The 140,963-nt window shown below is 49.0% G+C and overlaps 4 protein-coding genes across 16 annotated transcripts; 2 read left to right on the top strand and 2 right to left on the bottom strand.

Annotated features, from left to right (window-relative positions):
• Positions 1-3,412: 3,412 nt before the first annotated feature.
• Positions 3,413-49,681, top strand: SPTBN2 (spectrin beta, non-erythrocytic 2). 5 transcript variants are annotated; one of them, XM_074401740.1, is made up of 38 exons: positions 3,413-3,982; positions 10,978-11,068; positions 11,156-11,334; positions 16,130-16,281; positions 16,706-16,879; positions 17,626-17,717; positions 17,860-17,940; positions 18,282-18,397; positions 21,557-21,669; positions 21,817-22,004; positions 23,885-24,002; positions 24,598-24,756; positions 25,081-25,383; positions 27,282-27,435; positions 27,654-28,524; positions 31,080-31,217; positions 31,549-32,305; positions 33,833-34,035; positions 34,359-34,449; positions 34,679-34,825; positions 37,489-37,752; positions 40,565-40,789; positions 41,046-41,135; positions 41,454-41,714; positions 41,813-41,943; positions 42,175-42,379; positions 43,280-43,654; positions 44,677-44,921; positions 45,018-45,156; positions 45,753-45,837; positions 46,084-46,280; positions 46,613-46,755; positions 46,842-46,917; positions 47,003-47,053; positions 47,278-47,492; positions 47,751-47,924; positions 48,480-48,522; positions 48,821-49,681. In XM_074401740.1, exons 3-38 carry the CDS (start codon positions 11,178-11,180, stop codon positions 49,052-49,054), a joined length of 7,167 nt encoding a protein of 2,388 aa, XP_074257841.1. In that variant the 5' UTR covers positions 3,413-3,982; positions 10,978-11,068; positions 11,156-11,177; the 3' UTR covers positions 49,055-49,681. The 5 variants fall into 5 exon arrangements, with proteins under 5 accessions (XP_074257841.1, XP_039326799.1, XP_074257842.1 ...); XM_074401741.1 differs by lacking the exon at positions 3,413-3,982 and adding an exon at positions 4,410-4,547; XM_039470865.2 differs by lacking the exon at positions 10,978-11,068.
• Positions 49,682-57,765: 8,084 nt separating this feature from the next.
• LOC101039447 (RNA-binding protein 4B) lies at positions 57,766-74,801 on the top strand. Of its 5 annotated transcripts, none has more exons than XR_012518211.1 (3): positions 57,766-58,177; positions 69,416-73,535; positions 74,221-74,801. XR_012518211.1 is itself a non-coding variant. In XM_003941222.4 (3 exons), exons 1-2 carry the CDS (start codon positions 57,766-57,768, stop codon positions 70,081-70,083), a joined length of 1,080 nt encoding a protein of 359 aa, XP_003941271.1. In that variant the 3' UTR covers positions 70,084-70,092; positions 74,221-74,801. The 5 variants fall into 5 exon arrangements, 3 of the variants coding, with proteins under 3 accessions (XP_003941271.1, XP_010350289.1, XP_074257845.1); XR_012518210.1 differs by having other exon boundaries at positions 74,139-74,801; XM_003941222.4 differs by having other exon boundaries at positions 69,416-70,092.
• Positions 71,654-107,506, bottom strand: RBM4 (RNA binding motif protein 4). 5 transcript variants are annotated; one of them, XR_746616.3, is made up of 5 exons: positions 104,170-107,498; positions 102,792-103,215; positions 98,770-99,460; positions 98,171-98,280; positions 96,457-96,897 (listed from the first exon to the last, which is right to left on the bottom strand). XR_746616.3 is itself a non-coding variant. In XM_003941221.4 (4 exons), exons 2-3 carry the CDS (start codon positions 103,201-103,203, stop codon positions 98,778-98,780), a joined length of 1,095 nt encoding a protein of 364 aa, XP_003941270.1. In that variant the 5' UTR covers positions 103,204-103,215; positions 104,170-107,497; the 3' UTR covers positions 96,457-96,897; positions 98,770-98,777. The 5 variants fall into 5 exon arrangements, 3 of the variants coding, with proteins under 3 accessions (XP_074257844.1, XP_003941270.1, XP_010350293.1); XR_012518209.1 differs by lacking the exons at positions 96,457-96,897; positions 98,171-98,280; positions 98,770-99,460 and adding exons at positions 71,654-72,464; positions 72,505-73,947 and having other exon boundaries at positions 104,170-107,506; XM_003941221.4 differs by lacking the exon at positions 98,171-98,280 and having other exon boundaries at positions 104,170-107,497.
• An 11,422-nt stretch (positions 107,507-118,928) lies between these two features.
• RBM14 (RNA binding motif protein 14) lies at positions 118,929-130,804 on the bottom strand. The gene is made up of 3 exons (XM_003941220.4): positions 130,358-130,804; positions 120,587-122,051; positions 118,929-119,810 (listed from the first exon to the last, which is right to left on the bottom strand). Exons 1-3 carry the CDS (start codon positions 130,692-130,694, stop codon positions 119,603-119,605), a joined length of 2,010 nt encoding a protein of 669 aa, XP_003941269.1. The 5' UTR covers positions 130,695-130,804; the 3' UTR covers positions 118,929-119,602.
• Between the last annotated feature and the right edge of the window lie 10,159 nt (positions 130,805-140,963).

Raw genomic sequence — 140,963 nt, 5'->3', positions numbered from 1 at the left:
TTACCCAGGCTGGAGTGCAATGGCACGATCTCGGCTCACCGCAACCTCCGCCTCCTGGGTTCAGGCAATTCTCCTGCCTCAGCCTCCTGAGTAGCTGGGATTACAGGAACGCGCCACCATGCCCAGCTGATTTTTTGTATTTTTAGTAGAGACGGGGTTTCACCATGTTGACCAGGATGGTCTCGATCTCTTGACCTCATGATCCACCCACCTCGGCCTCCCAAAGTGCTGGGATTACAGGCGTGAGCCACCACACCCGGCCTCTCCATTTCTTTTGCTTTGTTTTTGATTGCTTTGTTTTTTGAGACAGTCTCACTCTGTCACCCAGGCTGGAGTGCAGTGGCACAATCTCAGCTCACTGCAGCCTCCGCTTCCCGGGCTCAAGCAATTCTGCCTCAGCCACCTGAGTAGCTGGGATTACAGGTGCCTGCCACCACACCCAGCTAATTTTTGTATTTTTAGTAGAGATGGGGTTTCACCATATTGGCCAGGCTAGTCTCAAACTCCTGACCTCAGGTGATCCTCCCGCCTCAGCCTTCCAAAGTGCTGGGATAACAGATGTGAGCCACTGCACCCGGCTTCTTTTCTCCATTTCTTATGTACACCATGTGTCCTGCAACATCAGGCCTGTTAGCCATACACTCTGTGGCTAAGAACATGGGTTCAACGGTCAGATTGGGTTAAAATCACAGCTCTACCCTTGCCTGGTTTGATGACCCTAGGTAAGGTATTTAATCTCTCAATGTCCCCATTTCCTCATCTGTGAAATGGGGTTAACACTTACCTCTCAGAGTTGTTATAAAGGATTAAATGAAATGATATGTGTAAAGTATTAGAAATACAGTTCCATATTAATGTTAGCAACAGCTATTATTATTCCCCATTCTCTGTCTAGTTAATGCTTCTCATATTTCAGATCTCAGCTCAAGTGATCTGAGGTTATGACTCTGTTCAATTCTCTCTTAGCATCCTGAATTTTTCCTTCATAACACTCATTATACTTTGTGGTTATATATCTGATGGGTTATTTTATTAATGTCTGTCAATCCCACCAGTGGCTCCTTCAGGAGAACACAGACTGTATCCATTTTACTCATGATTATATCCCCAGATCCCGGCACAGTGCCTAGCATATAATAAGCTGTATAGTTTTTGCATAAATATTTGATTGAACAGGGGCGAGGAAGTGAAGCCAATGAGTGCAAATGACTCAGGAAGACTGTGAACATACAAGGCAAGGGGAATGCATGGAGTGAATCAGGGTTTCTTGATCATTTTTTAAGCTGGCAAATGCTTTAGCATGTTTAAATGCTGATGGAAAGGAGCCAGCAGAGAGAAAGCCCAGCAGGAGTGAGGGCCATGAGCCTGCAGGAGGGGATGAGACTTAGCATAGGAGCCAGAAGAATCCAATCTGTCTCAGGTGGAAGGAGGGACAACTCTTCCCTAGTATAGAAACAAGAGCTGAGAATTCAGCTACATATGTATGTTTGGTGGGCAGAGCCAAGACCTTTCCATGAATCTTGGTAATATAAGCAGCAAATGTGGATTCTCTGAGAAGCTCAACAAACTTGGTGGACATCATTCCATTCGTTCTTGCAACTCAAGTAAGAAGGAAGCAGATGTTTTCTTCATTATTGACTGCACTGGTTCACTACAGAGAAAAATAACAAGTTTCCAAAGCAACCCAGTCACAGAGCTGAGATAGGTGATCTCACTGTTCTCTTTATTGAGCATGCTTCCTCTCCAAACTGGGAAACAGTATGGGAAATAATACAGTAAAATCATAATGGCTGACACTGGTTACATGCTTCCTATGTGCTCGGCACTGTTTCTTTACCTGCAATAACTCATTTGGTGTTCCCCACATTATGATAGCACTTTACATGTAAGGAAACAGAATCCTAGGGAGGTGAGTAACTTGCCCAAGGTCACACAGTGAGTGGGTGGCAAAACCCAAGGACTTTTAAACCCAAGGAGTCTGACTCCAAAATGAATGCTTTTAACCATTCTGCTATACTCCCTGTCTAGCAGAGAGGAAAGAACATGTTAGGAATTCGAAGACCTGGAGTTTCTACCATGAACTAATTCTGTGAACTTGCACAGTCACTTAGGTGTCTGAACATCAGACTGCTCATCAATAGGATAAGAATTGGAATGTTTATCTTACAAGGTTTCTTGCAGGATTATGAAACACTGAAAATAGGAAATAACTCTACAAAAGGTATTATTTTGCTAATCATAATGCTTAATACCCTTGACTTCTAATTGGGTCACAATATTATAGGCTGTCATTGAGACCCTCAGTTCCCATAACCAGTACAGCAGCAGCAGCTTGGTGATTCCAGTTCCTTTGGCAGGGCAGCTGATTCTCATCCCATCCGCTTTAATGTCCCGACCAAGTCTCCCTGATGACGGTCATGCACAGGTTGGTGCCTCCTTCCCCCTGAACCACATATTCCTACTTCTGGGAAGAGTTGCAGCTTATGCCCTTGCTTCTTTAATGCCACTGCCTGAAAAAGTGGCTATTTAAATAATAATAATAATAATAATAATAATAATAATAATATATAGCCTCAGGCCAGGCTTGGGGGCTCATCCCTGTAATCCTAGCATTTTGGGAGGCTGAGGTGGGCAGATCACCTGAGGTCAGGAGTTCAAAACCAGCCTAGCTAACATGGCAAAACCCCGTCTAAATCAGTCATGATTTACCTTCCACTTGGCTCTGAATGAAAAATACAAAAATTAGCCAGGCATGGTGGTGTGCACCTGTAATCCCAGATACTAGGGAGGCTGAGGCAGGAGAATCGCTTGAACGTGGGAGGCAGAGGTTGCAGTGAGCCGAGACTGTGCCACTGCAGTCCAGCCTGGGTGACAGAGCAAGACCCCATCTCAAAATAATAGTAACAGCCTCAAATGCAGCTAACTGTGAGGTACACACCAGAAGGCCAAGTTCCAGTTTCGTGGTAGAAGCACAGATATCAGAGCTAGGAGAGAACTTCAAGGTAATCTCTCAGTGCAACTCTCCAACCCTCCTCCCAACCCATTTTATAGACTAGGAAAACCAAGGCAAGCTAGATGAGATGACACCACTAGTTAGGGTTGTCAAAACCATATCTGGAAAGTACTTCAATTGCATATATTTGTTTCAGTATGCATACATTTTCAGAAAGGAGCAAAATCCTAAATTACCCAGAAAGCTATTATAAAAACTTCAATCCAATAATTCATTCAAAACCCATTCTTTGAGTGCCCTTACTTGCCCATTTCAGGAATTCCCTGGATAGAAACAAGCCCACATCTTCAGGGGCAGTACATAACCTGACCGCTCTGTACAAAGCCCACTCTGTTACCACTGGTTCATCTCTGAGCTGAGTTTTCTAATCTGGAAGAACAGCACCTACTTCTCAGAGCTGGAATGGGGGTGGTAGTGTCACATGAGATGATGCGCTTTTAGCACCCACCTGGCACTCTGTGAGTTTGTCATGATTTGGGCATAATCCCTTCCTCTCCTAAGCAGGCAGCAAGCAGTTCACCTTGGTTAAGGACCTTAGACCTTATACTACTCAGACGCTAACAAAGCAAGGAGAAACCCAGCCGTGTCAGGCCTAGAAATGTCCGCCCCCACCCCCACCCCCCTCAAGACGGTGACTAGGCCGGAATTCTCCCGGTTGATAAATGAGAGGAGCTGAGAAGCGCTGAGATGCCTGTTCCGAGCATCTGATCCGCAGAAGGCGAATCTCCACTGTGCCATGGAGATGTTCTGGGAGGGAGAGCCGGCCCAGCTGCCTGAAGGAGGACGCGAGAGCGAGGGGACGGGTGAGAGGAATGCTTAGGGGAGACGGACTGGAGGTGCCCGGAGAGGAAATCTTGAAAAGGGGAATAGAGGCTGGATCTCGGGAAACCTCGTCGGCGGTATCACTAGAGGAAGGATCGCGTGTCTCAGGGATACGGATTTTGGAGGAAAAGCAGAATAGGGACAAAGGTGAGTTGTCCGCTCTGGGGAGACCAAGCCCTATAAGCTGTGTTGGGGACCCGGGGCCAGCGAGGACCGGAAGGCGGGGTTTTGGGGGAACCCGCACGGAAGGTGGCTGGGGGTCGGTAGCCGGCCTCGGAGCTGCAGCCGTGTTCGCCCCGGGGCAGGTCAGCGACCCCGGGCCGGGAGCGACGGGGAGCACCGCGAGGGGCCGCGGTTGCCATGGCGCCGGGCGGGGAAGGGGCGACTCGGGCCCCTCCCCGTGCCCCGCGGGGCTGCCGGCTCCAGATGGTCCCGGGCCTCCTGCGGGAGCCGGCGGCCTGCGGCAGGGGGAGGCTATTGTCCTCCTTCCGCGGCGCCGCAGTCCCGCCGCTCGCGCCCGCGCGCCGCCGCCACGCGCCCCGCCGCCGCCGCCCGCCCCGCGCGCCCCCCGCGCCGCCCGCGCCCCGTGACAGCGCCCGCCCGCCATCCGCCGTGCGCCCGGCCGCTGCCAGCAAACGCCCCTCGCGGCCGGGCTGCGGGCGCGGCAACCACCGGTGCGCCCCCGCCCGCCGCGCCCCCGCTCCGCGCCGAGGTAGGTGCCGGCGCCCCCGCCCGCTTTGTCCCGGCCCGCGGGGCGGCGCGCTTTGTGCGGCCGCGTGCGGGCGGCGGGGTCGGGGTCGGGGTCGGGGTCGGGTCCTGGCGGCCGGGGTGAACCGGGGCGGGAGCAGGCGGGGACAGGACAGAGAGGGTCCCGTGCCAGCCAGGCACAGGTACCGGGGTGAGGTGGGCGGGGGGGCCGAGGCCGGAGGACTCGGGCGTCTCTGGAGCGGGGAGAAGAGTCTGGAACAGTTGGCGCTGACGGACGCGTTCGCGGCCAGGCTGGGAGCGGGTCTGACAGCGCCGGCCGCTCGCGTCGCCTGGGCTGCGAGGCGGACGGGCCGGCGCCGGGCCAGGTGCTGGGGGCGCGCTCGGCCACCTCTGCCCGGCGACTGCGGGCGCCCGGCTCCCTCCTCCCAGGAGCCGCGTGGGCTCCTCCTCGCCTCTTTGGCAGCTGGCTCCACGCTCTCCCTTCTGTTCCCCCACAGTGTGTGGGAGAGGGGCACGCGGTTGCCGGTGGTGGCCGGAACTGGCCCGGCGAGAACGCAGACGCTTCGGGCCGTGGGGGAGCGGCCGCGTGCGGCGTTTCTGTGGCTGGGACGCTGACGGGGGCTGTGCAGTCCTCCCGGCACGGAACTACCACCCGGCAAGGCCTGCCCGCGGGGGTGTTCCAGCTCCGGCGCCACAGTCGTGATTTACCTTCCACTCGGCTCGGAACTTTACCCCATTGACCCGAGGACATTGCATGCTTGTGTGAGCTGCAGGCTTGCCCCGGTCTTAACCTGCTACCCGTCGTCTGCCAGAGTTGTTTCTCGTCTGCCCTCCCCCTCTCGGAGCAGCCACAGTTCCAACACTGGAGAGCCCGGAGGTTTCAGGCATGGGCAGAGGTAGCCACAAACCAGTTTTCCATGAAGGTGAAGAGGGCAGAATGAGTTCCAAATATGCGTTTTAGCTTGAGGTGTGGGGCAAACTCTTGGCATATTCAGAAGGGCGAAGGATGGAGTTTAGATTCTTTGCTTAGAGAAACTGATGTGACCCCAGGCTTGGGGAAGGGTGGTGGCAAGGGAGTGAAGAATTTGAATATTTGAATGACTCTGCCATAACTGGAGGATTCTAAAGGAGAAAATAAAAATTCAGTCCCCCTCTTCAGCCCAATTCCTAAATTCCTCCTAGGGAACTGATCAGGAACAGCCTGGGAGGTGGGTGGGGTTTTCCTCTCCTGCCTTCTCCGGTTCTCTGCCCTGGGCCCCTTTCTCTTGCCTTCCTGGGAGCCCTGAGCTAATTCGTGACTTCTTTTTTCCTTTTATCTCTCTGCTAGTCCACCCATTTATACTTAGAAGCAAATAAGATTTTTACTTTGCCAAAGTCCCCATTTCTTCTAATCTATTATTCATCTCGCTGTCATTTATTCAGCTCTGCCTTCTCATGACTTCTTTAGCACCGGCCCGGACATCTGCGGTTCGCTGTTGGGGCATCAGCACTGTTTCTTTCATTAGCTCTGGCACCTACTCCATCTTCATCTTCTCCTCTCATGGCCTGAGCTCCCGAGGGGAAGTGATATTTGAGTTTAGTATAGGGTAAGGCCTGACCTCGAAGCTAACCCTGGGTCACACTCACCCCTGAAACTTTGTGTCTTCTTAGTCCTCATGGCTCTTCTAACCAATTCCAGCTGCTTCTCATCTCTGGACAAGGGTGGCCCTCACAGGATGGTCCCCAGACCAGTAGCTCCAGTGTTTAGAATGTGGATTTCTGACCGGAAACAGGTTAGAAATGCACATTCCCAGGCACCACCCCAGAACTACTGAATCAGAAACTAGGGGGTCGGGGGAGTGACCAGTGATTTCACAGTCCTCCAGGTTGTTGTGATTCATGGAGGTTTGAGAATCCCCGGTCTTGTGCTGTTACCGTTAACCCTGAAAGTACTCCAGCCAAGGAGCTGGTCTTCTCCCATCCTGTGTTCATTCTTTCCTTGAGCTTCTCTCTAGTCCTAAGAAAGACATTAATTCAATGGCCCGAAAACTGAATTATAGTCAAGTCATTCAGTATCTCTTGATTGAATATCTATTGTGCTGAGTCTGTAAAAACACCAAAAGAAGTAAGACAGCCCTTGTCCTCAATGAGTTAAATGTGGAGCGGGCAGAGGGACACGTAAACAAGTAATGGTAATGCGATGTGATAAGTACAATACTAGCTGCATGCCGAAGTGCTCTGGGAGCACAGAGGAGGGAATGATCATCTCTGAGGGAGAGAAAAAATTCATCAGGAGCAGGATGTGGTGAGAGGAGGAATTTGGGTACAAGGCAGCCTCTAGCCCAGGGTATAGGATTTCTAGCTTAACATGTCAGCTGAAAGAGAGGAAAGCTGCCCCGGAGGATCGGCACGCGTGGGCCTTGTCGGCCTCCAGCAGCACCTGGCGTCACTTCCAGCAGGCCCCCAAGCCTGCAGCTGGCAGGAGTTGGCGTTATTCTAGCACTAACGGTGTAAGCTACTTGGGCCTGGCCTTGAGGTCAATGGCTAAGAATAAGGTATGATGAGACTGTAATCTGGATTAGCTACTGCACCGCCCTGTTGCCAGACTTCAGGAATCCGAGGAAGAGAGGACAATTGAGGATTCTCTGGCTTCAAGAGAGGCAGGGGGTCATGAAGCTGGGGGCTGCTGGCAGACTGAGGAAGTGTGAGCATGGAGACCCAGGTCATAGTTGAGGAATGATCTGCTCAGTGGCAAGAAACCAGCGCTGGATCTGAGCAGGAGACACACAAATAGAAATCAGTGGGAATCTAGAGATGGCTGCAGGGGATACAAGCTGAGAACACAGCATATTGTCCAAAAGGCCAGGGAACTGCAGAGCCAGAATGCTCGGAAACTAAGACCTAGAGACACAGAGATAGCAGAGCCTCAAAGCCACATGCTGAACAATGCCAGAGAGCCCCATTCACATGGAAGGCTGTGGGAACAAACCCCCTGGAGTCTCAACATGGTGGCCCTGTGGGGATCTGTGATCTAAGGACACCAATACCAGCTTGGTTCCTTACACATATCACAGCATTCTGAAAACTCAGGACACACTGCATGTATGCTTCAAACTCAGTTTGGGGAGAGGAGCATTTAAGTGGCTGAGTTTTTATTTGGGGGAAGGGGAGGTTCTAGCTCCATACTTTCTCCTGGTAATGGCAGGAATCCACAGAGACATTCTAACAGTTGGACTTCCCAGGAGGGTCTCACCCCCAGTTAGACCCCTTTGTAACTTGAACAAAACCCCCAATTCTGCATTTCTCCTGAGCCCTACTTCCTAGGACCAGGGCTGTGGTCTTGGCAGTTTCTGGTTGTGGAAAGGAAGGAGGTATGGAAAAGAGAGAAGTGATGGGTGGTGAGGCTTGGGTTGGTAGGGAGGTGTGTGCCCATGGACACAGGAAGGCAGAACCTGGCTTCCATCATTCACTGGTTCCATGAAGCTGAACCTGACCTGCTTGAAGGCCAGGGTTGTCTCCCCCTTCCCTTGGGAGGACCAAGTTGGAGCCCCCAAAATAAGCCAAAGCAGTCATGTTTAGGTTCTGTGCAGCTTACAGGGGCCTCAGAGATACTGTAGTTTGGAGACAGCATCAGATGGTTAGCTTCTTTGAGTTTCTGCTCTTTGTGAAATACAAAGATAGGAGGCAGGGTGTGCAAACCTCAGCATTTAGGGCCAGGGAGGTAACATAGGTAAGTGAAGTGGCCGGGCCTGTAGAGAGATAGTGCAGACCCACATAAGGAATCCAAAATCAGTCTTTTTTTCTTTTGAGACAAGTTTCACTCTGTGGCCTGGGCTGGAGTACAGTGGCACAATCTCGGCTCACTGCAACCTCCTTCTCCCAGGTTCAAGCAATTTGCCTGTCTCAGCCTCTTAAGTAACTGGGACAACAAGAACCTGCTACCATGCCCAGCTGATTTTTTGTATGTTTAATAGAAATAGCGTTTTGCCTTACTGGTCAGGCTGCTCTCGAACTCTTGACCTCAGGTGATCCACCCGCCTTGACCTTCCAAAGTGCTGGGATTACAGACGTGAGCCTCTGCACCCGGCCAAAAAGTCAGTCATTTAAAAATAGCTTATTGGCCCAGCAAAACACTCCTGGGTGCTAGCCTTGGTAAGTTTGTGACTCCTGGTAAAAGAAAAAGGGGTCATGGAAACCGAAGTGGGAGCAGGGCGGGACTTGGGTGTAGGCGTTTTTGTGGGCAGGTCTGTGCAGGAAGAGTTTGAGTGCTGGCGATGTCCATCTCAGGGCTGAGCATAAGTATGGCTGCCAGTTAGGAAGCACTAATCAGAGGAAGTGGAATTAGACTTGGTCCTGAGGTGTGGACTACTTTCCCATCTAGCAGCTGAGACTATTAGATGATTCTAGTTCAGGTCATGCCTTGCCCGCAGCATTCTTTGCTCAGGGTGATTCAACTCTGCCCTAGAATGTATTTTTATATAAATATTTACAGAACAAATCCAGAGAATCTGTGGGGAGAAATGGTGGATTTTGAATGAGAAGAGTCCCAGGGTTAGTAGAAATTAAGCTCCCTTTCCTTCTACAGGGAATTTAAAGGCCAAATCTACAAACCTTAGACCTTAGCTCCCTTGCAGCTCATTAATGCTCCTCCCAAGAAAAATCCTTGCACACATTTTCTCTTTAGGAGAAAGAGGAGGGGCACACAACCATGGCCTTCAAGCAGGTCAGGTTCAGCTTCATGGAACCAGTTAATGATGGAAGCCAGGTTCTGCCTTTGTGTGCCCATGGGTCTTACCACCTACCTGAGTCTCACCAACCAACCCATCACTTCTCTCTTCTCCGTACCTCCTTCCTTTCCAGAACCAGAGACTGCCAAGACTGCAGACCTGGTTCTAGGAAGTAGGGCTGGGAAGAAATGCAGAATTGGCAGTTTTGTTAAAGTTACAGACCCAGTCCCCTCTTCTTTCTCTTGAATGGCTGCTGAATGCTGAATTACACAAGAACTTTGGACAGCAGAGGGTTTTTTTTTTTTTTTTTAATCCACAGCAGCTATTCTGAACCTCATTTGTTAGTTTTGAGGACAGAGTGTGTTTGCATAAGTTAGAGCCGGAAGTAGTGCTGGTGTTGGTGAGCCTGCGTGGTCCACATTTCCCCAGCCTGGGCCCTAGACGGGAGCCATGGCTGCTCATCCATCTGGGGAGCACTAAAGGCCTCCAGGATGGTTGAGCAAATGATGTATGTTCTCTGTCCAAGAGGCTGCGATTAAGAACACGTCTCCCATGCCGGGCGCGGTGGCTCACGCCTGTAATCCCAGCACTTTGGGAGGCCGAGGCGGGTGGATCACGAGGTCAAGAGATCGAGACCATCCTGGTCAACATGGTGAAACCCTGTCTACTAAAAATACAAAAATTAGCTGGGCATGGTGGCGCACACCTGTATTCCCAGCTACTAGGGAGGCTGAGGCAGGAGAATTGCTTGAACCCAGGAGGCCTCGGAGGTTGAGGTGAGCCGAGATCGAGCCATTGCACTCCAGCCTGGGTAACAAGAGCGAAACTCCATCTCAAAAAAAAAAAAAAAAAAAAGAACATGTCTCCCAGAGTCAAAAAGAACTTTTCAAAACCCAGCACTGTTTCTTCCAGCTGCGTGACCTCAGTAACTTAATGTCTTTTTTTTTCCTGAGGTGGAGTCTCACTCTGTCTCACTCAGGCTGGAGCGGAATGGCACAGTCTTAGCTCACTGCAGCCTCTGCCTCCCGAGTTCAAGCGATTCTCCTGTCCCAACCTCCCAAAGTGCTGGGATTACAGGCGTGAGCCACTGTTCCTGGCCAGCTTAATGTCTTTTGTGCCACTTCCTCATCTGTAAAACAGAGATGACAGTGGGCTCTCACCCCGTAGGAAGTTATGGTGGGATGATGCATGTCAATGGCAGGGACATGTCACTGCTGACATTTATTGAGTATGTACTAACATTCTCTCTGGCAAACCAAAGGAAACAAAGGGGAGAGAACCATACTGTGTCCTCCTCTGAACTCCTGGGCACTTGCCAAACAGCGCCTCAATCTTCCTGGTATATCCATACTTGCCAAACAGTGCATCGGTCTTACTGGTGTATCATAGCTTTCTCTTAGCTCAAGAGCAGAATCTGGGTCTTTTCATCTCAAATTGCCTACATGGTATAGGAGGCCATCTTGGGCTGATCACGGGCTCGGGACAGTTTGTAGAAGGAAGGAGTGCCACTTACTGGTCATTTTTGCCCAAGGGGCCTCATATGTGCTGCCTGCATTACCCTGGGCTGCACACTGCGGTCTGAAGCACTAAAGCCCACTACTCCTTTCAGCACCCCCCCAACCTCTCCCTCTGTGGCCTGAGGCCCTTGGATCCTTTCTTGCCCACTGCATTGCTCTGAGCTTCCTTCCTGCTTCACTTTCTGTGCCTCTGATGCATTCCTGTCCCCAGGCTTCTCCAGTGGCTTCCCCTCTCCCCCTGGGGGCTGATTTCTACCAGGCAACCAACCACAGCCTCTGGCCACAAGGAGAACAGGGCACAGGTAGGGCAGGAAAACAGAAGGATCTGGTGGTGGGGGGAGGGCTTGGTGGTCCCCGGACGCCCCTCACCAGCCACATTCTCCTTGCAGGAGCAGGAAGCCACCCATCACCATGAGCAGCACTCTGTCACCCACAGACTTTGACAGCTTGGAGATCCAGGGCCAGTACAGTGACATCAACAACCGCTGGGACCTTCCTGACTCAGACTGGGACAATGACAGCAGCTCGGCCCGCCTCTTTGAGAGGTCACGCATTAAGGCCCTGGCAGGTAAGGTTAGGGGACAGCCGGGGCGGTGGGGATGCTGGAGGAGGCTTTGTCAGCTTGTTATGAAGAGCTCTTTAACTTTATGGGAAGACTGACTTTTCTAAGTGGGAGACCCAGAGCACCCTATCAAGTCCCTGGTCCCCAAATCCAGCCTCAAGAACAGCCTTCCTGCCATTCAGAACCTTCCTCAGCCCCTTCCTGCAAGCATAGAGATGCTGCACTGACTCCTGGACTGGCGGAGCTGACTAAAACAGCTTCTGTCTCTGGCCTCAGCCCCCAGGTCATGTCCCTTCATTTTTCTGCACTCTCACTCTTGCCACTCCTGTCTCCGCCCACCTCTCCCTTACCTTTCATGCCCTTGTTATGTCTTCCTTGATTTCCACTGTCATTTCCCACACCTGTTCCCAGCCTATTATCCCTCCTCTCCTTCCCCACCTGTTCCTTCCACCTGCCGCCTGTTACTCCCATTATCTCATCTGCATGGTCCCTGAAGCAGGTTCCCTCCACCGGCTGCTGTTCTGCAGCTGCCGCCTTTTCTCCCAGGTGTGCTCACTGCCTGGCTTGGCCCCTACCCTTCCCTTCGGCCTGGGGCCTGGGGCCTGGGCTGTCCTGCTCTGAGCAGAAACTTGTCGGACGGCCTCCCTGTCTTCCGGGGGAGGAGTTGTCATGGCAACAAGAGCGCGGCTGCCACCTGACACCACCAGTGGCTGGCGTGGGGCTGAGTCACGCACACACCCCAAGGCCACCCACCCCGTCTGGCTTCCTCCTCCATCCCACCCTTGTCATTGCCATTAACCTGCTGGCCACCCAGCCCAGCCCAGCCAAGCCCAGTCTAAGAGGCCCCACCTACTCTCACCAAGAGGTGGTGCTCCCAGTGGCGGTGGGGTTGGCCCCTAGAAGAGGAGAGACTCCAAGGGGGTGGTTCCCAAACCTGCCCACATGTTTTACAGGATCACCCAGGGATATTTTTCACAAATACAGGTTTCTAAGCCCCTCCCTAGACACAGTGAGTTAGAATCTTGGTCCAGAACTCAGGATTTCAAAAGCTCCCCAGGTGATTCTTTTGAGCCAGCTCAGCACCAGTCTGAGGACCCCCTTGTGGCAGCCATAGCTTCCCCAGACCCCTTCCCATTTTCTCCTGGGCCTCTCTGTCGTTCTGGTTGGGTCTTCAGGCCAGCTGTGAAACACTCCTTTTAGTGTGTCTATAGATCAGAGAAGACAGAAGGTGTGTGTTATGGAGAATGTCATGTCTTTGGAGGAAGTGTTCCTGGCACCCTGGTTTTGAATTCATAGCCTCTAGAACTGTCATCATGTCTATGTGTGTACAACATGTGCCACCCACCATGTCTGCACATGTGACAAGTGCCACCCGGGATTGTCATCATGCCTGGGCACAGGATACGTGCCACCCAGGACTGTCACCATGCCTGTGTACATAGGACACATGCCACCTAGGACTGTCACCATGCCTGTGTACATGGGACACATACCACCCAGGACTGTCACCATGTCTGGTTGCATATAACACGTGCCACCCAGGGCTGTCACCGGGTCTGTGCACACCTCTGTGCCACCTCGTGCTCTCATTGGGTGTTTATCTCCATCACTAAACTGGGCTCTCAAAGAGGCAGCTCTGCATGGGTTTTGCCTAGCACTGTGCCTCCAACCAGTAGGTATCAAATAAACACTGAATGAATGAAAATGGGGAGGGGCAAGTGTGGGCTGCACATGACAAGTGCTGAAGCCCAGAGTGAGGTAGAAGGGCACCTGGAAGATGTGCCCAGCAGCAGGGTGTCTGGGGGCCAGGATGGCCTGGTGGAGGAGGGCCCTGGGGAGCTGGAGGGCAGGGCAGGGGCTGGCACTGGAGGTGGTGATAAACAAGTGGAAAGGATGGTAACAGTGCCCATTTCACAGGCGAGGGAGTGAAAGAAAATGCCTCACACAGTGCCTGCCTTTTCCTCTTCAAGGATCTCCTCGTTTCCAGATTCCTCTTTGTCTGTTTCTGAGCTGGGACTCAAAGCTCACAGGTCCTGGAGAATGACCTCCCAGTCAGCCAGAGTGAGGTTGCCCTCGACATACCTGCAAACCTTTGGGAAACAGGAGTTTGCATTGGGGGACCCCTCGTGGATCTTGAGTATTCTTAAGTAACTTGGGGCTTGAAGGGCGGGTGTCGGAGGTGCTCCAGTGCCCTCTGCCGCCGCCCCGCAGGGCCTGGCCCTGCCCCGCTGGCCACGCTCCACCTCCCTCCCCTCCCCAATACCGTCCAACCTGTTTGTCTGGAGCCGCCTCCGTCTCCTCTCGCCACAGCCAGGTGTGCCCCACTCACTGTCTCAGGAGCTTGGGACATCCCGTAGCTCCTTTTGCCACTCCTTGAAATTCCCACCATTCCCAAATTCTGACCCTGGACTCCAGCCTGAGGTCCCACTGGGGAACAGAAACTGGCCCCCTGCCTACAGGGAGCATGGACTCTGGGCCCTGGGCTCTGTAGCCAGCAGTTGGCAGCATGAATGGGAATGGAGTGAGCAGGGTGCATGGGAATGGCCTTCATGGGGCCAGCGAATTTTATTATGAGGCTGTGGAAGGGGCCCAGAATCCCGGGGGCCTCCTGCTCTCACCAGCTGCTTTCATCAACCCTGCTCAGTATGCCAGTGTGCTGGAAGGACGCTTCAAACAGCTGCAAGGTAAGGCCCAAGGTCCCTGTGGGGGCAGCTGAACCTGGGTGACAGGGATCTGGGTGTGACGAGAGTGGCCGGAGCTGAGGACCCTGCACGGGACACGGTGTGATGCCAGTGTTTGTGTTGGGAGACAACGTGATACAGCTTAGAGGGGATAATTACAAGAGGCCGGAAAATACACGGATGTCAACAGAATGGGGAAAGGCTTGGACCCGCTGGCAGGGGCCGTGTATGATGACGTGGGTGGGTGTGACTGCCGGGCCTCGAGGTGCTGCGTGGAGCAAAGGCAACCAGCCATAGGGGGCTCAGGGGTGCCAGCACCGGGGAGGCCCCAGCAGTGCCTCTGAGGCAGATCTGGATCTGTCAGTAGAGCACCCACCAGGGCAGGTAGGGGAGGAGGAGGAGTGAGCCAGGCCCAGGGACCTGGAGATGGTGTTTTCTGGGCTTCTGAGCAGGCATCTGAATGTGTGCAAGGATACAGTGTGTCTGGAAGCAGAGAGGAGTGTCTCGAAGGAGAGAGGATTTGTGCAAACAGGCCCAGGTAGATGTCTGAGCAGGTGTGTGTTCACTCTGGCACAAGCACTTAGGTGTGTTTCTGGGAGTCACTGTTGTGTATGTGTGTAAGGATCTAGGGATGCTGTGGACGTCTTGTGATGTGACACTTTGTTTCTGGTGCTTGGCTTTGCCCATTGTCCTTCTAGGTGCCACTACTTCTGTGTCTTCTGCCTGTGTGCCAAAATGGCCTCACCTCAGGGTGCCCAGCCGCATGGCAGTCCCCTGGATCTAGCAATGGCCTGTGTTCTAGGCTCCCCTCCCTGCCCCCCACCCCCGGGCTCAGACCTGCCAGGAAGCACCAAGGCTCCCTTGGTTTCATGGGTGCTGGGGAACATGGGGCTGTCTCACGTCATTGCTAGGACCCCAGGTTTGGTGCCAGTACAGTGGCTGAAGGTAAGAGACAGGGAGTGACATGGGTGTGTTGCTGTGTCTTATGGGTGAGGTGTTTAGGAATGTGAGATTAAGGGATGAGTCTTTCCGGTTTCTGAGATGCTGATGCTAAGATGGGAGCAAAAGTGACTCTTCAGACCCCAGCCACTTGGGTTGGGTCCTTGCACAGGGCTCTCTCTGGGGAAGTGGCAGAAATTCTCATCACCAAAGCAGCTTCTGATGCCTTCACTTTGTCACTTAGAATATTCTTAATTTTTATTTTTCTAATACTTACTTCCCCTCTTCAGTAGCTCCCCCTGCCACCGTGGACTGGGCAGCAGGGCATTGCCTAATTTTTTTGGAGGTTGGTGCCTAACTCTGCCTGGCTTTTCCCCCTCATATTTCCTGGGCTCACTGTTTTCCCAATTCCCAACTCTCAACATCCTGTTCTTCTGAGCAATGGGGTATTTACATCCTGGAACTGGATCCCCTTGAAACCAGCTGAATGTACCATCCCCAGCCCCCAAAGCAGAGGGGCCTGCCTTTTCTCTAAGTTATCCAAGGACAGTAAGCTGACTCAGGAGGCCTGCAGACTCTATACCGCCAAGTCCTAATGACCACTTGGAAGAGCTGCTGCTATAATTTTAGCCCACACCCACTCCTTTGTCCGCAACCAAAAGAGAACAGCCATACCTCCCACCCGCCCCAGGCGGCTCTTGCTTTCCTTCAGGTCAGATCACACTGCTTTATAACAGCCATTCACCAAGGAGCCATTTTGTGCCAGGCACCAACTAGGTGTTTTATATATCTTATCTCATTCAATCAACACAATGACCTATTGAAGTAGAAAATAACATTCCCATTTTACAGATGAGGACATTGGGGCTCTGATGGATGAAGTCACTTGACCAGCGTTCCACCACTTACACGACTCATTCATGTCCCAGCCCCTCCCTGCATGTCCCACGGCTTCCGATGTCTTCATCCTTTCTTCTCAAAGCCTATTTTCTGTCTTTCATCTTTCTTCTCTACCTTGCTTATGAGCTCATTCAAAGTTACGGGTTTTCCTCCCGGTCACCTTCCTTCCCTTCCTCCTCCTTAGAGGACCTCACTTCCCATTTCCCACCCCTGCCAACTGGTGTTTAGAAGCAGGCATACTGAACTCGAAGGACAGAAATAACCCCATGTTGCCACCACAGATGAGCGAGAAGCCGTGCAGAAGAAAACCTTCACCAAGTGGGTGAACTCGCACCTGGCCCGGGTCACGTGCCGGGTGGGGGACCTGTACAGTGACCTCCGGGATGGGCGCAACCTGCTGAGGCTCCTCGAGGTGCTCTCAGGAGAGACACTGGTGAGCCATGGTCAGGAAGGGAAGAGGGGACCTCAGAAAAGTAGCCAAGGGAACCAGCTGGGGAAACAGCCCTCAGAGTGCCAGCACAGGGCGGGAAGCAGTGGCTCCCTCTGCCCAGAGGATGGGATCATTTCAGGAGGCTTTGCCACTTGGATTATGTAGAAGCATTGCTTCATGGAGACAGGAACAGTGGCCCCATTGAAAACATTTCTTCTCCCACCTACTCTGGGTGCAATTAATTCCCTTGGGAATCTTAATCTGCCCAAGCCTTATCTGTAACCTCAGCTTTGGCTCCAGCCCTGGGGCTGTGCCCATGTTACTGAGGGAGGTCATGGGGAAGGTGTGCAAACCCAGGCCCTGGGAAGGCTGGGGAAGGAGGCAGAAACCCACAGTCCCGTGCCATCGCGCCCCCGTCCCTCCACAGCCAAAGCCCACAAAGGGCCGCATGCGGATCCACTGCCTGGAGAACGTGGACAAGGCACTGCAGTTCCTCAAGGAGCAAAAAGTGCACTTGGAAAACATGGGCTCCCATGACATCGTGGATGGAAACCACCGCCTGACCCTTGGGCTGGTCTGGACCATCATCCTTCGATTCCAGGTACCCCAGCACACTGTCACACGGTGAGATTCCTGCATCGGTTTTGCACTGCAAACTGTTACTGCTGGCCCATGACACAACAAACGCAAAGACGAAGGATCTAGAACCTTGTGTAGCAGTTGCCATTGCGGCGCTATCCAAGCACAGATCAGTGGACTCCCCTCCTTCAACAGGGTAGAAACCAGTCTGGGTGAATGTTAAACCCCTATGGCAAGTTCCCTTGTGCTGGTCTGTATATTGGTCATAGGCAATAGGACTACAGGTTGGTCCACAAGGGACTAGAAGTTTTACAAACTGGTCATTCACCACAGAGGGTTTGGGAACTTCAGAGGGTCTGGTCACCAGCCCCAATCCCCTTCCATAAACTCTGCTGGCCTCCCCCAGTGGAACAATCACCCTCCTCCTTCCCATGCCCCAGTATCCTCATGCCGTCACAGCGTTCCCGATCACCCCTTTCCATCCCCGGCTCTATCAGCTTCCCTTTGGAGAGCCGGCTCTCAGAAAATGTTCACTCCTCTGCCTGCAGAGTTCCCTGCCTGGAGGAACCAGCACCTTCCACTCAGGGGCACACCCATTCTCCAGCATCCTACCCTAATCTGCTGCCTCAGATCTCTTGCACCCAGTGTTTTGTGGTCCCTTGCCTTACCACAGTCAAAAGAGCGATTTTCTGACATTTAGCTGAGCATCTCTGATAACACCAGGAATTCCTGTCCAGGGAGTGAGGACCCTGCTTGCTTCCTTCCTAGATCCAAGACATCAGTGTGGAGACAGAAGACAACAAGGAGAAGAAGTCGGCCAAGGATGCCTTGCTTCTGTGGTGCCAGATGAAGACCGCAGGGTAAGGATGTCCCGGGCATAAGGTACTGGAGGGTCAGCGACCCCAAGGCTGTGCTAGGCTCCAGGAACGATGAGCTGATGACTGCCCTGGAGTCAGACCAGGGCTCGGCCCTACTCACCATTATCCGGATCTCTGTTTATAGGTATCCCAACGTCAATGTACACAACTTCACCACCAGCTGGAGAGATGGACTAGCCTTCAACGCCATCGTGCATAAACACCGGTGAGAAGATAGGGTTAGCAGATGCAGCAGAGTGCTGGGTCGGCTAGTGACCTAGGGGGCACATGTGTAGACAGAGATGAGCTGAGCTGCACAACAGTCAGAAGGAAGGAACAGCGCTCGGAGCAGAACCAGAACGTGGGGGTGCAGGGCTGCACAGAGCGCTGTGATGGGAAGCAGGGGAGGCAGTTCCGGGAGGGGCTGCGAGCAGCAGTGTGGGTTTGGGATGCTACTTCTGGACAAAATTGGGTCGGTGACTTAGGGATAAAGATTGGAGTGGGTTTCCCCTTCCTCTTTATGATCTCAGATGTTTCTGATTCCTTCTGTTTTGCCTCCCCACCCAGGCCAGACCTGCTGGATTTTGAGTCCCTGAAGAAGTGTAATGCACACTACAATCTGCAGAATGCATTTAATGTAGCTGAAAAGGAGCTGGGACTTACCAAGCTGCTGGATCCTGAAGGTGGGGCCAGAGCTATGTGAAAAAGAGGTGGCAGGGTCGACACAGGAGGTGGATCAGGGGTTGCCAGGGGATGAGGAGGAAAGACATGGAGTGACCACCGACTGATACAGGGGCGGCTTTGTTGGGGGAAGAAAATGTTCTGGAATTAGATGGTGGTGATGGTTACACAACCTTGTAAATATACTAAAAACCAGCCAGGCGTGGTAGCTCACACCCAGCACTTTGGGAGGCCAAGGGAAGAGGATTGCTTGAGCCCAGGAGTAGCCTGGAACACAGTGAGACCCCATTACTGCCCCCCTAAATATATACATATATATTTTTTTTTTCCACACTGAAAACCTCTGAATTATATACATTAAAAGGGTGAATTTTATGGTATGAAAATCATTTCTCAGTTCTTTTGGAAAAAGGCTGTAGGTAGGAAGAAAGGCAGCCCAGTGACAGAAAGAGCCCTGGGCTATGGGTTGTATCCCAGGCAGAGCACCGAGGAGCTTTGTGGCTTGGAGCCAGTGGCTAGCCTCTCTGTGACTCAGTTTCCTCATCTCTCTTTTTTTTTCTTTTTTTTTTTTTTTTTTTTTTGAGACAGCGTTTCGCTCTTGTTGTGCAATGACACGATCTTGGCTCACCGCAACCTCCGCCTCCCGGGTTCAAGCAATTCTCCTGCCTCAGCCTCCTGAGTAGCTGGGACTATAGGCACATGCCACCATGCCCAGCTAAGTTTTTGTATATTTAGTAGAGATGAGGTTTCACCATGTTAGCCAGGATGGTCTCAATCTCCTCACCTCATGATCCACCCACCTCATCCTCCCAAAGTGCTGGGATTACAGGCGTGAGCCACCACACCCGGTCCCTCATCTCTTAAAAGAGAGAATTGGTCTCTGAGAGCCCTTCTAAAATTCTAGGATTCTAAATTAAGCTACATGTTGCTGGCCACACGGTGGCACCTGCTTATAGTCCTAGCTGCTAGGGAGGCTGATGGGGGAGGATCACTTGAGCCCAGGAGTTCTAGGCTGCAGTGGGCTATGCTGATCAGGTGTCCACACTACATTCAGCATTGGTGACTTCCTGGGAGCAGGCAACCACCAGGTTGTCTAAGGAGGAGTGAACCAGTCCATTCAGAATGGAGCAGGTCAAAACTCTCATGCTGATCAGTAGTGAGATCATACCTATCAACAGCCACTGTACTCCAGCCTGGGCAACAGTGAGACTCGTCTCTATTTTTTTTTTTTTTTTTTTGAGACGGAGTTTTGCTCTCGTTACCCAGGCTGGAGTGCAATGGCGCGATCTCGGCTCACCGCAACCTCCGCCTCCTGGGTTCAGGCAATTCTCCTGCCTCAGCCTCCTGAGTAGCTGGGATTACAGGCATGCGCCACCACGCCCAGCTAATTTTTTGTATTTTTAGTAGAGACAGGGTTTCACCATGTTGACCAGGATGGTCTCGATCTTTTGACCTCGTGATCCACCCGCCTCGGCCTCCTAAAGTGCTGGGATTACAGGCTTGAGCCACCGTGCCCGGCCGACTCGTCTCTATTTTTTAAAAACAATTTTTAAGAAAAAAACTTAAGCTCTATGACCTTGCACTCTCACCCAGAACTGGCCTGTGGTCAGCTGACCCTGCTGATTGGTTCCTGTGCTTCTGGTCATAATGCTGATGAGATCAGTAACAGGGCTCTTATTCGGTATCTGGTTCTGCGCTTGACATGCTTTAATTAATCTTCACAATACCCCTTTGAAATCAGTATTGTTGTTATCCTTAGTTTATAGAAGAGAAGATGGGGGTCTATAAAGGGTAAGCAACTTGCCCAGGTCCTCCGGCGGATGGAGCTGAGATTGGCATTCAGGCAGCCTGTCTCCTCCGCTGTCTCTGGGAGAGTGGAGACCAATCTTGGTGCAGCCAGAATAGGGAGGAGAGAAGAACCCGGTGACTCCTCTGCTGGAGGTGCTCCTTAAAGTCCGTGGGTGGTTTTTGGTGTTGGCCATTTTCTCCCTGTTTTCCATCCTACCTGTAGTCCTATCACCTGGGACCTTTTATTCCAGAATGACATGTGTCAGTGAGCTAGTGACAGACAGACATAGACTACATGCAGTGCTCCTTGGAGAGCCTCTGGGGAGCATGGCTGTAATGCAGAACCTGGAAATAAGTGTTCTGCAGCTTTCCGAGATGACTTCAGTGGCTTCTGCCTGCCTGCATGTTTCCAGAAATGGGCAGAGGCTTCTGGTCTCATAATCTTACCTTTAGGATAAAATTTGGCCTGTTTAAGAGAACCCACAGATTTCAGGTCATGGTCAGCCTCGGTTGTGTGGTGGAAGCTAATCAGCTTGAAAGACACTCCCCTCCTTGGGCCCACAGCTGAGTTTTGGGATTGAGGTTAGATATGGCATGATCACACCTGGAAATGATGCTGAGAGCTGGCCTCTGTCCCCACTGTGCTGTGGGGATCACAGTCCCGAATGCCTTGAGCATCTTAAGTTCAGGAGACTTAGTTCATACCCTCTGTTCTGTTGCCCCTGAATCCATTGACATCTTTTTTTTATTTTTTTGCAATAGAGTTTCTCTCTGTTGCCAGGTTGGAGTGCAGTGGCACGATCTCGGCTGACTGCAACCTCTACCTCCTGGGTTCAAGTGATTCTCTTGCCTCTGCCTTCCGAGTAACTGGGACTACAGGTGCATGTCACCACGCCCAACTAATTTTTGTGTTTTTAGTAGAGACGGGGTTTTACCATGTTGGCCAGGATTGTCTCAAACTCCTGACCTCGTGATCTGCCTGCCTCAGCCTCCCAAAGTGCTGGTATTATAGGTGTGAGCCACCACACCTGGCCTCCATTGACATCTTAGACATTGTTCCAGCCTAAAAGTCCGTGATCCATCCCCACATAGGAATGCTGTTTCTTTTCTTCTCCAAACAACTAATTTTGTCTCCATGGGGAACTCTGGATAAAAGCCTTCTTGTGCTTCTGGGGTTTGTGCTCTGCTTGGAGGGCCCTTCTTGTTTCCAGGAGAAGGGGGAAAAAAGGTGAGCTTTTTGGTGCCCTTTTAATTTGAATGGCTGAGTTGTCATTTTGCTCTAAAAGGGGATGGAGAGATGTCAGCCTTGCAGGACTGGGCGGGCCCCAGGTTTGGGGTAAGTGAGGCCTGACCCGAATAGTCCTCTCTTGCAGATGTGAATGTGGACCAGCCAGATGAGAAGTCAATCATTACCTATGTGGCTACTTACTACCATTACTTCTCCAAGATGAAGGCCCTGGCAGTAGAAGGCAAGAGAATTGGCAAGGTATTGTCCATGAGCAGTAGGTGTAAAAGCCAGCGGAGGCCCGGCCCAGGGGTCTTACTCCCCCAGTGCAGGGGCAGGGTAGAGCTGCAGGACTGGGCCAGGGACCTTGTGGCTGGGCCTGCCATGTCCCTGTCTTCTGTCTCACAGGTGCTGGACCACGCCATGGAGGCAGAGCGCCTGGTGGAGAAGTACGAGTCCCTGGCCTCCGAGCTGCTACAGTGGATCGAGCAAACGATTGTGACCCTCAATGACAGGCAGCTGGCCAACTCCCTGAGTGGGGTCCAGAACCAGCTGCAGTCCTTCAATTCCTACCGCACTGTGGAGAAGCCGCCCAAGTAGGTGTCCCCTGGGCCCCACCCTGCCCTAAACTGTGCTCCCACAAGAGGAAGCCTAAATTAGGGCAGCCTTCCAGGAGGGAAATTTGGCAATACAGGAATGCAGCAGAGATTATCCGTGCCAGAAGCATCCAAACAACATACTTGTTACAAAATAAAATTTTTTAATGATTAGCCATTCTTAAAAATCATGCCGGGCTGGGCGCGGTGGCTCAAGCCTGTAATCCCAGCACTTTGGGAGGCCGAGGTGGGTGGATCACGAGGTCAAGGGATTGAGACCATCCTGGTCAACATGGTGAAACCCTGTCTCTACTAAAAATACAAAAAATTAGCTGGGCGTGGTGGCGCGTGCCTGTAATCCCAGCTACTCAGGAGGCTGAGGCAAGAGAATTGCCTGAACCCAGGAGGCGGAGGTTGCGGTGAGCCAAGATCACACCATTGCACTCCAGCCTGGGTAACAAGAGCGAAACTCCGTCTCAAAAAAAAAAAAAAAATATCATGCTACGGGCTGGGCTTGGTAGCTCACACCTATAATCCCAGCACTTTTGGAGGCCAAGTGGATCACCAGAAACCAGTCTGGCCAACATGGTGAAACCCTATCTCTACTGATGTTGGGAGTTCAAGACCAGCCTGGCCAACATTGTAAAATCCTGTGTCTACTAAGAATACAAAAATAATAGCTGGGCATGGTGGCAAATGCCTGTAGTCCCAGCTGCTCAGGAGGCTGAGACAAGAGAATCATTTGAACTTGGGAGATAGAGGTTGCAGTGAGCCGACATCATACCATTCTACTCCAGCCTGGGTGACAGAGCAAGACTCCGTCTCAAAAAGAAAAAAAAAAAAAATTATGCTGTGGAAATGATCGCTATGGTGTGTTGAGCCAGTGCAATTCATCAAATAAGATTACTGATTGGAGTGTCATGGTAACCCAATCCCAGCGTAGGGATAGAGGGGACTGGACCTGACAGGAAAGTCACAACCAGCAATGTGGGTATGGCTGGTAACATGAGAATTTCAGAGGTTCTTATCATTTCTATATTTTAGCAATTAACTGTTCCAAGTGTGTAATTGCTCTTAGGCAATTCTGTTCAGTACCTGCCAAAACGTCTGCATTTATGCTGTCATGGAGCTCTATTGGAGCTAATATATTTCAGCTCTGAAACTAATATTAGTCCAGGAAACAACTGTTTCTGTACATTCCAAGGAATAATTTAAGGTATACCCTTTAACCCAGGAAGTCATCTTCCGCACATTAAACAAAGGTATAGCTTCAAGGATGTTCACCAACACAACCACTGTAAAAGAAAAATAAGTCACAGGCCAGCCACTGAAAGGGATATTAAAGAAATGCATTTATTGACATGGAAAGATGATCATGAAAAATAAGCGAGGAAATAGGTTATAAAAGAATTATTTAGGCCGGGTGCAGTGGCTCGCGCCTGTAATCCCAGCACTTTGGGAGGCCAAGGTGAGTGGATCACTTGAGGTCAGGAGTTCAAGACCAGCCTGGCCAACATGGTGAAACCCCGTCTCTACTAAAAATACAAAAATTAGCCAGGTGTGGCAGTGCATGCCTGTAATTCCAGCTACTTGGGAGGCTGAGGCAAGAGAATCACTTGAACCCGGAGGCAGAGGTTGCAGTGATCCCAGATCGCACCACTGCACTCCAGCCTGGGTGACAAAGCAAGACTCCATCTCAAAGTCAAATAAAATGGTGTTCTTTTGGTTTGCTAGTATTAGTATTTTCTGGCTTCCACACAAAGAGGTTGTATTGCTTTTGTAAGAAGGAAGGCAACACAGGACATCCATTTTGAAGAGTAAAGAGTCTTTGTGACCCTCGTGGGCTTTAATTCTGACCCCAACCCGGCCTCCTGACTCAGGTTTACCGAGAAAGGGAACTTGGAAGTGCTGCTCTTCACCATCCAGAGCAAGCTCCGGGCCAACAACCAGAAGGTCTACACACCCCGTGAGGGCCGGCTCATCTCAGACATCAACAAGGTCCGTGTTACCCACAGGCCACGCACCCTCAGGGCAGCCCCTGGCCCAGACGCCTCACACACATCCCCAAACCCAGGGCCTTCTCAACCTTCACCAAGCTCTGCTATCTGCTGCCCCAACTTGAAACTCAAACACTCCACCTGGCTGCCCACACTGTGCCAGACGTCATTCTCCTGTCTTCTCAGGCACACGGCCCTTTGCCCCTTTGTCTGACTCTCCGTATGAGGTCACTTAAGGAAATTATGCCCCAAGTCCCTCAGCTTATTCAACCTGTCCCCAGCTCACTATCCCTTCTTTTATTTTTTTCACAATGTTATAAGATTACTAAAAGTAAAAATAAGGTTAACGCACAGTCCTGCCAACACAAAAGAATTAGATGGTTTCCACTGCTCCTGCTTCCTTTAGCCCTTTTCCAGAAGCTTCTACATGGCTTCACTCCCAGCACTGCCATTTCCTGTTTCCACACACAGGCGTCTCAGCCATTGCATTCCATGGATCCACCAGATGGAGCTTCCATGGGACTTACCCTGTGCCTCCAGCCCTGCTGAACCCTCCCCGCCCTGTCCTTTCCACTAACCCTGTCCCTACCACGCAGGCCTGGGAGCGGCTGGAGAAGGCGGAACATGAGCGGGAGCTGGCCCTGCGCACTGAGCTCATCCGCCAGGAGAAGCTAGAGCAGCTAGCCGCCCGCTTCGACCGCAAGGCCGCTATGCGGGAGACCTGGCTCAGCGAGAACCAGCGCCTCGTATCCCAGGTAGGACTCGAGGCTCTTGGGATGCTTAGGCTGCTCAGAACTGGGAGACAGACAAGGTGGATAAGAAGCCCTGAGGGAAGCGGTAGGGGGACAATGAAACACGAAATCCATCATGTGGGTAAAAAGGCCCAGAGGCCTGTGAGCAAAGGGCCAGAGGCTGGGACGAGAGAGGGTTGGTGAGACAGGATGGGGTGGAATAGAGAGGGAACATAGAGCCACCGTGTGGAGCTGGCATTTTGCAGCCTGAGTGCCCTGTGGGACAGAGGAACGGGCAGAAGCATTGTCCCTTGGTCCCCACACCTCCCCTCCCTGCCCCTGCCACAGGACAACTTTGGGCTGGAGCTGGCGGCTGTTGAGGCAGCAGTGCGGAAGCATGAAGCCATCGAGACGGACATTGTGGCCTACAGTGGCCGGGTGCAGGCGGTGGATGCTGTGGCTGCAGAGCTGGCCGCCGAGCGCTACCATGACATCAAGCGCATCTCCGCTCGGCAGCACAACGTGGCGCGGCTCTGGGACTTCTTGCGGCAGATGGTAGCTGCCCGGCGGGAGCGGCTCCTCCTCAACCTGGAGCTGCAGAAGGTGCTCCAGGACCTGCTCTACCTCATGGACTGGATGGAAGAGATGAAGGTACCAGTGCGGCCTGCCGGGTGGGATACGGGTAAGCAAGAGTCGAGGGAGCCCCATAGTGGTGCATTCGCTCGTCTGCTCGGCTGATCTCTGTGAAGTATGAGCCAGTCAGGGCCCCATCTCCAGTTCATGGAGTTCATGTTCTAGATGGAGGAGGCTGATGACAAAACTCACGGACTTTTCTATAAACAAAAGAGCAGGGGCCATAAAACCAGTGATGAAACCGGAACAGGGTGGTGTGAGGGGCTGGTCAGACAAGGCCTCTGAGAAAATGCCATGTAAGCCGAAACCAGAATAGTGGCCAGGAGCCAGCACGGGAGCTGTGAGGAGAGAACATTCTGGGTGGAAGGAACAGCCCGGCACAGGCCCTCAGCCTGGACCAGCATGGTGTGTTCAGGATCAGAAGGAAGGCCAGTGGGCTGTGAGCACGAGGAGTAGGGGCTGTGGACTGAGATTTGGGACGGTGCAGCCAGCCCACTAGGGCCTTACAGCCTGGTCAGGGAGTTTGGATTTTAATCCAAGTAACATGGATCCTTTAAAGTGATTAAAAGGGGCCAGGCGCAGTGGCTCATGCCTGGAATCCCAGCACTTTGGGAGGCCGAGGCGGGCAGATTACTTGAGATCAGGAGTTCAAGACCAGCCAGGCCAACATAGTGAAACCCATGTCCACTAAAAATACAAAAATTAGCCAGGCGTGGTGGTGGGCGCCTGTAGTCTCTGAGACTACTCAGGAGGCTGAGACAGGAGAATCACTTGAACCCAGGAGGCAGAGGTTGCAGTGAGCTGAGATTGTGTCACTGTACTCTAGCCTGGGCGATAGAGCGAGACTCAGTCTCAAATAAATAATTAATTAAAAAGAGCCAGGCGCAGTATGATTACGCCTGTAATCATAGCACTTTGGGAGCCGAGGCAGGTGCATCACCTGAGGTCAGGAGTTCGAGACCAACCTGGCCAACATGGCAAAACCCCATCTCCACCAAAATACAAAAAATAGCCAGGTGTGGTGGCAGGTGCCTGTAATCCCAGCTACTCAGGGAGGCTGAGGAAGGAGAATCGCTTGAAGGTGACGGTTACAGTGAGCCAAGAAAAAAAATAACGCCGGGCACGGTGGCTCACGCCTGTAATTCCAGCACTTTGGGAGGCCGAGGCGGGTGGATCACGAGGTCAAGAGATCGAGACCATCCTGATCAACGTGGTGAAACCCCGTCTCTACTAAAAATACAAAAAATTAGCTGGGCACGGTGGCGCGTGCCTGTAATCCCAGCTACTCAGGAGGCCGAGGCAGGAGAATTGCCTGAATCCAGGAGGCGGAGGTTGCGGTGAGCCAAGATCGCGCCATTGCACTCCAGCCTGGGTAACAAGAGTGAAACTCTGTCTCAAAAAAAACAAAAACAAAAAAAAAGAAAAAAAATAAAGTGATTAGAAGGTTTTAAGAAGGGGAGAGACTTGATTGTACCTTACGTTTATAAAAAGGTCACTTTGGCTCCTCTGAAGAAGGCCCGTGGGCAGGCAGCGTGAGAATGAAACCTGTTAGAGGTTGCTGCCATCTCCCAGGCGAGCAGCAGCCAGGAGGGTAGGTAGGGGAGAGCTGCAGAAGGAAGGCTGCTGGGTGCTGAGGCGGAGCGGTGGCGACAGGAAGGTGTCGATGATTCTGAGGCTGAGATCAGTCATAGCAAAACTTCCAAGAGCAGGAGTTGGAACATTGTTCCACATCAGGGGAGTTAAGGATAAGGAGGTCGGGGTGCCAGGGCAGAACTGGGGTATCCCAGTGTATGTGAGCAAGCAGGTTTCTCAACTGGCTGCAACACCTAGAGCCACGGAGAGGTTGGAAGGAAGATGCAGCCAGGTTGGCACATGAATGCTCAGGTGAGCATCTGCACTCCATGTGTGCCTGGCAGGGCCGGCTGCAGTCTCAGGACCTGGGCAAGCACCTGGCTGGAGTGGAGGACCTGTTGCAGCTTCACGAGCTGGTAGAAGCAGACATCGCCGTGCAGGCCGAGAGGGTGCGGGCCGTCAGTGCCTCTGCCCTGCGCTTCTGCAACCCAGGGAAAGGTGAAAAGTCTCAGGGAAGGCCCTGGAGAGGGAGGGGCTGGGAGGGAGTACATCAAGAGCCCAGGTGGAAGGCTTGGGAAACCTGGAGACAGGAAAGATGGTGGGCAGACGATGGTGACAGAGCTAGAGGCAGGGAGGGAAGCCCAAGAGAGTGCAGTGGGTGGTGAGCAGCTGGAGGGCTCAGTTACCACTCTGACCCTCTCCTGTCACTTTCTCAGATTATAGACCTTGTGACCCGCAGCTGGTGTCGGAGCGGGTGGCCAAACTAGAGCAGAGCTATGAGGCGCTGTGTGAGTTGGCAGCAGCGAGGCGGGCCCGGCTGGAGGAATCACGGCGGCTCTGGCGTTTCCTCTGGGAGGTGGGCGAGGCTGAGGCCTGGGTACGGGAGCAGCAGCACCTCCTGGCCTCAGCCGACACGGGCCGGGACCTGACCGGTGTCCTCCGCCTGCTCAACAAGCACACAGCCCTGCGGGGCGAGATGAGCGGCCGGCTGGGGCCCCTGAAGCTCACCCTGGAGCAGGGCCAGCAGTTGGTAGCCGAGGGTCACCCTGGAGCAAGCCAGGCCTCTGCCCGTGCAGCTGAGCTCCAAGCCCAGTGGGAGCGGCTAGAGGCCCTGGCCGAGGAGCGTGCCCAGAGGCTGGCCCAAGCCGCCAGCCTCTACCAGTTCCAGGCTGACGCAAACGACATGGAGGCCTGGTTGGTAGATGCCCTGCGCCTGGTGTCCAGCCCCGAGCTGGGGCACGACGAGTTCTCCACACAGGCTCTGGCCAGGCAGCATCGGGCCCTGGAGGAGGAGATCCGAGGCCACCGGCCAACCCTGGACGCCTTGAGAGAACAGGCAGTAGCCCTGCCTCCTGCACTGAGCCACACGCCCGAGGTGCAGGGCCGGGTGCCCTCCCTGGAACGGCACTACGATGAGCTGCAGGCCCGGGCAAGAGAGCGAGCACTGGCCCTGGAGGCCGCCCTGACGCTCTACACCATGCTCAGTGAGGCCGGGGCCTGCGGGCTCTGGGTGGAGGAGAAGGAGCAGTGGCTCAACGGGCTGGCCCTGCCTGAGCGCTTGGAAGACCTGGAGGTCGTGCAACAGAGGTAGGCCCCTTGGGCTCCCAGTGGGACTGGCCCTGGGAGGCGGCGGGGGCCGGGTTGTGGGTGGTGAGTCCCTCCATGAACTGCCCACCTCACCTCTTTGAGTCTTACTGGTGGTCCGTTTCTAGTTTTAATGAAAAATGTTAACCATGCTCACAAATAGAGACATTTCACAACAAACCCCTCTACACACATGGCCCTGATTTGGTCATTGTCAATATCTTGCTCTATTTGATTCTCCGCCCTTTTAAAAAACAAGTCCCCAATATTAGCACATCCCTCCTACATTCTTCACGGTGCATCCTTTAAGAAATACGAGGAAGCATTCGTACCTATAATATATTATTTTTAAATTGTCTGTGTGGACTTAAAATAGCTGAGGTTTTGAAGTTATAAACCTTTTAGACAGAGACACTGAAATAGCTTTATATACAGAATAATAAATCTTAAAATCATTTATTCAATAAATCTTTGTCAGTATTTTTTTTTTTTTTTGAGACGGAGTTTCACTCTTGTTACCCAGGCTGGAGTGCAATGGCGCGATCTTGGCTCACCGCAACCTCCGCCTCCTGGGTTCAAGCAATTCTTCTGCCTCAGCCTCCAGAGTAGCTGGGATTACAGGCACGCGCCACCATGCCCAGCTAATTTTTGTATTTTTAGTAGAGACGGGGTTTCACCATGTTGACCAGGATGGTCTCGATTTCCTGACCTCGTGATCCACCCGCCTCGGCCTCCCAAAGTGCTGGGATTACAGGCGTGAGCCACCGCACCCGGCCAATAAATCTTAAAATATTTTTTATAGAACCACAATACCATTATCACATAGGTCAAAATTAGGAGTTTCTTGATATGATGTATGATCAATGTGTAATCAAATTTTCTGGTGTTTAAAAAAATGTAATTAGGTCGGGCCTGGTGGCTCACACCTGTAATCCCAGCACTTTGGGAGGTGAAGGCAGGAGGATCACTTGAGTCCAGGAATTCATAACTAGCCTGGGCAACATAGCAAGACTCCATCTCTACAAAAAAAAAATTTTAAATTAGCTGGGCATGGTGGTGGGCACCTGTAGTCCCAGCTACTGGGGAGGCTGAGGTAGGAGGATTGCTTGAACCCGGAGGTCAAGGCTGCAGTGAGCCAAGATCGTGCCACTGCACTCCAGCCTGGGTGACAGAGTAAGACCCTGTCTCAAAAAAATAAATTAAATAAATAAAAATATAATTAAAGATTTTTTTTGTTTTCAAGGTATCCTAATGTAGAGGTTGACAAACTATAACCCTTGGGCCAAATCCAGGCTGCTGCCTGTTTCTGTAAATAAAGCTTTATTGGAACAGAGCTGCACTGGCCTATTTGTGTATTGCCTGTGGCTGCTTTCAGGCTACAGCAGCAGGACTCAATTTGCCATAGCAGCTGCATGGCTCATGAAGCCTATAATATTTACTATCGAGCCCTTTACAGAAAACATTTGCAGACCCTGCCCTATTAGAACATAAAATGTTGGCCAGGTGCAGTGGCTCACACCTGTAATCTCAGCACTTTGGGAGGCTGAGGAGGGTGGATTATGAGGTCAGGAGTTCAAGATCAGCCTGGCCAAGAGAGTGAAACCTCATCTCTACTAAAAATACAAAAATTAAGGCCGGGCGCGGTGGCTCAAGCCTGTAATCCCAGCACTTTGGGAGGCCGAGGCGGGTGGATAACAAGGTCGAGAGATCGAGACCATCCTGGTCAACAAGGTGAAACCCCGTCTCTACTAAAAATACAAAAAATTAGCTGGGCATGGTGGTGTGTGCCTGTAATCCCAGCTACTCAGGAGGCTGAGGCAGGAGAATTGCTTGAATCCAGGAGGCGGAGGTTGCGGTGAGCCGAGATCGCGCCATTGCCCTCCAGCCTGGGTAACAAGAGCGAAACTCCGTCTCAAAAAAAAAAAAAAAAAAAATACAAAAATTAGTTGGGCATGGTGGTGGGCACCTGTAATCCCAGCTACTCAGGAAGCCAAGGCAGAGAATTGCTTAAACCGGGGAGGCGGAGGTTGCAGTGAGCCAAGATCACGCCACTGCACTGCACCCTGGGTAACAGAGCGAGACTCCCATCTCAAAAACAAAAACAAAATATAAAATGTCCCTGGAAGAAGCTATCCTTCACATATTCATCCCCTAGACAAATATTTTTGGTTACTACTTCATATTCTAACACATTAGTGGGATAAGACCCAGATAGGCAGCTAAGGGGCAAGTCCCAGGAGGCTGAGATGATGTGATAAAGTGTTGGTCCCACACCAGGGTCTAGTTTGACTTGTGTGTCTGTTCTTGACTTTTACGTTTTACCTCTTTTGAGCAACTGTAGCGATGATAGTTATTCTACTTGTTTTGGGGGAGTTGGGAGTTCCTCCCTTGACCCATAGATACTATAAACCTCACAGGCTGAGAGGCCCAGAGACTCCTATAGATAAGCCTCCTTGTGAAGGAGAGGCGTTCTCGAGGGTGTCTAAGAGAGGTGGACTTAAATGACTGGGCACATTGCTGCTTCCCACAGTTCACGCCTGGCTCTTCCACCCTCTCAGGTTCGAGACCCTGGAGCCTGAAATGAATGCCCTTGCAGTGCAAATCACTGCAGTGAATGACACTGCCAAGCGGTTACTGAAGGCCAACCCCCCAGGCAAGGAGCGCATTGTCAACACCCAGGAACAGCTTAACCACAGGTGGGCTTGGGAGGGCAGGACTGGGGAGCTGACCAAAACATGAAGCAATGGGGATAGCAGTGGGAGGCAAGATTTGTAAGGCCTGGAAGGGTGGCTGAAAAGGAGGATGCAAACCAGTCCGAAATGTGTGGGGGAAGGAAAAAGGATGAAAGAGGCAAGAGAGGGGGTCAAGGTAGACTGAAGTGGCTGCTGGCTAGAAAGGGAGGAGTCAAGGGGAGACACCAAGGGAGACAGGAGCAGGGAAGAAGCTTCCAAGTGGGCCTGGGCCTGGGCCTGGGCCTGGGCCTGGGCCTGGGCCTGGGCAAGGGCCGAGCCTTCCTCCTGCTCTCAGGTGGCAGCAGTTTCGGTCCCTGGCAGACGGCAAGAAGGCAGCTCTGACCTCAGCCCTGAGCATCCAGAACTACCACTTAGAGTGCACGGAGACCCAGGCCTGGATGAGAGAGAAGACCAAGGTCATTGAGTCCACCCAGGGCCTAGGCAACGATCTGGCCGGGGTGCTGGCCCTGCAGCGCAAGCTGGCTGGCACAGAGCGGGACCTGGAGGCCATTGCTGCCCGGGTGGGCGAACTAACTCGAGAGGCAAATGCCCTGGCTGCCGGCCATCCTGCTCAGGCAGCAGCCATTAACTCCCGGCTCGGAGAGGTACAGACCGGCTGGGAGGACCTCAGGGCCACCATGCGGCGTCGAGAAGAGTCCCTGGGGGAGGCGCGGCGGCTGCAGGACTTCCTGCGAAGCTTGGATGACTTCCAGGCCTGGCTAGGCCGCACTCAGACTGCTGTGGCCTCTGAAGAAGGGCCGGCCACCCTACCTGAAGCAGAGGCCCTCCTGGCCCAACACGCAGCCCTGCGAGGAGAGGTGGAGCGGGCCCAGAGCGAGTACAGCCGGCTGCGGGCCCTGGGTGAGGAGGTGACCCGGGACCAGGCCGATCCCCAGTGCCTCTTCCTACGACAGCGACTGGAGGCCCTGGGAACCGGCTGGGAGGAGCTGGGCCGAATGTGGGAGAGCCGACAAGGCCGCCTGGCCCAGGCCCACGGCTTCCAGGGATTCCTGCGGGATGCTCGTCAGGCTGAGGGCGTGCTCAGCAGCCAGGTAAGACTTCAGGGCACCATCCCCACCAGGACGAAGAGGAAAGTAGGGACCTGGGGAAATGTGAAGGAACATGGTGGAGGGAGAGGCAGATGCCAGAGGCTGGGGCTTAAGAAGCAGGATGGGGCCAGGCGCGGTGGCTCACGCCTGTAATCCCAGCACTTTGGGAGGCCGAGGTGGGCGGATCATGAGGTCAAGAGATCGAGACCATCCTGGTCAATATGGTGAAACCCCGTCTCTACTAAAAATACAAAAAATTAGCTGGGCATGGTGGCGCGTGCCTGTAATCCCAGCTACTCAGGAGGCTGAGGCAGGAGAATTGCCTGAACCCAAGAGGCGGAGGTTGCAGTGAGCCGAGCTCGTGCCTTTGCACTCCAGCCTGGGTAACAAGAGTGAAACTCCGTCTCAAAAAAAGAAGCAGGATGGGCAGGAAGGACATGTTAGTGAAATGGAGCCACGCAGTGGTTCACGCCTGAAATCCCAGCACTTTGGGAGGCCTCTGGACATTCTTGAGGCCAAGAATATTCAGACCAAACCGGGCAATATGGCAAGACCTTGTCTCTTCAAAAAAATTTTTTAAAGAAAAAATAGGCCAGGCACGGTGGCTATCCCAGCACTTTGGGAGGCCGAGGCGGGTGGATCACGAGGCCAAGAGATAGAGACCATCCTGGTCAACATGGTGAAACCCCGTCTCTAAAAAATAGAAAAATTAGCTGGGCATGGTGGCACACCCCGGTAGTCCTAGCTACTCGGGAGGCTGAGGCAAGAGAATTGCTTGAACTCAGGAGGCAGAGGTTGCGGTGAGCCGAGATTGCGCCATTGTACTCCAGCCTGGGTAATGAGCAAAACTCCGTCTCAAAAAAAGAAAAAATAATAATTTTCTAAAAAGAAAAATGGGGGCCAGACAGGATGGCTCACACCCGTAATCCCAGTACTTTGGGCCAAGGCAGGAGACAACTTGAGCTCAGGAGTTTGAGACCAGCCTGGGCAACATAGTGAGACCCCCATCGCTAAACACACACAAAATTAACTGAGCATGGTGGTACATGCCTATAGTCCCAGCTACTAGGGAGGCTGAGGCTGGAGAATCACTTGAGCCAGGATTTTGAGGCTGTAGTGAGCTATGATCATGCCACTGTACTCCAACCTGGGCCCTGTCTCAAAAAAGAAAAAGGAAAGGAAAAGAAAAATGGGAATGAAAAAAAAATGTGGATATAATTTACTAAAACTGATTTCAGAAGAAATAGAAAACCCAGTTTGTCATGTAGCTGTTAAAGAAAAGGAATCAGGAGCTAGAAGTGAGATAGAACAGGATTTGGGCTGGGAAATCGAAGGTCCTCCCACCCAGCTTCCCTGTGACTTTCTGAGACTCCCACGCTGGCTGGCAGCCTCCCTGTCTTCAGAGCTCTCCACCTACCCTTCCCGTCTACAGATTGGCCCCTACCTCTCAGTCGTGCCCCTGGTTGGGTCCTTACGAAGGGGGTGAATTGTCCTGGGGAAAGTGAACTGAATATCACCCCTCTCATACAGGAATATGTTCTGTCTCACACGGAGATGCCAGGGACACTCCAGGCTGCTGATGCTGCCATTAAAAAACTGGAGGACTTCATGAGCACCATGGACGCCAACGGGGAACGGATCCGAGGGCTCCTGGAGGCTGGGCGCCAGCTGGTGTCTGAAGGCAACATCCATGCTGACAAGATTCGGGAGAAGGCAGACTCCATCGAGAGGAGGTCTGATGAGGACCGTCTATGAATTAGGGGCGCCAGAGGAGAATGGGGGAAACAGGGTAGCCTCAAAGATGCATGTGGCACAGGAAAGCCACAGACAGGCGGGAGCTGACAGAGAAGTAGACGGGGAAGACCCAAGTGGTTGCAGAGGGCTGGGAGGTTCCACCCCTGACCAGGCCCAAAAGTAAGTCAGGATTCCTGGGTAGCCTTTTTGTGCTCCTGGAAGGCGTTATTCTCCTAGAAGAAATGGAGGCCCCTCGGTTAGCCAAAGGGTCAGAACCCTTTCACAGCAAGTTCTAGGGTTTCACAAGGGGCTGTTGTTGCAGGCACAAGAAGAATCAAGACGCAGCACAGCAGTTTCTGGGCCGTCTTCGGGACAACCGGGAGCAGCAGCATTTTCTGCAAGATTGTCATGAGGTGAGGCTCCTCATTCCCTGGGGCCCCGGGACATTCCCTAGCCATCCCTTTCCCACCTTGAGCCTAGAATAAGCCCACCTCGGGGTCCCTGGAGACCGTGAATCCCTTCATGGCTTCCTCCCAAGCTGCCCACTTCTTGTGGCTCACTGTGTCCCTGCTTTTATTTCCTGCTCTTCCTCCCTTGGAAATGCTCCCTCTCTCCTTTGTCCCTGTTTTACGTTTGGTCCAGCTGAAGCTCTGGATTGATGAGAAGATGCTGACAGCCCAGGATGTGTCCTATGATGAGGCCCGCAACCTGCACACCAAGTGGCAGAAGCACCAGGCATTCATGGCTGAGCTGGCCGCCAACAAAGACTGGCTGGACAAGGTGGACAAGGTGAGCAGTACTGTAGGGGCTGCCTCTGGGCAGGGTCCCCCAGGGTGGGGGGCAGGGGCTTGGCTCCAGGACATTAGAGATTGTGGGGCTTCTGGTGTCATAGCTCCACGGTGGAGTTATGGCCTGGGAAACAAACATCTTTGTTGGAGACAGAGTGGGACAGTGAGTCCAGAACCTTGATAAAATACAAATTAGTAGGTAGCCAAACTGCAGCTTGGATTTAACACGATAGTTATCGTGTTCCTGAGTTCAAAGCAGGATGACGCTCCTCCACAGGGTCTGCAAACTTTGTCTGGAAAGGGTTTGGGCTCGATGGTCAATATTTGAGCCTTTGCAATCCATATAGTTTCTGCTACAACTGCTTATCTCTGCAGTTGTAGTGCAAAAGCAGCTACAGAGAATACGTGAATGAATAAACATGGATGTTTTCTAATAAGACTTTACTTGTAAAAACAGGCAGTGGGCCAGATTACCTCATGGGCTGTATGTAGTCTGCCAATCCTTATTTTTGACTCTTGCTGTCCCTGGTTCTTGGTCTCCCACTCAGCTCTTCCTCAAGAGCTGAGGACAGATAAAACTTTATATCTGCTCAGCAAGTATCCCTAGAGGACATGGTATGTGCTCAACCCTCTGCAAGGCACTGTGAGGTCTCTGAAAGACACTTTTCTTCCCTCAAGGGCATGATGGTTGGGACAAAAGGAGACCAGTGTGCTTTCAGTTGTTTCCGTTAGTTCAGCAAATGTTTACTTGGTGCTACTATATGCAAAGCATTGTATCAGGCACTGCATCGGTCCAAAGGTGATTCTATGGCAGGCTCCACCCTAAATGAACAACGCTATAGCCACGATACGAGGCATATACGCACGTAGCTAAATTGAATTTAGAGCAGAATCTGATGAGTGCCCTGAGAGAGAGCCCACTGAAGCCAGGGGAATAAGGAGAGAGGAGATACAGAAATTCTAGAAGCTGGAACATGCAGGGCCATCCATGGAGGATGAGTAGAATTCGGACAAGCGGAGATACTCAGGGAAATATGCTTCCAGGCAGAGAAAACTGAACAGAAAATCACGCTAGGCAATGCCTGTTTGGGAGGAAGGGGTGAGTGAGTCCGGCAGCAGCACAGGATGTGTTCAGGGGGGCCAGGCATGGTGGCTCATGCCTGTAAACCCAGTACTTTGGGAGGCCGAGGTGGGTGGATTGCTTGAGCTCAGGAGTTTGAGACCAGCCTGGGCAACATGGTGAAACCCCATCTCTACTAAAATACAAAAAATTAGCTGGGCATGATGGTGCACGCCTGTAGTCTCAGCTATTCAGGAGGCTGAGACAGGAGAATCGCTTGAACCTGGGAGCAGAGGTTGCAGTGAGCCGAGATCATCCCATTGCACTCCCAAAAAAAAAAAAAAAAAACTGTGCGCAGGGCCCCCATGGAAGGTGGGAGAGGTGGGAGAGAAGCCCCCTGCAAAGCCCTGACCACCAATGCATGTGCTTTGAAGTGTAGATTGTGCTCAAGGTTGTGAAGCTGCCCAAGCAGTGCTAGCCTTTGATGCTCTTCATCCTGACAACCACAGCCACCTGCAAAATGGCCAGAAGGCAGTGTCTGGGTGCCCCTAGAAGCAGACCCTGAGACAGTGGTTCTAGGGAGGTGATCCTGGGAAGCATCAGTAGGGTAGTGGAATGGTAAGGAGGGACGGAAGTCATGCCAGTTACCCCCATGGGCAATGGGAACCCAACCCTCCTGGGACACTCCAGGGATAGTATAGATAGAACACAGAACACAGCACTCTCAGCCATGGCGCAAGGATGCTGGGTATTTATCCGGCAGCTCCTTGTCTGTTGCTGGTTGAGGGCTGCTTCTGGGTTCATTAACTCTGGCTCTTCCAATTTGCCTTCCATGCAGTTCAAGAGAGCACATGTCCCTCACTGTCTCAGACACAAAAATCCTCAAGCAGAAAAGCTGGAAGTGGGGAAACCAGGTGGGACTCACTTGCTATCATTGAAGTGAAGAGTAGTAAGTTGAGAAACACAAAATAATAGTAAATAACTCAAATCAACATGCAGCATAGCGCCAGAAGCCACGGGCACTGAGGAACCCAGACTAAAGAGAGATTGCAAGGGCTTCTTTGTTGAAATGCTGTTTGAGCTGGGTCTTGAGGAGTGGGGTTCATCAGCAGTGAGGGAACAGCGGTTTAAAAGGGATTTTAGGCCCGGCGTGGTGGCTCAAGCCTGTAATCCCAGCACTTTGGGAGGCCGAAGCGGGCGGATCACGAGGTCAAGAGATCAAGACCATCCTGGTCAACATGGTGAAACCCCGTCTCTACTAAAAATACAAAAAATTAGCTGGGCATGGTGGCGCGTGCCTGTAATCCCAGCTACTCAGGAGGCTGAGGCAGGAGAATTGCCTGAACCCAGGAGGCGGAGGTTGCGGTGAGCTGAGATCGCGCCATTGCACTCCAGCCTGGGTAACGAGCGAGACTCCGTCTCAAAAAAAAAAGGGGGGGCGGATTTTAAACCTCTGAGAAGAGCGTGTCACTGAGAACACACAGGGACTTGGAATTATTGCCCACACTTCAGGTCTCTGCTGCCGGTAAGGCCCCTGGTCCGCTCTCAGCCTCTGCAGTTCAGGCTAATTTGGGCACTTTTACCTTCTCTGTCCTGCATTCCAGGAAGGGCGGGAGCTGACTCTCCAGAAGCCAGAGCTGAAAGCTCTGGTGTCGGAGAAGCTGGGGGACCTGCACAGGCGCTGGGACGAGCTGGAGACCACCACCCAAGCCAAGGCCCGCAGCCTCTTTGATGCCAATCGAGCTGAGCTGTTTGCCCAGAGCTGCTGTGCCCTGGAGAGCTGGCTGGAGAGCCTGCAGGCCCAGCTTCACTCAGACGACTACGGCAAGGACCTCACCAGCGTCAACATCCTGCTCAAGAAGCAGCAGGTGTGCTGGGAAGCTTTGATGGGGATGGTGAACAGCAAAAGAAAGGAGGGGTCTGCAGCTTTCAAGATTTGGGAGGCCAGCTAAGGCCTGGCAGATAACACCTTCAGCAGCATTTCCTAAAGTCATTTCTCTGGGCAGCCAGTATCAGAATCTCTAGGTATATGTCTCAGTCAGGGTTAGAGTTAGGAGACAGACCCACTAATAATTTGAAAACAAGAACTTCAGTAAAAAGTATTAATCAGTCCAGTCGTGGTGGCTCACAACTGTAATCCCAGCACTTTGGGAGGCCAAGGCAGGTGGATCACTTGAAGTCAGGAGTTCAAGACCAGCCTGGCCAACATGGTGAAACCCTGTCTCTACTAAAAATACAAAAACTAGCCAGGCGTCGTGGTGCATGCCTGTAATCCCAGCTACTTGGGAGGCTGAGACAGGGGAATGGCTTGAACCCAGGAGGTGGAGGTTGCAGTGAGCTGTGATGGTGCCATCACACTCTAGCCTGGGCGACAGAGTGAGATTCCATTAAAAAAAAAAAAGTATGAATTAGTAAAAGGTGGTAAAGAGAACTCTACAGCAGGGGTCAGAAAATTTTTTTCAATAAAGCACCAGATAGTAAATATTTGGGGTTTCGTGGGTCATAAGATCTCTGTCACAGCCCTTCAACTTTGCCCTTGTAAAAGCACCTGTGGATTATATGTAAAATAAGGGTTGTGGCCAGGCATGGTGGTTCACACTTGTAATCCCAGCACTTTGGGAGTCAGATGTGGGCGGATCACTTGAGTCCAGGAGTTTGAGACCAGCCTGGGCAACATGGTGAAACCCCATCCCCACAAAAAATACAAAAATTAGCCAGGCATGGTGGTGGCATGTGCCTGTAGTCCCAGCTACTCAGGAGGCTGAGGTGAGAAGATTGCTTGAGCCTGGGAAGTCGCAGCTACAGGGGGCCGTGATGGTGCCACTGCACTCCAGGCTGGGGGGTAGAACAAGACTTGTCTCAAAAAATTTTTTTAAAAAGAGGTGCACGCCAGGCGCGGTGGCTCAAGCCTGTAATCCCAGCACTTTGGGAGGCTGAGGCGGGTGGATCACGAGGTCAAGAGATCGAGACCATCCTGGTCAACATGGTGAAACCCTGTCTCTACTAAGAATACAAAAAAAAAAAATTAGCTGGGCATGGTGGCGCGTGCCTGTAATCCCAGCTACTCAGGAGGCTGAGGCAGGAGAATTGCTTGAACCCAGGGGGTGGAGGTCGCGGTGAGCCGAGATCGCGCCATTGCACTCCAGCCTGGGTAACAAGAGTGAAACTCTGTCTCAAAAAAAAAAAAAAGGTGCAGCTGTGGTCCAATAAAAACTTTATAAAGATAGGCAGTGAGCAGGACTTGCTGGTCCCTGATCTAAAGAATATAGAATGGGGGCTGTGCACAGTGGCTCACGCCTGTAATCCCAGCACTTTGGGAGGCCGAGGTGGGCAGATCATGAGGTCAAAAGATCAAGACCATCCTGGCCAACATGGTGAAACCCCATCTTTACTAAAACTACAAAAATTAGCTGGGTTTGGTGGCACATGTCTGTAGTCCCAGCTACTCGGGAGGCTGAGGTGGAAAAACTGCTTGAACCCGGAATGCAGAGGTTGAAGTGAGTCGAGATTGCACCACTGCGCTCCAGCCTGGCAACAGACCAAGACTCTGTGTCAAAAAAAAAAAAAAAAATGGGCCGGGCGCGGTGGCTCAAGCCTGTAATCCCAGCACTTTGGGAGGCCGAGGCGGGTGGATCACAAGGTCGAGAGATCGAGACCAACCTGGTCAACATGGTGAAACCCCGTCTCCACAAAAAATACAAAAAATTAGCTGGGCATGGTGGCGCGTGCCTGTAATCCCAGCTACTCAGGAGGCTGAGGCAGGAGAATTGCCTGAACCCAGGAGGCGGAGGTTGCGGTGAGCCGAGATCGCGCCATTGCACTCCAGCCTGGGTGACAAGAGCGAAACTCCGTCTCAAAAAAAAAAAAAAAAAAAACAGAATAGGAAGTGTAGGGAGAGCTGCTACCTGTGGGATCAAGGAGTCCCCCAGGAAGTAGCAAGATGGCTGAGTCTCAGACCTCAGAGAGGGTAGAGACCCACTGAATGGCCTGGAAATTTTCTGGGGTGTCACATGCCAGAGCAGGTCTGAAGCCAGCAAACCAAGGCTGGCCAGCAGGAAGTGGCCACTGGAGTGCAGCAAAACTTGCCAGACAGTGACAGCCACCGGATCTCCTGGGCACTGACAGTTGAGCTGTAGGAGGAAGAAAAGTAACGCTGGAAGGGTGGAACGCCCCTCATCCTCTAGGCACTGTGGTGTCCCTCCACCGCCCTCTGCTGACAAGGCCTAGCATTGTGCCCACTGGCAAAGGAGGAATGTTTACACAGGGACCAGTTCCTATATCTCTAAAGCAGGGCCATGATGGATTGGGGATGAGACCATCAATTGGTAACAGGCAGTGTTATCAAACTACCATGGATTTTTTTATTTCAATCTTTTAGATTCGGGTATGTGTGTGCAGGTTTGTTATAAGAATATATTGTGTGATGCTGAGGTTTGGGGTATAATTGAACCCATCACCCAGATAGGGAGCACAGTACTCAATAGGGATTTTTTCAACCCCTGCCCTTGGGTTCTTGTGTATATAAAGTTCGAGATCCACTGATCCAGCCTATGAGGGGATGCTCTCCCTGGGGTGAGCCACAGTGCCAAGCAGTCACAGTGAGCTTGATAGAGACTGGTATCTGCTGGGTGTGAAGGCGGAAATGCAGAGTTAACAGGCCCTTCCTCCTCGCGGTTGCAGATGCTGGAGTGGGAGATGGCTGTGAGAGAGAAGGAGGTGGAGGCGATCCAGGCCCAGGCCAAAGCGCTGGCCCAGGAGGACCAGGGTGCAGGGGAGGTGGAGAGGACCTCGAGGGCCGTGGAGGAGAAGTTCAGGGCCTTGTGCCAGCCCATGCGGGAACGCTGCCAGCGCCTGCAGGCTTCTCGAGAGCAGCACCAGTTCCACCGGGACGTGGAAGATGAGATTGTGAGTCACCAAGGCCAAAGACAGCAAGCTTTCCAGCCTCCCTCCTGTATGCTGTGGAGATGCCAGCAGGGCTCTTTTCCTTCTTCTCTTTGGCATTAACAATCTCCCCTCTAGGGAGACTTGGGGATGTCCCCCAGAACCAGAGATGACTGTCCCCTATACATGCAGCAGTAGCCCCAGGTGTCCCCACTCCCAGTACCAGTCCCTGGTGCTTGCCTTGCCTTCTGGGCCTCCACTGACCCCCTTTCTCTTCCAGTTGTGGGTGACAGAGCGGCTGCCCATGGCCAGCTCCATGGAACATGGCAAGGACCTTCCCAGTGTCCAGCTTCTCATGAAGAAAAACCAGGTGAGGCAGAGACTGAAGACAAAAGAGAAGTTCCCAGCAGCCTCCCCAGACTTGGACATGTGTTTTTTAAGACCAGGCCCCACCTCAATGTTGAGTGCAATCCTGGGCTTCAGTGGCTCTCTCTCCTCCCTCCTTGGGAGGGTGGGTCCTCTCAGTGGGAGAGAATGAGGGCTGAGGGGCATTACCATCGCATTCCTGGGCTAGGAGAGGAAGCAGAGGACCCAGGCAGGAGAGAGGCACAGGGGTGAAGCGTGGTCTCCGGGAGCATGTGAGGCTGGGGAGGACTTTCAGCATTTTCTCTTCTGTGGCCGTGGGCAGACCCTGCAAAAAGAGATTCAAGGCCATGAGCCCCGGATCGCGGACCTGAGGGAGCGGCAGCATGCGCTAGGTTCAGCCGCGGCAGGCCCAGAGCTGGCTGAGCTGCAGGAAATGTGGAAACGCCTGGGCCACGAGCTGGAACTTCGAGGGAAGCGACTTGAGGAGGCCCTGAGAGCCCAGCAGTTCTACCGCGATGCTGCTGAGGCAGAGGCCTGGATGGGTGAGCAGGAGTTACACATGATGGGCCAGGAGAAGGCCAAGGTGAGGGCCAGGGCAGACCCTGGGGTGTGTGGCCAGTTCTGCCCTCCCCTGACCCACTGCCTGATGTCACTGTCCCCTCCCACTGTCCCTTCCCCCAGGATGAGCTGAGTGCCCAGGCAGAGGTGAAGAAGCACCAGGTGCTGGAGCAAGCCCTAGCTGACTACGCACAGACCATCCACCAGCTGGCGGCCAGCAGCCAGGACATGATTGACCGCGAGCACCCAGAGAGGTGGGCACAGTGGCAGCCTGGTTCAGCCTTGGGGAGGAGCCGGCTGCAGGAACAGGAAGATGCAGGGAATGTGGAGCCTTCAGTGCTGTGTGCACGGAGCCTTCTAGAAAGCCGGAGCTCAGAGATTGGGCAAGCTGTTGGGAAACTCAGAGGGACAGGGCTCCACAGAACAGGCTGGTGGTTAGAGCTACATCCCTTGAATCCCATGGTGCCTCCCCAACTCTTCTGCAGCACACGGATATCAATCCGCCAAGCCCAGGTGGACAAGCTGTATGCTGGCCTGAAGGAGCTAGCCGGAGAGCGGCGGGAGCGCCTTCAGGAGCACCTCCGGCTGTGCCAGCTCCGCCGTGAGCTGGATGACCTGGAGCAGTGGATCCAGGAGCGAGAGGTGGTGGCGGCCTCCCACGAGCTGGGCCAGGACTACGAACATGTAACTGTGAGTACAGGGAGGGCACCCAGCTCAGATCAACCATGGGAAGAGCGGAGGACCCACGGGGAGACTAGGACCTCATTTTAGGCAGAGCACTGGGGGGAACCGGGCAAGACCAGGCTGAGCAGGCACTGTCCTCCTGGTTTGGAAGTATGTGATTTGAAGAGGCTGGGCACGATGGCCACACAATGGCTCACACCTGTAATACTAGCACTTTGGGAGGCCGAGGTGGGAGGATCGCTTGAGTCCAGGAGCTCAAGACCAGCCTGTGAAACACAGGGAGACCCCATCTCTAGAAAAAAAAATTTTTTTCATTAGCCAAGCATGGCAGTACATGCCTGTAGGCATACCTACTCAGGAGGCTGAGGTGGGAGGATCTCTTGAGCCTGGGGGTTCGACACTGCAGTGAGCTGTGCTCCTGCCAGTGCACTTCAGCCTGGGCAACAGTGCAAGACCCCCTCTCTAAATATATATATACACACACAATTTGAAGAATTGTACAGAAAGGAGACATGAAGCTGAGCTGCGGCAAGGGCAAATAGGAAATTATCACTCAAGCTTTTTCACCAGAATTCAACAAAACAGGGTGTGATCCCCACCACAGTTCAGGGGCTTGGACCCTCAGTGGTACAGAAATATGGACCATAGTTAGGGTATCCATGTCTGAGGCCTAAGGGTCCCAAGCACCTCAAAACACCTTTGCTGAGGGTGGAGGGAGTCCATCAAATGCAGGGTTAGTGGAAAGCGGCTGTGCCTGCTCCTTAACCCAAGGGAAGAAACCTATCCTGCCCCCTGGCCGGGGGAGAGAGGTAGGTTCTGAGTTTGGAGTAGAAGACTTGCTCCATCAGGCGGGGACCACATCCCCCAGCATGATGGTATGGTCTGTACATCTGCTTCCTCTACCAGATGCTCCGAGACAAATTCCGAGAGTTCTCCCGGGACACGAGCACCATTGGTCAGGAGCGTGTAGATAGTGCCAACGCTCTGGCCAATGGGCTCATTGCTGGGGGCCATGCCGCACGGGCCACTGTGGCCGAGTGGAAGGACAGTCTCAACGAGGCCTGGGCTGACCTCCTTGAGTTGCTGGACACGCGGGGTCAGGTGCTGGCCGCGGCATACGAGCTGCAGCGCTTTCTGCATGGGGCACGACAAGCCCTGGCACGGGTGCAGCACAAGCAGCAGCAGCTTCCAGACGGGACTGGCCGTGACCTCAACGCCGCCGAGGCCCTGCAGCGCCGACACTGTGCCTACGAGCACGACATCCAGGCCCTCAGTGCCCAGGTCTGACCCAAGCATGAGGAGGTGGGGGAGGCTTAGAGGAAGCCATGGGGGATATGCTGGGGAGGCCCCTCAGGAGCTAGGGCAGTGCTTAGAAATGCTGGGAGGATGGCACCCTTTGGAGGGCAATTTTGAGATGAAGAAATTGCACCAAGAAAAATCTCTGGTTGGCCTGGCACAGTGGCTCATGCCTGTAATCCCAGCACTTTGGGAGGCTGAGGCGGGCGGATTGCCTGAGGTCGGGAGTTTGGGATCAGCCTGACTAACATGGAAAAACCCCACCTCTACTAAAAATACAAAATTAGCTGAGCATGGTGGCATATGCCTGTGATCCCAGCTACTTGGGAGGCTGAGGCAGGAGAATCACTTGAACCCGGGAGGCGGAGGTTGCAGTGAGCCGAGATAGCACTATTGCACTCCGGCCTGGGCAACAAAAATGAAACTCCATCTCCAAAAAAAAAGAAGAAAAAAGAACACCTCTAACAGGGGACATCTAATGTATTCACACTTATAATGACAAGCCCCCTTCAGAGTGATGTCTTCAGGGGTTCCCAGCAGCCAGGAGACTCTTCATGCTGCCCTGAATTTGCCTGTTGGTGCTTCCCAGGCTTGAGCTCTAGGCCCATAATCAATAAGCATGGATCCTTCCCTCAACCACTGAAACCCATCAGCCACCCCCACCCCCCACCAACCTGGCCTGAACCCCCTCTTCTGGCTAAGTGTCTCGTTCTAGCAATCTCCAAGGTCCTTCACATCCTAGACAGGCTTCTGAAAAGTTCAGCTGGCCAATGGCCTTTTTCCAGACCCTCCCCCCGGTTAAGCCCAGGTGCCCAGATGAGACCTGATAGGACAGAGTGTGTCCAGGCACCTGCCTTCATCTTTCCCTGCACACCCACCCTCTGGCTCCTCCCCCTGCCTCTTTGGCTATGAGGCAGGCAGGAGGTGAGAGCAGCAGCCAGGACTGAGGCAGGCTGCAGCTCCTTGGAGTCCCCCGCGCTGCCTGACTTTGACCCTGGGCCCCGCAGGTCCAGCAGGTGCAGGATGACGGCCACCGGCTCCAGAAGGCCTATGCTGGAGACAAGGCCGAGGAGATCGGCCGCCACATGCAGGCCGTAGCGGAGGCCTGGGCCCAGCTTCAGGGAAGCTCTGCCGCCCGCCGGCAGCTGCTGCTGGACACCACGGACAAGTTCCGCTTCTTCAAGGCTGTGCGGGAACTGATGCTCTGGATGGATGGGGTCAACCTGCAGATGGATGCCCAGGAGCGGCCCCGGTGAGAAGCCCAGGACCCAAGGCCTGCATGGGTTGTGTGGCTGGGCGGTGATGGGGCTATGGGCAGAGGGGTGATGCTGTTTCTGCCTTCCTCCAGGGATGTGTCCTCTGCGGATCTAGTCATCAAGAACCAGCAAGGCATCAAGGCAGAGATAGAGGCCCGGGCGGATCGCTTCTCCTCCTGCATCAACATGGGGAAGGAGCTGCTGGCCAGGAGCCACTATGCAGCCGAGGAGGTGGGTGAGGCCTGGGCGGCTGGGCCATCCTCACTGTAAAGTGCTGAACGCTGACTTCTCGGTGGCTTTCTCCTTCCTCTCATTCTCTCTTTGCAAGAAATATTTCATTCTCTCCCCTCAGTGCTGTTCAGGGGTTTCCCACATTCTGGAAATCTCTCCCCAGATCTGGCAGCCTCTTGACATCAGAAATCACTGGTCCTGGGCTGGGTGCTGTGGCTCATGCTTGTAATCACAGCACTTTGGGAGGCCTAGGCAGGTAGATCACTTGAGGTCAGGAATTTGAGACCAGCCTAGCCGACATGGTGAAACCCCATCTCTACTAAAAGTACAAAACTTAGCTGAGCGTGGTGGTGGGCACCTGTAATTCCAGCTACTCAGGAGGCTGAGGCAGGAGAATCACTTGCACCCAGGAAGCAGAGGTTGCAGTAAGCTGAGATTATGCCATCTCACTCCAGCTTGGGCGACAAGAGGGAAACTCTGTCTCAAAAAAAGAAAGAAAATGAAAGAAAGAAATCATTTATCCTCCTGAATGACTCCCCAGGGGCCCTGGAAGGACCTCACATCCTGGTGCTAACTCACATCTCTGCCCACCCCAGATCTCAGAGAAGCTATCTCAGCTGCAGGCACGACGCCAGGAGACAGCTGAGAAGTGGCAGGAGAAGATGGACTGGCTTCAGCTGGGTGAGCCGCTGAGGGGGCCCCAGGCCCTGTGGGGAATGGGGGGCATTCTGCACCCTGTGGTTTCCAAAGTAGGTGAGACCAGGATCCTTGGGTGTGGAACTCACAATGCTCAACCTTGGCGATGCCTGGCACAGCTCTGGAGCAGTAGCTTTCTCTGTGTCCCTGTTCTTGAGGTTGCCATGGCCACTGTGCCCTGCCTGTGCCCACTCTGACCCACCATCTTCCTGTGACCCCTGATCCCGCCAGTTTTGGAGGTGCTCGTGTTTGGAAGAGACGCAGGGATGGCAGAGGCCTGGCTGTGCAGCCAGGAGCCTCTGGTGCGCAGTGCTGAGCTGGGTTGCACGGTCGACGAAGTGGAGAGCCTCATCAAGCGGCATGAGGCCTTCCAGAAGTCGGCAGTGGCCTGGGAGGAGCGATTCAGTGCGCTGGAGAAGCTTACCGCGGTGAGGGACACAGGACCCCAGATGCCCACCCCAACCCACTCCCCCAACTCATGCTTGCTCATGCTTGGAGAAGACACGTCGTCTGCTCCCACTGTACCAGCAACCCCCAGATGTGAGCTGAGAGTGCCGTTGTCCCCACACCTTTGGGAGGTGTAGTTCCACTGGGTGATGCTGAGACGCCCTCTCCCACTTTCTTATCCCCACCATCTTTTCGAGTTCTGTTCTCCTTTTATCATATTTCATCGAATGCAAGTTGAGACTTCAGCTCTCCCTGCCTCCCTGGCGCTCTTACATGAGACCTTCTACACGCTGAATGCAGCATTTTTTGACAGCTAGAGGAGCGGGAGAAGGAGCGAAAGAGAAAGAGGGAGGAGGAGGAGCGGAGGAAGCAGCCGCCTGCTCCCGAACCCACAGCCGGTGTGCCTCCAGGGAACCTGGTGGGCAGCCACACAGCTCCTGACACCACCTGGGACGGGTGAGAGCCAGGATGCCTGGGGTAGGAGAAGGAGGCTGAGCCCACGCCACCCAGGGACTAATGACTGTTGATTTTGGTCATCCCAGAACCCAGCCTCGGCCATCGCCATCCACGCAAGCACCCAGTGTAAATGGAGTCTGCACAGATGCAGAGTCCTCACAGGTGACCCCACTGTCCCCCTGTGCCCCCATTGGAGCCATAGCCCCCCTCCCACCACACATCCTCTTACAGGTTCTTGTCCTTGCAGCCCCTGCTGGGACAACAGAAACTTGAACAGAGCAGCTTCCCTGAAGGGCAGGTGAGTTCCCCTGCAAGTGTGGGTGTCATTAACTGGGAGGCAAAGGAACCAAAAGGGGTGGTGAGCTGGGGTAAGGGAGTACTGGGGATGGGAAGGGAGAGGGCAGAGGCTCACAGGCAGCTGGGGGCAGGAAGACCAACTCCTGGACACGGAGCTAGCTTCCTGGTACCCAGGTTAGGGATCTTGCATCCCATCCTTCGACACTGACACTGATCTTCCCCCAGGGACCTGGTCCAGGGGACGAAGCCAATGGGCCCCGGGGAGAGAGGCAGACCCAGACTCGGGGCCCGGCCCCGCCTACAATACCCCAGAGCAGGTCCACCGAGTCAGCTGCCACCCTGCCGCCTAGAGCCCCAGAGCCGTCTGCCCAGGAGCAGATGGAGGGGGTGCTGTGCCGCAAGCAGGAAATGGAGGCCTTCGGGAAGAAGGCTGCCAACAGGTACTGCCCCTCCGGAGCCTGGCCTCTGAGGGGACTTCCCTAGAACCTCTGCCCAGGTAGAGGGAGGGATGCCCTTTAGAGTATGTCTTCTGGGCAAGGGGTAGGACTTGCGATCAGAGCAGGACCTTAGGGGAGGACCAGAGGGTGTAAAGACCATGGGCCTAAAGATGGGAGCAGAACTGGAAGTTCTAGGACACCCAAGAGGGCCCCAGGTTGCAGGTGCCACCAAGGCCGGCCAGTCAGCACCATGTCCCGCAGGTCCTGGCAGAATGTGTACTGTGTCCTGCGGCGTGGGAGCCTTGGGTTTTACAAGGATGCCAAGGCAGCCAGCGTGGGAGTGCCATACCATGGAGAAGTGCCTGTCAGCTTGGCCAGGGCCCAGGGCAGTGTTGCCTCTGATTACCGAAAGCGCAAACATGTCTTCAAGCTGGGGTAGGAACAGGGAACGGTTCTCTTGGGATGGGGAGGGGAGTTGGGAGTGAACACAGATGAGCCATGAGTCAGTTCTAGAGGGAGGGGTGTTCCCATAAGGAGCCCCTGAGTGGAGTAACCAGGCCAGCCACTTGGAGACGGTGTAGATGAGGGACGGGGGATTCTGGTTGTCTCCCCACCAAGGGGAGCAGGAGAACTAAGATCCAGTCCTGATGGCTGATGACGTCAAGGTGAAAAATTACCCAGGGTGGGAAATCCAAAGGCAGGGACGTGGTAGGACCTCCAGGGGCCTGTCCCTGCCTCCAGCAAGGAGCCGGAGCAGGAGGCCCAGGCTGGGGCAGAAGTGAGCTCCCCACACCTCTGTGGCCAGTCAGAAAGGATGTGCTTCTGCACAGTCCGGGGAGCCTGGAAAATGTACAGAGCGTGTCTGGTCCAGCTCTGAGGGCTGCAGCCAGATGCCTCAGCCCAGGGTCGGGTCATGATTGCGCGCTCACCAGCAGCAACTTGGCAGACCTGGAATCTCAGCTCTGCCCTGTGGCCTCTCTCTCCCAACAGCTTACAGGATGGAAAAGAGTATTTATTCCAGGCCAAGGATGAGGTGAGCTGTCCTCTGTGATCCTCTCTGTCCGTGCCATTCCAGAACCTTCCAGCTGCAGACTTCCCTTCCTTCCCTGTCCTCCCTTTTTTTCCTGGTCTCCTCCTTTGTGGTAAGACAGCGTGCTAACCAGATGTGTGTGATGGCCACACCAGGCCGCGCTCCCTGTCTAAGCCGGCCGCGTTCCCCTAATGGCATGAAGCAGCTCGCTTTCTCTTCCTCCTTATGCTCCCCTGCTGTCCACTGCGGCCACCCTAGCACAGCGTCCTTGAAGCTGACCGAGGGTCTTTCCGTCCTACAGGCAGAGATGAGCTCGTGGCTACGGGTGGTGAACGCAGCCATTGCCACTGCATCTTCTGCCTCTGGAGAGCCAGAAGAGCCGGTGGTGCCCAGTGCCCCCCGGGGCATGACCCGGGCCATGACCATGCCCCCAGTGTCACCTGTCGGGGCTGAGGGGCCTGTTGTGCTCCGCAGCAAGGACGGCAGGGAACGAGAGCGAGAAAAACGCTTCAGCTTCTTCAAGAAGAACAAGTAGTCGGCAGGGCAAGGTCCCAGGCCAGCTCCCTCCCTCTGTTCAGGAAACTGCCAGAGACCGTCGACAAGGACCACCCTCTTGTCAGGACAACTGCCTGCTGCTAGGGTCTGTTGCCAAGGTCAGCCCATCACTAGGAACTGTCACTGGGGACAAGTTCATGTTCCCAAGGGCAGCCCTTTTCTTCTGCTGTTTAATTCCAGACCGGTGGTGGAACCCGGGCAACCCCCTCTCCCACCCCCGCCAACTTCTCCCTTCTTGCCCCCGCCTTGTGCCTCTGTCCCTCACCATGGTGGGGACAGTGCTGCACCCTCAACATAGGCCATGTGGGGAGTGGCTGCCCCACCTCAGGGTCATTCTCCCGCCACAGGGAGGGCACGAGCCTTCTGCCTTCTGGTTCCTGCCCCTGGGACCAGCCAGGAACCTCTCAGAGATGAAGCAGGCCCTGGGGGCAGGAGCGCCAGATGACACTCAGAGGTGCAGGAGCCCTCCCTCCCCACCCCCACCCTCTGACTCCAGCTGCCACTCCATCTCCAGCTGCTCTCAGTGGCTTCCAAGGTGTGTTGTTTAGGGACAGCCACCGCCTTGAGTCTGGCCAAGGAGGTGATTAAACAGCTCAGCTTCTCTCGCTGCCTCTGGGTTTTTTTGCTTTCCTGACCACAGCCTCTCTGCCCAAGCCCATGTCCTCTCCTTTGGTTCTGGTCTCCTGCATCTCACGTTTCCACTCTGCCCCAACCTCCACGCTCTTGAAGAGAGCTTCCCTGACTCAGTCTCATTCCCCTGTGACAGTGACCTCCAGTGTGCTGGGTTGACCAATGCCAAGCCTCTTTTAGACCAAAGTAGTTCACCATGGGTTGGGATGATGTCAACAAGCAGTATTCACGTTGAAAAGCAATGTGGGACTCCTGGCCTGGTGAACGGTTTTCTTCACTCGTGATTCTCTAAACTGTTTTCAGATTGGAAGATGGGGAAGCAGTGTTCCAGCCCCCAGCTAGTCTCAGCTGCAGCTCAGCCCAGGGTTGGAAAGTTGAGTACACAGCAGGGGGGTTACTGCCCCCACTTGCCGTCTGCTCTCCAGTAGATCAAGGAAGCTCAAACAGGGATCAGAGAAGTGGCAGGTTCCAATAAACTGACCAACAGAATGAAGTCACCCTGGGAAGCCATGAGGTGACTTTACAGCTCAGGTGTGTAAATACACACACAGAGGAGAATATATATACATATATATATATTTTAAAAGTCTTGCTCTGTTCGCCAAGCTGGAGTGCAGTGGCATAATCACAGCTCACTGCAGTCTGAATTTCTGGGGCTCAAGCAATCCTCCCACCTTAGCCTCCTGAGTAGCCTGAACCACAGGCACATGCTACCAAACCTGACTAATTTTTTTTTATTTTTTGTAGAAACAGGGGTCTCACTGTGTTGTCCAGGCTGGTCTCAAATTCCTGGGGCCAAGTGATTCTCCCACCTTGGCCTTTCAAACTGTTGGGATTACAGGCATGAGCCACCATGCCCAGCTGAGACTATCTTCCAGATCTGGTGAAGTACTTAGAAAGGAGCAGGTGGCTTCTCTTTTGTCTCTGGCTTGGCAGTTGGAGGTTTCAGGGCAGGGTTTGTCTCCAGATGTTGATGGAAGTGACCAGTCCTTGGTGGCCTCCTACAGGAAAAGCTGTGTTCTTCCATGGTTTCCTCTACACACAGACAACCGTTTTACCAGGAAAGCAGCCCCATCTTTAGTGTCATTGACCACGAGCCTGACTATCATCAGTCATGACAAAGAGTTGGGGGTGTGCAGGCCCAGAACCACATAGCACAGCCCAGAGTGGGCTCCAAATTGACATCCAGTAGACCAGAGCACCTGCAGGATAATCTCCCCCTTACTATGGGTAGATTTACTGTTCCACAACCAACAGGTGGATACATGTAACTAGAACAATCTGTCATGGAAATAGTGGAATAATCCATCAGCACTACACAGGCATCTTCTCTTCATGTACACCTATAAAATCTCCACTGTTTGAAGAGACAGTCATACCTTGGGGCGAGTGCTCGGGGAATCTAGGTATTTGCACTCAAAGGTGGCAAGCCTGAGGGGTTGAAGGGAAACAATAATTGGAAATGTTAGAAATGTATATGGAGAAATGATCATTTTAACGTGACATGTAAGTGTAAATAGGGCAGCCAGTTGAAGCAGTCTTGCAGAAGGCAGGCATTGTGAACAGAGGTGAGACTGAAGGAAGCAGCCTCTGCATACGGGAGGCAGCTGAAGCACTTTACAGCACGATTCCTTAAGGACAGAACATAGAAGGAGGTAAGCCTAGGGTCAGGAAGTTAAGTCAGAAAACACCTCCGGTTGTGAGCAGAAAGGAAAAAGAAAGAAAAAGCTCCAGGAAACACAACAGGATGGAATGGGGCGGTGAGGGATATTAGACAAGTTAGGCACAAAATACAATGAATGAGGGCACCACAAATCAATGGAGCGGGATGGCCGGGCATGGTGGCTCACACCTGTAATCCCAGGGCTTTGGGAAGCTGAGGTGAGTGGGTCACTTGAGCTCATGAGTTCACGACCAGCCTGGGCAACATGGTAAAACCCCCTCTCTACAAAAATGAGCCAGGCATGGCAGCACAGTAGTCCCAGCCACTTATGAGGCTGAGGCAGGAGAACTTCTTGAACCTGGGAAGCAGAGGTTACAGTGAGCCAAGATCATGCCACCGCACTCTAGCTTGGGCAATAAAGTAGACACTGTCTCAAAAAAAAAAATTACGTAGAGAAAAATATATTTGCATTCTTACTTAACATTCCCTACAAGAGTGGACTTTAGGTCTATGCTGTCCAAAGCCGCAGCCACCAGCCATGAGTGGCTACTGAGATGTAGCCAATCCAAGTGTGCCATGACTGTAAAACACCAGATGTCAAGCATGGAAAAGGACGACAACTTTAAATATCTTAATGTTTATATTAATTATGTGTTGAAATAATATTTTAGATATATTGGGTTTCAAAAGTATCATTAAAGTGAATTTCAACTATTTTGTTTACTTTTTTCATGTACTTGCTGGAAATTTTAAAATTACATATGTAGCTTACATTGTATTTGTATTGGACAGCACTGCTCTAAATGAGATCCAGATCTAAATGCAAAAGGTAAAAAAAATAATGTTAGTAGGCTGGGCGAGGTGGCTAATGCCTGTGGTCCCAGCACTTTGGGAGGCCAAGACAGGCAGATCACCTTAGGTCAGGACGTCGAGACCAGCCTAGCCAACATGGTGAAATCCCATCTCTACTAAGAATCCAAAAATTAGCCAGGCATGGTGGCACATACCTGTAGTCCCAGCTGAGGCAGGAGAATCATTTGAACCCGGGAGGTGGAGGTTGCAGTGAGCTGAGATCACACCACTGCACTCCAGCCTAGGTGACAACAGTGAAACTCCGTCTCAAAAAAAAAAAAAAAACATAATAGAGTAAAATGTGGGTAATATCTCGTGACTAGTGGGGGCTACAAAAGAACATCTTATACAAAAGTTCAAAAGCAAACCACGTACAGTGGCTCATACCTGTAATCCCAGCACTTTGGGAGTTGAGACGGAGGATCACAAGCTCAGAAATTCAAGACCAGCCTAGGCAACACAGCAAAACCCATTTCTACAGAAAAAAAATTTAAAAATTAGTTGGGCATAGTGGCACCCACCTGTAGTTCCAGCTACTTGGGAGGCTGAGGAGGAAGGATTGCTTGAGCCCTAGAAATCGAGGCTGTAGTGAGCCATGATTACACCCCACTGCACTCCTGGGCAACAGGCTATTTAAAAGAAAAAAAAAAAATTCAAAAGCACAGCTTTAAGATAGAAATTAATTTCATTGTCTAAAAAATAAGGATTTCTGTTCAATGAGGGACACCATGGACAAAGTTAATAATTAGTGGAATGAGATATGATATTTGAGACCAGTAAGAGATTAATATCTAGAATATACAAAAAAAGCCCTAAAAATCAACAACAAAAAGGATCCTGCAACCTGAAAACAACAATGGGCAAAAGATATGAACAGGAAATTTACAGAAGCACAAACTTGAAAATTCAAGAGGCCACCCGTAACCCTAGTATACTGGAAGGCTAAAGTGGGAGGATCCCTTGGGGCTAGGTGTACGACTAGCCCAGGCAACATAGTGAGACCTCATCTCTACCAAAAACAAACAAACAAAAAAATTAGCTGGGCATATAATCTTAGCTACTTGGGAGGCTGAGGGCTGTGGGCTTCAGCATCCTGAAGCAGGAGGATCATTTGAGCCCAGGAGCTCAAGGCTGCAGTAAGCTATGATTGTGTCACTGCACTCCAGCCAAGACCTTTTCTAAAAAAAAAAAAAAGCCAGGTATGGTGGCTCATACCTGTAAGTAACCCCAGCAATTTGGGAGGCCGAGGTGGGTGGATCACCTAAAGTCAAGAGTTCGAGACCAGCCTGACCAGTATGGTGAAACCCTGTCTCTACTAAAAATACAAAAATTAGCCAGGGATGGTGACGTGCTCCTGTAATCCCAGCTACTCAGGGGCTGAGATAGAAGAATTGCTTGAACTCAGGAAGTGGAGGTTGCAATGAGCTGAGATCACAAAAGACTCCATCTCAAAAAAAAAAAAAAAAAAAAAAAAAGAACAAGAAGGGATGCTTAAAATCATTAGTGATCAGAGAAATAAAAATTAAAGCAACAATGAAATATCACTTTATATCTATTAGACTGACAAAAATTAGAAAAGTGGTATGTCAATCATTGGCAGGGATGTAGAGATACAAAGCCCCTCATGTACTGCAGGTGGAAGAGTATGCTGGTGCGGCTTTTCCAGAGAACAATTTGTGCTACTTAGATAGGTTTCTTTTCTTTCCTTGTTTTTCTTTCTTTTCTTTTTTTTTTTTTTTTGACAAAGTCTCTCTCTGTCACCCCAGCTGGAATGCAATGACGTGGTTTCAGCTCACTGCAACCTCTGCCTCCTAGGTTCAGGCAATTCTCCTGCCTCAGCCTCCTGAGTATCTGGGACTACAGGCGCATGCCACCACACCCAAATAATTTTTGTATTTTTAGTAGAGACAGGATTTCATCACGTTGGCCAGGATGGTCTGGAACTCCTGACCTTGTGATCCGCCCACCTTGGCATCCCAAAGTGCTGGGATTACTGGTGTGAGCCACAGCACCCAGCCTAGACAGGTGAGTTCTAGATATACTCTATGACCCAGCAATTCCACCTCTGGGTTTATATCCCCCCAAATTCTCAAACAGAATTAGGGCACATAGTTAAGCATGTTCATTGCAGCCTTGTCTATTTACTTACGTATTTTGAGACGGAGTATCTCTCTGTCACCTAGGCTGGGGTGCAATGGCACGGTCTCGGCTCACTGTATCTTCCACCTCTCAGGTTCAAGCGATTCTCCTGCCTCAGCCTCCTGCGTAGCTGGGATTACAGGTACCCTCCACCGTGCCCGGCTAATTTTTGTATTTTTAGTAGAGACCAGGTTTCACCATGTTGCCTAGGCTGGTCTCAAATTCCTGACCACATGATCTGCCCGCCTCTAACTCCCAAAGCGCTGGGATTACAGGCTTGAGCCACCGCACCTGGCCGCAGCCTTATTTATAATGACAGAGGGCTGGAAGCAACCTGAGCGCCCTATGCCCAGAGATGAACAGGTACAATATGTGATTGTACACCACGGAGTACTGCATTACTCACTAGTTAGCTATCATGAAGCAACATAGCCCTTAGTGGAAAAACAGTAAGGCACAATGAGCTATACAACTCAAAAAACACTATTTACATAATTTATGCAAATATGCCATGTTTAAGTCCAGATTAGAAGAAATCAACTGTAAAAAGACATTTGTAACAATCCAGGAGAAATTTGAGCATAAACATTAGATGATACTAACTTAGGATAGTGCTATTTTAAATTCAAAACACATAGTAAGCCAGGTGCAGTGGCTCACACCTGTAATCCCAGCATTTTGTGAGGCTAAAGTGGAAACATCTTGAGCCCAGAAGTTTGAGACCAGTCTGGCAACATAATGAGACACCCCCATCTCTACAAAAAAATTTTTTTAAGTAGCTGGATGTGTGTCCCATGCCTGTGGTCCCAGCTGCTCCAGAGGCTGAGGTGGATTACTTGCGCCCAGGAAGTCGAGGCTACAGTGAGCCATAATGGTGTCACTGCACTCCAGCCTGGGTGACAAAGTGACACTCTGACTCAAAAATAATAGTTAAGGACCAGGCACAGTGGCTGTAATCCCTGCGCTGTGAGATGCCAAGTCAGGTGGATCACTTGAGGTCAGGAGTTCGACACCAGCCTGGCCAACATGGTGGAACCCCATCTCTACTAAAAATACAAAAATTAGCCGAGTGTGGTGGTGCATGCCTGGAGTCCCAGCTACTTGGGAAGCTGAAGCAGGAAAATGGCTTGAACCTGGGAGTTGCACATTACCGTAAGCTGAGATCTCCCCACTGCCCTCCAGCCTGGATGACACAGCAAGACTCTGTCTTTTAAAAAATTAAATAAAAAATACAATACAATAAAATAAAATTGGAAGGACAGTGCCTCTTCTGAAATGGCTGAGAAACAAAAAGAACTCAGGGAAAGAACATATTCAAGTAGCTGGGGTGGAAGAGGGCAGCCTGGGGAATGTGTGCCTGATAATATTAGAGAAGCCGTTACGGAGCCACTACAATGGGGAATGGTGACTGACAATCTCTCTGGCAGGCTCTACTAGGCGATAAACCCAATTCATCAATCTCCATAAACTGCTATGCTTTGTTGGAGGGTGACAGTGGGGAATCTGCCTAAGCCTTTTTCTTTCTTTTTTTTTTTTTTTCGATATGGCGTCTCGCTCCGTCACGCAGGCTGGAGCGCAGTGGCGCGATCTCGGCTCACTGCAACCTCCGCCTCCTGGGTTCCAACGATTCTCCTGCCTCAGACTCCCAAGTGGCTGAGCTTACAGGCGCACGCCACGACGCCCGACTAATTTTCGTATGTTTAGTAGTGGCGGGGGTTTCACCATGTTGGCCAAGCTGGTCTTGAACTCCTGACCTCGTGATCCGCCCACCTCGGCCTCCCGAAGTGCTGGGGTTACAGTCGTTGAGGCACCGCACCCGGCCCATCTAAACTTTTTACCGCCAGGAGGTGCCCTTGGACAACAGCTGAATTTTGAATGCGCGAGTGTGTCGGGAAACTCACCGTTACATAGATTTCCAGCTTGGTGTGGACAAGGAGACCCTGTCCCACCCCAAAACGGGGACCTCCCTGGGCCTCTCCATCAACTATTCCTCTACTGTGCTCACCACAGACCAGGACTGTGACGGACACACAATGAGAGCGAGCCAGCCCACCCGGACTCATGAGCAGACAAAACATGACTAAGCGTAGCCTGAGTAGCAATGCCAGGTTATCTTTCCGTCCCTTGGTTCTTTCCGTACCAATAAATAACGCGTCTGCAATAAAAACTTTAGTGTTTAAAGCTCTACGAAACAATGACTAGTTCTGCTTAATATGTGGCGCGCCTGCATTTCTGAAATGTTGCCCCAAGCTGCCACAGAGGCCGGCCGGCTACGAAAGCCCCTTTTTAGGGCACTTGGAGAGATTACCCTTTGTCATCAGCACCCCGCCCCCTCAGAGGGCCCAATAACGCGACCCATTGTGACGGCGAGTGACTCCCCCGGGCCTCCACTACTCCAGGCAGTGGTGGCGTCCAGAGCTCTTCTGACGCAGGAGCGGCGACCACTTCCAAGGTAGTGATTGGCTGGCTGGGGCTGAGGGCGGGCTGACCTCCGCACAGCAGCAAGGCCACCAGCAGGCCCCGCCCCCATGCTACGCGGTCATTTGTATGGAGCTTCAGGATTGGCCACTGGGATCCCGCGAGGTTAAAGGAGGAAGCAGTGAGCACTCGCGCGTGCGTGAGCTGGCGCGCGAGAAAGGGCCCGGTAGCGTCGAGGCTCGAGCGGCCGTCGCCATTTTGTAGGGTTCGCTCTGACGCGGGAGCCGCTGCCGCCACCGCCGCCACCCGGAGGTGCGAGGGGTTCTTTGGTGTGTGATGTGGGGAGCCTGGGGGGCTGGGCCAGACCTCCGGGAGACAGCATGGTCCGGATTTGGTTTTCACATTTTGCTGCGGGAAGTCCGGGAAGACAACGGGAGGAGGCGGGGCCGGGTCTCCGGAAGGAGGCGGGGCAGGGGTCGGGTCGAGTCTTTGTTGGGGCGAAGGAACTGGAGAGTTGGCCGCTGGGGGGCGGGTAATTGGTCCCGGTTTGGGGGAAGAGGGGACTTCTTTCTTTTTAGGGTATCTTAAAAGGTGCTAGCGCACGTAGGAGAGGCACATAGATTTCCCTCCAAAACCTTATTAGCAGGCGCACTGCGATAGATGTTCCTTGCTTTTGCTTGGGCGTTTCTCTTTCCTCATTTTAAGACATGGAACAGCTTATTCTGGTATTTACGCTCCATTTCACGGAGATGATAGACTGCCCTATGCATGCTGACCCTCGACGTGCTGTTTGCATGTCACACACAGCTCGCACTCCTCAAGAACAAACCGCCCTCCCTCTATTGAGGAAGAATAGCGAACGTCTATGTGAGGGTCCTTAAGGTGCAAGAACTTTGGAGGAGTAGACGAAAATGCTGCAGTGCACCGAAATTTCCCACCACACCCCTGACTTTTGAAATCTTGTTTTTCTCTCCCAGGCTCTTGTCAGGATGGTGAAGCTGTTCATCGGAAACCTGCCCCGGGAGGCCACAGAGCAGGAGATCCGCTCTCTTTTCGAGCAGTATGGGAAGGTGCTGGAATGTGACATCATTAAGAATTACGGCTTTGTGCACATAGAAGACAAAACCGCAGCGGAAGATGCCATACGCAACCTGCACCATTACAAACTTCATGGGGTGAACATCAACGTTGAAGCCAGCAAGAATAAGAGCAAAGCTTCAACCAAGTTGCACGTGGGTAACATCAGCCCAACTTGTACCAACCAAGAGCTTCGAACCAAGTTTGAGGAGTATGGTCCGGTCATCGAATGTGACATCGTGAAAGATTATGCCTTCGTACACATGGAGCGGGCAGAGGATGCAGTGGAGGCCATCAGGGGCCTTGACAACACAGAGTTTCAAGGTGAATTGCTCTGGGCCTGGGTAGTAGAGCCGGGTGGGTATAGCTCGAGACAGGCAAGAACACAAGACTATGGGAGTGGCAGGGTGGTTTCTTCCATTATGTTTTAGCTGGAAATAACAGATGATGTTTACCTCCGTTCAGCATAATTTACTCCTGGGGAAGCAAACACTTCCCCATTTTAGGTTTGCTAGGACATAGGAACACAAATTGTAGGTTACTTTATCCTGCAGGATTCTTGCAATCTTTTGAGTGCTGTTGGAAGTTAATCTGCCTGGGGAAACGAGTACCTTATGAGAGAAGGGAAGATGAAGGTCCATGGGTTACCTACTTGTTTGGTTATGATCAGGAAGCCTTATATTTGAGGGTTTAAATGCTTAAGATTTATGTTCTTTACTGCCTTAGGCAATGAATACTGGTGGGAAAGAAGGAAAAAAGGTATCTAGAAGAAACCCTATATTATAAATCTGGGTGGCGAGTCTGGATCTGAGGGAGTATCTTTTGGTGGCTCAAATTTGTGCGGTCTATTCAAGCAGAGTCAAAAAACATGCCATGAGTGTTCTGCTCCACCTACCATTATTTAACCCTAAGAAAAACAAGGGCATTTCCAAATATATCACACTGAATGAGAATGATGGTCCCACTCTTGAAGAAATTCCAGTAAAACATCCTATAGCATATCATATTATTTATACTGATAATAAAGGTATGTACATCGTCACTAATACCACAAGAGGTTTGTCAGAAGTCTCTAGAACTGTGCTAGTAACCACATGTGGCTTAGTAAATCGAAATTAATTGAGATTAAATAAAATTTTAAATTCAATTTTTTAGGTGTATACCAGACTCATTTTAAGCACTCAGTGAAGCCTGTGGCTACCCTATTAGTAGAGACAGAACATTTCCATCATCATAGAACATTCTTTTGGATAACACTGTTCTACAAGTGTTTTGTTAACAGTGTCGTCTTGGACCTCATGTTCATAGCCAGTTACGTGCTTCCTAAGTCAACACCTTTTATCCCCTGGGTGTCTTTAAAGGGGTTGTTAAGTACTTTTGGGTCCTCTGTTTAACCTAGAAAACAGAATGAGAAAATCAGTACTGTAATGGAAGAGGAGGAAAAGTTGACCAGCAAAGGGTAAGAAAGTTTGCATAGTGGAGATTGGTAGAGGAGCCTATAGAGTTAATGATCCCTAGTGAGGCTAGAATGAAATAATAGATGTGAAAGTGTTTTGACAGTAAAAGCGCTGTATGATGACAGATGAGTGCTGTTTGGAACCATGAGTGCTTCTGTTCTGGTTTAAAATGTATTGAAAGTAAGATAGTGACGCTTTCCTTATTTATTTGCTTTTCTTTCTTTCTTTCTTTTTTTTTTTTTTTTTTTGAGACGGAGTTTCGCTCTTGTTACCCAGGCTGGAGTGCAATGGCGCGATCTCGGCTCACCGCAACCTCCGCCTCCTGGGTTCAGGCAATTCTCCTGCCTCAGCCTCCTGAGTAGCTGGGATTACAGGCACGCACCACCATGCCCAGCTAATTTTTTGTATTTTTAGTAGAGACGGGGTTTCACCTTGTTGACCAGGATGGTCTCGATCTCTTGACCTCGTGATCCACCCGCCTCGGCCTCCCAAAGTGCTGGGATTACAGGCTTGAGCCACCGCGCCCAGCCGATTTGCTTTTCTTAACATGTTTTTATTATTTTGGAATGTTGCTGCACTTCAGCTTTTAAAAGTATTCTTACTTATTTTAATTTGATGGGGAGATTATCTGATGGACAGTGGAGGTGGGAAGGAGGGTTTTCTCCTAACAGGTAATGATCAAAATGTAAAAGAATATAAAGTTGGGTACAAATTGCAGAGGTATTCTAATAATGTATACAGAATGCCCTTGCCTTTTAAATATATTTAACACAGGCTGGGTACGGTGGCTCATGCCTGTAATCCCAGCACTTTTGGAGGCCAAGGCATGTGGTTCACCTGAGGTCAGGAGTTTGAGACCAGCCTGGCCAATATGGTAAAACCCCGTCTCTACTAAAAATATGAAAAAACTAGCCGGGCATGGTGTTGGGTGACTGTAATCCTAGCTACTCAGGAAGCAGAGACAAGAGAATGGCTTGAATCTGGGAGGTGGAGATTACAGTGAGCTGAGATTGCACCACTGTACTCCAGAGCGAGACTCCATTTGAAGAAATATATGTATATTATATATATATATTTATATATAATATATATTTTATATATAAAATATATTTTATATATAAAATATATATTTTATATATTATATATATATTATAGGTATATAACAATAAAAGAAAAAGGGCAAAAAGATGTATAAAAAAATCAGTTAATTGGGGGTAGTTGGCTTAGGATAAATATGTGTTTTTGTGATGTTTTGTTTTGTTTTGAGACAGAGCCTTGCTCTGTCATCAGGCTGGACTGCAATGGCATGATCTTGGCTCACTGCAACCTCTACCTCCTGGGTTCAGTCAGTTCTCCTGCCTCAGCCTCCTGAGTAGTTGTGATTACAGGCATGTGCCACCACACCTGGCTAATTTTTTTTGTATCTTTAGTAGACATGGGGTTTCACCATGTTGGGCCAGGCTGGTCTCAAACTCCTGACCTTGTGATCCACCCACCTCGGCCTCCCAAAGTGCTGGGATTACAGGTGTGAGCCACTGTGCCCAGCCCAAATATGTGTTTTAATAAGGCAGGTGTAATTATTTTTGGAAGTGAGTATCTGAATAATGCAGTGGATCCATAAGATTTTTTAAAACTTCACTCCCTTAGAAAGTGCAGACACTGGCCAGGGGTGGTGGCTCATGCCTGTAATCCCAGCACTTTGGGAGGTTGAGGCTGGTGGATCACCTGAAGTCAGGAGTTCAAGACCAGCCTGGCCAACATGGCAAAACCTCATCTCTACTAAAAAAAATATATATATATAAAAAATTAGCTGGGTTTGGTGGTGGGTACCTGTAATCCCAGTACCTTGGGAGGCTGAGGCAGGAGAATTGTTTGAACTTGGAAGGTGGAGGTTGCAGTGAACTGAGATCATACCATTGCACTCCAGAGTGGGCGAGAGAGTGAGACTGTCAAAAAAAAAAAAAAACGAAAAGAAAAAGAAAGTGCCGACACTAAAATGAATTGGAAAAGAAAAATCCTGTATTTGGTTTTCATGTTCTTAGCTTGGCTCCTCTGGAGAGAGTCCTCTACTCCAAGTTATAGATAGAGACATTTTTATAACCAACTCTGGTATTTTTTCTCCCAGATGACAGGAGTAAGCTTAGTATTGGACAGTAAGTTGTAGCTTTACAGAAAACACAATCTGGATACCAGTTTGACGCATTTTTCAATGTAAGTTCTTTTCAGTTGTCTACTAATGAAGGTGGTCTCTTAAAAGTGCCACTCGGGGCCAGGTGTGGTGGCTCATGCCTGTAATCCCAGCACTTTGGGAGGCCGAGGTGGGCGGATCACCTGAGGTTGGGAGTTCGAGACCAGCCTGGGCAACATAGAGAAACCCCGTCTCTACTAAAAAAAAATACAAAATTAGCCAGGCGTGATGGTGCATGCCTGTAATCCCAGCTACTCGGGAGGCTGAGACAGGAGAATCACTTGAACCCAGGAAGCAGACGTTGTCGTGAGCTGAGATTGAGCTATTGGACTCCAGCCTGGGCGACAAGAGCAAAACTCCATCTCAAAAAAAAAATAGGCCGGGCATGGTGGCTCAAGCCTGTAATCCCAGCACTTTGGGAGGCCAAGGCGGGTGGATCACGAGGTCAAGAGATCAAGACCATCCTGGTCAACATGGTGAAACCCCACCTCTACTAAAAATACAAAAAATTAGCTGGGCATGGTGGCACGTGCCTGTAATCCCAGCTACTCAGGAGGCTGAGGCAGGAGAATTGCCTGAACCCAGGAGGCGGAGGCTGTGGTGAGCCAAGATCGCACCATTGCACTCCATCCTGGGTAACAAGAGTGAAACTCTGTCTCAAAAAAAAAAAAGTGCCACTTAAATCCGGCACAGTGGCTCACCCCTGTAATCCCAGCACTTTGGGAGGCTGAAGCAGGTGGAAGACCTGAGAACAGGAGTTTGAGACCAACCTGACCAACATGGTGAAACCCCATCTCTACTAAAAATGAAAAATTAGCTGGGTATGGTGGCACACGCTGTAATCCCAGCTACTTAGGAGGCTGAGGCAGGAGAGTCGCTTGATGAACCAGGGAGGCACAGGTTGCAGTGAGCCAAGACCAGCCACCACACTCCAGCCTGGGCAGCAGAACAAGACTCAGACTCAAAAACAAACCAACAGGCCAGGAGCGGTGGCTTACGCCTGTAATCCCAGCACTTTGGGAGGCAGACGCGGGCAGATCACGAGGTCAAGAGATCCAGACCATCCTGGCCCACATGGTGAAACCCCATCTCTACTAAAAATACAAAAATCAGCCAGGTGTGGTGGCACGCGCCTGTGTTCCCAGCTACTCGGGAGGCTGAGGCGGAAGAATCACTTGAACCCAGGAGGTGGAGGTTGCAGTGAGCCAAGATTGCGCCACTGCACTCCAGCCTGGCGACAGAGCAAGACTCCGTCTCAAAAAAAAAAAAAACAGCAGTAGCCGGGCGCGGTGGCTCAAGCCTGTAATCCCAGCACTTTGGGAGGCTGAGGCGGGTGGATCACGAGGTCAACAGATCGAGACCATCCTGGTCAACACGGTGAAACCCCGTCTCTACTAAACATACAAAAAATTAGCTGGGCAGGCGGCACGTGCCTGTAATCCCAGCTACTCAGGAGGCTGAGGCAGGAGAATTGCCTGAACCCAGGAGGCGGAGGTTGCGGTGAGCCGAGATCGCGCCATTGCACTCCAGCCTGGGTAACGAGCGAAACTCCATCTCAAAAAACAAACAAAAAAACAGCAAAAAAGTGCCACTTGGACATCTTTTGAACCTTTATTTCTATATGTTATTTGCTGCCATTGAGGCTTTTTACATTGTATGACTTCTAAAAGAAAGTGGAATCTGAGTTTACCTCTTTGAGCATCTGTTTCCTTTCTACAGGCAGCAGTGAACTCATTTCCTTAGCACGTAGTTTGCATTGGAAGCCTAAAGAAGCTATTCCTAAATAACAGTTTCAGGCAGCTTAATTGGAAAGGATATGTAAGGGTTCAGGGGTCTTGCTTTTTTCCCTTATATGTAAACAAGCATTAAGTAGAATAATACTGTATATTAGCTACAACCTCAGTATTCTCTGAATCTTCGTACTTGACAGGCACTCAGAAATTAAGAACCCAAGTTTCCCATTTCACAGTATGTTAGTGCTCTTTTCTGTCATAGCTTTCAAAAGAAAACACTTTTATTGGGCTGGTTTTCTGGAAAATGTTGGACAAACTTCAGTAACTTTTGGAAGTCTCAGGAAATCTTTAACCTTTTGGCCTGTCCAAGTGTAGAAGATAAGAATTAATCTTTCAATTTTCTTTACCCTGGTTCTTTAAGGTATAATAATAGAGAAGCATAGTATTTTTTAATTATTATGAAAACTTTAGGGTATTCAAATTAAAAGGCTAGGCTGGGTGCAGTGGCTCATGCCTGTAATCCAAGCACTTTAGGAGGCTAGGGCAGGCTGATCACCTGAGGTCAAAGAGTTCGAGACCAGCCTAGCCAACATGGTAAAACCTTGTCTCCACTAAAACAAAAAATTACCCAGGTATGGTAACGTTCACCTATAGTTTCAGCTACTCAGGAGACTGAGGCAGGAGAATTACTTGAGCCCAAGAGGCAGAGGTTGCAGTGAGCCGAGATTGCACCACTGCATTCCAGCCTGGGCAACACAGCAAGAGTCTCGCAAAAAAAAAAAAATAATAAAAATAAAAGGTTGGCTGGGCGCGGTGGCTCACACCTGTAATCCCAGCACTTTGGGAGGCCGAGGTGGGTGGATCACGAGGTAAAGAGATGGAGACCATTCTGGTCAACATGGTGAAACCCCGTCTCTACTAAAAATACAAAAATTAGATGGGCATGGTCGCGCACGCCTGTAGTCCCAGCTACTCGGGAGGCTGAGGCAGGAGAATTGCTTGAACCCAGGAGGTGGAGGTTGCGGTGAGCCGAGATCGTGCTATTGCACTCCAGCCTGGGTAACAAGAGCGAAACTCCGTCTCAAAAAAAAAAAAAAGGTTAGTTGTAACCATTGGAAAGACTGGTGGTTTTGTTTTGTTTTTTGTGTTTTTTTCTTTTCCTGAGATGGAATCTTGCTCTGTCGCCAGGCTGGAGTGCAGTGGCGCAATCTTGGCTCACTGCAACCTCTGCCTTCTGGGTTCAAGCGATTCTTCCACCTCAGCTTCCCGAGTAGCTGGGACCACAGGTGCGTGTCACCACGCCCGGCTGACGTTTTTTGTTTGTTTGTTTGTTTTGAGACAGAGTTTCGCTCTTGTTACCCAGGCTGGAGTGCAATGGCGCAATCTCGGCTCACCGCAACCTCCGCCTCCTGCGTTCAGGCAATTCTCCTGCCTCAGCCTCCTGAGCAGCTGGGATTACAGGCATGTGCCACCAAGCCCAGCTAATGTTTTGTTTGTTTTTTTGTTTTTTTTTTTTTTTTTTGAGACGGAGTTTCGCTCTTGTTACCCAGGCTGGAGTGTAATGGCGCGATCTCGGCTCACCGCAACCTCCGCCTCCTGGGTTCAGGCAATTCTCCTGCCTCAGCCTCCTGAGTAGCTGGGATTACAGGCACACGCTACCATGCCCAGCTAATTTTTTGTATTTTTAGTAGAGACGGGGTTTCACCATGTTGACCAGGTTGGTCTCGATCTCTCGACCTTGTGATCCACCCGCCTTGGCCTCCCAAAGTGCTGGGATTATAGGCTTGAGCCACCGCGCCCGGCCTAATGTTTTGTATTTTTAGTAGAGACGGGGTTTCACCATGTTGACCAGGATGGTCTCGATCTCTTGACCTCGTGATCCACCTGCCTCGGCCTCCCAAAGTGCTAGGATTACAGGCTTGAGCCACTGCGCCCGGCCCCGGCTAACTTTTTCATAGAGATGGGGTTTCACCATGTTGGCCAGGATGGTCTGGATCTCTTGACCTGGTAATCCACCCACCTCGGCCTCCCAAAGTGCTGGGATTACAGGCATGAGCTGCCGCGCCCGGCCTTGTCTTGCTCTGTTGCCAAGGGTGGAGTGCAGTGGCACAATTTTAGCTCACTGCAGCCTCCATCTCCCGGGTTCAAGCAATTCATGTGCCTCAGCCTCCTGAGTAGCTGGGACTGCAGACATGCGCCACCATGTCCAGCTAATGTTTTGTATTTTGTCAGTAGAGATGGGGTTTTGCCATGTTGGCCAGGCTGGTCTCGAACTCCTGGCCTCAGGTGATTGACCCATCTTGGCCTCCCGAAGTGCTGGGATTACAGGTAAGAGCCACCGCACCCAGCTTGGAGAAACTGGTTTGAAAAATTTTTTTTAACCTATTGCTCCCATTATAGATTTTTTTTTCTTTACTTCTAGGTTTAAAAAAATGATACCTGCATCCTTTTCATGACTACACAGGTAATTTTTGCCACAGATAAACTACAGTTCCCACCCCCTAAATAAAAGCAGGAATGAAGATTGGATTTAGTTTAAAAACAGGGTAAAATTGCTGGGTTTTGTTTCTCAAAACAGGACCCAGAATCTATAAAAGTAAAGTGCAAATTTAATTGAAAATTTTTTGTTTAAAAGCTGGGCGCTTTTAAACACAATTTGCCATCTTACATGGCTCAAGCCTGTAATCCCAGCACTTTGGGAGGCCGAGGCGGGTGGATCACGAGGTCAAGAGATCGAGACCATTCTGGTCAACATGGTGAAACCCCATCTCTACTAAAAATACAAAAAATTAGCTGGGCATGGTGGCATGTGCCTGTAATCCCAGCTACTCAGGAGGCTGAGGCAGGAGAATTGCTTGAACCCAGGAGGCAGAGGTTGCGGTGAGCCAAGATCATGCCATTGCACTCCAGCCTGGGTAACAAGAGCGAAACTCCGTCTAAAAAAAAAAAAAAAGAAAAAAAAATTTTTTGTTAAAAATGTTACTTTTAAGCGTCTGGATTGACTCCTTTTTAGATTGTCATCGTCACTCTGACTTCACAATTGGAGCATAGTTTGTGTCTGTCACATAGCTGAATGTCACCATGTATATTTGAAAGTCATTTATAATCCTTTAGTCTAAACCAGGCGTCCCCAAACTTTTTACACAGGGGGCCAGTTCGCTGTCCCTCAGACCGTTGGAGGGCTGCTACATATTGTGCTCCTCTCACTGACCACTAGTGAAAGAGGTGCCCCTTCCTGAAGTGCGGCAGGGGGCCGGATAAAGGGCCTCAGGGGGCCGCAGTTTGGGGACACCTGCGCTAAACTATAGGGAACTCTGCAATTGAGATATAAATTGTGGCAGAAATCTGTGTTTCTGTTCAAAGCATAGTTAGCATTGTGGCCCTTCTAAGAATTAGAAGTATTTAAATCTCTGAAGATGGCAAAATGCTTTGAGATTTAGTGCCATTTGGTATCTGCTGACTCTATCAGTGGTAATAGTGGATGTTGCCTGTCTGCTAGCAGCTGGAGGTATAAAGCCTGCACTTTTGTTTCTTCTAGAAACTGGAGTGATAGAACTCTTGGACATTGGGCAAGACAAATTTGACTGAAATGGTATTACTGCACTAACCCGCTCCCCTCTCAGGGTCAATGCATGGCACTGTTCTGGCTGCCATCCTGAATAGGGCTGTTTTCCTACAGGATGGTGGAGCACAAGGCTTCCTCTCATGTAACTGCATTCAGAACAAGGTTTGTTAAAGAGAGCAACTTGCTCATCATGGAGGGGGGATTTGTTCTGAGCAGCCCTTAAGAGTAATGAGAAGCCCCTGTTCTCTGCATCTGTGCTGACTGCATTTTTAATTATTATTAGTATTTTTTTTTTTTAATTTATTTTTTTTGAGACGGAGTTTCGCTCTTGTTACCCAGGCTGGAGTGCAATGGCGCGATCTCGGCTCACCGCAACCTCCGCCTCCTGGGTTCAGGCAATTCTCCTGCCTCAGCCTCCTGAGTAGCTGGGATTACAGGCACGTGCCACCATGCCCAGCTAATTTTTTGTATTTTTAGTAGAGACAGGGTTTCACCATGTTGACCAGGATGGTCTCGATCTCTTGACCTTGTGATCCACCCGCCTCGGCCTCCCAAAGTGCTGGGATTACAGGCTTGAGCCACCGCGCCCGGCCTAGTATTGTTTTTTGAGACGGAGTCTTTCACTGTTACTCAGGCTAGAGTGCATTGGGGCAATCTTCACTCACTGCAACATCCACCTCCCATATTCAAGTGATTCTCCTGCCCCAGCCTCCTGTGCATTTTCTTTTGGCTACAGTTTGAAAAGCACTGACTTGAGCTCCAGGAGAGTCAACCTGGGACTAAATACTGCCAGGAATACTCATTTAACTGCTTTTAAAGACTTCAAAATACTGCCAGGAATACTCATTTAACTGCTTTTAAAGACTTCAGATGCTGTCATGAGTGAGGGTCCCTGGGTTTGGTGGTTCAGAATCCCTGGGCAGATTGTTCTCCTCTCTCAGGTTCCTCAGTGCTGGTCATTTTTTGGAAGTGGAAATGGATGTGGCCCATTTGTATGAGCTCCTAGAGGCCTTTAGGCAAATGCCGCACTTTTCTTTCTTTTTTTTTTTTTTTTTTTTTTTTTTTTGAGACAGTCTCACTCTTGTTGCCCAGCCTGGAGTGAAATGGCGCTATCTCAGCTCACCGCAACCTCTACCTCCTGGGTTCAAGCAATTTTCCTGTCTCAGCCTCTGGAGTAGCTGGGATTACAGGCATGTGCCACCACACCTGGCTGATTTTATGTTTAGAGTTTCTCCATGTTGGTCAGGCTGATCTCGAACTCCTGACCACAAATGATCCGCCTGCCTCAGCCTCCCAAAGTGCCTGGCCAATGCTGCATTTTTCTAACTAGTTGTTAATCCCTATAAAGAATTGTAAGTTACATTGCTGGATGAAATGCCAATTATTTCATTACATGTGAACACACTGTTCCTAAGAAACAAGTACTGTTTCAAAATCTGATTATTCTTGTTGAGAGACCTTGGTCAGATAGTTTTCCACAGTAGCTTTGGGGTGGGTGAGTGAGGGTGAGTTGAAATCTGGAAGGTCTTAAAACTCCCAGAGATACTAGAGATGAAGCAGTTGACCAACTAGGTATGGTTTATATACCCATGATTGGGAGCCTTCTGGTGACATCTACAAAAATAGCTGGAGGAAACAAGATGGACGGATGATTGATGTGGTTTTTAAGCAATAAATGCTCATGCCTACCTGATCCTCTATCAGTGAGAGATGAACAAGATGCCTTCCAAATTTGGCATAACTGAGGTTTTGTTGGTTATTTGATTTGTTGGTTATTTGATTTTGAATCGTTATGAGTAATAGTCTTAGAAGTGAGAAGACTTTTCCAATGTTTCTGTTTGAGGGGAAAGAGGAAAGTTGTGGAGACAGAAGCAGGAGGGAGTCTGGTCTACTCCTGGCCTAAGTAGAAAGTATTGACTGGTCTCTGCAGAATCAAGTTTTCTAGCTCTCATTTGTATTAAAACTTCAACAACTGAAAAAAAAAAAAAAAGAAAAGAAAAAAACTTCAACCACTGGCCGGGCACAGTGACTCACGCCTGTAATCCCAGCACTTTGGGAGGCTGAGGCGGGCGGATCACCTGAGGTTGGGAGTTCGAGACCAGCCTGACCAACATGGAGAAACCCCTTTACTAAAAATACAAAATTAGCCAGGCATGGTGGCACACACCTGTAATCCCAGCTACTCAGGAGGCTGAGGCAGGAGAATTGCTTGAACCTGAAGAGGCAGAGGTTGCAGTGAGCCGAGATTGTGCCACTGCACTCCAGCCTGGGCAACAAGAGCTAAACTGTCTCAAAAAGGAAAAAACAAAACAAAACTTCAACTACTTTTTAAAGGAGGTTGCTGAGCTGAGTGCGGTGGCTTATGCCTGTAATCCTAGCACTTTGGGAGGCCGAGGTTGGTGGATCACCTGAGGTCAGGAGTTCAAGACTAGCCTGGCCATCATGGAGAAACCAAAGAGTTTGTTTTTTTGTTTTTTTTTAAAAAGGAGGTTGCTGAAATAGGGTCACAGGAGTATGTGTGTTGGGGGGGGGGGGCCTTATGATAACTAATTTACTTTCATTTGGGGAGGAAAAAGAAAATGAGTTGCAATAAAGTCTTCTTACATCTATTTCTTCAAGGCAAAAGAATGCACGTGCAGTTGTCCACAAGCCGGCTTCGGACTGCCCCTGGGATGGGAGACCAGAGTGGCTGCTATCGCTGTGGGAAAGAAGGGCACTGGTCCAAAGAGTGTCCAGTAGATCGTACAGGTCGTGTGGCAGACTTTACTGAACAGTATAATGAACAGTATGGAGCAGTTCGCACACCTTACACCATGGGCTATGGGGAATCCATGTATTACAACGATGCATACGGAGCACTCGATTACTATAAGCGATACCGGGTCCGCTCTTATGAGGCAGTAGCAGCAGCAGCAGCAGCTTCTGCATACAACTACGCAGAGCAGACCATGTCCCATCTGCCTCAAGTCCAAAGTACAACTGTGACAAGCCACCTCAACTCTACTTCTGTTGATCCCTACGACAGACACCTACTGCCAAACTCTGGCACTGCTGCCACTTCAGCTGCTATGGCTGCTGCTGCGGCCACCACTTCCTCTTATTATGGAAGGGACAGGAGCCCACTGCGTCGTGCTGCAGCCATGCTCCCCACAGTTGGAGAGGGCTACGGTTATGGGCCAGAGAGTGAGTTATCTCAGGCTTCAGCAGCTACACGGAATTCTCTGTATGACATGGCCCGGTATGAACGGGAGCAGTATGTCGACCGAGCCCGGTACTCAGCCTTTTAAAAACTGGAGGTGAGAGAGGGGTGGGTATGGTTAAGAGATTCTATTTAGTTCCCTTGCAAGAGACCCATGCTTCATAGAGGAGGTTAGAGCCGCCTGTTTGCTGTCCAGACAGTACCCAAAAAAGGTGCAAATTACATGTTAGTCTTCAATGTTTCTCTAGCTTAGGCCTTAAGTTCCATTTGGCCTGTCAAGCTGTTAGTATATGACTCCAACTTGTTCCTTCTGAGATAACAACAAATTCAATTTGTTAGAACATTCTTTAATCAGTTGCAATATTTGGTTACAGAAAAACAATTAAGAGATCTAACATATGTACACTGTTTATATCAACTATACAGTAAGACTGAAAGGTTTTATTCTTTTATGGAGAAAGGAACTAAGGCTCAGAGAGGTTTACTTTGCCCAGTTGTTTGGTAAATGAAAGGTAGAGTTAGAATTCAAACTCAGGCCTGATTCCAAACCCCATCCTCTCTCTACTACAGAAGTACTACAGTGGTACGCTGAAGGGTACAGGTTCAGGGGTTAGTAATGATTATCACAGTGAGAATTTTAACTATTATTTTAGGATTCTAGTTTGCTAATAAAACTGCTCTTTGAGGCCAGAGGCAGTGGTTCACACCTGTAATCCCAACAGTGGGAGGCTGAGGCGGAGGATCACTTGAGCCCAGGAGTTCAAGACCAGCCTAGGCAACATAGCAAGATCCTGTCTCTACAAAGAAAAGTTAAATTAGCAGGGTGTAACGGGGGTACCTGTGATCCCAGCTACTCAGAATGCTGAGGTTGGAAGGATTGCTTGAGCCCAAGAGTTTTAAGAGGCTGCAGGCTGGGCATGGTGGCTCACACCTGTAATCCCAACACTTTGGGAGGCCAAGGCAGGCAGATCACGAGGTCAGGAGATCGAGACCATCCTGGCCAACATGCTGAAACCCTGTCTCTACTAAAAATACAAAAATAAGCTGGGTGTGGTGGTGGTGCATGCCTATAGATGCAGCTGCTAAAGAGGCTGAGGTAGGAGAATTGCTTGAACCTGGGAGGTGGAGGTTGCATTGAGCCAAGATCTCATAACTGCACTCCAACCTGGGTGACAGAGCAAGACTCTTGTTTCAGGAAGAAAAAAAAAAACGCTGCGGTGAGCTATGATCACACCACTGTATTCCGGCCTGAGAAATGGTCTCTCCCTTTTTTTTTTTTCTTTTGAGACAGAGTCATGCTCTTGTTGCCCAGGCTGGAGGGCAGTGGCACAATCTCGGCTCACTGCAGTCTCCGCCTCCTGAGTAGCTGGGATTATAGGCACGTGCCACCACGCCCAGCTAATTTTGGTCTTGAACTCCCAACCAGAGTTGATCCACCTGCCTCGGCCTCCCAAACTGCTGGGAGCCACTGCACCTGGCTTTTTTTTTTTTTTTTTTTTAAAAACAAACTTACTTCTTAGGTCATCATCCTTTTCTCAGAGGACTCTTCTAACATACCTATATGCCAGAATAAGTCCTATAAATTTCAGATGTTTACTTCTAAGACATTTACTTCAAAGTCTCATGGAGTTTAGTAATCTATAGTATCTTGTTCTATATGGGCACTTAAGCCCTGTTTCTTCACAGCCTGTGAGGCTGTCATTTAGACCCTGATGCTTCCCATTTCTTTTTTTTTTTGAGACGGGAGTTTCACTCTTGTTACCCAGGCTGGAGTGCAATGGCGCGATCTCGGCTCACCGCAACCTCCGCCTCCTGGGTTCAGGCAATTCTCCTGCCTCAGCCTCCTGAGTAGCTGGGATTACAGGCATGCGCCACCATGCCCAGCTAATTTTTTGTATTTCTAGTAGAGACGGGGTTTCACCATGTTGACCAGGTTGGTCTCGATCTCTCGACCTTGTGATCCACCCGCCTCGGCCTCCCAAAGTGCTAAGATTACAGGCTTGAGCCACCGCGCCCGGCCTTGATGCTTCCCATTTCTTCCAGCAATTTTTGTGGTTGAAGTGAGGAACATTTAAGGAATTATATAAACTGATAATTTTCAGATGTGTAGAAAATTGCATAGGTGATGAAAGCCAATGTCATAGGACTATAAAATTTTACTGTTTCCTACATCAGGAAATGTGTACGAAAAGTATTAGAATGGCAATTTTGAGTATCTAAAGATGGATAAATCTTTTCATCTGAGTGGAAATGGCATCATGACAACTTTATACTCTCATGGTTTTCTTTGTACCTTGAAATTGTGCATCACTTGAATCCCAGTAGCAAGGTTAAAGTGAGTTACTACTGAGTTTCTAGTGTTGCTAACTTATCAATTTGGCAATAAATGTAGAACACAGCAAAGCAGCTGTGTGCAGTGGCTCATGCCTATAGCCCCAGCTACTCAGGAGGCTAAGGCTGAGTAGTTTGCTAATAAAACTGCTGCCCAGGAGCAGTTTTATTAGCAAACTGCTTAAAATCCCTTAAGCCCAGGAGTTTGAGGCTGCAGTTAGCCACTGCACTCCAGCCTGGGCAACAGAGTGGTTCCTCTCTCTAAGAAAATGAAGAAAAAAACGCCAGGCATGGTGGCTCATGCCTGTAATCCCAGCACTATGGGAGGTGGAGGCGGGCGGATCACCTAAGGTCAGGAGTTTGAGACCAGCCTGACCAATATGGTGAAAGCCCCAAAAATTAGCCAGGCGTGGTGTTGGGCGCCTGTAGTCCCAGCTACTTGAGAAGTTGAGACAAGAGAATTGCTTGAACCTGGGAGGTGGAGGTTGCAGTGAGCCAAGATTGCACCACTGCACTCCAGCCTGGGTGACAGAGCAAGACTCCATCTCAAAAAAAAAAAAAAAAGAAATTAAAAAACAAAGCCGTAGACTTTGCTCTTTTATGTGACTTGAGAAGCAAATATGGTACAACCTGTAATAAGTTGTACCCTATATGCATGTCACCAAGGCTTGAGATCTCGAGACCACTGTGCAGCAAGTCTGTGTTTGCGTGTGTGAAGTGATCTTAAAATCTGTAATTTGCCATTAATTTTTACTTTTAATGCAGCTGGATCTAGTATGAGGTGGGATATGCCTCTGAAGTAAGCTGGTATAAATCTATCAGATAACCTGTTTCTCTCAAGGGTGTTTCAAAGTTAAATATTAAATTCATATATTGTGGTCTTCAAAAGGTATTGCTAGGACATTTTTAAATGAATTTTGACTGCAAGCAGTGGTTGTTCAACTAACCTCTTTTTAGTGATGACTTTTAAAGAAACTTACCTTCCAGGTGTGAACCTCAAATGGACTGAATAACCCTGAGTTGGTTGCAGTCCCAGGAGCCTGATGTTAATGAGGCTGCCAGGATGAAATACTCCAGAACTGTTGGGGATCCAAATTCGGGTCTCACCCTAGCAGAACTGATCCAAGAACGTCACAACTTTTGAAGTCGATTGGCACAGATCAAGACCAAGATTTGGCCCTTTGTCTGTAATAAGTAGAGGAACTTGGTGTGAGTTAACTTTTTTTTTCCCCCAGCCATTGGTGTCTGGAGTTCCCATCATCAGTAGAAGAATTAGAGAATTCTAGGAGTGATTTCTTCTTTTGATTTGGCAAGGGAGATTTGGTCAATTAGGGGAACTACTGGAACTATGACTCTAACTCCGTGAGTGTGCTGACATGTAGGTGTGTTGGAATCGGGTGAATGGCTGCTCCTTGATACCCTACCCTTGTGACCATCATTTCTGAAAGCTTGTTTACTGTGAAAGATTAAAACAAAACATTTAGAATAGTGCAGTTGGCCACATAAGACATCTCAACATCTTCTGTTTTCCTGGACCCCAAAATTAAATTGCAGTTCTTGATAATGTATATATGCCCTTTGTTGCAGCAACAGTAGACTTCTGTCACAGGGGTTATCTTGCCTAAAAGGTGGATAAGAAAGATTTATCACCAACACATTCTTCAGCTAGATTGCATCTTGTCCTATATATGTACCCATAAATAGATTCCTATATATAGCTATTAGACTCCTAGGTAATTACATGGGATGTGAGTTAGATCCAGTCTGACTTGGTTTTGTTTTCTTCTTTGTCCCCCCCCTCCCCCAATACAGGACGTGACCCAGGGCCCTTGTACTCGGAGCCAGGCTGCTCTCCAGGCATTGTGTAAGCCTCTTGTGTTGTGCTCTCTTTCAGGTAGGATAATTGCGGACTGAACCCTCGGGCTGCGGTCATATATGAGAACTTGCTCCGCGCGGTCCCCTTTGCCGGGATGTTTCCATTGCTTCATGTTTCAGTAAACAAAAGGAGTTTGTGACCAACTATGTTTTCTTTCTTAATTCTTCTAAGTTGACTTTTCTTTCCTCCTGATACTAGTCTCTGTAGCCTTTCACTCTGTTCCTTATATTCTCAGGCTCTGAGCAGCCCTAGGTAAGGATTATGCTGGCATCCCCTTTTTCCTGTGCAGTGGAACCCCTCTTATCTTGCTTTCCCTAGGAGTTGAATCCTTCTCCCTGTCTACCTGCAGCATCTCCTTTCCCTTTAAAATGACCATGTAGTGGCAAGCAGCCTTTTACTCTCCTCTGTTAGCTCTGGACTCTAACATTGAAGTTAAATCTTCTGAAATTGGTAGGACCATTGGGGATTTTGTTTTGTTTTGTTTTGTTTTTTATGTCTGACCTGTGATCGTGGTACAGCATTAGCTGAAATTTAGCCTTGTTTTACTCCACTCGTTCCCTTTTTTAAAATTTTTTGACAAATAAACATTTCTAACACTATCTTTTTGTGTTTGTGTGATTGGTATTTACCACTTTTGACTCTTTCTTAGTTCTTAAGCTACAAAATTCAAACTAATAGAGGTCTGAAATTTGGACATAGTAGGAAGGATTTAAGGCTGGGCATGGTGGCCAACACCTGTAATCTTAGCACTTTTGGAAGCTGAGGTGGGTGGATCACTTAAGCCCACTGAAGAAGTTGAAGACCAGCCTAGGCAACATGTTGAAACCCTGTCTCTACTAAAAATAAAAAATTAGTTGGCTGGCTGGGTCTGGTGGCTCATGCCTGTAATCCCAGCACTTTGGGAGTCTGAGGTAGGTGGATCTGGTGAGGTCAAGGAATTCGAGACCAGCCTGACCAACATGGTGAAATGCTGCCTGTAGTCTCAGCTACTTGGGAGGCTGAGACAGGAGAATCGCTTGAATCTGGGAAGCGGAGGTTGCAGTGAGCTGAGTTTTTGTGCCATTGCACTCTAGCCTGGCGACAGGAGTAAGACTCCATCTCAAAACAACAAAACCCACCCACCCACCCCCCACCATGCACCACCACACTTGGCTAATTTTTGTATTTTTAGTAGAGACAGTTTCACCATGTTGGCTAGTATGGTCTGAATCTCTTGACCTTGTGATCTGCCTGCCTTCGTCTCCCAAACTGCTGGGATTATAGGCATGAGCCATTGCGCCCAGCCCAGAGATGCTCTTAAACCAGTTTAAAGGCTAGCAGAACCAGGGTAGCAGTTCTTGGAGTAATCCCTCCATCAGAAAAAGACTAAGCTAGATTCTCTCCTAGGACCTATCACATTAACTCAATTTGTATTCATGTACTTAATAATACTGAGGCTAGGTGCAGTGGCTCATGCCTGTAATCCCAACACTTTGGGAGGCTGAGGTGGGAGGATCACCTGAGGTCAGGAGGTTGAGACCAACCTGACTAACATGGAGAAACCCTGTCTACTAAAAATACACACACAAAAAAAAGCTGGGCATGGTGGTGCTCGACTATAATCCCAGCTACTCGATAGACTGAGGCAGGAGAATCACTTGAACCTAGGAGGTGAAGATGGCAGTGAGCCAAGATCGTGCCATTGTACTCCAGCTAGAGCAACAAGAGCAAAACTCGTACATTCTTGACAGGTGAAGCAAAGTTTTCCCTTACTTCTTAGGCAAGTGGACTGACAAATACACAGAAGTTAACCTGTCCATGCGCACTATTCCAACCAGTGGTTAAGTACATAAGGCTTATGTTAGCTTTAGTATTCCCCAGGGAGGCAAGACTGTGTTTTCCAAAAGGGAAAACAAGACAAAAATGCTGGGATTTCCTTGTGAGCTGCAAGGCAACTATGCACAGCCAAGAAAAAAAAAATTGCAGATTTTGCTGGCCTCACCAAAATCTCTGGTGGTTCTGTGCTATATTTCAGCCAATTTAACACTGAAGTTTAACATGTTGGACACATGGCTCATGCCTGTAATCCTAACACTTTGGGAGGCTGAGGCAGGCAGACTGATTCAGGAGTTCAACTCCAGCTTGGGCAACATGGCAAAACCCCCATCTGTACAAAAAATACAAAAACTTAGTCTGGCATGGTGGTGCGTGCCTGTAATCCCAGCTACTCGGGAGGGTGAGGCATGAGAATCGCTTAAACCCAGGAGGCGGAGGTTACAGTGAGCTGAAATCTTGCCACTGCACTGCAGCCTGGGTGACAGAACCAGATTCTGTCTCCAAAAAATGAATAATAAGCATATTTTGATAGATTTTATCTCATTGTCAGAATAAGAAAACAAATTAGATTTTCTGCAAAAAGAGTTTGACATCATCACTGCACAACACTTCTAGCAATGATGGAAGTATTCCATATCTGCGCTGTTCAATTTGTGGCTACTAGTCACGTGTGGCTACTGAGTACTTGAAATGTGGCTTATGCCACTGAAACTGAGTTTAATTATAATTAGGTATATGTAGCTAGTGGCTACTCTATTGGACAGCAGTTTAGATAGTAAAATAAGCTGCTCACAGAGGGAGAAAAAGCCTTGCAGAATTGCATAGACATTTCCTGTAGAAAATCCTTTTTAGGGAATGTGTTCTCTTTCCGGGTCCACAAGGAGGCATAGTTTTTGTTGTTATTGTTGTTTTTGAGACGGAGTTTCGCTCTTGTTACCCAGGCTGGAGTGCAATGGCACAACCTCGCCTGACTGCAACCTCCGCCTCCTGGGTTCAGGCAATTCTCCTGCCTCAGCCTCCTGAGTAGCTGGGATTACAGGCACGCACCACCATGCCCAGCTAATGTTTTATATTTTTAGTAGAGACGGGGTTTCACCACGTTGACTAGGATGGTCTCAATCTCTTGACCTCGTGATCCACCCGCCTCAGCCTCCCAAAGTGCTGGGATTACAGGCTTGAGCCACCGCGCCCGGCTGGCGGAGGCATAGTTTTAAGGGCAAGAACTTCCTAGCGCCATGCCCCGCTCCCATCTCTCTACATCCGGGAGATTTAACGGTTTGTTTGAATTTCGAGGGCACAGGAAGAAACAAAGTCAATCACTGCAGCGGAAGTTCTGAGGTACTTTCGTTGGCCAGGAGTCTTAGAGAAGGTGGAGGTTCCTCCCAGGTTAAAAGTCCCCTTCTTCCACAGCCCTTCGGACTCCATGTTTGGGTCCCCATCCACGAACACTCCCTTCGTGGAAGCCATCTTTCTCCTGCATTTCCCCTCTGGAGTACCCTTCCACACACACTCGTGGAGGCCTGTCTTTCCCTCCTGAATTCGATTTCTCTCTCCATTCCCTTCCACTTAGTGTGGAAGCTGCTTTTTTCTCCTGGATTCCATCTTTCTGGATTCTCTCACTGAGTGTGAGAGCTAACTGTTTCTTTCTCTGGTTTGTCTCTGAATAAATCACTTCCTACTGAATAAATCACTTCCTACAAACACTTTTTTTTTTTTTTTGAGACGGAGTTTCACTCTTGTTACACAGGCTGGAGTGCAATGGCGCGATCTCGGCTCACCACAACCTCTGCCTCCTGAGTTCAGGCAATTCTGCCTCAGTCTCCTGAGTAGCTGGGATTATAGGCACGCACCACCATGCCCAGCTAATTTTTTGTATTTTTAGTAGAGACGGGGTTTCACCATGTTGACTGGGATGGTCTCGATCTCTTGACCTCGTGATCCACCTGCCTCGGCCTCCCAAAGCGCTGGGATTACAGGCTTGAGCCACTGCGCCCGGCCCCTACAAACACTTTTAAGTCTAGCATTTACTGCACACTGCATCATGGTCCCCTTTTTCTCATTCTTGAGAGGGCAGGAGACCAAAAACCTGGAGAAACATCCTTTCAAGAGAGCTGAGGGCACCCTGAAGCCCTAAACCCAAATATTACACTTTTACCCCTGAAAGAGGACTGCTGAGTAGGACAAACTTATTTATTTGGAGTTGGACTCTTGCTCTGTTGCCCAGGCTGGAATGCAATGGCACGATCTCGGATCTGCAACCTCCACCTCCTAGGTTCAAGCAATTCTCCTGTTTCAATCTCCCCTTACAGGCGCATGCCACCACACCTGGCTAATTTTTGTATTTTTAGTAGAGACAGGGTTTCCCTATATTGGTCAGGCTGGTCTGGAACACCTGACCTCAGGTGATCCACCCACTTTGACCTATCAAAGTGCTGGGATTACAGGCGTGAGCCACTGCGACTGTGCCCAGCCAAGGTACTTATTTCTATACCTTCCTACATGAGAAATTGCATAGTGTGGATACAAAATTTCTTTAGTTCACCAATACCAAGTCTCTCACTATAGACCATTTCAGATTCCCATGAGGCTACTCAATGCTAAAAGCTCCTGAATTCATTTATCAGCTGTTTGAATTTCTACTGTGAGCTAGGATGTGGGACCACAGTGATGAAATGAGGCATGTGTGGTTTCTGTTAGAGAAGCAAGCCCTAATTCCATTTGTGGACAGATACAGGGCACTATGAAACATACAATAGGGATTGATGGGCAGCTGCTGTTCCAAGTGGAGGAAGCTGCACATGTGAAGGCTCCATCAGGAAGAGTATGACACCTATTAGGTATCAGAAAGGGAGCTCCGTGGCAGAAGAAAAGCTATTAAGAAGAAATCTGAAGAGGTAAGTTATAGGCACACTTCATGGAGGGCCTTGTAGAATGTCAGATTTTCCTTTTTATCCTACAAGTAACTGGAAGCTACTGTTTTTAGGTTCAGAAATAACAGCATCAAATTCATTTTTCTTAAAACCACTGATTAGAAAGGAACAAAAATGAATAGCATCATAAATGTGAGATTTGTCTGATATGTAACAGAGGTCTCTCCTAATGAAGTCAATAGAGTTGGTATTTTAAAGGAAGGAAAATTAATTCATAGGAAGACGACCATGCTTACAGGCACATGATTCAGGGGATAATCAGGGAGGCGGGGTTTAAATCCCTAGGTGGATCAAGCCATAAATAAGATGGGCTGTGCCTGTCCCACCCTAACATTTGTTGAGCACTTGTTGTGGGCCAGGTCTTGCCTAAAGAATCTGCACAAGGCACTGCTGAGTTCTAAGGGGCAGATATCAAACAGGGTCTCTAAGTGATCTTAAGAGACTACTGACACTATGGTGGTTAGAAACAGGTCTGGCAGGGCGCCGTGGCTCAGGTCTGTAATCCCAGCACTTTGGGAGGCTGAGGTAGGGGGATCACCTGAGGTCAGGAGTTCTAGACCAGGCTGACCAACATGGTGAAACCCCATCTCTACTAAAAATATAAACAAATTAGCTGGGCGTGGTGGCATGCACCTGTAATCCCAGCTACTCAAGAGGCTAAGGCAGAAGAATCACTTGAACCTGGGAGGCGGAGGTTGCAGTGAGCCAAGATGGTGCCAGTGCATTCTAGCCTGGGTGACAGAGTGAGACTCCGTCTTAAAAATAATTAAAAAGAAATGTAAAGGATTTTTCACCCACCTCCATGTGGTAAAGACAAAGACCCCTGTGACTGTTCACTACAGCACAAAGCTGCAAGCAGCAGCTCATGAAATGGAGATAAGCAGCTGGCTAAGGGTAGTAGTCTTGTCCACATGGAAGGGGATGGGGTCAGAGGCTTGCAAGCTCTTCATATGGCAGTGAACTAGGTGGCCCTGGCCCACATTTGGCTCTGGTATCTCAGAAGCCTGACAGCAGCTATGAGAATTAGGAAAAGTGAGTGGCTAGGGAAAGTCCTCCTCCCAGCACTGTGGTAGTACCACTGTACCTCTCCACTTTGGGACACAGCCAGCAACATTCAGTGGCCATGTTTGTGACTTGTATCTCACAATCAGTTTAGCAGGATGTGTGACCAACACTCTGGAGCACACATCCTCACACTGAATGGCACTGCCCTCAACAGGATGGTGGGAGTAGGGGTTAAGTCACAAGCCTTTTTGGAAAGTGGAGCAATAGCCCCTACCCCAGTGAACACCCTGGGAGAGCACCAGGCCCTGCAGGGCAGCCAGAATGCAAGCACGTCTGGCCCAGGAACTACCTCTGGTGGAGACTGCAAGCCCTGGGCCCATTTGCTATCAGCTAAAAGTATAATACAGGCTCTGGAGGGGAATGGCAAAACTCAAGTCCAAGCCTGTTACGTAACCTTGGACATGTTGCTTCGTCTCTGAACCCATTTTTTCATTTGTCAGTTGGAAATTATATACCTTCCTCTCAGAATTGTTTGGAGGAGTTAATGTAAAGCATTCCAGAAATGTTGGCTATTACTATTACAAATGAACTGTGCCAGGCCCTGGAAGACCATCAACAAGCTAGAAAACTGTGTGACCCCTCCTGGAGCTCACAAACTGAGACGGTAGACCTTAAATAAACAAATAGATCTGTGCTGACAAACTACCAAGAGGGCTGTTCCTGCACGGGGAACATAAGGTCCATGTGGGGACCGAAGTGGTAACTGAGGGAGAGCTGTCAGTGCTCCCTCTCCTGCCCTGACTTGCTGGCAGTGGACACTCCAGACAAGCTGCTCCAACTCTGCCTTCAGGGCTTACCAAACCTCAAACCTAAAGGGCCCTCCCAGTTTATCAGGTAGTTCTGCCATATCTGCTTTTCTTGACTGCCAACCTCTTACGGGCTGGGGATGACTCCAGTCCTAACAGAGACCATTTATGGGTCCTCTGGTCCTACTCCAGTGTCTGGCTCTGTACTGGTACTCATTTCCTTGAATGACTGGTGGCTGCTAAAGCAATAAATGGTGAGTGGGATAGGATAGGATAGGATAGGATAGGGGAGTACATCATTCACATGGGAACCTACATATACACATTTATTAACAAACACCCATTATTTGTGTTTGAGGCATTATTTCCAAGCACTGGGAATATGATGGTGATGAAAGGTAATTCTTGTTTCCCTTACAGTTTGTGAAGAAATTATTCAATAAATGAATGAGCAGAGAAACTGAACCGGGTACAGTGGCACATGCCTGTAATCCCAGCACTTTGGGAGGCTGAGGCAGGCGGATCATGAGGTCAGGAGTTTGAGATCAGCCTGACCAACATGGAGAAATCGGTGGCTAGATGTAGTGGCTCACACCAGTAATCTCAGCACTTTGGGAGGCCAAGGCAGGTGGATCACCTGAGGTCAGGAGTTTGAGACCAGCCTGGTCAACATGGTGAAACCTCGTCTCTACTGAAAATACAAAAAAATTAGCTGGCATATTTAGGTACCAAAACTAGGTGGCAGGAGCCTGTAATCCCTCCTACTCAGTAGGCTCAGGTAGGAGAATTGCTTGAACCTGGGAGGTGGAGATTGTAGTGAGCCTAGATCACACCACTGCACTCTAGCCTGGGCAACAGAGCAAGACTCTGTTTCAAAAAAAAAAAGAGACTCCATCTCAAAAGAAAAGAAAAATTGGGATAAGTACCACAAATTAACACAAACTGGGTCCAATGGCAAGGAATAATGTGAGGATGTACCTACTAAGCTACAGGTGGTTTGGGAAAGCATTGCAATACTTGATCCTGAAGCTAAGACCTGAAGGATAAGTCAGCTCTAAAGCAGTCAAGACAAAGTTCCTTCTAGATTTAAAAAAATCTGAAGGCAAGAGTTCAGTATATGTACAAGAATGTGAAAGGAGAGACAGTGTGGTCAGAAAAGGATACATAAGCAGGGAAAAGGGCCTGAGATGGTCGGAGTTGGCTAGACAAGGCATTTTTCAAGGAGCCTTCAAACTAAGGGATTGGGCATTTTACTTTAGATAAAATGGGAAGTTGCCAAAAGGAGGCTGTAAGTACCAAAACTACCATCTGATTTACATTTGAAAAGATCATTCTGGCTACTAAATGGAGAATACTTTGAAGACACAAGGGTAAGGAAAAGACAGACCTGGAGGTCACTGTAGTCATCTTGGTGGGAGAGGATAGCATGGGCTAGAATATAGCTATGGCAAAGACATGGAGAAAAGAGGCAACATGTGATATAAACGTGCTCAAGAACTGCTAAGGGTTGGGGATGGGGTAAGGATGACTAACAGGAATCTGGCTAGAAGAGAGAAGAGGATAAGGAAGAATGAGGGAAAAATGATTTTAGAGTGGACAGTCTCAGGAGCTCTATCTCAGATACAACAGTTTGAGGTGTATTAAGAGGACAAGCTGGGAGCAGTTGCTCATGCCTGTAATCCTAGCACTTTGGGGGAAAGGCGGATCACGAAGTCAGGAGTTCAAGACCAGCCTGGCCAATTTGGTGAAACCCATCTCTACTAAAAATACAAAAATTAGTTGGACATGGGAGTATGCGCCTGTAGTCCCAGCTACTCAGGAGACTGAGGCAGAAGAATCGCTTGAACCTAGGAGGCAGAGGTTGCAGTCAGCCAAAATTCCGCCACTGTACTCCAGCCTGGGCAACAGAGCAAGACTCCATCTCAAAAAAAAAATAAAAAGAGAACCAAGAAGAAATGTCAACTACATCTCCAGATCCCTGAAGCACAGCAGACATCAAGAGTCTTTAGCAACTGGATCAGTGTTACCTAACAGAAATACAGTGTGAGCCACAAATGCAAACCACATCGATAACAGGTGAAATTAAACTGTGTTAGTTTTATTTTCCCCAGAGTCTAGTAATTAGGAAAAAAAATAAAAACAGGCCGGGCGCGGTGGCTCAAGCCTGTAATCCCAGCACTTTGGGAGGCCGAGGCAGGTGGATCACGAGGTCAAAAGATCGAGACCATCCTGGTCAACATGGTGAAACCCCGTCTCTACTAAAAATACAAAACATTAGCTGGGCATGGTGGCACGTGCCTGTAATCCCAGCTACTCAGGAGGCTGAGGCAGGAGAATTGCCTGAACCCAGGAGGTGGAGGTTACGGTGAGCCGAGATCGCGCCATTGCACTCCAGCCTGGGTAACAAGAGTGAAACTGTCTCAAAAAAAAAAAAAAAGAAAAAAAAGAAAAACAATTTTAATGTTCTTTAACCGAGTATGTGCAATTACCACTTCAACATATAATGAGCATTGAAAAATGAATACTTCACGCCTGTAATCCCGGCACTTTGGGAGGCCAAGGCAGGCGGATCATGAGGCCAAGAGATGGAGACCATCCTGGCCAACATGATGAAACCCCATCTCTACTAAAAAAAAACAAAAATTAGCCAGGCATTGGTGGTGTGTGCTTGGTAGTCCCAGCTACTCGGGAGGCTGAGGCAGGAGAATTGCTTGAACCTGGGAGGCGGAGGTTGCAGTGAGCTGAGATCCCACCACTGCACTCCAGCCTGGCCCCAGAGCAAGACTGTCTCAAAAATTTTTTAAAAATGAATACTTGGCCAGGCATGGTGGCTCACGCCTGTAATCCCCACACTTTAGGAGGCCAAGGTGGGTAGATTACCTGAGGTCAGGAGTTCAAGACCAGCCTGGCCAACATGGAGAAATCCGATCTCTACTAAAAATTTAAAAAAATTAGCTGGGCATTATGGCGGTCGCCTGTAATCCCAGCTACTCAGGAGGCCGAGGCAGGAGAATCACTTAAACTGGCGAGTTGGAGGTTGCAGTGAGCTGAGATCGTGCCACTGCACTCCAGCCTGGGTGACAAAGTGAGACTCTGTCTCAAAAAATAAAATAAATAAAATAAAATAAATACTTATATTCTTTCTCAATATTAATTTTTTTTCTCTTGAGACAGACTCTTGCTCTGTTGCTCAGGCTGGAATGCAGTGGCCCAATCTTGGCTCACTAGAACCTCCATCTCCCAGGTTCAAGCGATTTTCCTGTGTCAGCGTCCCAAGTAGCTGGAATTACAGGCACATGCCACCATGCATAAAATTTTTGCATTTTTAATAGAGATGCTGTTTCACCATGTTTGCCAGGCTCGTCTCAAACTCCTGACCTCAAATGATCTGCCCACCTTCACCTCCCAAAGTGCCAGGATTACAGGCGTAAGCCACTGCGCCTGGCCTCTCGTATTAGTTTTTAAAATCTCATGGGTATCTGGTACTCACAGCACTGTATGTAGCTCTGGCTACCACACTGGACAGCACAACTCTAGATGGTATATAAAGCCAAAACAATAAATGAAGTATGAAACAGGATTTCAAACTTGGCACTACTGGGAAAGGTGCCCTCCTGTGCACTGGAGTATGTTTAGCAGCATCCCTGGCAACAGCATCCCTGGCAGCAGCACATTGTTAATTGTGACAATTAACAATGACTTCAGGGAGTCTCTCCCTCAGCCTATTCTACTTGCACATTTAAAGCAAAATGGTCAGGCTAGGTGGCTCACGTTTCTAATCCCAGCATTTTGGGAGGCTGAGGTGGGTGGATCACCTGAGGTCAGGAATTTGAGACCAGCCTGGGCAAATGGCAAAACCATGACTACAAAAAAATACAGAAATTAGCTGCTGACAGTGGCCTGTGGTCCCAGCTACTTGGGAGGTGGGAGAATTGCTTGAGCCCAAGAGGCAGAAGTTGAATACTGGACTCTAGCCTGGGTGACAGAGGAATACCGTCTCAAAAAAAAGGTGGGGTGGGGGTGGGGTGAGGGGCCAGGTGAAGTGACTCATGCCTATAATCTTTTTTTTTTTTTTTTTTTTTTGAGGTGGAGTCTTGCTCTAGTCGCCCAAGCTGGAGTCCAGTGGTGCTATCTCAGCTCACTGCAACCTCCACCTCCTGTGTTCAAGCGATTCTCCTGCCTCAGCCTCCTAAGTGGCTGGAACTACAGGTGTGCACCACCACAAATGGCTCATTTTCCTATTTTTAGTAGAGATGGGGATTTACCCTGTTGGCCAGGCTGGTCTCAAGTTCTTGACCTCAAGTGATCCACCCCTCTAGGCCTCCGAAAGTGGTGGGATTACAGGCATAAGCCACCACACCCAGCCTAATCTTAGTACTTTGGGAGGCTGAGGCAGGAGGGTAGCTTTAGCCAGGAGTTATTACCAGCCTGGGCAACATAGGAAGACTCCATCTCTACCAAAAGATTTAAAACAAGATAAATTAGCCAGGTGCAGTGGTGCATACCTGTGTAGCTCCAGCTACTCGGGAGGTTGAGCTGGGAGGACTGCTTCAGCCCAGAAGGTGGAGGCTGCAGTGAGCCATGCTTGCACCACTGTACTCCAGCCTAGGCAACAGAGCAAAAACCCATCTTAAAAAAAAAAAAAAAAGACTAAAAATTTGATCTGAGGCTCAAGAATAACTACAAAGGGGCACAAGAGCTTTTAGGCTGACAAAAATGTTCTGTATTTTGATTGTACTGATGGTAACAAGATTGTAACCATCAGTTATCAAGAGTACATTGTCAGGCTGGGTGAGGGGGCTCATGCCTGTAATCCCACCACTTTGGGAGGCCGAGGCGGATAGATCAAGAGGTCAAGAGATTGAGACCATCCTGGACATGGTGAAACCCTGTCTCTACTAAAAATACAAAAATTAGCTGGACATGGTGGCATGTACTTGCAGTCCCAGCTACTCAGGAGGCTAAGGGAGAAGAATCGCTTGAACCCAGGAGGCGGAGGTTGCAGTGAGCCAAGATCCCGCCATTGCACTACAGGCTGGGTGATGAAAGCAAAACTCCATCTCAGGAAAAAAAAAAAAATATATATATATATATATATATATATAAATATAAGAGGCCTGGCTCCTTATTTATCAATTTGCACACACATATGCTCCACTAGCTTTCCCAATTCTCCTTACTCAACTTGATCTTTTTTAATACAAAGCTCTTACGTCCTAACACATAATTCAGTGATTTACTATGTTCATTGTTTGTCTTTGGCTAGAATCTAAGTTTTAGACAGTGGAGCCTCCATTAGGTTAAGTCATGAAGATGACATGGAGGAGAAACTACCACAGAACCATGAGAAACATGTAGCAGAACAAGAAACAACGAATAGAAAAGGGGCCAGGCACAGTGGTTCACGCCTGTAATCTTACACTTTAAGAGGCTGAGGCAGATGATCACCTGAGGTCAGGAGTTCCAGACCAGCCTGGCCAACATGGTGAAACACCAACTCTAATAAAAATACAAAAAAGCGTGGGTGGTGCACACTTGTAGTCCCAGCTACTTGGGAGGCTGAGGCAAGAGAATCACTTGAACCCAGGAAATGGAGGTTGCAGTGAGCCGCGATCATGCCACTGCACTCCAGCCTGACAGAGTGGGACTATCTCCAAAAAAAAAAAAAAAAAAAAAAATATCTGTAAAGAAGTGAGGTAAGGAGCACAAAGTAAGCGGTTCAATAAATTAGTTGGGCCACAGTGGCTCATACCTATAGTCCCAGCTCTTTTAGGAGGCCAAGGCAGGCAGATCACCTGAGGTCAGGAGTTTGAGACCAGCCTGACCAATATGATGAAGCCCCAACTCTTCTAAAAACACAAAAATCAGCTGGGTGTGGTGGCATGTGCCTGTAATCCCAGCTATTTTGGGAGGCTGAGACAGGAGAATTGCTCGAATTCGGGAGGCAGAGGATGCAGCGAGCTGAGATTGCACCATTGTACTCCAGCCTGGGCAACAAGAGCAAAACTTTGTCTTGGGGAAAATAAATAAATAAATAAATAAGTGCAAGAAATTAACAGGTTGGCATTTTGGAATGGATTGTCTCCAAAAGAAAACATACAAAGACTCTTGTTGGTGTTTAAGAATGATGTCCAAGCTATGGTGGCTCATGTCTATAAGCCTAGCCACTCAGGAGGCTGAAGTGAGAGACCACTTGAGCCCAGAAGTTAACAGCCCCACCGAGCCACAGTCACAACACTGCACTCCAGCCTTGACCAACAGTGAGATCTTGTCTCAAAAAGAAAAAAAAAAAAAGGGCCAGGTATAGTGGCTCACGCCTATAATCCCAGCACTTTGGGAGTCCAAAGCAAGCAGATTATGAGGTCAGGAGATCAAGACCATCTTGGCTAACCCGTCTCTACTAAAAATACAAAAAATTAGCCAGGGGCAGTGGCACATGCCTGTAGTCCCAGCTACTTGGGAGGCTGAAGTAGGAGAATCACTTAGAAACCCCCCAGGAGGCGGAGATTACAGTGAGCCGAAATTGAGCCACTGGAAAAAAATAAAGAATATTGTACCACTGGTGATTATCCATTCTGCCTAAATGATGGGGGAAAATACTGCCAGAACAATTTCTACCTTTTTAAAGAACGTGTCTTGCTCTGTTGCCCAGGCTGGAGATAATCATGGCTCAATGTGGCTGCACTATCCTGGGCTGAAACAACCCTCATATCTCACACTTGACAGTAGCTGGAGCTGCAAGCACACAGCACCACATCCAGCTAATTTTTAAAAAAATTTTTTTGGCCGGGCGCAGTGGCTCACGCCTGTAATCCCAGCACTTTGGGAGGCCGAGGCGGGTGGATCACGAGGTCAAGGGATCGAGACCATCCTGGTCAACATGGTGAAACCCCATCTCTACTAAAAATACAAAAAATTAGCTGGGCATGGTGGTGCGTGCCTGTAATCCCAGCTACTCAGGAGGCTGAGGCAGGAGAATTGCCTGAACCCAGGAGGTGGAGGTTGCGGTGAGCCGAGATTGCGCCGAACCGAGATTGCGCCATTGCACTCCAACCTGGGTAACAAGAGTGAAACTCCGTCTAAAAAAAAAAAAATTTTTTTTTTTTTGTAGAGATAGTGTTTTGCTGTTACCCAGGCTTGCCAGCCCAATTTCTTATCTTAAAGACGTCTAGCAGTAAAACCTAAAGGAAATTTGTTTAAAGAAATCTCATGATTAAAAGACTTTTGCTGATGCCCAGATTTTTTTTGTTTTTTATTCTTTTCTTGCTGTCACCCAGGCTGGAGTGCAGCGTCATGATCTCAGCTCACTACAACCTCCACTTCCGGGGTTCAAGGGATGCTCCTGCCTCAGTCTCCCGAGTAGCTGGAATTACAGGGGCCCGAGACCACGTCCAGCTAATTTTTGTATGTTGAGACAGGGTTTCACCTGTCTCTACTAAATCCACCTGCCTCAGCCTCTCAAAGTGCGTGAGCTACTGTGCTCGACCTACCCCAAGTATTATTTACATTTCACTATTTACTTTGGTAAAGAAATCAATGTAGTCCTAACATGACTTTTTGAATGGAATCTCACTCTTGCCCAGGATGGTGTGATCTCAGCTCACTGCAACCTCCGCCTCACGGGTTCAAGTGATTATCCTGCCTCAGCTTCCCAAGTAGCTGGAACCATGTCCAGCTAATTTTTGCATTTTTAGTAGAAACAGGGTTTCGCCATGTTGGTAAGGCTGGTCTCAAATTCCTGACCTCAGGTAATCTGCCCATCTCAGCCTTCCAAAGTGCTGGGATTCCAGATGTGGGCCACCATGCCTGGCCCATGACTCCTTCTAAATCCAAAGTCATAAGAGCTACATAAATTAATCTCTGATGAAAAACTGACCAACCAGTAAGAACGTTGGTCAAGTCAGTCAAATGGTTTAGTAAAATTGGTGTGTGTGTGGTGGGGGAGCACTTATTGTGGCAGCATAATGTATCAGAATTTAGATTCCCAAGGAGGAGAATTTAAAAACAAAAACAGCGGGGCCCAGCGGCTCACGCCTGTAATACCAACACTTTGGGAGGCTGAGGCGGGCGGATCACCTGAGGTCGGGAGTTCAAGACCAGCTTGACCAACATGGAGAAACCTCACCACTACTAAAAATACAAAAAAGTAGTTGGGCATGGTGGCACATGCCTGTAATCCCAGCTACTCAGGAGGCTGAGGCAGGAGAATCACTTGAACCCAGGAGGCAGAGGTTGCAGTGAGCCAAGATCATGCCATTGCATTCCAGCCAGAGCAACCAGAGGGACACTCCATTTAAAAAACAAACAAACAGGCCGGGCGCGGTGGCTCAAGCTTGTAATCCCAGCACTTTGGGAGGCCGAGGCGGGTGGATCACGAGGTCGAGAGATCGAGACCATCCTGGTCAACATGGCGAAACCCCGTCTCTACTAAAAATACAAAAAAAAATTAGCTGGGCATGGTGGCACGTGCCTGTAATCCCAGCTACTCAGGAGGCTGAGGCAGGAGAATTGCCTGAACCCGGGAGGCGGAGGTTGCGGTGAGCCGAGATCGCGCCATTGCACTCCAGCCTGGGTAACAAGAGCGAAACTCCGTCTCAAAAAAACAAAACAAAACAAAACAAAACAAAACAAACAAACAAAAAAAACAGGCCAAATGATGCAATGCACCCAGATCGAACTGAGGTAGGTTACAAAGCAAGTATAAGGAGCTTTCACCAAATATAGGGAGGTTATCAAAATCACAAGCTTTGTCTCAGATTGCAATTGGGGCTAGTGTACCCATTGAAAACTTTTTCAAAAGGGGTTAAAGCTTATGTGTCTGCCCCAAATTACGTTCATATGCATCCACGTAAATTTAAAACTGTTACAAAACAGAGAAGTAATAGGTGCCAAAAGAAATCTCACCCATCTTGACTAATATAGCCTGGGGAGGAACACTGTTCAGGGTTCAGTACTGAGATAGAGAAGTCTTGGGGGTTGTCATAATTAGACTGGGGAGTACCCTTGTTTTTTTTTTTTTTAACCCCATTCTATAGGTTGAATCCTACAGTTTTCATCCCTATAAGAGACAGGTATCCCAAACCGCAGCAAATCTGATTAATTAGCCATAAAATAAAGCATACTATTCAAAGCACTCCAAGTCAATTTACAACCAGGATTGGATTCTGCCCCCAGGACAATTCAAAGCCTATGGTTTAACTGGTCTGGGGCAGTGGTTCCCCCTGCATCAGCAGTATTAGTCATAATACAAGAGGCATTCATGTCCTATTCGCGTCAGTCTTTCATCAAAGTGAGTACTAAAATTTGTTGCCCAAAAAGGAGATGCTTTTTTTTCTTCTTCTTCTTCAAAGTCTTGCTCTGTAACCCAGGCTGGAGCGCAGTGGCGTGATCTCAGCTCACTGGAAAAAATTCTCCCACCTCAGTCTCCCTAGTAGCTGGGACTACAGAAGCCTATCACCACACGTAGCTAATTTTTTAATTTTTAGTAGAGGTGGGGTTTCACCATGTTGGCCAGGCTGGTCTCCAACTCCTGACCTCAAGTGATCCACCCACCTTGGCCTCCCAAAGTGCCGGGATTACAGGCATGAGCCACCATGCCTTACCTGAGTTTTAGTAATATAGTTTTGGCTGGGCATGGTGGCTCATTCCTGTAATCCTAGCACTTTGGGAGTTCAAGACAGGAAGATCAATTGCGCCCAGGAGTTTGAGACCAGCCTATAGTAAGACTTTGTCTCTTACTTTTAAAAAACTATTAAAACAGGCTGGGCGCAGTGGCTCACCTCTAATCTCAACACTTTGGGAGGCCTAGGCGGGTGGATCACCTGAGGTCAGGAGTTTGAGAACAGTCTGACCAATATGGTAAAATGAAACCCTCTACTAAAAATATAAAAATTAGCCCCATGTAGTGTACCGGTAGTCCCAGCTACTCGGGAGGCTCAGACAGAATTGCTTGAACCCAAGTGGCAGAGGTGGCAGTGAGCCAAGATCATCCCACCACACTCCAGCCTGGGCAACAGGGCAAGGCTTCCTCTCAAAAAATTAATCACGAAGTGGTAGTAAATCATCATAAAGGTCTTCATCCTGATAGGATTCATGTTGAGTAGGCTGAGGAAAAGCAGAAGGGGTTTGGTCTGGCTGTCTTAGGGGTGGGAGAGGCAGAAGAAAATCCATGTGTAAGTAAACCTGCACAATCCCTGTTATTCAATGGTCCTTCAAACCTGTGCTGTTCAATGGCCAACTGTACAAAGGTGGCCCCAAACTCAGTCTGGTGTCAATCTTCCTTCCATTGTGAAACTGAGCAGTCCCATCTTGTTGCCTATCTGAATACAAACATTTCTCATGCTGGATAGAGGCATTCAAAGAAACCAGCAGGCATACACAACACTTAATGGAATTGGACAGAGTACTCAGCCTCCCTGTCAGCTGTGACAAGACAAAATGAGAGCAGTAATAAAGGGCTCAATTCACTAATCACTAGCTAAGTACTTTCTCCTTTGGTGTCTTGTCGACATCCTTATGACACAGGGAGCACCTTCCCTGTTTTGGTGGGGCTGAGGGTGGGTGTGTGTATTTCAGACAGGTCAGGTCTCACTATGTTGGCCAGGCTGGCCTTGGAACTCCTGGGCTCAAGCAATCTTTGCACCTCAGCCTTCTCGGTAGGTGAGACTATGCAGGCTTGCACTACCATGCTCCAAACCATCCCAATTTGTTATCTTAAGCAAGGGTGCTATTTACCTGTCATAAAGTAACACAAGATTTGCATCTGGATTCACTCATGTTAAGCCATCATAATCTGGCTTGACAAGAGAGTTGTTAGCATGACAAAACTTAGTAATACAAGAACACGACTTAACAAAGCAAACAGTATTAATGCTTCAAAAACTCCTCTGCCCCAGCTTCCCCAGAAGCCAACTGCTTTTCTTTTTAGCTGTTTTTTACCTTTATTTCTGAATGTGTTCATAATCCACTTGCCACTTCTAAAAATTTCCTCATTTCTAAGTTTTGCTCTTATACCTAATACCCACCCATCCCCACTTCATGTCAGATAATTTTATTAAAATATTCAGTGCTGCTAAGATTGTAACTAGGTAAATATCACATACAGTTAAATCCTGCTATGGTCTGAGCATTTATGTCCGCCAAGAATTCATGTTAAAATCTGAATCCCGAAGGGGAAAAAGTATTAGGTATACCTTTGAGAAGTGATTAAGCCACAGAACACAGCCCTCCCTCATCAAGGGGATTCATGCCCTTACATAAAAGAAAACTCCAGAGAAATCCCTCACCCTTCCTGCCTTCCAAAATCAAGACAGAATTCAGACACCAAATCTGCCATGTCCTTGATCTTGGCCTTCCTGGCGTCCAAAACTCTTTAAGAAATAAAATGCTGTTGTGTATACGCCATCCAGTTTATGGTATTTTGTTAGAGCAGCTCAGACTAAGAAAAGCCCCATACTGGCCAAGTACAGTGCTTCACACCTGTAATCCCAGCACTTTGAGACGCCAAGGCAGGTGGATCACTTGAGGTCTGGAGTTCGAGACCAGCCTGGCTAACATGCTGAAACCCAGTCTCTACTAAAAATACATAATCTAGCCGGGTGTGGTGGCACGTGCCTGTAGTCCCAGCTACTCCAGGGGGCTGATGCAGAAAAATCGCTTGTACCTGGGCGGCAGCCATTGCAGTGAGCCAAGATCACCACCTGCAATCCAACCTGGGCTAGAGTAACACTCCGTCTCAAAAACAAAACAAAACAAAAACCCCTATTACAGTACCTCACAAGTTTTTTTTTTTTTCTAGTTAATATTTACCTTTTTTCATTTCTCTGTACTTCGTAACTCAGCTCTGAACTTGCCAAGCAAGCCAAAAATGTCCTATGTTCAAATACAGTTTTTTTTTTTCTTGTCTGAGACATCCCGTCTTACAAGTGTACTTTCTCCTGCTTAAACCTGGACTACTGTTCTCCAAACCCACTGCAGAAATAAAGTCCTGGGACTTCCCATCACCATCATCCTGGCAATTGCCTTCACCTCAGAATGAGATCATGTATAAAAACACAAAAGGCCTGGCGCGATGGCTCACGCCTGTAATCCCAGCACTTTGGGAGGCCGAGGTGGGTGGATCACGAGGCCAAGAAATCCGAGACCATCGTGGTCAACATGGTGAAACCCTGTCTCTACTAAAAATACAAAAAATCAGCTGGGCATGGTGGCGCATGCCTGTAATCCCAGCTACTCAGAAGGCTGAGGCAGGAGAATTGCCTGAACCCAGGAGGCAGAGGTTGCGGTGAGCCGAGATAGTGCCATTGCACTCCAGCTTGGGTAACAAGAGCAAAACAAAACTCCGTCTCAAAAAAAAAAAAAAAAGAAAAAGAAAAACACACACAAAAGAACTGAGAGCAAACGAACCTGGGTAATCTGAAATGGCACTTAATATCACAGTGCCAATTATCTCTAACTGTTCCATCCCTGAGTCTACTTTAGTACTAACATAGCTCTAGGGTAAGGACCCTGGTTTAATTTAGCATTCAACCAAGTCAACCCCAATTTTGAGGATGCCTGGAAAACTTTTTTCCGGACAGGGTCCCCGTCACCATGGCTGGAATGCAGTGACACCATCTCTGCTCACTGCAATCTCTGGCCCCTGGCATCAAGCAGTCTTCCCATCTCAGCCTCCTGAATAGCTGTGACTACAGAAGCCAGTCACCACAACCAGCTTTTTAATTCTTTTCCCTCTTTTTTCTTCTGAGACGCACTTTTACTCTTGTTGCCCAGGCTGGAGTGCAATGGTGTGATCTCAGCTCACCGCAACCTCTGCCTCCCAGGTTCAAGCGATTCTCCTGCCTCAGCTTCCTAAGTAGCTAGGGTTATAGGCGCCAAACCCGGCTAATGTTTATATTTTCAGTAGAGACAGGGTTTTGCTACATTGGTCTGGCTAGTCTCAAACACCTAATCTCAGGTGATCCACTCACCTTGGCCTCCCAAAGTGATGGGATTACAGCCACCACATGCCTGGTTTCTCCTTTTTTTTTATTTTTTAAAACAGAGTTTCCCTCTTCTTGCCCAGGCTGGAGTGCAATGGTGGATCTCGGCTCACCACAGCAATCTCCGCCTCCTGGCTTCTAAACTGAGTGAGACTCTGTCCCAGGGAAACAAAAACAAAAGCAATAAATGGTTTTAAAAAAAGAGAAAAGAAAGCCGGGCACGGTGGCTCGAGCCTGTAATCCCAGTACTTTGGGAGGCTGAGGCCGGTGGATCACGAGCTCGAGAAATCCGAGACCATCCCGGTCAACATGGTGAAACCCCGTCTCTACTAAAAATACAAAAAATTAGCTGGGCATGGTGGTGCGTGCCTGTAATCCCAGCTACTCAGGAGGCTGAGGCAGGAGAATTGCCTGAACCCAGGAAGTGGACGCTGTGGTGAGCCGAGATCGCGCCATTGCACTCCAGCCTGGGCAACAAGAGCAAAACTCCGTCTCAAAAAAAAAAAGAAAAAATAGAAAATGGAAAAGGATCGAGTATGAATATTAGCATTAAGCCAGGCCAGATTCTGAATCATGATAAAACTATTCTTAGGTCAAGATCCCAAAGCAAAAAGCAAGAAATAATAATAGAATCAAGAAATAAAAAACTGTTGAGACAGGATCAGTCTGTTACCCAGGCTGTAGTGCAGTGGCCTGATCTCAGCTCACTACAGCCTTGACTTCCTAGGTTCAAGTGATCCTCCCAGCTCAGCCTCCAGAGTAGCTGGGGCCATAAATGTGGACCTGCATGCCCAGCTAACTTTTTAACTTTTTGTACAGACAGGTTTTCATCATGTTGCCCAGGCTGGTCTTGAATTCCTGAGCTCAAGCAACTGGCTTGCCTCGGCCTCTCAAAGTGCTGGGATTACGGGTACTGAGTCACTGCACCTGGCCAAGGAGTTAAAATTTAGGCCGGGTAGAGTAGCTCACACCTGTAATCCCAGCACTCTGGGACACCAAGGCAAGCGGATCATGAGCTCAGATCAAGACCATCCTGGCTAACACGGTGAAACTCTACTAAAAATACAAAAAAAATTAGCAGGATGTGGTGGCATGCGCCTGCAGTCCCAGCTACTCAGGAAGCTGAGGCAGAATAGCTTGAACTCAGGAGGGGGTTGTAGTGAGCCCAGTTTACACCACTGCACTCCAGCCTGAGCGACAGAGACTCGGTCTCCAAAAAAAAAAAAAAAAAAAAAAAAATTAGCTTGCTTTGTAATGCAAAAATATATCCATGTTTACTGTAACATGTCAATTCTGAAAATTCTTCACTGACCATCCCCATCTAAACAGAATTCTCTACTTGATATTTCTGCATTGTCTCCTCCTTCACAATGAGTTCCAGAACTCTATGCATCCCCAACACTTAACACGTTCCAGAGTATCACTCAATAAAGTATTCGTTGAATCAATGAATACTGTTAGTCACCAAAGTTTGAAATTTGCCAAGCCTACCCATCAGAACAAAGGGCAAACTGATGAGAGTAAAAAATGGGGGTCAGTAGTGGGTATGTCCTTTAGAGAAAAAGAAACCAAAGTAGGCATGTACGACCCTCCAAGAGAAGTGGCAGAGAACCAATCCAGCCAGGAAAGGAAACAACTAACAGAAAAACATTTGCTGGGAGGATTAAATGAGAACACATGAAACACCCAGCACAGGTTTCACACACAAGAATATTCAATAGATTACATGTTGTATAGAGCCGTTCAAATCTTGGCCATCTATGATTAGAAAGAATCCAACAGGAGGAAGCAATTAATTTAAAAAAAAAGAAAAAAGAAAAAAGAAAAAGAAATCAGAGACACCATCTAAGTAAAGACCAGCTTCCTTATCACCGCATCATCACAACCTGACTTTCCTCAAAGTGTAATGCCTGGCATACAGTAGGTGCTCAATATATGTTGAATGATTCTGAGAAATGCTCTAACTAGACATAGTCCTACAACTGCAGAAACTGGAGCAAGAAGTTACAGACAATAAAAACATACAGAAGACAAATACTGTTTCAAGAGGAACGTGAAGCTAAGAGGCAGCAGCTCTTGCACTCAGCCCCATCATTCACCAAAAACATCTAAAGCTCCTATGTTGGGTCATTTCTCCATGCCTATCATTTAAAGGCTGTAAACCCAAATAATGAGGTGCTAGTGGGACCATTCAGATATTCTTTGGATTTTGGCAGAGCTAAACAAATATAAAGTGAAAGGCATCAACACATGTTACTGAGCTACAGTTAGCAAAATACTTTTGGAGCCAGAGCTTCATTTCCTCACATGGCATGAAGAGCAAAAGCGGACTTCCTCTTCCCCTAAACTCCTACTTTTCTCTGTTAAGTAAGTTAAGCTAGGTATGCTGACTGGGTGGCTGGAATGGTAGTCTTAGGGGAAGGTAGTGACTGTTTCTCTAAAAAAGAAGATCTGTATCTCTTAATTACTAGGAAGTAGCTGAGTTTATAACAAAGGTGGACCAGTGGGGAAAGTCTTCATTGGAATAAGGCTGCCTGCCTGGGCTTCTGTATAACCCTCTTTCCTTTGGCACCTACAACTCCTATATACAATAAACAAAATAACTACTGTGACGCTGACACAAAGCTGAGTTATCTTAAACTTTACACCCTCCCCTGCAAGGTACAAATCAACCCCAAAACAAGCCCAAGCAAGAAGTCTCTCAAAGCACACATACCCTAAGTTGAAAAACCATTTATTTCACCGGAAAGAAAAAAGTGATCCAACGCTCTAGGTCTAGCCTTTGGACCAAAAAGAGACCCAGGGGCAGTGAGACTCTCACCAAGGTCATTCCCAAATCCAACAGCCGCAGGAGGCAGGAGGCAGGGAGGAGACAGCACAGCCCCCACGACAGTTTCGGCACACAATGAGGCCTGCTGGGAGAACAGAACATGAATGGGAAGCTACAGAAGTATTGAAGGACAGAAGAACAGGAAAACGGGCAGGAGAGGAAAGGAAAGTAAAGGAAGAGAAGGTCTGAACTTAGCAAGGTAAATTAAGGTCCACGGTTCCTGAGGGACTGAACGCACAGAGCCGAGAACGTCCCGGAGATGGGGTACCACGAAGGGTGTATTCTCATGCACAACCGCAGCTCGGAATTTCAGCCCACACACATCCCACCTGAAAGAGAGCACAATACAGCGGCTTTACAGCAAAGCTCAAAAGGGCTTTCCCATTTAAAACTTCAACATCTTTACAAAGTCTGATAACTTGACACTCCTTTTAAGTTTACTTGTACCCTTCCCAGTATCACAGTCATCTCTAAACAATGAAAAGAGCTTGAAGGCCAGAGATAACTGGGGAGGCTAAACAATCTCAGACTAAGGTCTTAAATAGCAAATCTTGTTCCATGAAAGTAGGCAAAGACATTCCATTGGTCTTGATGATGTTAACACGTAGCATTCCTCAGAGAAGGTAATTCAACGTCACCAACTGTCAGTGGAGGACAGTAAAAAGGGAAAGTTTCCAATTAGCTCCCTGAGGTTAAAAAAAAAAAAAAAAAAATCTACAGTACTTCCTATCTAGGAGTTACTGCCAAGGTCCAAGTTAAAAGTCATTCAAAGTCTAGATAAAAGTAGGATCAACTGTACAACTTTTAAGACCTGAGGACATCCAATTACAACTAGGGAAGAAACTAACTTTGGAAAGAAGGTGCAGAAGGGCATGTATAAGCTACATATCAAGTCACTGAAGTTTCTTCTCCAGCCCCATCAGTCATTTCCTACACAACGACCCTGGGAAAGTCACACACCTTCTGCCCTAACTGCAAATATGAGTTATCTATCACTCACACTGTTACTATAATTAAGAATCAATGGTAGTATCTGGGACACACTGGGAGATACTCAAATCTAAGGGCATTGAGATTTACCCTTAAGTATAAAACAAATCTCAAACACCTAGAGCCCAAAGCTGGCAAGTATCAGAAGAGAATATATTCAAGTAGAGCCAAATGGATCATGGGGCTCAAAATGTATGACAATGAAAAAAGCCAGGGGACTCAGGGTAGAGCTGGTGGCTCAAGAGTATTAAATGCCCATAACAGCTAGTGAGAAGATGAAGAAGGGAGTGATCTGCTTATGGCAAAGCTCCCAATCCTGGATTTTCAACATTACCAAAGGAGTAAAATTAACAGGTGTGCATGCATACTTATATACCCTGAGAAAGTAGATGATGTCAAAACTAGAACTGTGGGAATATTAAAAAAAAAAAAAGCCTAAGTAAGTGACAGGCTGGGTTGTTACAGGACAGATTGAAAGATATAGCAATGTGGGCACTCTATTCAGGGAATGAATCTGAGCTGGGCAAAGGTGAATGTTAGCATCTATGCCCAAATTTCCTTGTAGAACTTTATAAAAAGACAAGTTGTGTAATTCTCTCTACCCCAACTTACCATCAAATAAGTTCTATAAAACTCCTAAGGGTTGAACCGTTCAGGAATGTCAGAAATACGCTTCAAGATTAAGATGATGCCATTTTGGTAGTCTTCTTAGTAACTGGGACCTGAGCAGTGATGACCAGTTAACTACAGTTATGGACTTTATCATTAGGGGTTGCATCAGAACTTTCACACAGCACAAAACAAAACAGGAAACTTGAAGACCTTAGAAATGTCACACACCTAGGAAACTTAACAAAGGCTCTGAGAAACAAAACACCTGAGCCTGAATGTGTGGGTCTCCAGGTAAGGTTCAATTATACTATAGTATATAGGTGACCCAAGATTCACCAGCACATCATTCTTTATTTTTCCAGGCACAAATAGAATCAAATTGACTCCCACTACCAGAAGCCCTGAAAAATAGCCATGAGGGCCAAAGAACTTTATATACTTTAAAGTTAAGCAGTTAGGACTTCTCTCTAGCCTGTGAGCCATCCTAGTAACCTTAACCTAACCCTGCGAAAGCAAGCAAGCAGGGCAGCCTAATTGGAGCCCTTTAGGCTGCAGGAGGGATGGCAAAACCAGAAGAGGGAACACCCCACAGCTCTCACCTCAAGCTTTAAAAGGCTGAGTACCGCGCTCGATCGGCATACTGCTCCCGCTCATACCGGGCCATGTCGTACAGAGAATTCCGCGCGGCTGCCGAAGCTTGGGACAACTCACTCTCATGCCCGTAACCGTAGCCCTCTCCAACAGTGGGGACTGGGGCTGTAGCGCGACGCAGGGGGCTCCGATCCCGCCCGTAATATGAAGTGGAAGCTGCATTAACTGCAGCAGCGGCTGCTGCAGCAGCAGCAGCTGTGGCAGCAGCTCCTGAGGTCGGCAACAGGTGTCTATCGTAGGGATCGAGAGAGGTGGAGGTGAGGTGACTGGCCATGGCTGTATTCTGGACTTGTGGCAGCTGGGACAGGGTTTGCTCTGCGTAATTATACACGGAGGCAGCTGCGGCCGCCACTGCCTCATAGGACCGGGCAGCACGGCAGCGCTTGTAGTAGGCATCGAGCGCTCCGTACGCGTTGTTGTAATACAATGAATCCCCATAGCTCATGGTGTAAGGCGTACGCACTGCTCCGTATTGCTCATTATATTGCTCGGTCAAGTCTGCCACGCGGCCTGAACGATCTATCGGACACTCTTTGGACCAGTGCCCCTCTTTCCCGCACCGATAGCAGCCGCTCTGGTCTCCCATCCCGGGCGCAGTCCTAAGCCGGCTGGTGGACAACTGCACGTGCATTCTTTTGCCTTGAAGAAACACAGACGCAAGAAGGGTTGCTATCACTCTTAGTCATAGCCCCAGCCCCGACCCCAGACACCGGTCATAGCAATGGCTTTACCAAGACAATTCTAATGCAGAACTCATCTTTGCCAAAAGACAAAAAGAAAAAAAAAATTCAACATAAAGATTCAGTGTTACGACCTGATTTCAAGCAAAGATCAATTAGATGAAGAAATAGTTCAGCTGTAACACTAGATTAAACGCTAAGAAATAAACTACTCCTATTCTTGCTCAAAACAATCATCTTATCCTTTGCCAAGTAACTGCAGGTAAAAAATCTTCAAACAGCAGCTCAATGTCAAAAGAAGTCAAAGTAAGAAAAGAGTCCCCAAGTTTTTTCTGACACCTTCAATCCTTACTAGCAAGACAGATTTCATTAAGCAAGGAAATGTAAAGGCCAGTTTTCCACCAACCTCAAAAAAATCAAAAAGAATGGAATAAAAGACTCCAATAATTACCACTACTAAAGAATGATCCAGGCTGAATGTGGTAAGAAAATCTCAAGGTACATCTCTGGAAAAACCCTCATGAACTGGGGAGACTGCAGGACACAAGTTGAAGTACAGCCTTTTCCCTTAACTGGGCCCTTTAAATTGCTGGTTCTGATCCTCACTTTTACAAGGATTCTTTACAATCTAACAGTTAATTTTAGTGAACCTCTACTAGGGTCAAAAGCAAACAGCAAAAACAGGGCAGGCTGTTTGTTCTCAAATGCCTGAAATTTTAGAAATACTGTAAAAACCACAGAACAAAAGGTGGCTGAGGAAAGTGGAGAATAACTAGTTAAACTAGTCAGTTGGCCCAAACTGCTGAGTTTAAGCAGGATTAAAGTACTTATCCTTAAACTACTAACTGAGAGCCTAAGAACATACACCTCATGTTTTTCCTGAAAAGTAAAATTTGCATTCTGGAAATGAAAAGTATTACTTCTGAAAATGCAATAGAAGCAGAAACTTTTTCTAGAAAAGTTAAAACTAAGTTTTAATACGTCTTCACAGAAGCAATTTCTACCTAACAGGATCTACCAGCTTACTTCTAAGTGAAATTCAGAAGAGATCCAAATCCTGCAAAATCTTCCCAATGCAATTGGTTATGATGCACCCTAAACATACCTATTTAAGGAGTAAATATGGTCAAAGGCAAGGGAGAGTCAACAGATGGATCCTCTAACATTAGAGAAAGTGGTAAACACAAAATCTTACCTGCAAAATTAAGGTTAGGTTCTGGGAGACCAGAAAACACAATAGGGAAAAGCAGGGTGGACGGACCAAAATATTAAGGAGGTCTAGGGTTTAATCATTACAACTGGGAAGTTTAGGTTGCACGTTATTAAAACAGAGTAGATATGCAATTAAGTACTTAAGTGCCTTAAAGGGCTAACCTGTCTCTGGCATTTGCCCAGAGGGCCACTTTGGCACCTACCAAAACCAGAGAAAACAAATGCAACTAAGAAATCAACTATGCACATTCCAGACATAAAGATCATTAATAAATGACTTGATCTAAGGATTTGTTGGCTCTAATGCCAGAAAAAGAGGTTACATTCTAAAAAATATCTAAAAGAGATTTTAATTGGTCAAGCAATGGAGAAGATACCCAACACTGGGAAACTGAAACTAAAAAAGACCACCCTAATAAATACCACTCATCAATATACGTACATAACTCTATTAGTATTAAGAAATGAGAAACGCCAATATTAAAGAAAATAGGGTAAAAATACCTAAGCATAAGTTAGAGGTAAAAATACCTAAGCATAAGTTAGAGTAAGAGGACCTCGGGTTCAGACCCCCGGAGTTTTATATAAGGATAATCTGTCCTGAATCAGGATCACTGTCCTAAATCAAAATCACACTGTCCTCCCCTTAACCGCTACAACCAGACACCACCTCTTCTGACTAGGTTAAAATGTGGGAGAGTACAAAAATTAGTATCACACCACAAACCCTCCACAAGAGCAGCTTTTGTTCCCAATTAAGTTGTTGACAAAATAATTCTCAACTTGCCAATTAAAAAAAAGAAAGCAAACTAGACCTGAGAGACCTGTGCCACTTTTCTTTACTAACGCACAGCAATGCCCATGACACAGAGCACCCATTACTAGGAGAAATAATGATGAGACCTCCAGCTCTAAAAAAGCCCAATTTAAGGGAAATGGACACCAAAGACAGCAGTAATGACTCTCAATGAGAGGAGTGCCCAGAAAAATAATCAGCCACTACACTGTCAGAACACAGGTTTGAAACATAGCAAGGAGTCACGGGAATACTCCATAATTTGGATAAGGCTTTGTAAATTTTTTTCAGTTCTGCTTAATTAGGTTGAAAATAAAAAATGCTCTTTTTTGATACTGGGAACCCAACTGAGGGGAGAGGAGGAGAGTTCAGATAGCAATTCACCATGGTTAGTTATCACACCTGAACTGCAACTGTTGCTTCAGACCTCAGATTTTGGAACATTTGTGTTAATACTTACCAGTTGAGCAACGCAAATCTGAAAATAAAAAATCCAAAATGCTCTAACAAGCATTTCCTCTGAGCAATATGTAGGCATTCAAACTGTATGGGATTTGAGATGCTTCCAAATGAAGTGACAATCCACATCATCACCCATGCTGCCCTCCAAGCACAAAAAAATTTCATTTGGTCAAGGCTCCAAGATAAAACAAATCTAAGTGCTCTATTCACCAAAGGTATTATAATGTCCAGCCCCCAAACCATTTTACTGCCCCTAAAATCCCAATGCCTCCTCCCCAGAAGTCCTAAAATCAGCCTTCTACTTCTAAAGTGGCCTTATACTCAAAACACAACCCCTGGGTACAGGTATAATGCAAAAGTAACAAAAGCTGTAACCTTTTTATAGAGTTAGTGTAAGGCAGAATAGCTTAACAAGAATTCTGCTCCTGTAAACGTGTTGCCTGACCTGTTTTTGCAAGGTTCTTCAAGTAAAATGCATTAATTCTAATCTGGTGCTGAGAGCACTAAATTCAGAGTGAGGTACTCTGAACTGTGCTCTACTACTACCACAAAAAAAAGAGAAAACGATTTCTGCACTGATGAACACAAAAGCCTTAGGGGCTCCAAATAAAAGCTGAGTGGTTTTTCTCCATGAGACATTTGCCTACGTAAAGCCTGTAAGTCCTATGCGTTCTCCATCTTAGTAAGTCCATCACCCATGCTTAATTCTTCACCAGCCAGCCAACAGCTGTTATCTTTCCCAAACCCCTCCCTTTACTTATCCAACCATTTTCTGCACATAGCCTTATGTTCAGCCCTCTACCCAAAGAGGGTGGTTCACCTTGAAACTCTGTGTTATCAAGGCCCCTGATGGCCTCCACTGCATCCTCTGCCCGCTCCATGTGTACGAAGGCATAATCTTTCACGATGTCACATTCGATGACCGGACCATACTCCTCAAACTTGGCTCGAAGCTCCTTATTAGTGCAGGTGGGACTGATGTTGCCCACATGCAACTTTGTTGAGGTTTTGCTCTTATTCTTGCTGGCTTCAACGTTGATGTTCACCCCATGAAGCTTGTAATGGTGCAGGTTGCGTATGGCATCTTCCGCTGCAGTTTTGTCTTCTATGTGCACAAAGCCGTAATTCTTAATGATGTCACATTCCAGCACCTTCCCATACTGCTCGAAAAGAGAGCGGATCTCCTGCTCTGTGGCCTCCCGGGGCAGGTTTCCGATGAACAGCTTCACCATCCTGACGAGAGCCTGGGAGAGAAAAACAAGATTGCTGACAAAAGACCTTAGACCCACATCAGTTTACAAAAAAAAAAAACAACAAAATGACTTTCACTTTAATGTGTATTTCCAGTTTTCTCTCTCACACGCCTGCAGACACCTTCACAAAACAACCAAAGGGAAGTAGGCGTGAACTAAGGCCTGCTCTAGTAGCCGCCATAAAACCTGTAAGAATGAGAAGACGTCTGCAATAGGGAGGTCCTTAGTAGACAAAGGGTTTGGTAAGAACTGATACTTCCAACAGACATCCGCATGAAAGACAGCATACGAAGAGATGGCGGTACTGGGTTTTCCTATCCACTAGAAAGAAAACAAAAAAACACAAGTCTACTTAGGCTTGCTGACTGACTGCCCGAAATTATCAACAGGCTTTTCCTCACGTAATAACCAAAGCAGCCATCATTTCCGGAAAAATGAGCCTTGTAATAGCTACATTTCAGAGTTTCCTTTAGTGAACGCGCGACTTGGATCAGACAGTGAGGCGTAGAGGATAAAGCAAGTACTGGAGTGGAGACTTCCTCTCTCGGGCACCGTCCGAGGTCCCGCACAACACTGAAATGCGTGGCCACGGGTGAGAGCTTCAGATTCATTGACCAGACGGTATCTCACAGCCCGTAAAATTCAAGAAACGGTGTTGCAATTGCCAGGTATGAGGGAAAGGGGCTTATCCCAGTGGAAATCTTCAGGCTTCCAAGTGCAGCCAAGTCGGGCGCGGGGCAGGGTGGGGGAAAAACGCAAGATATTCTCAGGGGGCGGTGGGGGAAGGGCTGCTCCCGGCTTACCGCGCCAATGCCGAGGACCGAGGTCGGCTCTCAGTGACGGGTGTGGAGGACGCAACCCCACTAGGACACCCCCGAAGCCCAAGGTAGTGAGGTAAGATTTAACAGAGTAGAAGAATGGCAGTGAAAGGTCTCGGAGTCTCACCCGCACAGAAATCAGCAGGGCCTCCTCCTCGCGGCGCGGACGCTTCTGACAAAACGCTAAAATGGCGGCGGCCGCAGCAGTGGCTCTGGGTAGGGGAGGGGGAAGCGAGTCTACAACCGGATTGGCCACTCAAAAAAGTGAAGGGCAGGCGTTCCTGCAGATCCTCTTCCTGACTGGTTATCACAGACGCCAATCACCGGAGAGGCCGGGAGGAGGTGGAAACGTCAGTAACCCCGGAGCTTTTATGCGAAAGCCAGTGGGCATCAACCTCGCGAAGCCGAACTCGCTGATTGGGCAAGAGGTCAGCGTGAGGGCGGAACTACAAACGTAGGCTTCGCCAGCGGGGTGCGGCCCGCCATTAGGCGGAGCGAGCTAAAGCACTGGGGCAGTAGTCTTTAGCTTCGTGGCGCCAACTTTGTTAAGCGTCCACGTTTCGCCATCTCCACGTGCACAGCCTGACAGTATTCCGCGCCCCATTTTGCCGTCCACTTTAGGTTTCTCCCGCTAAACACCCAAGCACCAGGCCCCTCGCGGCCAGGACGCTGTGGAAATAGTTTATGCAGACACATGCCAGGAACAACAGCGAAGACACACCCCCCTCCTCTGGAAACCAACCTTCGCCTTGGGCCAGTAGTCCACACTGCAGCCTTGAGAATCCCGGAGCTCCCACAAACTCAAACCTCTCACAGGTGGTGGAAAGGACCTTTGTAATGGCCCAGAAGTAGGCCCGGGAGGAGGCTGCACTGTCCAGGAGATGCTGAGGACAAGTTCCCTCTGGGAACCAGCCTCCCAGGGTCAGCGATGAAGAAACCTTTCTGTGACCATGGAGACCGAAAGTACACCCCGACCCCACCCTAAGAAAAAACTGGAGCAGCAAAGGTTTTTTTGTTTTATTTTATTGGGCGCCATCAGCCAGGGCTGTTTTAATCCCCTAGAACCAACCTTAGAGGAAGAGCCTAGTCACAACCAGCTATAATAAACAAAATACAAAGTAACATTCTCCACAGGGTCCAGCTGCCGCCTCTTCTCTCATCCTTAAACTGCTTCACATTATCCCAAATTCATTAAGCAAGCAACTTTAGTCAAGACCCTTTGCAAAGCAGCTTCTGAAAAGGAAGTTAAAAGGTGGGGTGCAGGGGCTGGATGAAGAACTTAAAACACGAACAAAACAGGCTATAAGCAGTGCAGAGTTTATGAGTGGATGACACAAGTACAACACACCACCATCCAAACACAGCAGCTTGTCCACCACCACCCACACCCTAAAAAAAGAAAGGTTTCATAAACAGAAAGGGGAGGTCAGAGTTCGGGGGGAAAAAGTGGGTTTTAAAGCCCAACATGAGGGCCGGGCGTACTAGCTCCCACGTGGAATGCCAGCATTTTGGGGGAGAGGGCGCAGATCACCTGAGGTCAGGAGTTTGAGACCAGCCTGGCCAATATGGTGAATCCGCATCTCTACTAAAAATACAAAAATGAGCCAAACGCGGCGACAACCGCCTATAATCCCAGTGACTCAGGAGGCTGAGGCAGAAGAACCTGGGAAGTGGAGGCTGCAGTGACCAGAGATTGTGCCACACTGCATTCCAGCCTAGGCGACAAGAGCAAAACAAAACATGATTCAGGAATCTGACTGTACAAAACTGGTCAATAATTTATTCTACAGTAGCAAATACTAAGGAAGTAAAATACAACAAAACATAACATTTACAGATGTGTTGGTCACTAATCTTGGTCCATTTCATTTGTGGATTCTGATGCACCTCTGAGCCTGCATAAAGGCCACTCAGTGATGAAGAAAATCAATTTCATGTCAGCTGCCATGTGCCCTTCAGAGGTGGTCAGCATTAGAACGTAATGCATATGGTATAAAATCCTCTCATCTCCTTCAGTTAGATCTCTTGTCCCAACACATCTAGGGATAAAACGTTCTTCCAAAATACCAAAGTATATCAACAATCAACTCATTGAAACTAATAATCTCTCCATATGGGAAGGAGAGAGACTGGAAACATAAATCTTTTCAGGATCACAGTTCAAGCCCACTGTGCAGACATCAAAACTACTAACCACCTCCCCATGCAGCCCAAAACCTAATTACTTGATTTGACTTCTGAAAGCCAACTAGGTCTAGTTAGCTATATAACATTTTACAAGCTTATCTAACTGAATGAATCACATTAAATAATCTCCCTGCCTTTTGCTGAGACATTTCTTGCAATGTCACCCAGGCTGGAGTACAGTGGCACTATCCATAGCTCACTGCAACCTAGAACTCCTTAGCACCAGGCCTCGATTTTTTTTTTTTTTTTTTTTTTTAAAGAGGCTTGCTCTGTAGCCCAGGCTGGAGTGCCGTGACACACTATCTCAGCTCATTGCAACCTCCACTTCCAGGGTTCAAGCAATTCCCCTGCCTCAGCCTCCCAAGTAGCTGGGACTGCAGGCACTTGCCACCATGCCCTGCTAACTTTTTGTATTTTAGTGGAGACAGGGTCTCACCATGTTGGCTAGGATGGTCTAAATCCTCAATCTCCTGACCTTGAGGTCTGCCTGCCTCAACCTCTCAAAGTGCTGGGATTACAGGCGTGACCCACCACACCTGGCCTATTTATTCATTGTAGAGACGAAGTCTTTGTTGCCCAGACTGGTCTCAGATGCCAAGGCTCAAAAGCAATACTCTGAGGTGGGCACAGTGGCTCACGCCTATAATTCCCAGCACTTTGGGAGGCTGAGGTGGGTGGATGACCTGAGGTCAGCAGTTTGAGACCAGCCTGGACAGTATGATGAAACCCCATCTCTACTAAAAATACAAAAAAGATTAGCCAGGTGTGGTGGTGGGCGCCTGTAATCCCAGCTGCTTGGGAGGCTGGGGCAGAAGAACCACTTGAACCCAGGAGGCTGAGGCTGCAATGAGTCGAGATTGTGCTATTGCACTCTAGCCTGGGCAACAAGAATAGAACTCTGTCTCAAAAAAAAAAAAAAAAAAAAAAAAAAAAAGCAATCCTCTCACCTTAGCCTCCCAAAGTGCTGGGGTTACAGGCACTAGCCACTGTGCCTGACCTCCCTGCTTTTTAAAATCTATGGCAATTCCAGCACTTTGGAAGGCTGAGGCGGGTGGATCACTTGAGGTCAGGAGTTCAAGACCAGCCTGACCAACATGGCAAAATGCCATCTCTACTAAAAATACAAAAAAAAAAATTAGCCAGGTGTGGTGGCACGTGCCTGTAATCCCAGCTACCAGTGAGGCTGAGGCAGGAGAACTGCTTCAACCTGGGGAACCAGGGGGAGGTTGCAGTGAGCCACCACTGCACTCTAGCCTGGGTGACAAGAGTGAGACTCTGTCACAAAAAAAAAAAAAAAAAAAAAAAAAACCAATGGCAACAGCTACGTTTAATATGCAAGGATGATGACAATCAACAGTATTTGGGGTGGTTTGATTTACAAAGGCAGCTATATAATAGCCAATAAATTTCCTGACTTTATTTTTTTAGAGACCATGTCACACTGTAAACCAAGCTAGAGTGCAGTGTCACAATCCCAGATCACTGGAACCTTGATCTCCCAGGCTCAAGTATTCCTCCTGCCTCTGCCGCCCACATAGCTGGGACTACAGGTGTGTGCCACCACACCGTATTTCTTTTTTAATTTTTGGGAGATGAGGTTTCACTGTGTTGCCCAGGCTGGTCTTGAACTACTGGTCCCAAAAATAATCCTCCCACCTCAGCCTCTCAGAGTGTTGAGATTATGTGTGAGCCACCATGCTCAGCCTTGGCTTTACATTTTTTTTTAAAGGCAACTGCAAGAAATTCAAACTCCTTTCCTTGCACTATAAGATCCTACCCCAATCTGGTTCTTGCTGGAATTTCCCAACGTTTCTAACAATCACCACCCTTGACCCCCAACTATGCTCCCTTCAGACATAATGGCTTTATTCCAAGCTTGTTTAGACTGGAATATTCTTTGTTCTGATTCTTCACTGGCCACTGATCTAAAGACATCACCCATTCCAACCCTACCTTGGAACTCTATCCTATGACTCCATGTTGTCTTTTTGAATACTTACTAACACTTGAAATCCTATACTTATTCTAAAAGGCAGGGACCTTTTCTCTTTTTGTTTTTTGAGATGGAGTCTCACTGTCACCAGGCTGGAGTGCAGTGGCACAATCTTGGCTCACTGCAACCTCCACCTCCCAGGTCCAAGCGATTCTCCTGCCTCAGCCTCCAGAGTAGCTGAGACTACAGGCACGCACCACCATACCCAGCTAATTTTTGTATTTTTATTTAGTAGAGATGGGGTTTCACCATGTTGGTCAGGATTGTCTGGATCTCCTGACCTCGTGATCTGCCCACCTCAGCCTCCCAAAGTGCTGGGATTACAGGCGTCAGCCACCAGCAGGAACTTTCTTATTTCATATTATACCCCCAGTGTTAGAATTGTACTTGGCACATGGTAAGACACTGAAGTATGTTTTGATTAAGTTAACAAGTAAATGAAAGAATGTATGAGTTAACTTCTTGATAACCAAAAGGAGGGAAATGACTTCAGATTTTCAGTCAGTATCAGGTTAAAAACCTGGACACTTAGCAGTTCTGAAAACACGCACCTTTACTCATCCCTAGTACACCTTCCAGTCTTCCTCAAACAGAAAAGCAGGTACCCAAAAGCCAGAGGTAACTCAAGCTAACAGCGTCTGATCATCACTTTGACAACTGGAACACAATGAAACTTAAGGTAGAAGTTAGTAGTCGAGTGTCTTCACACTGATGTTCACCTACCAGTATTTTACTGAGTACTAGAAGAATTTAGGGCCAGGCGCAGTGGCTCACGCCTGTAATCCCAGCACTTTGGGAGGCCAAGGCGGGTAGATCACGAGGTCAAGGGATGGAGACCATCCTGGTCAACATGGTGAAACCCCGTCTCTACTAAAAATACAAAAAAAAATCAGCTGGTCATGTTGACACATGCCTGTAATCCCAGCTACTCAGGAGGCTGAGGCAGGAGAACTGCCTGAACCCGGGAGGCGGAGGTTGCAGTGAGCCGAGATCGCGCCATTGCACTCCAGCCTGGATAACAAGAAGAGAAACTCCGTCTCAAAAAAAAAAAAAAAAAAAAGAACTTAATGCTTGCCCCTTGAAAAAAATTAGATTTTTAACTAAAGGCCAGTTAAAGAGATCAGATCCAAATCCTCTGCCTTACCACCTCAACTACAAAGAATGACATCAAAAATGATGTTTTTTTAATTAATTTATTTATTTTTGAGACAAAGTTTCACACTTGTTTCCCAGGGCACAATTTCAGCTCACTGCAACCTCTGCCTCCAGGGTTCAAGCGATTCTCCTGCCTCAGCCTCTCAAGTAGGTGAAATTACAGGCGTGCGCCACCATGTCCAGCTAATTTTGAATTTTTAGAAGAGAGGTTTCATCATGTTGGCCAGGCTGGTCTCAAACTCCTGACCTCTGGTGATCCACCCTGACCTCAGCCTCCCGAAGTGCTAGCATTACAACAGGTGTGAGCCACCGCACCTGGTGAAAGGGATGTTTTAAAAGTACCTTGTTGGTCAGGCACGGTGGCTCATGCTTGTATTCCCAACACTTTGGGAGGCAGAGGCAGGTGGATTGCTTGAGTCCAGGAATTTGAGACCAGCCTGTGCAACAAGGCAAAACCCTGTCTACTAAAAATACCAAAAAAAAATTACACGGGTGTGGTGGCACACACCTGAGTCCCAGCTGAGGCTGAGGTGGGCGAATCACCTGAGCATAGGAGGTAAACGCAGCAGTAAGCCAAGATTGCTTGAGCAACCAGAGACTGTCTTGAAAATTAAAAGAAGAAAATAAAAGCACCTTGTCTGGAACACGGTAGATGCTATTTTGTGGTGATTCTTCATTTGCTGACTAGACTACCAAGCTCCTTAGAGGTAAAGTGACTTGCCCAGTCATCTAGAAAGCTGACATTTTCTCAGAGCCAAGAATAATATGTAATCTGGCTGCCAATCCTGAATAAAAAGGGCAGTGTATACAGCATATAATTGAAAGATAAGAGATGAGACTCTTGGAAATGAAGGACAAATACAAATTTAGGGGTAAACACGGAGGACAGGCCGGGCGCAGTGGCTCAAGCCTGTAATCCCAGCACTTTGGGAGGCCGAGGCGGGTGGATCACGAGGTCAAGAGATCGAGACCATCCTGGTCAACATGGTGAAACCACATCTCTACTAACAATACAAAAAAATTAGCTGGGCATGGTGGCTCGTGCCTGTAATCCCAGCTACTCAGGAGGCTGAGGCAGGAGAATTGCCTGAACCCGGGAGGCGGAGGTTGTGGTGAGCCGAGATTGCGCCATTGCACTCCAGCCTGGGTAACAAGAGCGAAACTCTGTCTCAAAAAACAAAACAAAACAAAACAAAAAAAGAGGACAGTGAAAACTACTCAGACATGAAAAAGCAACCTGTATGAGGTTTTGTTTTTTGGTTTTCTTTTTTCTTTTTTTTTTTTTGAGATGGAGTCTCCTCTGTCACCCAAGCTGGAGTGCAGTGGCATGATCTCAGCTCACTGCAACCTCTGCCTCCCGGGTTCAAGTGATTCTTACACCTCAGCCTCCCAAGTAACTGAGACTACAGGTAGGACCACACCTGACTAATTTTTTTTGTATTTTTAGTAGAGACGGAGTTTCACCATGTTATCCAGGATGAGCTCGATCTCATAATCATGTTGATCCACCCGCCTCAGACTCCAAAAATGCTAGGATTACAGGTGTGAGCCATCACGTCGGGCCTTTTTTTTCTTTCTTTGAGATGAAGTCTCACTGACCAGGCTGGAGCACAGTGGCATCATCTCACTCACTGCAACCTCTGCTTCCCAGATTCAAGCAATTCTCCTGCCTCAGCTTACCGAGTAGCTGTAATTACAGGCATACACCACCACGCCCGGTTAATTTTTTTGTATTTTTAGTAGACAAGGTTTCGCCATGTTGGCCAGGCTGGTCTTTAACTCCTGACCCCAGGTGATCCCTCCCCATCTGCCTCCCAAAGTGCTGGGATTACAGACATGAGTCACCAGACCCAGTCCAATCTTTATGAGTTTTACATGCTCAAAGACAAATATATAACTTATACATCTAATAATTACTCTGGCTCTTGGTCCAGAAATGAGTTAAAGGTCTGATAAAGACTCAAACTAAAAAGCCAGTATTCTCCAGGCATGTTCAATGGGAGCCAGGCAGAAGGCTTCCTAGGCCTACAATTCCACTACCAGCTACAACCTCTTAGCCCTCTTTGACATCTTTGAAGGCCCCCTACACTATCAATAACCTTTCTTTTCCATACTCACAAGAATTGTTCCCAGAACACAAAATAGTATTGCCAAAGCCTGGAGGTGGCCAAAATTGACATGGTCCAGTAGCCAAATCACTTCTAGGTACCCCTAATTACAGAAATCACTGCCTTCACTGTTAAAAGTGTGTGCTGCACTCACACCTACATCCAAAACCTTTTTATCAGCTGTGTGCTGTTCCACTAGGCCAGGCGTCCCCAAACTTTTTACACAGGAGGCCAGTTGACTGTCCCTCAGACCGCTGGAGGGCCGCCACATACTGTGCTCCTCTCACTGACCACCAACGCAAGAGGTGCCCGTTCCTGAAGTGCGGCAGGGGGCCGGATAAATGGCCTCAGACGGCCACATGCGGCCCGCAGGCTGTAGTTTGGGGACGCCTGCACTAGGCCATCCCAGAGAATATTCTAACTCATTTATATGAGATGACTAACATTTTTTTTTTTTTTTTTTTGAGACGGAGTTTCGCTCTTGTTACCCAGGCTGGAGTGCAATGGCGCGATCTCGGCTCACCGCAACCTCCACCTCCCGGGTTCAGGCAATTCTCCTGCCTCAGCCTCCTGAGTAGCTGGGATTACAGGCACGCGCCACCATGCCCAGCTAATTTTTTGTATTTTTAGTAGAGACGGGGTTTCACCGTGTTGACCAGGATGGTCTCGATCTCTCGACCTCGTGATCCGCCCGCCTCGGCCTCCCAAAGTGCTGGGATTACAGGCTTGAGCCACCGCGCCCGGCGCGAGATGACTAACATTTAATGAAAAGTGACTACATATACATGTCACAAGTTCTCATTTGACTCTCCCAATAGTAGTATAGCATAACAATTATAAACAAAGCCATAGATGGTTCCAATGTCTGGTTCAGTTCCTTGAGCCAACAACTTTGTACCCATTTGATCCTCAAGTACCCACTTGAAGCCAGGCATGGTGGTTCAGGCCTGTAATCCCAGCACTTTGGGAGGCCAAGGCAGGTTAGATAACAAGGTCAAAAGATCAAGACCATACTGGCCAACATAGTGAAACCTGTTGCTAGTAAAAATACAAAAAAATAGCTGAGCATGGTGGCGCCTACCTGTAGTCTCAGCCACTCAGGAGGCTGGGGAAGGGGAATCACCTGAATCTGGGAAGTGGAGGTTGTACTGAGCCGAGACTGCGCCACCGCACTCCAGCCTGGATGACAAAGCAAGACTCCATCTCAAAAGAAAAAAAAGAATAGTAACTTAAGTCCAGGTGTGGTGCCTCACACCTGTAATCCCTGCACTCAGAGGCTGAAGTAGGAGGAAAATTTTAGGACGGGAGTTCAAGACCAGCCTGGCCAACACGGTGAAACCCCATCTCTACTAAAAATACAAAAATTAGCCAGATGTGGTGGTACACGCCTGTAGTTCCAGCTACTCAGGAGACTGAAGCAGGAGAATTGCTTGAACCCAGAAGGAGGCTGCAGTGAGCCAAGATCGTACCACTGCACTCCAGCCTAGGAAATACAAGACTCTGTCTCAAAAAAAAAAAAACATTTAACCAACAGCCTCAACTTCCCCATTTACAAAATACATTTAGAAAATAGCTGGTCAGGGCTGGGCACGGTGGCTCACGCCTGTAATCCCAGCACTTTGGGAGACCGAGACGGGTGTTTCATGAGGTCAGGAGATCGAGACCATCCTGGTCAACATGGTGAAACCCTGTCTCTACTAAAAATACAAAAAATTAGCTGGGCATGGTGGCACGTGCCTGTAATCCCAGCTACTCAGGAGGCAGAGGCAGGAGAATTGCCCAAACCCAGGAGGCAGAGGTTGCAGTGAGCCCAGATCGCGCCATTGCACTCCAGCCTGGGCAACCAGAGTGAAACCCCGTCTCAAAAAGAAAAAAGAGGCCGGGCGCGGTGGCTCAGCCTGTAATCCCAGCACTTTGGGAGGCCGAGGCGGGTGGATCACGAGGTCAAGAGATCGAGATCATCCCGGTCAACACGGTGAAACCCCGTCTCTACTAAAAATACAAAAAATTAGCTGGGCATGGTGGCGTGTGCCTGTAATCCCAGCTACTCAGGAGGCTGAGGCAGGAGAATTGCCTGAACCCAGGAGGCGGAGGTTGCGGTGAGCCGAGATCGCGCCATTGCACTCCAGCCTGGGGTAACAAGAACGAAACTCCGTCTCAAAAAAAAAAAAAAGAAAAAAGAAAAGAAAAAAGAAAGTAGCTGGTCAGCCACAGTAGCTCACAGCTGTAATCCAAGCACTTTCGGAGGTGATGGATCACAAGGTTAACAGATCAAGAACATTCTGGCCAACGTGGTGAAACCCTGTCTCTACTCAAAGCACAAATACTAGCTGGGCATGGTGATGCATGCCTGTAGTCTCAATAGTCTAGAGCAGGCATCCCCAAACTTTTTATACAGGGGGCCGGTTCACTGTCCCTCAGACTGGTGGAGGGCTGCCACATACTGTGCTCCTCTCACTGACCACCAATGAAAGAGGCGCCCCTTCCTGAAGTGCAGCAAGGGGCCGGATAAATGGCCTCAGGGGGCCGCAGTTTGGGGACACCTGGTCTAGAGGCTGAGGCAGGAGAATCACCTTAACCCAAGAGACAGAGGTTGCAGTGAGCCCAAATCACACCACTGCACTCCAGCCTGGGCAGACAAGAGCAAGACTCTGGCAAAAAAAAAAAAAAAAGAGGCCAGGCAAGGCAGCTCACGCCTGTAATCCCAGCACTCTGGGAGGCCAAGGCAGGCGGATCACCTGAGGTCGGGAGTTCAAGACCAGCCTACATGGAAATACCTTTTTTAAAAAAAAAAAGGTGGGGTTTCACCATGTTGGTCAGGCTGGTCTTGAACTCCCTACCTCAGGTGGTCCGCCCACCTTGGCCTCCAAAGTGCTTGGATTACAGGCGTGAGCCACCGCACCCGGCCAGAAAAACCCTGTCTTTAGTAAAAAATACAAAATTAGCCAGGCATGGTGGCGGATGCCTATAATCCCAGCTACTCAGGAGGCCGAGACAAGAGAATTGCTTGAACCCAGGAGGCAGCGGTTACAGTGAGCCGAGATGGAGCCACTGCACTCCAGCCTGGGCACCAAGAGCGAAACTGTCTCAAAAAAAAAAAAAAAAAAAACTAATGCATGTGAGTTGCTATAAAGATTTAATATAATTTGTTTTGGCTGTACTAATTTGACTTAAATTTAGTTTATTGCATTAATATATGTATTTATTGTAGTTAGGTATTATCCTCATTTTATAGATAACAAAACAAAGGCAGTGTTCCTGATATGTTCAAGATCACACAGCCAAGAAGGGGTAAAGGATTCAAATTCTGGAAACCTCCTATAGACCCATCTACTTGGGAGCCTGAGGTAGGAAGATCTCTTGTGCCATGTGTTTAAGTGTAGCCTGGGCAACATAGTGAGACCCTTTAAAAAAAAAAAATAAACAGCCGGGCGCGGTGGCTCAAGCCTGTAATCCCAGCACTTTGGGAGGCCGAGGCGGGTGGATCACGAGGTCGAGAGATCGAGACCATCCTGGTCAACATGGTGAAACCCCGTCTCTACTAAAAATACAAAAAATTAGCTGGGCATGGTGGTGCATGCCTGTAATCCCAGCTACTCAGGAGGCTGAGGCAGGAGAATTGCCTGAACCCAGGAGGCAGAGGTTTCGGTGAGCCGAGATTGCGCCATTGCACTCCAGCCTGGGCAAAAAGAGCGAAACTCCGTCTCAATAAATAAATAAATAAATAAATAAATAAATAAACAAACTTACTTTTGTTTATATGTTTTCCTCAGACAGGATTTCATTCTGTTCCTCAGGCTGGAGTGCAGTGGCATGATATTCACTCACTGCAAACTCCACCTCCCAGGCTCAAGAGATCCTCCAGCCTCAGCTAGACTACAGGCACTGCTGGTACATACCACCACAGCCAGCTAATTTTTTATTTTTTTGTAGTGAAGTTTCCTCATGTCGCCCAGGCTGGTCTAGAACTCCTGGACTCAAGGTATCCAACTGCCTCGACTTCCCAAACTGCTGGGATTGCAGGTGTGAGCCATGACGCCAGCCCCAAGTCGGTTTTCTGTTTTCTTTTTTTTGGGGGGTGGGGGGTGGGGAGTGACGGAGTCTCTATCCAGTAGCGTTATCTCAGCTCACTGCAACACCTCTGCGCCCAGGTTCAAGCTCCTGCCTCAGCCTCCCAAGTAGCTAGGATTACAAGCACCTGCCACTGCACCCAGCTAATTTTTATATCTTCAGAAGATACGGGGTTTCACCATCTTGGCCAGGCTGAACTCCTGACATCAGACCTCCTGATCCACCCGTCTCGGCCTCCCAAGTGCTGAGATTACAGGTGTGAGCCACCACACCCAGCTCCAAGTCAGTTTTTAAATCAAATCATGTCTCCAGAAAATTTAACCACCTAGAACTACTGCCACATCCTTTCCTTCCTTATCTACCACTTGCCTATCAATAATTATTCATATAAACTAGCTCACTGAGGTAGGTCCTGCTTCCCAGACTATAAATCCCTCAAGGTCAGCCCAAGGCCTGCCTCAGGGAACTGAGTAAGGCATGCATTCATTCACTCATTCATTCATTTATTCAGACAGAGTCATGCTCTGTCACACAGGCTGAAGTGCAATAGGTATGATCATAGCTCACTGTAACCTCAAACTCCTGTTCAAGCAATCGTTTTGCTTCAGCTTCCTGAGTAGCTAGGACTACAGGTACATGCCACCACAGCTGGCTTTCTTTTGTAGACAGAAGATCTCACTGTATTGCCGAAGGGGGTCTCAAACTCCTGTCTCTAGCAATACTCCTGCCTCAGCTTCCCAAAACGCTGGGAATTACAGGTGTGAGCTACCACAACTGGCCACATTTGAAGCATTACAGATACAGCATATGATTTAAATCTAGACATGAAACACAATTTGTTTGTTTGTTTGTTTTATAGAGACAGGGTTTCTCCATGTTGGTGAGGCTGGTCTTGAACTCCCCCGACCTCAGGTGATCCGCCCATCTCAGCCTCCCAAAAGGCTGGGATTACAGGCGTGAGCCACCACACCTGGCTGAAACCCAGTTTTAAGAATTCTTTTCTGGAAAATTCTGTAGACTTTTACCCTTTATGACCTTTCAAAGGTACCTACAGATTGTGAAATTCAGTTTTCCGTATGTTACACAGTATACTAGGTCCATAAATCTAGTAAATCTGCTTTTATTATGACCTTATCCATCCCATGATGTCCACTTATTTGGCTTAATAGGACAAAATGCCTGGAGGACCAACCAACAGTCTGTGCACAGTCTGTGGCATTTAAGTGATGGATTTGACTAGAATGGTAGCCTACTTAGAAAGACTAACCCCTCAGTAATAGTCCCATTACCTTCATTGTAAGAGATGGTCTCAAGCCCACCATACACAGAATTTAAAACCAGGTATAAACCTCAGAAGCAAGCAGCCTGACAAGGTTAAAAGCCTCTAGGTGGTCTTGTTCTAGGAATAAACCAACTAAAACTTCTCCAATGAAGGCCAACTTGTAGAATTGATAGGTAGAGAAGTTGAATCATCTGAAGATAAAGTCTATTTTCCCGAAATATACATTTCAGTTATCTGTCCTTCCATTCACTCAATACAACTTTCCCCAAGTTATAGGACTTGAAATCAGCAATCCACAAAAGCAAAGTATGAGAAGCAGGCTATAGGATTAACACAGGTGGCATAATTAAAATAAAAGAGAGGAGGGAGACTTTAAAACAATCTGCAAGGGAAAAATGACACATGATTTGGTTTTGTAGCTACTCCTGGCTTGAGCAATTAAGGCCCTGAAGGCTGAGGCAGCAGGGGCAGCAGGACCTAAAGATGACAGGCAGGCAGAGCGCTCATCTGGGCCAGGTCGCTTTGAAGAGCTGCAGCTGTGACAGAGAATGTCACCACTGGCCCTGAGAGCACATTTAGCTGTTTTATGCAGGAACCAAAGGATTGAGACAGTGGCAGAACCCTCACTGGAGAGAAAGGAAGATGACAGAAAGCCACATTGACAAAGAAAAATTACAAATACGCAGGCCATAATCATAACCCTACTACCAACCCTCAATTTTCCAGGGTAATAACCAAAGGCAGGTTTATTGGCTTGACCCTCAGACCACCCCATCACCACAGAGAAAACAGAAACTTAATCAAAATCCTTCTCCCATTCTTCCCCAGTCCTGCAAAGAAATAAAAAGGAGCAGCTAAGCACCTGAAAGCAAAGCAGTGAGCAGAAAAAGAAGCAAGGAAAAGAGCCATGGCCCCAGTACTCCCTGAGATTACCCAGTTAACATCCACAAATAAGAACTCATGGTCATAACAGCAAATGCTTTTGCACACTAGGCAGGGGGAAGAGGACATCTAAGGCAAGATACTCTAGTGAAGGAGGCAGAAGACAACCCACCTGACCTCCACTTGACTGACACGTACACCACCCCAAAGTCGCCTTGCCCTAGGCTCCTAAATTGAGTCTTTAAAGCCCCTTTTCCCAGAGGAGCATCAGTAAGTTCTTCATTTGTTATCATCCCACTCAGTCAGTCTTTCATTTACCTATCATTAAGCCCAAACCTCCATCTTGTCCCTGGTTGAAACTGTTTTTTTGCCCAGGTCCTCAATCCCCAGCCCTAGAATAAAAGCATAGAAAGAGTCCTCAATTCCTTACCCAACCCTAGCATCACTACTTGGTTATGCTTGCACTACACCCCTTCCCAGAATCTATACCTTTAAATATAAACCCAGCGAGAAGACATCTGGAAACCCTAACAGAGAGGGATAGATAAAGGAGTCTCTGGTGACTACAATGGCAAGGGTTGGTAGGACGCAGGAGGATGCTCCATGGTACAATTCAACATACAAAATACCAGCTTTAGGACCAGAATGCCCCATACCTGCTTCAAGTTTTCTCTGCCCTTCCTTTTCCCCACCATAGAGTAATATCAGGCACTCCCATTACCTCCACTCCACTACTGGTTCTTTTCTGGGTCCTAGCCCCAGCACTCATTCGAGCCTACTGCCTAAAGGATCCACTAGCCTGTAAATACTACAGCAGCCCATTCCCCATTTCCTGAGAAGCCAAACCCCAGAACCACTGGAACAAAGGTTATTCCTGAACTGAAGGAAAAGTCAGGGAAAATGGTCAAGCAGAGGCAGAGGAAAATGGGCATTATTTACTGCATTTTGGTGTGACTAACTCAAGCTGTGAGCTGAGGAAGTCCAAGCCATCTGCTCTGGACTCTCCAGTCTGAAAGATGCCAGGCTAGCAGGACGATGATGAGCAAAATCATTCTGGGCCACAGGGCAATCCTTCTAATTCCCACAATCAAACCCCTTTCCTCACCAGTCCTGGGTTCTCTGACTGCCTACCCTTTAGCTATCATGTCTTCCTGGATGTCAAATTGGCTCCTTTGACACTGAATGCAATCAAGACAATGACAACCAGGTTTCCAAACTGCAAATTGCCCCAAGTTTTATTTGTAGTCCATACAAAAGGGAAAAAAAATTAAGGTTTTCTAACACCACCTACTTGGGGAGATGGGGAAGTGGGACTGTGCCGCTCACCATCAGCTAAAACATTAGTGGTCAGCAGGGACTCGGACACATACCAACTGACTGTCCCAACAGGAACTCAGTCTCAACAGTCTACACAGGGACAGTCAGGGTACCTTGGACTCCTGGCACAGCTTGGCGCATAGGAAATGGTTAAGCTAACCCTTTCCTGGCCTCCTTCCCATCTAAAAACAAAAAGGCGCCGCCGACATCAGCTGCAGGTTGCTTTCCCATCCAAACGACCTTAAATATCGCGCACAAAAATAAAAGGGAGCCAAGAAAAAAAAAAACGTAAAAGAAATTCCCATTCTTTTATGGGAGATGGGAAGCAGGGTAGAGGGGAAACCGCAGATCTAGAGCCAGTAGCAAGATTTGCTGCTGAGGCGAAGGAACAAAGTAGGTTACTGCCAAACACTCAAAATGATCATCTCCTGGGGAAGGCCCAAATGGTAGAGGGGATGAAAAACCGCAACCAGGAAAGGTATGGGCCAGAGTAGTTATAACCTGGGTCTGTACCCTACCCACCTCTTCTCCCTCCCTCCCTGTGGTGCCCCATCCCAGGATGGCCCTACATGCGGCGCTGGTAGCCAGAGTGCATCTGAGCCGCCCGCAGGTAATCATTATAGGAGCCCGAATAGCGTGCGTAATCGGAATGGGCATCGGGCAGGCGACGGTAATCCAGCGAGGACTTTGTCGGCGAGCGGCGGAACGAAAGCTGCGACTCTGATAAACGGCGGTAATCAGAGAGCTCGGCTAAACGCCGGTCGGAACCATACCTAGTCGAGAAAAGAAGACAGTTGGTGAATGAGACAATTGAGGGGAGGACTCCAGTTGGGCATGGGGGAGATGCCAATGGGGATAGGGAGGGTATGATCACATTAGTCTCCAACAGATTGGTCTCCTTTTGTCAGAAGGCTCATCACCCTATCCAGGCCAAAAAAAATTAAGCCTGGCTTCACCTCAGTGGGAAATCAAACCCTCCACTGAAGTCCTCCCCTCTGAACTGGCCAAGGTTGATTTTGGCCCACATTCCCACACCATAGCAAACTATCTCCACCCCTGGGCCCTGCAGAGAAAGACCTTGGTTGTTTATCAACAGAACGGCGGATGAAAGCAAGGTCCCCAACTTCCCAGAGTGGACGCACCTCATAAACTTGCCTTTAGCCAGTGAGTGCCAAAGGGACTACTCTTTTACCCCCACCCCTGCCAAAGCCAGGACAACCACATAATAGGCTTAAGGATCCTTGAGACAGTGGGAAAGGATATGGGCCAAGGTCCTGCAGGCAGTAGCTCCAATGACACTTGAGCTAGCCTTGACAGGTGACACTGGGCCTGGCCTGACTAGCTGGTACCACCCCAGGCTGAGCACTATGCTCCACCTGAACCCTGGTGACCAGAAAAGGTTCATAGGCACTGCTCTCCTCGGCCTCTGGACATCCCATAGAAATAGAGAAGACCGAAGGAGGGCCAATGCCTCATTTCCCTCCCATGCCAACCTCAGCCCCTTGCCCTAAGCCCCAGCTGGGGGCAGGGGCCGGGGGGCATACAGTACCTTTTCGACATGGCGACAGCCTTTTTGTAGGGATCGTCGTAGCTGGCCCGGGGTGGGGAGAGGCGGGTACGCTCATAGGGCGGCGGGGTGCTGTTGGCGTTGGCAACGGCCCCCTGGGACATGGACAGGTAGGCTGCAGACGGCTGACCTGCCCCATCGTAGGCATTGCCTGGCTGACCGCGGTAGGAGGCAGCAGCCTGGGGATGCTGCTGGGCAGCATAGGAAGCAGCCAATGAGGCTGATGACTGCGTGCGGTAAGGAGCTGCCAGGGTGGCAGAAGGTTGGGCCCCATAGGCAGCTGCAGCACCATAGGAGCCAGTGGCCGCAGCAGCCGACTGAGCCCCATAGGAGCCTGAGAGGCCCATTGATGCTTGGGCCCCATAACTATTCAGCTGGGTCTGGACAACGGGCTGGGCCCCATAGGAGCCAGCCATTGGGGTAGTGGCTTGTGCAGCATAGGCTGCTGGCTGGCTGGCATAGGCAGCAGCTGTGGCTGGCTGTGCCACATAGGCAGCAGGTTGGGAAGAGTAGGAAGCAGCCTGCTGTGCAGCATATGGGGTAGACTGGGCATTGTAAGAGGCCGAGGGCTGGGCATTGTAAGAAGCTGCCTGGGCTCCATAAGCTAGTGAGGAGGCTGCAGACTGAGCCCCATAGGAGGCTGCCTGAGCCCCATAGGAGCCTAGGGAGGAAGCTGCTCCCTGGGTGTTGTAGGAAGAAGCAGCTGCACGAACCCCATAGGAAGAGGCAGCCTGGGTGCCGTAAGAGGATGGCTGGTTACCATAGGAGGCAAGGGAGGAACCCTGAGCCCCATAGGAGTTGAGCGAAGAAGCCGCAGCTGCCTGACCCCCGTAGGAAGAAAGGGCTGAGGCCGAGGGCTGGGCTCCACCATATGGGCCAAGTGAGGAAGCTGCAGCAGACTGGGAGCTAGGACTAGCCAGCTGACCCCTGTATGGGGCCCCAAGGGAGACAGAGGGCTGAGCGCGGTAAGAGGCTGCCTGGGCTGTCATGGGCTGAGTCCGATAGCCAACACCCAAAGAGGCAGAAGGCTGGGCCCTGTAGGCCGCTCCCAGTGACACTGATGGCTGGGCCCGGTAGGTAGCTGGCTGGGCCGTCAGAGGAGCCACATAAGAGGCTCGGGGAGGTGAACGGCGCAGGGGGCTGCGGTCGCGACCAAAGAAGGGTGGTGTGGGCTGACGAGCTTGCCCATCAAAGCCACCAGTGCTGTTGCCAAAAGCCTGCTGGTAGTCGAAGGTGGCAGAGAAGCCACCAGTTCCAGGGAAGGCCGTATCCCCAGCCCCTGGTTTCTTGGTCTTGTCCCCAGACTGGACAGCCAGGCCAGGCCCCTTCTTCTGACCCTTGGTGGAGAGTTCCACGTTGATGCGCTTGCCCTTCACTTCTTTGCCGTTGAGCTGCGCGATTGCGGCTTTGGCATCTGCTTCCTTCTCCATGTGAACAAACGCGTAGTCTGATAAAGCAGCAGACAGAGGGTTAGCAATTAGGGGGGCAGGGCATGCTACCTGATGGGTCCCAAATTGGACACAACAGCACCCAGCTGTTGCCAGCTACCTCCAAGGCCTCCAAACCCTCCTCTCCAGGAGTGTGTCATAAAATGTGGCTCCCATATAACAAAGCTTCTGACTGTCCCAAGCAGTCATCTTTGCCTACAGCCTTCTTCTCATTCTCCCCTTTGAAAACCCTGTCACCTCACCCAACTTCCTGGTGAGAAAAGAAAAAACAAAGATGAACTGCAACACAGGATAAAAATCTTCACATCTCCTGTAAGTATAAACCAGCAGAACAAAATACAGAAAGGGTTCCTAGATCACTCAATTCTTCAGTGTTCTCAACCCAAGTTCAGCAAACAGCTTTGAGGCCTAGCTCTCAAACACTGGAAATGACCACTCACATTTTGGTATGACCTCTCAGCCCATGGAGGTCACAGTAAGGAGCAAAGCTCAGAATTACTTGAACCTGGGAACCTCTCGGCCCATGTCCAACTAAGGCAAGAGAGTCAGACTGCAACAAGTAGTTAACAACATTGTTCCAATATGATCTCCCCACTTTTTCACAGTACTTCCCAAGTTTTCAAGGCAATCTCAGGTACGGAAGGACCTCATTTGGGCCTCATAATCCTGTGAGGTAGGTAGGGCAAAGAATCATTATCTCCATTTTACAGGTGGACACACATACATACATGCTCAGAGTTTTTACATGGCTTGCCCCACTCAAAGTGTGTTAAGAGTCAGGACCAAAATCACAGCTTCCCAGTGCCCCTTTGCTACACAATCTATCCCTGATAAGTCAATGTATATAAGGCAGGAATGTGTGATATGACTAAAAACTTAGGCTTAGAAGCAGAGAAGATGGACCCTGTGTAAGCCAATAAGGTGAGGGATTACAAACTAAGCCTACTGGCTGAGTTCATGCCCAATCCTTTCCCTGTCCAAGGCCACATTACATCCTCCACTGTTTCCTCTTTAAGGCACAGAGATACACCTCATACCTTAGGCTTCTGTTCACAGAGCAGACTGCTTACAGGAAAGATTAGTTTCTTACCTATAAGGCATGAAGCTGCAATTACTGCAGCTAGCAGGCTCTGCTAAGCATGTTACCCCTGCAGTTCTCATTAAGATCTGAATAAGGTATGGTAGGAGAAGACAGGATGTTGGTCTCAAAGTTACCTTTATCTACCACATAGAAGGAGAAAACTTCAGGTAAGGAAGGAGTGGGAAGAAATTCTCATGTCCACACTCACAAAGCACAATAGCACAGGCAGAATCTGAATGATGACAGAATCCTGCCCCTAGGAAATAAAGTCCTGAGCTTAACCCCACTGTCAACCTGTGGCTACTCTCAGATAGAATCCAATACCAGGATGCTATCTGTCACATCAGTCTAAGAAACAAACAGCTGGTCAGGCGCAGTGGCTCATGTCTGTAATCCCAGAACTTTGAGAGGCCAAGGCAGGCAGATCAAGAGGTTGGGAGATCAAGACCATTCTGGCCAACATGGTGAAACCCTGTTTCTACTAAAAATACAAAACAATTAGCTGGGTACGATGGCGTGCACCTGTAATCCCGGCTACTCAGGAGGCTGAGGCAGGAGAATCGCTTGAACCCCAGAGACGAAGACTGTAGGGAGCCAAGATAGTGCTACTGTACTCCAGCCTAGTGACAGAGCAAGACTCTGTCTCAAAAAAAATTTAAAAATTTAAAAAAAAAAAAAAAAAAAAAAAAAAGAGGTACCTGGATGGCATTACTAAGAAACATTAACCTCCAAACAAGGATTCTCATTTTTAGAAACTTTTCACATTGGGATGTTCTATAGAACTCTGTAGCTGCTCCTACAGAACAAGTCATTTCCCTGGATTTGAAAACAATGTCACAAACCTCAGGATAATGGGGAAAAAAATACAATCAATAAGCAGAAGTCAGAAGCGTGGCATAGCACAGAAGTGATCATTAATTAAGAATTAGGCCGGCAGGCCGGGCGCAGTGGCTCAAGCCTGTAATCCCAGCACTTTGGGAGGCCGAGGCAGGTGGATCATGAGGAAAAGAGATTTGAGACCATCCTGGTCAATGTGGTGAAACCCCATCTCTACTAAAAATACAAAAAATTAGCTGGGCATGGTGGTGCGTGCCTGTAATCCCAGCTACTCAGGAGGCTGAGGCAGGAGAATTGCCTGAACCCAGAAGGCGGAGGTTGCGGTGAGCCGAGATCGCGCCATTGCACTCCAGCCTGGGTAACAAGAGCAAAACTCGGTCTCAAAAAAAAAAAGAATTAAATGGTCTCAGTTCCAGAACCAGGCACTAACTTGTTACAGGATCTTAAGAAACTTCCCATTTAGGTGCAGTGGCTCTTGCTTGTAATGCCAACACTTTGGGAGGCCAAGGCAGATGGATCACCTGAGGTCAGGAGTTTGAGACCAGCCTATCCAACATGGTGAAACCTGTCTCTCCTAAAAATACAAAAATTAGCCAGATGTGATGGTGCACACCTGTAATCCCAGCTGAGGCAGGAGAATCACTTGACCTGAGAGGCAGAGGTTATAGTGAGCCAAGATGGCACCACTGCACTTCAGCCTGGGCAACAAGGCAAGACTACATTTCGAAAAAAAAGAAAAGATTTAAAAAAAAAGTTAAAAAAAAGAAAAAAGGCCAGGTATGGTGGCTCACGCCTGTAATCCAAACACTTTGGAGGCCAAGGCGGGCAGATCACCTGAGGTCAGGAGTTCAAAAACCAGCCTGACCAACATGGTGAAACCCTGTCTTAAAAAAAAAAAAAAAAAAAAAGGGTAAAAAAAGAAAAGAAACGAAACTGGCCAGGCACATAATCCCAAAACTTTGGGAGGCCCAGGCAGGTGGATGACCTGAGGTCAGGAGTTCGAGACTACCCTGACCAACATGGTGAAACTCCATCTTTACTAAAAATACAAAATTAACCAGGCATGCTGGCATGCACCTGTAATCCCAGCTACTCAGAAGGCTGAAGCAGGAGAATTACTTGAACCTGGGAAGCGGAAGTTGCAGTGAGCCAGGATTGTGCCATTGCACTCCAGCCGGGGCAAAAAGAGTGAAGTCCATCTCAAAAAAAAGAAAAGAACAAAATGAATTGTCACAACTCCGTCCTCAACACTCCCATGGCCAGAGCCTTATATACTACCTGTGAAAAATTAAGTGTTCCTTTTGGCCTGGCCATAAGGCACTAGAGTCATCCTGTGATCTCTCAGCTCTAGTTTAGGTAGAGGAAGAAAAAAAAAAAAAAAAAAACCAGCATGTGGCCTAAGATCCTATTAAAAGCAGAGGCTGAGCCGGGCGCGGTGGCTCAAGCCTGTAATCCCAGCACTTTGGGAGGCCGAGGTGGGTGGATCACGAGGTCGAGAGATCGAGACCATCCTGGTCAACATGGTGAAACCCCATCTCTACTAAAAATACAAAAAAATTAGCTGGGCATGGTGGCGTGTGCCTGTAATCCCAGCTACTCAGGAGGCTGAGGCAGGAGAATTGCCTGAACCCAGGAGGCGGAGGTTGCGGTGAGCCGAGATCGCGCCATTGCACTCCAGCCTGGGTAACAAGAGTGAAACTCCGTCTCAAAAAAAAAAAAAAAGCAGAGGCTGGGCCAGGCATGGTGGCTCACTCCCGTAATCCTAATACTTTAAGAGACTAGGTGGAAGGATGGCTTGAGCTCAGGAGGTCAAGGCTGCAGTCAGCTACATCATGCCACTGCGCTCTGGCATAAGCAACAAAGCAAGACCCTATCTCTAAATGAATGAACAAACATTTTTAAAAATTTTTAAATAATAGAAAATAAAAGCAGAGGCTGAGGCAACCCTCCGGAATGGCAAAACCACCTGGAGACGGCAAGCAGAAAGGCCCAAAGTGAAGAGGAAGCAGGAAGAGTCGCTAGAGCTCATAGGCATATGTTGCGGAGAGGGGCCTCCAGGCATTCTGAGGGAATATTAACGAACAATATTAATAGTCCTGATTATTCTATCTACAAATTCCTGACACCTGAATAAGATGGAAGCTTCCATGGGCTTACAAAATCATTTGGACATCCCATTGTTTGTTTCCCTCCTTAGCTGGGTTTTATTGAGACCAAATGGTGAAATTTGAAAATTTAGATTTCACATATACAATTTAAATGACTGCCCAGATGAGTTGTATAACTGATCAAAAAAATTTAAAATCCAGGCTGGGCGTGGTGGCTCACACCTGTAATCCCAGTACTTTGGGAGGTCGAGGCAGGCAGATTACCTGAGGTCAGGAGTTCAAGACCAGACTGGCCAACATAGTGAAACCCCATCTGTATTAAAAACTCAAAAACTAGCTGGGCGCGGTGGCTCAAGCCTGTAATCCCAGCACTTTGGGAGGCCGAGGCAGGTGGATCACGAGGTCAAGAGATCGAGACCATCCTGGTCAATATGGTGAAACCCCGTCTCTACTAAAAATACAAAAAATTAACTGGGCATGGTGGTGCATGCCTATAATCCCAGCTACTCAGGAGGCTGAGGCAGGAGAATTGCCTGAGCCCAGGACGCGGAGGTTGCGGTGAGCCGAGATCGCGCCATTGCACTCTAGCCTGGGTAACAAGAGCGAAACTCCGTCTCAAAAAAAAAAAAAACAACTCAAAAACTAGCCAGGTGTGGTGGCACACACCTGTAGTCTCAGCTATTTGAGAGGCTGAGTCAAATCTGCTTGAACCTAGGAGGCATAGGTTGCAGGCAGCAGAGACTGAGCCACTACACTGCAGCCTGGGCGGACAGAACAAGACTCTGTCTCAAAAAATAACAAAAAATATGGCTGGGCACAGTGGTTCACACCTATAATCCCAGTTCTTTGGGAGGCCGAGGCAGGCAGATCGTCTGAGGTCAGCAGTTCAAGACTAGCCTGGCCAACATGGTGAAACCCTGTCTCTATTAAAAAAGTAAAAATAGGCCAGGCGCTGTGGCTCACACCTGTAATACTAGCATTTTGGGAGGCCGAGGTGGGTGGATCACCTGAGGTCAGGAGTTCAAGATCAGCCTGGCCATCATGATGAAATCCCACCTTTAAAAAAAAAAAAAACGCCGGGCGCGGTGGCTCAAGCCTGTAATCCCAGCACTTTGGGAGGCCGAGGCGGGTGGATCACGAGGTCGAGAGATCGAGACCATCCCGGTCAACATGGTGAAACCCCGTCTCTACCAAAAATACAAAAAATTAGCTGGGCATGGTGGCGCATGCCTGTAATCCCAGCTACTCAGGAGGCTGAGGCAGGAGAATTGCCTGAACCCAGGAGGCAGAGGTTGTGGTGAGCCGAGATTGCGCCATTGCACTCCAGCCTGGGTAACAAGAGCGAAACTCTGTCTCAAAAAAACTTTTTTTAAATAAATAAATAAAATATTTAACAATAAATACAAAATTTAAAAATCAATCTGATACAATTATAACCAAATTGTATCAGGAAGTTTCTAAGCCTGGAGGGGAAAGTGTGAATACGTTGCCCAGCTAACTCAACAGCATTGGTGACAAGCCCCATCACAATAAGCAGCAAAGCTCAGACCTAGCTATATTAAAGATCCCCTAAGGCTCAACAACTCCTAAGACAATGAAGAAAAACCAGAGATCTGAAGAATTCCAGGGACCCTCTTGCCTGGGGAGTTAATTCAAAGAAACTGAAGGAAATTACTGCACTGGGACTATCAAGTAACATTTTACAAAGATCTCCAAATGGTCTGGTGGCATCATAATCCCTCTAGTGCCAAAGTTAAGCAAATCCAGAAAACAAGTTCTCCTATCCTAAGACTAAAAATCTTAAACTTGAAACTACAGAGCTCTGTATAGGAAGAAGAAACAGTCACTCACAAAAAATGAAAAGGAGATATTTTCCTCTTTTAACTTTCAGATCTCCCCTCAAGTCTGTAGTGGTTCCAGAAGCTGTTCATCTTTGAACACCCAATAGGAGAAAGCTGTGGAGTGGTTACAATCCACTGTTGCTATTGAGATTTCTGTTCTACAAATCCTATCTAAGCTCCTGGAGTAACCAAGCAACAATGGTGTTTTTTTTTCCCAGTGAAATAAAACAGAACTGGTTGGCCAGTGACAACACCAAGTTTCTGTGCTTTTCACAGCCCTGTCAGTCAACATGAGACTCAATCAAATGACCATTCCCAGCCCAAGAAATGAGTACACACTCTTTAGAGAACCAGTTGCTTCTGCTACACTCTCAACTTTCAACCCTCACTTTCTTTCATCATAAAGATACAAAAAGGCATCAGTGGAGGAGATGATGTTCAAATCTTTCCCAGTCTTTTACACTGAAGTGTATCAGGAGCTCTGCTACACAACAGTGTAACTACAAATACTTGACCACCATTCCCTGAGCAAGTCAATGCATTTCTGCTAATCAAATGTTTACAAAGGAACAAAATGCACAAAACTCCCTCTCACAAGGAGCCAACCAGGAGCTCTAAAAATTTATGTGCAGTTATGCACTTCACCTCCATTGTCACTTGGTGTTGGCTCCCAAGCAAATTCAGGCAAATTTTTGGCTTTCTTTACCACCTGAAAACAAGCAAGAAGCTTGAGTTCCAGAAAGACTGTCCTTTCAGATGTTTGACTCTAGACTCTCAACCTAGTAGCCACGCTACCTAACAACCACAAAAGAAACTTGGTAAGTCACTTAAGCACAAAACTCTCCTAAAGACTCATATACCCCACCCTTTTGCTGGACAAGTACCCAATCTGAGACCCTCCCCAACTCTTTTACTCTAAACAAAAGCAAAAATCCATGCACCATACAGCCTGCCTCAGAGCACCCAGCAGGAAAGCCCGATTCCGGATAGTCGTGGACTTGTATAACCTGAGTTGAGGAAAATAGAATGCAGTATTAATGCAGAACAAGGACTTGTTCCTAGCAGTGGATACTATGACCCTTTATACTTCCCCCACTTAAAGCAAGGACTAGGAATGGCCCCAAAGATATGCCTTTCCAGGACAGCAAATAAAGTATCTTTTTGGGATGAATAAGCACCTGCACCCACATAGATTTCCTATCCCTGAAACTTCTCATACAGGGTATGAGCAGGTATGAACCCACCAGGAGTAGGGCATCAGATACTCCCAGGGGGCATCCTCCAAGATGACAGGGCAAAGTTAAAGCTGATCTGTTCCCAGGTAAAGCAGAGACTGGCCACCTACACAAGGGCTGACCCACTCAACTTTGCCAATGTAAAAGATAAACAGCTTAGGGAACTCAGGCTATGAAAAAAATCAACTGGGCCCCCAGTCAGGCTTAAATTATGGTGACACATTTTTCTCGAAGAAAAGGCAAACTAGGAATCTGCCCTGAGGATTAAACTACTCAAGCAATGACTACTACTGATTCAGTAAATCGTGTTTAGCCACTAAGACCTCTCACATACCCCTCCTCCAGGACCCCCTGAGCCAGAGTATGCCCCTTTGCAAAGTCACCAAGCTTATGAAAGAATGACACTGCCCTGGGGCACTGGCTTGGCACATGAAAACTACGCAAAAGGGGCCTTCTTAAAACAAGCTTCCTTGCACATGCAAAAGGCTGGGGTTTCCAGCTGACAGGTAAAAATCGAGCCCAAAGAAAAAACCCAAGTTTGAGGGAGGAGTAAAGTACAGAGATGCCACACCTAACCCACCTAACACTGAAAGGCCAAAGTAGTTCGGAAGGGGCCCCTCTCGCACCCACGTGTAACTGTGCCCATGAGAGACCCACGCCAGACAATACTAAAAGACCCCAGCCCGAGAAACGTCCAAGGGCCCCGTTACCTTCCGCTTGAGCACATTCATCGGGAGGGAACACGAGGGCGGCCTTGGGGCGTCAGCCCCCACCTTTTCCCTCTTCCCTTGCTCTGACCGACGTCTGGAGAGGAAGTGGGGAAGTGGAGAAATCTTCCCCGCTTCATGATCCGGCTTGTGCCCGTCACTTCCCAATTTCCGCTGGGTGCCAGGCCCAGGAGACCAGGAGAAGGCGCGCCCCCGGTACACTCGCAAGGCTCTCAGGCGCGTCCCCGGCCCCGTAGCTTGGCTCGCAGTGGCCGCCGCACCCACCCAGAGCCGCTTCCTCCTACTTGGTGGACGGTTCCTGGACCGCAGGGGAGGAGGGTGGCTCTACCCAACGCACCCCCAACACCTCCGGACTGCTCCCGCGCACATCCCCACCCCTCCCAACCGCGAAGTGACCGACCCCCGGGTAAGAGGCGTGGCTAACAGGCAGAGTGCCCCGAGCGCGCCCCCGCCCCCGCGCGCGCCTCCGCGTTACCTTTCACCACGTCACACTCGATGACGCGTCCGCGGCGCTCGAAGAGGCTGCGCAGTTCCTGGCTCGTGCATGCAGCCGACACATTGCCCACGAAAATCTTCCAAGTGTTAAGAGGCCTTGGGCGCGACATCTCCACCACGAGCGCGCGCCCCGGCCGCAGCTCGTGGCCATGCAAGGCTTCAATTGCGCGCAGCGCGCCCGCGTTCTCGCGCATGTGCACGAAGGCGAACTGTTTCATGACGGCGCAGCTCATGACCGTGCCGTAGGGCGCAAAGAGGGCTGCCAGCTCCTCCGGAGTCGTATCCGCCCCGTCGACATTGCCCACGAATATCTTCATCTTGTCGCCGCAGCCGCCTTCCCGGAGAGCGCGGACCTCTCCTTCAGCGACAAGCGAAACGTCCGAACCACCGGCAGTCCTCCCCAGGAATGGCTGGCGACCGAGAACCCCGCCGCGCAGGCGCCCTGGCCTAGCCAATGGGAACGCGCATCCCGCGCGTCCAGCGCCCAATCAGAGACACTGAGAGAAGATGCACTCAAGCACAGCCAATCTCAGAGGGCCTAGAGCCCGCTCGTTAGCTGAGGGGGCGGGAAAGGGGCGACGGCGCGCGACCAACCGCCACAGCCGGGGGGGAGGGGAAGGGAGGGCTGAAGAGAGGAGAACGCGCGCAAGTGGCGCTGGCGGTAGAGAGGCCTAGTTTGTGAGGCGGCCTCTATCCCGGGTGGGGCTGGGACCGGCGGGCTCCAAGGGAAAAACTTTGTTCAGTTGGAAGTCAGGGCTCCTCCCATTCTGGCAGCCCGGTCCAAACCCGCGCCTGGAGGTGGCCGCGTGAGTGCCCCGGGGAAGACTGGGCCTGGCGGGAGAAACCAGGACAAGATGTCCGGAGTCGGCAAACGGCTCCCAGGACCGCGCTCGGCACTGCGAGGGGCCCTGAGGCAGGCCCCGGAGAAGCCCTCGGGCCAGTTGTTCGTAATTTGGAACCATTCCCTGGGGTTGCTGAGGTCTTGGCAGACGGTGACAATCGCAGGCCTCTGCCCTGACGGAATTCCCGATCGAGAAATGATGGAATGACACTATATTGTACGTTTACAGTTTTTCACAGTAGACAGTTTAATAAACTAGAAAATTAATCCTGGACGAAGCAAAAGTTGAGACTTACGAAAAAAAATTTTTAGGCTGGGCGCGGTGGCTCACGCCTGTCATCGCAGCACTTTGGGAGGCCGAGGCGGGCAGATCACTGGAGGTCGGGAGTTTGAGACCAGCCTGGCCAACATGGCGAAACGTCTTCTCTCCAAAAAAAATACAAAATTAGCCGGGCGTGTTGGCGGGTGCCTGTAATCCCAGCTACTCGAGAGGATGAGGAAGGAGAATCCCTTGAACCTGGAAGGTAAAGGTTGCTGGGAGCCAAGATCGTGCCACTGCACTCCAGCCCGGGCGACAGAGCGAGACACTGTCTCAAAAAAATAATAATAATAGGCCGGGCGCGGTGGCTCAAGCCTGTAATCCCAGCACTTTGGGAGGCCGAGGCGGGTGGATCACGAAGTCAAGGGATCGAGACCATCCTGGTCAATATGGTGAAACCCCGTCTCTACTAAAAATACAAAAAAAATTAGCTGGGCATGGTGGCGTGTGCCTGTAATCCCAGCTACTCAGGAGGCTGAGGCAGGAGAATTGCCTGAACCCAGGAGGCGGAGGTTGCGGTGAGCCGAGATCGCGCCATTGCACTCCAGCCTGGGTAACGAGCGAAACTCCGTCTCAAAAAAAAACAGAAACAAAACAACAGCAACAACAAAACTGCAAACATTTCTTTCTGATCAGCCAAGCCAAGCTAGACACTTCACAGATGAGAAGAGAAACTCACTGAGGGCTGGAGGAGGGGAGAGGGTTCCCACCTGGACCATAAAGTTGAACTAGGGCTACTTTAATGCTCTTTCCATTACTCCAGGTCAAGGAGTCAGATCCTTATCCTTATTGCCCAGCATTCTGATTTGCCAGGTCTACGAAGTTTGGCAAGATCCCTTACCTCTATTTAATAAGTTGATTGATTTAGAAACAGAGTTTCGGGCCGGGCGTGGTGGCTGAAGCCTATAATCCCAGCACTTTGGGAGGCCGAGGCGGGTGGATCACAAGGTCAAGAGATCGAGACCATCCTGGTCAACATGGTGAAACCCCGTCCCTACTAAAAATACAAAAAAAATTAGCTGGGCATGGTGGTGCGTGCCTGTAATCCCAGCTACTCAGGAGGCTGAGGCAGGAGAATTGCCTGAACCCAGGAGGCGGAGGTTGCGGTGAGCCGAGATCGTGCCATTGCACTCCAGCCTGGGTAACAAGAGCGAAACACCGTCTCAAAAAAAAAAAAAAAAAAAAAACATGGTGAAACCCCATCTCTACTAAAAATACAAAAAAATTAGCTGGGCATGGTGGTGCGTGCCTGTAATCCCAGCTACGCAGGAGGCTGAGGCACGAGAATTGCCTGAACCCAGGAGGCAGAGGTTGCGGTGAGCCGAGATTGCGCCATTGCACTCCAGCCTGGGTAACAAGAGCGAAACTCTGTCTCAAAAAAAAAAAGAAACAGAGTTTCACTCCGTTGCCCAGGTTAGAGTGCAGTGGCATCATTACAGCTCACTGTAACCTTAAAATCTGTATGTATGGCTGGGCGCAGTGGCTCACACCTATAATCCCAGCACTTTGGGAGGCTGAGACGGGTGGATCACGAAGTCAAGAGATCGAGACCATCCTGGTCAACATGGTGAAACCCCGTCTCTACTAAAAATACAAAAATTAGCTGGGCATGGTGGCGCACGCCTGTAGCCCCAGCTACTTGGGAGGCTGAGGCAGGAGAATTGCCTGAAACCAGGAGGCGGAGGTTGCAGTGAGCCAAGATCGCACCATTGCATCTGGGTAACAAAAGCAAAACTACATCTCAAAAAAAAAAAAAAAAAAGGCCGGGCGCGGTGGCTCAAGCCTGTAATCCCAGCACTTTGGGAGGCCGAGGCGGATGGATCACGAGGTCGAGAGATCGAGACCATCCTGGTCAACATGGTGAAACCCCGTCTCTACTAAAAATACAAAAAAGTAGCTGGGCATGGTGGCACATACCTGTAATCTGAGCTACTCAGGAGGCTGAGGCAGGAGAATTGCCTGAACCCAGGAGGCGGAGGTTGCGGTGAGCTGAGATCGTGCCATTGCACTCCAGCCTGGGTAACAAGACCGAAACTCCCTCTCAAAAAAAAAATATGTATATCTGGAGGGGGTGGTGCACCTGTAGTCCAAGCTACTGGAGAGGCTAAAGAAGAAGGAATCACCTGAGCCCAGGATTTTAAGGTTACATATATATGTATGTATATTTTGAGATGGAGTCTCACTGTCGCCCAAGCTAGAGTGCATGGTGGGATCTTGGCTCACTGCAACCTCTGCCTGCCAGGTTCAAACAATTCTCCTGCCTCAGCCTCCAGAGTAGCTGGAACTACAATTATGCACCACCACAACCAGCTAATTTTCGTATTTTTAGTAGAGACAGGTTTTCACCATGTTAGCCAGGCTGAACTCCTGACCTCAAGTGATTTGCCCGCCTCAGCCTCCCAAAGTGCTGGGATTACAGGCATGAACCACCCACCATGCCCAGCCACCCCCCCCACCCAGATAATTTTTTAATTTTTACTTTGTAGGTTGATTTGTTACCCTGGCTGCTCTCGAACTCCTGACCTCAAGTGATCCACCAGAATCAGCCTCCCAATGTGTTGGGATTACAGGCATGACCCACCACACCCAGCTAGAGTCTTCACATCTATGAGTATCACCTTCCTTACCCATAAAATAACTAGCCTTAACCACATTTTTGTTTTTAGATATAAGAGGGTTTTTTTAATTGTAAATTTGGCTGGGTGTGGTGACTCATCCCTGTAGTTCTAGCACTTTGGGAGGCTTGGGCAGGAGGATTACTTGAGCTCAGGTGTTGAAGACCAGCCTGGGAACCTAGTGAGACCCCCATCCATACAAAAAGAATTTTTAAAAATTAGCCAGGACCAGGCGCCGTGGCTCAAGCCTGTAATCCTAGCACTTTGGGAGGCCGAGGCGGGTGGATCACGAGGTCAAGAGATCAAGACCATCCTGGTCAACATGGTGAAACCCCATCTCTACTAAAAATGCAAAACATTAGCTGGGCATGGTGGCACGTGCCTGTAATCCCAGCTACCTGGGAGGCTGAGGCAGGAGAATTGCCTGAACCCAGGAGGCAGAGGTTGCGGTGAGCCGAGATCATGCCATTGCACTCCAGCCTGGGTAACAAGAGTGAAACTCAATCTCAAAAAAAAAAAAAAAATTAGCCAGGTGTGGTGGTATGTGCCTGTAGTCCCTGCTACTTTGGAGGCTAAGGTAGGAGGATCACTTGAGCCCAGGAGTTTGAGACCAACCTGGGCAACCCAGGGAGACCCCATGTCTTAAAAAATATAAAAATTGGGGCTGGGCGCGGTGGCTCAAGCCTGTAATCCCAGCACTTTGGGAGGCTGAGGCGGGTGGATCACGAGGTCAAGAGATCGAGACCGTCCTGGTCAACATGGTGAAACCCTGTCTCTACTAAAAATACAAAAAAATTAGCTGGGCATGGTGGCACGTGCCTGTAATCCCAGCTACTCAGGAGGCTGAGGCAGGAGAATTGCCTGAACCCAGGAGGCGGAGGTTGCGGTGAGCCGAGATCGTGCCATTGCACTCCAGCCTGGGCAACAAGAGTGAAACTCCGTCTCAAAAAAAAAAAAAAAAAAAAAAAAAAAATATATATATATATATATATATATATATATATATATATATATATAAATTTGCTGGGTACGGTGGCTCACACCTGTATCTCAGCACTTAGGGAGGCCAAGTCAGGCAGATCACGAGTTCAAGAGATCAAGACCATCCTGTCCAACATGGTGAAACCCCATTTCTACAAAAAATACAAAAATTAGCTGAGAGTGCTGGTGTGTACCTGTAATCCCAGTCACCTAAAAGATGGGCTGAAGCACAAGAATCACCTGAGAGGCAGAGGTTGCAGTGAGCTGAGATTGTATCACTGCTCCAGTCTGGGGGACAGAGTGAAACTCTGTCTCAAAAAAAAAAAAAAAAAAAGAAAGATAAAGAAAAATTAGTCAGGCATAGCAATGTGCACCAGTGGTCCTAGCTGGGAGACTGAGGCAAAAGGATTGCTTGTGCTCAGGAGTTTCAGGTTGCACAGAGCTACGATGATCATGACACTGGACTCTAGCCTGGGCAACAAACTGAGAGATCATGTCTCAGAAAAAAAAAAAAAAAAGAGATAAGAAAGGAAAAAAAATAGGTAGGCCATGATGGCTCATGCTTCTAATCCCAGCACTTTGGGAGGCCAAGGCAGGCAGATCACTCGAGGTCAGGAGTTCAAGACCAGCCTGGCCAATATGATGACCACCATCTCTACTAAAAATAAAAGTAAACTGGGCTGGGCGCGGTGGCTCACGCCTGTAATCCCAGCACTTTGGGAGGCCGAGGTGGGTGGATCACGAGGTCAAGAGATCGAGGCCATCCTGGTCAACATGGTGAAACCCGTCTCTACTAAAAATACAAAAAATTAGCTGGGCATGGTGGCGCGTCCCTGTAATCCTAGCTACTCAGGAGGCTGAGGCAGGAGAATTGCTTGAACCCAGGAGGCGGAGGTTGCGGTGAGCCGAGATCGCGCCATTGCACTCCAGCCTGGGTAACGAGCGAAACTCCGTCTAAAAAAAAAAAAAAAAAAAAGTAAATTAGCTGGGCATCATGGTACATGCCTGTAATCCCAGCTGTGGCAGGAGAATCGCTTGAACCCAGGAAGCAGAGGTTGCGGTGAGCCAAGATCACACCACTGTACTCCAGCCTGGGCAACAGAGTGAGACTCCATCTCAAAAATAATAAATAAAATAAGTTAGCTGGATATGGTGGTGCATGCCTGTAGTTCCAGATACTTGGGAAGCTAAGACAGGATGACTGCTTGATCTCATGAGATGGAGGCTACAGTGAGCTATGATCACACCACTGTATTCCAGCCTGAATGACAGCAAGACACCATCTGAAATATAAATAAGTAATGTGATTTTTCATCTGCAAGGGTATCCTGTGGGCTATTTGATGCAAGACTATCCTGCACATTGAAGGTTGGGAAGTATCCCTAGTCTTCCCCCAATACCAAGCACCATCTCCGCCCCCACCTAGGATTGTCACAGCCAGAAGAAATGCCCATCACAAACTTCCAGAAGTCCCTTATGGGCCATACCATCCCCACTGAGAACCACTGATCTAAATCAAACTGTAAATTTGGGTAAACTTAGTTTTGGGTAAAAACAATCTCTTGTAATAAAGCAATCTGATGAGGAAAGTCCTTACTTCTTTACAATGAATGGAGAGAAAGGCTAGACAGAAATTCTGTCATGGAAACTAGAGAATCCAGTCAAATTTACTTATGAGACCTTTTCCTAAGTTAATTGTATTAACTGAATTGTGTTAATTTACCTGTGGTTTACTAGGTCATTGTAGCAGATTTATTAATGGCCTCCAACGATATTAGATCCTAACACCTGGAACTTGTGATTGTTACTTTATGTGGCAAAGTCTCTGAAGATGTGATTAAATCAATGGCTCTTGAGAAGAAGAGATTATCCTGGATTACTCTAGTGGTGTTAAATGCAATCACGTGTATTATTGTAAGAGGGAGGCAGAAGATTTGACAAAAATACACAGAGGAAAAGGCAATGGGAGGACAGAGCAGACAGAGTGGATGGTGCTGGGCTTGAAGATTGAAGTGAGATTTGGCCACAAGCCAAGGAATGCCAGTGGCCACACAAAGCTGGAAGAGGCCAGGAAGGGATGTTCCCCTAGAGTTTCTGGAGGAAGCAAGCTCTGACCCACACCTTGACTTCAGCCCAGTGATACTAACTTTGTACTTCTGGCCTCCAGAACTGTGAGAATAAATTTTTGTTGTTTTATTTAACCCACACTTTTTGGTACTTTGTTACAGCTGCCACTGTAACAAAGGAAACTGATTACAGGAAACTAGTATAATTATGACTTAGTAACAACACAGATAAAGATATTTTTACAGCACAGACTTTCATTATTCCATTGCATAGGTGTTTTTCTCTGTTAGACGTGAGCTTTTCCCCTTTTCTGTCTTCTTCTTTCCAGCTTTCCACTCTATCATGGAATGTGTGACAATGGGAGGCTTGGAGCTGGGGCAATCACTCTTGCCACCAAAAGGGGAGAGGGGACCTGAAGAGAAACACACAGTTCATGATGGTAATATCCTGATGTTTCCAAGGCCGGGCGCAGTGGCTCAAGCCTGTAATCCCAGCACTTTGGGAGGCCGAGGCGGGTGGATCACGAGGTCGAGAGATCGAGACCATCCTGGTCAACATGGGAAACCCCGTCTCTACTAAAAATACAAAAAAACTAGCTGGGCATGGTGGCGCGTGCCTGTAATCCCAGCTACTTAGGAGGCTGAGGCAGGAGAATTGCCTGAGCCCAGGAGGCGGAGGTTGTGGTGAGCCGAGATCGCGCCATTGCACTCCAGCCTGGGTAACAAGAGGGAAACTCCGTCTCAAAAAAAAAAAAAAAAAAAAAAAAAAATCCTGATGTTTCCACACCACCAGACCTGCTCTGAATCCTCGAACCTCCAGACTGTTGATCCAGTAACATAATTAAATGTCTTAATTGCTCTAGCCACTATTAGGACTGCGTTACTTACTGCAGAATTCATCCTAATATAGAATTCAACAGACAATATCAAGACTTAAAATAAAAAAATAACAGACTGGGCACGGTGGCTCCCACCTGTAATCCCAGCAATTTGGGAGGCCGAGGTGGGTGGATCATGAGGTCAGGAGTTTGAGACCAGTCTGGCCAACATAGTGAAACCCTCTCTACTAAAAACTACGAAAAAAAAAAAAATTAGCCAGGTGTGGTGGTGTGCACCTGTAAGCCCAGTTACTTGGGAGGCTGAGGCAGAAGAATCGCATGAACCTGGGTGGCAGAGGTTGCAATGAGCTGAGATCTCACCATTGCACTCCAGCCTGGGCAACAGTGTGAGACTCCATCTCAAAACAAAAAAACACAGTCATGTTATTTTAAAATATGGAGGTGAATCAAAGAAGAAAAAGCAGTTGTCTCTGGGAAGTGAATTTGGGAAGACTTGGGACAGGGGTTGCTCTTTTTTCATTATAATCCTAGTAGTACTCTAACTTTTTAAGTTGTATACATATATAGATAAAATACCTGGCCAGACATGAGGGCTCACCCCTATAATCTCAGCACTTTGGGAGGCCCTGGCAGGAGGATCACCTGAGGTCAGGAGTTCAAGATCAGCTGGTCAACATGGTAAAACCATGTGTCTGCTAAAATACAAAAAATAGCTGGGCATGGTGCTGCATGCCTATAATCTCAACTACTCGGAAGGCTGAGGCAGGAGAATCGCCTGAGCCCAGGAGGCAGAAGTTGCAGTGAGCTGAGATCACACCGTTCATTGCACTTCAGCCTAGGCAACAAGAGCAAAACTCTGTCTCAAAAAAAAAAAAAAGCGGGGCAGGGTGTGGTGGCTCAAGCCTGTAATCCAGTACTTTGGGAGGCCAAGGTGGGTAGATCACGAGGTCAGGAGTTTGAGACCAGCCTGACCAATAAGGTGAAACCCTGTCTCTACTAAAAATACAAAAATTAACCTGGCATGGTGGGCTCATACCTGCAATCCTAGCTACTCAGGATGCTGAACCAGGAAAATCGTTTGAACCTGGGTGGCAGAGGTTGCAGTGAGCCGAGATAGCACCATTGCACTCCAGCTTGGGTGACAGAGTGAGACTCCATCCCCAAAAAACAAAACAAAACAAAAACCTAATACTCATCAGAAGTACTGAGAAAAGAAAGTGGAAGATGAGAATGAGGCAGTATCACAGATCGAATACTAGGGATACACAACAACAAAAACAATGTGCTGTCTGGGATTCGGTCCCAAAGAAGAAAGACATCAGTTGAAAAACGTGAAATTTGAATAGGTTGTAAAGTTTAGTTTTAGTTAGTAGTGTTAATAGTGTTACCTCAATATTAACTTACTAGTTTTGATCATTGTACTAATATAAATTGTAGACTTAAGCCTGGGCGCAGTGGTTCACATCTGTAATCCCAGCACTTGAGAGGCTGAGGCAGGTGAATCACCGGAAGTCAGGAGTCCAAGTCCAGCCTGGGCCACATGGCAAAACCCATCCCTACTAAAAATACAAAAATTAGCCAGGCCTGGTGGGGGGGGTGGGGGGGTTCCTGTAACCCCAGCTACTCAAGAGGCTGAGGCAGGAGAATCGCTTGAACCTAGGAAGCAGAAATTGCAGTGAGCTGAGATTGCACCACTGCACTCCAGCCTGGGCGACAGAGCAAGACTCCCATCTCATAAATAAATAAATAGACCAGCCATGGTGGCTCATGCCTGTAATCCCAGCACTTTGGGAGGCTCAAGCAGGCGGATCATGAGGTCAGGAGATCAAGACCATCCTGGCTAACATGGTAAAACCCCATCTCTACTAAAAATACAGAAATTAGCTGGGCATGGTGGCACACGCCCGTTGTCCCAGCTACTCAGGAGGCTGAGGCAGGAGAATTGCTTGAATCCAGGAGTGGAGGTTGCAGTGAACCGAGATTGTGCCACTGCACTCCAGCCTGAACCACAGAGTGAGACTCCATCTCAAATAAAAATAAATAAATAATAAATCCTGGCCGGGCGCGGTGGCTCAAGCCTGTAATCCCAGCACTTTGGGAGGCCGAGGCGGGTGGATCACAAGGTCGAGAGATCGAGACCATCCTGGTCAACATGGTGAAACCCCGTCTCTACTAAAAATACAAAAAAATCAGCTGGGCATGGTGGTGCGTGCCTGTAATCCCAGCTACTCAGGAGGCTAAGGCAGGAGAATTGCCTGAGCCCAGGAGGCAGAGGTTGCGGTGAGCCGAGATCGCATTGCACTCCAGCCTGGGTAACAAGAGCGAAACTCCGACTCAAAAAAAAAAAAAAAAAAAAAAAAAAAAAAAAAAAAAAATCCTGTATCAACCAGGCACAGTGACTCAAGCCTGTAATCGAAGCCCAGCACTTTGAGAAACTGACATGGGAGGATCACTTGAGCCAGGAGTTTGAGACCAGCCCTGGCAACACAGTGAGACCCCATCTCTACAACAATTTTTTAAAAATAAGTTACATAAGGCCGGGCATGGTGGCTCATGCCTGTAATCCAAGCACTTTGGAGGCCAAGGCAGGTGAATCACCTGAGGTCAGGAGTTCAAGACCAGCCTGACCAACATGGTGAAACCCCATCTTTAAAAAATAAAAAATAGGCCAGGTGCGGTGGCTCAAGCCTACAATCCCAGCACTTTGGGAGGCCGAGGCGGGTGGATCACTAGGTCGAGAGATCGAGACCATCCTGGTCAACATGGTGAAACCCCGTCTCTACTAAAAATACAAAAAATTAGCTGGGCATGGTGGCGCGCGCCTGTAATCCCAGCTACTCAGGAGGCTGAGGCAGGAGAATTGCCTGAACCCAGGAGGTGGAGGTTGCGGTGAGCCGAGATCGCGCCATTGCACTCCAGCCTGGG

The sequence above is a fragment of the Saimiri boliviensis genome, chromosome 6 (assembly GCF_048565385.1).
Source record: "Saimiri boliviensis isolate mSaiBol1 chromosome 6, mSaiBol1.pri, whole genome shotgun sequence".
NCBI lineage: Eukaryota > Metazoa > Chordata > Mammalia > Primates > Cebidae > Saimiri > Saimiri boliviensis.
Note: the sequence above shows the minus strand (reverse complement) of the source record. Positions and strands in the feature narration are given on the sequence as shown.

What these genes read in the sequence shown, in the direction of transcription:
- SPTBN2 (XM_039470864.2), top strand. Translation starts at nt 13,835, where the DNA reads ATGAATGGGAATGGAGTGAGCAGGGTGCATGGGAATGGCCTTCATGGG. An exon ending in ACGCTTCAAACAGCTGCAAG is followed by an intron (nt 14,013 to 16,129) that starts GTAAGGCCCAAG and finishes TTGCCACCACAG; the next exon opens with ATGAGCGAGAAGCCGTGCAG. An exon ending in TGGGCCAGGAGAAGGCCAAG is followed by an intron (nt 41,715 to 41,812) that starts GTGAGGGCCAGG and finishes CCCTTCCCCCAG; the next exon opens with GATGAGCTGAGTGCCCAGGC.
- LOC101039447 (XM_003941222.4), top strand. Translation starts at nt 57,766, where the DNA reads ATGGTGAAGCTGTTCATCGGAAACCTGCCCCGGGAGGCCACAGAGCAG. An exon ending in TGACAACACAGAGTTTCAAG is followed by an intron (nt 58,178 to 69,415) that starts GTGAATTGCTCT and finishes TATTTCTTCAAG; the next exon opens with GCAAAAGAATGCACGTGCAG.
- RBM4 (XM_003941221.4), bottom strand. Translation starts at nt 103,203, where the DNA reads ATGGTGAAGCTGTTCATCGGAAACCTGCCCCGGGAGGCCACAGAGCAG. An exon ending in TGATAACACAGAGTTTCAAG is followed by an intron (nt 99,461 to 102,791) that starts GTGAACCACCCT and finishes TGTTTCTTCAAG; the next exon opens with GCAAAAGAATGCACGTGCAG.
- RBM14 (XM_003941220.4), bottom strand. Translation starts at nt 130,694, where the DNA reads ATGAAGATATTCGTGGGCAATGTCGACGGGGCGGATACGACTCCGGAG. An exon ending in CGAGTGTGACGTGGTGAAAG is followed by an intron (nt 122,052 to 130,357) that starts GTAACGCGGAGG and finishes CTGCTTTATCAG; the next exon opens with ACTACGCGTTTGTTCACATG. An exon ending in GCTGTCGCCATGTCGAAAAG is followed by an intron (nt 119,811 to 120,586) that starts GTACTGTATGCC and finishes TTTCTCGACTAG; the next exon opens with GTATGGTTCCGACCGGCGTT.